The 144,179-nt window shown below is 41.5% G+C and overlaps 1 protein-coding gene, 1 long non-coding RNA gene, 2 other non-coding genes and 1 pseudogene across 4 annotated transcripts; 3 read left to right on the top strand and 2 right to left on the bottom strand.

The window, feature by feature from the left end:
* The first annotated feature begins 43,859 nt into the window (after positions 1–43,859).
* On the top strand, positions 43,860–43,932 carry trnaf-gaa (transfer RNA phenylalanine (anticodon GAA)). Its single transcript has one exon. It is a non-coding gene; the product is annotated as a tRNA-Phe (tRNA).
* Positions 43,933–46,395: 2,463 nt separating this feature from the next.
* On the bottom strand, positions 46,396–143,478 carry oprl1 (opiate receptor-like 1). Its single transcript, XM_088330934.1, has 7 exons — positions 143,437–143,478; positions 143,241–143,324; positions 125,928–126,172; positions 88,010–88,097; positions 85,017–85,199; positions 81,362–81,446; positions 46,396–54,787 (listed from the first exon to the last, which is right to left on the bottom strand). Exons 3-7 carry the CDS (start codon positions 126,125–126,127, stop codon positions 54,252–54,254), a joined length of 1,092 nt encoding a protein of 363 aa, XP_088187060.1. The 5' UTR covers positions 126,128–126,172; positions 143,241–143,324; positions 143,437–143,478; the 3' UTR covers positions 46,396–54,251.
* Positions 101,943–103,398, top strand: LOC148369014 (uncharacterized). The gene is made up of 2 exons (XR_015849965.1): positions 101,943–102,179; positions 102,932–103,398. It is a non-coding gene; the product is annotated as an uncharacterized LOC148369014 (long non-coding RNA).
* On the bottom strand, positions 120,678–120,859 carry LOC148369013 (U2 spliceosomal RNA). The gene has a single exon (XR_015850157.1). It is a non-coding gene; the product is annotated as a U2 spliceosomal RNA (small nuclear RNA).
* On the top strand, positions 130,066–130,222 carry LOC148369012 (U2 spliceosomal RNA; annotated as a pseudogene).
* Positions 143,479–144,179: the final 701 nt, after the last annotated feature.

The following is a 144,179-nucleotide window of genomic DNA, read 5'->3' as shown; positions in this document are numbered from 1 at the left end:
ATATATATTTTTTGGGGGGGTTCTAGAATGACTTAAGCGACATGCACCTCTGAGCATGTGTAGTCACTAGCGGTTTAGTGGCTAGGATTTGGGATTCTCGTCGCTGGGGCCAAGGGTTCGATTCTCCGTGAGGAAAACTGTTGCAGACAGATCCTTGAAGTATTTATTTTTTGGGGGCGTTCTAGAATGACTTAAGCGACATGCACCTCTGTGCATGCGTAGTCACTAGCGGTCTAGTGACTGGGATTTGGGATTCTCGTTGCTGGGGCCAAGGGTTTGATTCTCCGTGAGGAAAACTGTTGTAGGCAGATCCTTGAAGTATATACTTTTTGGGGGGTTCTAGAATGACTTAAGCGACATGCACATCGTTGCATGAGTAGCCACTGTTGGTCTAGTGGCTAGGATTTAGAAATCTCGTCGCTGGGGGCAGGGGTTTGATTCTCCGTGAGGAAAACTATTGCAGGCAGATCCTTTAAGTATATATTTTTTTGGGGGGTACTAGAATGACTTAAGCAACATGAACCTCTATGCATGCGTAGTATTGGTGGTCTAGTGGCTAGGATTTGGGATTTTCGTCGCTGGGGCCAATGATTCGATTCTCCGTGAGGAAAGCTGTTGCAGGCAAATCCTTGAAGTATATATTTTTTGGGGGGGTTCTAGAATGACTTAAGCGACATGCACCTCTGTGCATAGGTAGTCACTGGTGGTTTAGTGGTTAGGATTTGGGATTCTCATTGCTGGGGCTAAGGGTTCGATTCTCCGTGAGGAAAACTGTTGCAGACAGATCCTTGAAATATATATTTTTTGGGGGGGGTTCTAGAATGACTTAAGCGACATGCACCTCTCTGAATGCGTGGTCACTGGTGGTCTAGTGGCTAGGATTTGGGATTCTCGTCGCTGGGGCCAAGGGTTTGATTCTCCGTCAGGAAAACTGTTGTAGGCAGATCCTTGAAGTATATACTTTTTGGGGGGTTCTAGAATGACTTAAGCGACATGCACATCGATGCATGAGTAGTCACTGTTGGTCTAGTGGCTAGGATTTAGAAATCTCGTAGCTGGGGGCAAGGGTTTGATTCTCTGTGAGGAGAACTGTTGCAGACATATCCTTGAAATATATATTTTTTGGGGGGGTTCTAGAATGACTTAAGCGACAGGCACCTCTGTGCATGTGCAGTCCCTGGTGGTCTAGTGGCTAGGATTTAGGATTCTCGTCGCTGGGGGCAAGGGTCCGATTCTCCGTGAGGAGAACTGTTGCAGGCAGATCCTTGAAATATATATTTTTTGGGGGGGTTCTAGAATGACTTAAGCGACAGGCACCTCTGTGCATGTGCAGTCACTGGTGGTCTAGTGGCTATGATTTGGGATTCTCGTCACTGGGGCCAAGGGTTTGATTTTCCGTGAGGAGAACTCTTGCAGGCAGATCCTTGAAGTACATAATTTTTGGGGGGGTTCTAGAATGACTTAAGCAACATGCACCTCTGTGCATGCGTAATCACTGTTGGTTTATTGGCTAGGGTTTGGGATTCTCGTTGCTGGGGCGAAGGGTTCGATTCTCCGTGAGGAAAACTCTTGCAGACAGATCCTTGAAGTATATATTTTTTGGGGGGGTTCTAGAATGACTTAACCAACATGCACCTCAGTACGTGCGTAGTCACTGGTGGTCTAGTGGCTAGAATTCAGGACTCTTGTCGCTGGGGCCAAGGGTTCGATTCTCCGTGAGGAAAACTGTTGCAGGCAGATCCTTGAAGTATATATTTTTGGGGGGGGGGGTTCTAGAATGACTTAAGCGACATGCACCTCTGTGTATGCGTAGTCACTGGTGGTCTAGTGGCTAGGATCTGGGATTCTCGTCGCTGGGGCCAAGGGTTTTATTCTCCGTAAGGAAAACTGTTGTAGGCAGATCCTTGAAGTATATACTATTTGGGGGGGTTCTAGAATGACTTAAGCGACATGCACCTCGATGCACGAGTAGTCAGTGTTGGTCTAGTGGCTAGGATTTAGGAATCTCGTCGCTGGGGGCAGGGGTTTGATTCTCCGTGAGGAGAACTGTTGCAGACAGATCCTTGAAGTATATATATTTTTTGGGGGGGTTCTAGAATGACTTAAGCGACATGCACCTCTGTGTATAGGTAGTCACTGGTGGTTTAGTGGCTAGGATTTGGGATTCTTATCGCTGGGGCCAAGGGTTCCATTCTCCATGAGGAACATTCTTGCAGAAAGATCCTTGAAGTGTATTATTTTCTTAGGGGGGGGGGGGGTTCTAGAACAACTTAAGCGACATGCACCTATGTGCATGCATAGTCACTGGTGGCTTAGTGGCTTGGATTTGGGATCCTCGTCGCTGGGGCCAAGGGTTTGATTCTCAGTGAGGAAAACTGTTGCAGGCAGATCCTTGAAAAATATATTTTTTGGGGGGTTCTAGAATGACTTAGGCGACATGCACCTCTGTGCATGCGTAGTCACTGGTGGTCTAGTGGCTAGGATTTGGGATTCTCGTCGCTGGGGTCAAAGCTTCGATTCTCCCTGAGGAAAATTGTTGCAGGTAGGTCCTTGATGTATATTTTTTTTGGGGGGGGGTTTTGAATGACTTAAGTGACATGCACCTCTTTGCATGCGTAGTCACTGGTAGTTAGTGGCTGAAATTTGGGATTCTCGTCGCTGTGGCCAAGGGTTTGATTCTCCGTAAGGAGAACTGTTGAAGGCAGATCTTCGAAGTATATATTTTTGGTGGGGGTTCTAGAATGACTTAAGCGACATGCACCTCTGTGCATGCGTAGTCACTGGTGGTCTAGTGGCTATGATTTGGGATTCTCGTCACTGGGGCCAAGGGTTTGATTCTCCGTGAGGAGAACTGTTGCAGGCAGATCCTTGAAGCATATATTTTTTGGGGGGGTTCTAGAATGACTTAAGCAACATGCACCTCTGTGCATGCGTAATCACTGTTGGTTTATTGGCTAGGATTTGGGATTCTCGTTGCTGGGGCGAAGGGTTCAATTCTCTGTGAGGAAAACTCTTGCAGACAGATCCTTCAAGTATATATTTTTTGGGGGGGGTTCTACAATGACTTAACCAACATGCACCTCAACACGTGCGTAGTCACTGGTGGTCTAGTGGCTGGAATTCGGGACTCTTGTCGCTGGGGCCAAGGGTTCGATTCTCCGTGAGGAAAACTGTTGCAGGCAGATCCTTGAAGTATATATTTTTTTGGGGGGGGGGGGTTCTAGAATGACTTAAGCGACATGCACCTCTGTGTATGCGTAGTCATTGGTGGTCCAGTGGCTAGAATTTGGGATTTTCGTCGCTGGGGCCAAGGATTCGATTCTCTGTGAGGAAAACTGTTGCATGCAGATCCTTGAAATATATATTTTTTGGGGGGGTTCTAGAATGACTTAAGCGACATGCACCTCTGTGCATTCGTAGTCACTGGTGGTCAAGTGGCTAGGATTTGGGTTTCTCATAGCTGGGGCCAAGGGTTCGATTTTCTGTGAGGAAAATTGTTGCAGACAGATCCTTGAAATATATATTTTTTGGGGGGGTTCTAGAATGACTTAAGCGACATGCACCTCTGAGCATGTGTAGTCACTGGCGGTTTAGTGGCTAGGATTTGGGATTCTCGTCGCTGGGGCCAAGGGTTCGATTCTCCATGAGGAAAACTGTTGCAGACAGATCCTTGAAGTATTTATTTTTTGGGGGCGTTCTAGAATGACTTAAGCGACATGCACCTCTGTGCATGCGTAGTCACTAGCGGTCTGGTGGCTGAGATTTGGGATTCTCGTCGCTGGGGCCAAGGGTTCGATTTTCCGTGAGGAAAACTGTTGCAGGCAGATCCTTGAAATATATATTTTTGGGGGGGTTCTAGAATGACTTAAGCGACATGCACCTCTCTTCATGCGTAGTCACTGGCAGTCTAGTGGCTAGGATTTGGGATTCTCGTTACTGGGGCCAAGGATTTGATTCTCTGTGAGGAAAACTATTGCAGACAGATCCTTGAAAAATATATTTTTTGAGGGGGTTCTAGAAAGACTTAAGCGACATGCACCTCTGTGCAAGCGTAGTCACTGGCGGTTTAGTGGCTAGGATTTGGGATTCTTGTCGCTGGAGCCAAGGGTTCGATCCTCCGTGAGGAAAACTGTTGCAGACAGATCCTTGAAATATATATTTTTTTGGGGGGGTTCTAGAATGACTTAAGCGACACGCACCTCTGTGCATGCATAGTTACTGGCTGTCTAGTGGCTAAGATTTGGGATTCGCATCGCTGGGGCCAAGGATTTGATTCTCCATGAGGAAAACTATTGCAGGCAAATCCTTTAAGTATATATTTTTTGGGGGGGTACTAGAATGACTTAAGCAACATGAACCTCTATGCATGCGTAGCACTGGTGGTCTAGTGGCTAGGATTTGGGATTTTCGTCGTTGGGGCCAAGGATTCGATTCTCCGTGAGGAAAGCTGTTGCAGGCAAATCCTTGAAGTATATATTTTTTGGGGGGGTTCTAGAATGACTTAAGCGACATGCACCTCTGTGCATGCGTAGTCACTGGAAGTCTAGTGGCTAGGACTTGGGATCCTCGCCGCTGGGGCCAATGGTTTGATTCTCCGTGAGGAAAACTGTTGCAAGCAGATCCTTGAGGGGGTTCTAGAATGACTTAAGCGACATGCACCTCGATGCATGTGTAGTCACTGTTGGTCTAGTGGCTAGGATTTAGGATTCTCGTCGCTGGGGGCAAGGGTCCGATTCTCCGTGAGGAGAACTGTTGCAGGCAGATCCTTGAAATATATATTTTTTGGGGGGGTTCTAGAATGACTTAAGCGACAGGCACCTCTGTGCATGTGCAGTCACTGGTGGTCTAGTGGCTATGATTTGGGATTCTCGTCACTGGGGCCAAGGGTTTGATTTTCCGTGAGGAGAACTCTTGCAGGCAGATCCTTGAAGTACATATTTTTTGGGGGGGTTCTAGAATGACTTAAGCAACATGCACCTCTGTGCATGCGTAATCACTGTTGGTTTATTGGCTAGGATTTGGGATTCTCGTTGCTGGGGCGAAGGGTTCGATTCTCCGTGAGGAAAACTCTTGCAGACAGATCCTTGAAGTATATATTTTTTGGGGGGGTTCTAGAATGACTTAACCAACATGCACCTCAGTACGTGCGTAGTCACTGGTGGTCTAGTGGCTAGAATTCAGGACTCTTGTCCCTGGGGCCAAGGGTTCGATTCTCCGTGAGGAAAACTGTTGCAGGCAGATCCTTGAAGTATATATTTTTTGGGGGGGGGTTCTAGAATGACTTAAGCGACATGCACCTCTGTGTATGCGTAGTCACTGGTGGTCTAGTGGCTAGGATCTGGTATTCTCGTCGCTGGAGCCAAGGGTTTTATTCTCCGTGAGGAAAACTGTTGTAGGCAGATCCTTGAAGTATATACTTTTTGGGGGGGTTCTAGAATGACTTAAGCGACATGCACCTCGATGCATGAGTAGTCAGTGTTGGTCTAGTGGCTAGGATTTAGGAATCTCGTCGCTGGGGGCAGGGGTTTGATTCTCCGTGAGGAGAACTGTTGCAGACAGATCCTTGAAGTATATATATTTTTTGGGGGGGTTCTAGAATGACTTAAGCGACATGCACCTCTGTGTATAGGTAGTCACTGGTGGTTTAGTGGCTAGGATTTGGGATTCTTATCGCTGGGGCCAAGGGTTCGATTCTCCATGAGGAACACTCTTGCAGAAAGATCCTTGAAGAATATTATTTTCTTAGGGGGGGGGGGGGGTTCTAGAATAACTTAAGCGACATGCACCTATGTGCATGCATAGTCACTGGTGGCTTAGTGGCTTGGATTTGGGATCCTCGTCGCTGGGGCCAAGGATTCGATTCTCAGTGAGGAAAACTGTTGCAGGCAGATCCTTGAAAAATATATTTTTTGGGGGGTTCTAGAATGACTTAGGTGACATGCACCTCTGTGCATGCGTAGTCACTGGTGGTCTAGTGGCTAGGATTTGGGATTCTCGTCGCTGGGGTCAAAGCTTCGATTCTCCCTGAGGAAAATTGTTGCAGGTAGGTCCTTGATGTATATCTTTTTTTGGGGGGGGTTCTAGAATGACTTAAGTGACATGCACCTCTTTGCATGCGTAGTCACTGGTAGTTAGTGGCTGAAATTTGGGATTCTCGTCGCTGTGGCCAAGGGTTTGATTCTCCGTATGGAGAACTGTTGAAGGCAGATCTTCGAAGTATATATTTTTGGTGGGGGTTCTAGAATGACTTAAGCGACATGCACCTCTATGCATGCGTAGTCACTGGTGGTTTAGTGGCTATGATTTGGGATTCTCGTCACTGGGGCCAAGGGTTTGATTCTCCGTGAGGAGAACTGTTGCAGGCAGATCCTTGAAGTATATATTTTTTGGGGGGGTTCTAGAATGACTTAAGCAACATGCACTTCTGTGCATGCGTAATCACTGTTGGTTTATTGGCTAGGATTTGGGATTCTCGTTGCTGGGGCGATGGGTTCGATTCTCCGTGAGGAAAACTCTTGCAGACAGATCCTTCAAGTATATATTTTTTGGGGGGGTTCTACAATGACTTAACAAACATGCACCTCAACACGTGCGTAGTCACTGGTGGTCTAGTGGCTGGAATTCGGGACTCTTGTCGCTGGGGCCAAGGGTTCGATTCTCCGTGAGGAAAACTGTTGCAGGCAGATCCTTGAAGTATATATTTTTTTGGGGGGGGGGGTTCTAGAATGACTTAAGCGACATGCACCTCTGTGTATGCGTAGTCACTGGTGGTCCAGTGGCTAGAATTTGGGATTTTCGTCGCTGGGGCCAAGGATTCGATTCTCTGTGAGGAAAACTGTTGCATGCAGATCCTTGAAATATATATTTTTTGGGGGGGTTCTAGAATGACTTAAGCGACATGCACCTCTGTGTATTCGTAGTCACTGGTGGTCTAGTGGCTAGGATTTGGGATTCTCGTCGCTGGGGTCAAGGGTTTTATTCTCCGTGAGGAAAACTGTTGTAGGCAGATCCTTGAAGTATATACTTTTTGGGGGGGTTCTAGAATGACTTAAGCGACATGCACCTTGATGCATGAGTAGTCAGTGTTGGTCTAGTCGCTAGGATTTAGGAATCTCGTCGCTGGGGGCAAGGGTTTGATTCTCCGTGAGGAGAACTGTTGCAGACAGATCCTTGAAGTATATATATTTTTTTGGGGGGGTTCTAGAATGACTTAAGCGACAGGCACCTCTGTGCATGTGCAGTCATTGGTGGTCTAGTGGCTATGATTTGGGATTCTCATCGCTGGGGCCAAGGGTTTGATTCCCCGTGAGGAGAACTGTTGCAGGCAGATCCTTGATGTATGTATTTTTTGGGGGGGTTCTAGAATTACTTAAGCGACATGCACCTCTGTGCATAGGTAGTCACTGGTGGTTTAGTGGCTAGGATTTGGGATTCGCATCGCTGGGGCCAAGGGTTCGATTCTCCGTGAGGAACACTCTTGCAGAAAGATCCTTGAAGTGTATTATTTTCTTAGGGGGGGGTTCTAGAATAACTTAAGCGACATGCACCTGTGTGCATGTGTAGTCACTGGTGGCTTAGTGGCTTGGATTTGGGATCATCGTCGCTAGGGCCAAGGGTTCGATTCTCAGTGAGGAAAACTGTTGCAGGCAGATCCTTGAAATATATATTTTTTGGGGGGTTCTAGAATGATTTAGGCGACATGCACCTCTGTGCATGCGTAGTCACTGGTGGTCTAGTGGCTAGGATTTGGGATTTTCGTCCCTGGGGCCAAGGGTTCGATTCTCCGTGAGGAAAACTGTAGCAGACAGATCCTTGAAATATTTTTTTTTGGGGGGGGGGTTCTAGAATGACTTAAGCGACATGCACCTCTATTGACATATAGTCTCTGGTGGTCTAGTGGCTAGGATTTGGGTTTCTCGTCGCTGGGGCCAAGGGTTTGATTCTCCGTGAGGAAAACAGTTGCAGACAGATCCTTGAAATATATATTTTTTGGGGGGGTTCTAGAATGACTTAAGCGACATGCACCTCTATGCATGCGTAGTCACTGGTGGTCTAGTGGCTAAGATTTGGGATTCTTGTCGCTGGGGCCAAGGGTTTGATTCTCCGTGAGGAAAACTGTTGTAGGCAGATACTTGAAGTATATACTTTTTGGGGGGTTCTAGAATGACTTAAGCGACAGGCACCTCTGTGCATGTGCAGTCACTGGTGGTCTAGTGGCTATGATTTGGGATTCTCGTCGCTGGGGCCAAGGGTTTGATTCTCCGTGAGGAGAACTGTTGCAGTCATATCCTTGAAGTATATATTTTTTGGGGGGGTTCTAGAATGACTTAAGCGACATGCACCTCTGTGCATAGGTAGTCACTGGTGGTTTAGTGGTTAGGATTTGGGATTCTCATTGCTGGGGCCAAGGGTTCGATTCTCCGTGAGGAAAACTGTTGCAGACAGATCCTTGAAATATATATTTTTTGGGGGGGGTTCTAGAATGACTTAAGCGACATGCACCTCTCTGCATGCGTGGTCACTGGTGGTCTAGTGGCTAGGATTTGGGATTCTCGTCGCTGGGGCCAAGGGTTTGAATCTCCGTGAGGAAAACTGTTGTAGGCAGATCCTTGAAGTATATACTTTTTGGGGGGTTCTAGAATGACTTAAGCGACATGCACATCAACGCATGAGTAGTCACTGTTGGTCTAGTGGCTAGGATTTAGAAATCTCGTAGCTGGGGGCAAGGGTTTGATTCTCCGTGAGGAGAACTGTTGCAGACAGATCCTTGAAATATTTATTTTTTGGGGGGGTTCTAGAATGACTTAAGCGACAGGCACCTCTGTGCATGTGCAGTCACTGGTGGTCTAGTGGCTATGATTTGGGATTCTCGTCGCTGCGGCCAAGGGTTTGATTCTCCGTGAGGAGAACTGTTGCAGTCAGATCCTTGAAGTATATATTTTTTGGGGGGGTTCTAGAATGACTTAAGCGACATGCACCTCTGTGCATAGGTAGTCACTGGTGGTTTAGTGGTTAGGATTTGGGATTCTCGTTGCTGGGGCCAAGGGTTCGATTCTCAGTGAGGAAAGCTGTTGCAGGCAGATCCTTGAAATATATATTTTTTGGGGGGTTCTAGAATGACCTAGGCGACATGCACCTCTGTGCATGTGTAGTCACTGGTGGTCTAGTGGTTAGGATTTGGGATTCTTGTCGTTGGGGCCAAGGGTTTGATTTTCAGTGAGGAAAACTGTTGCACAAAAATCTTTGAAATATAAATGTTTTGGGGGGGTTCTAGAATGACTTAAGAGACATGCACCTCTGTACATGCATAGTTACTGGCGGTCTAGTGGCTAGGATTTCGTATTCTCGTTGCTGGGGCCAAGGGTTTGATTCTCCATGATGAAAACTGTTGCAGGCAGATCTTTGAAGTATATATTTTTTTGCGGGGGGTTCTAGAATAACTTAAGCGACATGAACCTCTGTAAATGCTTAGTCACTGGTGGTCTAGTGGCTAGGATTTGGGATTCTCATAGCTGGGGCCAAGGGTTCGATTTTCTGTGAGGAAAATTGTTGCAGACAGATCCTTGAAATATATATTTTTGGGGGGGGTTCTAGAATGACTTAAGCGACATGCACCTCTATGCATGCGTAGTCACTGGTGGTCTAGTGGCTAAGATTTGGGATTCTTGTTGCTGGGGCCAAGGGTTTGATTCTCCGTGAGGAGAACTGTTGCAGGCAGATCCTTGAGGTATGTATTTTTTAGGGGGGTTCTAGAATGACTTAAGCGACATGCACCTCTATGCATGCGTAGTCACTGGTGGTCTAGTGGCTAGGATTTGGGATTCTTGTCGCTGGGGCCAATGGTTCGATTCTCAGTGAGGAAGACTGTTGCATACAGATCCTTGAAATTTATTTTTTTTGGGGGGGGTTCTAAAATGACTTAAGCGACATGCACCTCTGTGCATGTGTTGTCACTACCAGTCTTGTTTCTAGGATTTGTGATACTCGTCGCTGGGTCCAAGGGTTCGATTTTCCGTGAGGAAAACTGTTGCAGACAGATCTTTGAAGTATATATTTTTTTGGGGGGGTTCTACAATGACTTAACCGACATGCACCTCTTTGTATGCGCAGTCACTGGTGGTCTAGTGGCTAGGATTTGGGATTCTCGTCGCTGGGGCCGAGGGATCCATTCTCCGTGAGGAAAACTGTTGCAGACATATCCTTGAAATATATATATTTTGGGGGGGTTCTAGAATTACTTAAGCGACATGCACGTCTATGCATGCGTAGTCACTGGTGGTTTAGTGGCTATGATTTTGGATTTTCGTCGCTAGGGCCAAGGGTTCGATTCTCCGTGAGGAAAACTGTTGCAGACAGGTCCTTGAAATATATATATTTTTTGGGGGGTTCTATAATGACTTAATAGACATGCACCTATGTGCATGCGTATTCACTGGTCGTCTATGGCTAAGATGTGGGATTCTCGTCGCTGGGGCCGAGGGTTCGATTCTCCGTGAGGAAAACTGTTGCAGGCAGATCTTTGAAGTATATATTTTTTGGGGGGGTTCTAGAATGACTTATGCGACATGCACCTCTATGCATGTGTAGTCACTGGCGGTCTAGTGGCTAGGATTTGGGATTCTTGTCGCTGGGGCCAATGGTTCGATTCTCAGTGAGGAAGACTGTTGCATACAGATCCTTGAAATTTATTTTTTTGGGGGGGGGTTCTAAAATGACTTAAGCGACATGCACCTCTGTTCAAGTGTAGTCACTGGCGGTCTAGTGGCTAGGATTTGTGATTCTCATTGCTGGGGCCAAGGGTTCGATTCTCCGTGAGGAAAACTGCTGCAGACAGATCCTTGAATTATATGTTTTTTGGGGGGGTTCTTGATTGACTCAAGCAACTTGCACCTCTGTACTTGTGTTGTCACTGCCAGTCTTGTTTCTAGGATTTGTGATTCTTGTCGCTGGGGCCAAGGGTTCGATTCTCAGTGAGGAAGACTGTTGCATACAGATCTTTAAAATATATATTTTTTGGGGGGGGTTCTAAAATGACTTAAGCGACATGCACCTCTGTGCAAGTGTAGTCACTGGCCGTCTAGTGGCTAGGATTTGGGATTCTTATCGCTGGGGAAAAGGGTTCGATTTTCCGTGAGGAAAACTGTTGCAGACAGATCCTTGAAATATATATTTTTTGGGGGGTTCTAGAATGACTTAAGCGACATGCACCTCTATACATGTGTAGTCATTGGTGGTCTAGTGGCTAGGCTTTTGGATTCTCGTCGCTGGGGCCAAGGGTCCGATTCTCCATGAGGGAAACTGTTGCAGACAGATCCTTGTAATATATATTTTTGGGGGGGGTTCTAGAATGACTTAAGCGACATGCACCTCTGTGCATGTGTTGTCACTACCAGTCTTGTTTCTAGGATTTGTGATACTCGGCGCTGGGGCCAAGGGTTCGATTCTCCGTGAGGAAAACTGTTGCAGACAGATCTTTGAAGTATATATTTTTGGGGGGGGGTTCTACATTGACTTAAGCGACATGCACCTCTTTGTATGCGCAGTCACTGGTGGTCTAGTGGCTACGATTTGGGATTCTCGTCGCTGGGGCCAAGGGTTCCATTCTCCGTGAGGAAAACTGTTGCAGACATATCTTTGAAATATATATATTTTGGGGGGGTTCTAGAATTACTTAAGCGACATGCACGTCTGTGCATGCGTAGTCACTGGTGGTTTAGTGGCTACGATTTTCGATTCTCGTCGCTAGGGCCAAGGGTTCGATTCTCCGTGAGGAAAACTGTTGCAGACAGGTCCTTGAAATATATATATTTTTTTGGGGGGTTCTATAATGACTTAATAGACATGCACCTATGTGCATGTGTATTCACTGGTCGTCTATGGCTAAGATGTGGGATTCTCGTCGCTGGGGCCGAGGGTTCGATTCTCCGTGAGGAAAACTGTTGCAGGCAGATCTTTGAAGTATATATTTTTTGGGGGGGTTCTAGAATGACTTAAGCGACATGCACCTCTATGCATGCGTAGTCACTGGCAGTCTAGTAGCTAGGATTTGGGATTCTCATTGCTGGGGCCAAGGGTTCGCATTTTCGTGAGGAAAACTGTTGCAGACAGATCCTTGAAATATATATTTTTTGGGGGGGTTCTAAAATGACGTAAGCGACATGCACCTCTGTGCATGCATAGTCACTGGTGGTCTAGTTGCTAGAATTTTGGATTCTCATCGCTGGCGCCAACTGTTCGATTCTCCGTGAGGAAAACTGTTGCAGGCAGATCCTTGAAATATATATTTTTGGGGGGGTTCTAGAATTACTTAAGCGATATGCACCTCTGTACATGCTTAGTCACTGGTGGTCCAGTGGCTAGGATTTGGGATTCTCTTCACTGGGGCCAAGGGTTTGATTTTCCGTGAGGAACACTGTTGAAGGCAGATCTTTGAAGTATATATTTTTTGGGGGGGGTTCTAGAATGACTTAAGCGACATGAACCTCTGTGCATGCGTAGTCACTGGTGGTCTAATGGCTAAGATTTGGGGTTCTCGTCGCTGGGGCCAACGGTTCGATTCTCAGTGAGGAAAACTTTTGCAGACAGATCCTTGAAATGTATATTTTTTGGGGGGGTTCTAGAATGACTTAAGCGACATGCACCTCTGTGCATGCGTAGTCACTGGTGGTCTACTGGTTAGGATTTGGGATTCTCGTTGCTGGGGCCAAGGGTCCGATTATCCTTGAGGAAAACTGCTGCAGGCAGATCCTTGAATCATATATCTTTCGGGGGGGTTCTACAATGATTTAAGCGACATGCACCTCTGTACATGCGTAGTCACTGGTGGTCTAGTGGCTAGGGTTTGGGATTCTCGTCACTGGCGCCAAGGCTTTGATTCTCCGTGAGGAAAACTGTTGCAGCCAGATCCTTGAAATATATATTTTTTGGGGGGGTTCTAGAATGACTTAAGCGACATGAACCTCTGTACATGCATAGTCACTGGTGGTCTAATGGCTAGGATTTGGGATTCTTGTCACTCGGGCCAAGGGTTTGATTCTCCGTGAGGAAAACTGTTGAAGGCAGATCCTTGAAATATATATTTTTTGGGGGGGTTCTAGAATGACTTAAGCGACATGCACTTCTGTGCATGTGTAGTCACTGGCGGTCTAGTGGCTAGGCTTAGGGATTCTCATCGCTAGGGCCAAGGGTTCGATTTTCCGTGAGGAAAACTGTTGCATACAGATCCTTGAAATATATATTTTTTTGGGGGGTTCTAGAATGACTTAAGCGACATGCACCTCTGTACATGCGTAGTCACTGGTGGTCTAGTGGCTAGAATTTTGGATTCTCATCGCTGGCGCCAAGTGTTCGATTCTCCGTGAGGAAAACTGTTGCAGGCAGATCCTTGAAATATATATTTTTGGGGGGGTTCTAGAATGACTTAAGCGACATGCACCTCTGTGCACGTGTTGTCACTACCAGTCTTGTTTCTAGGATTTGTGAAACTCGTCGCTGGGGCCAAAGGTTCGATTCTCCGTGAGGAAAACTGTTGCAGACAGATCTTTGAAGTATATATTTTTTGGGGAGGGTCCTACAATGACTTAAGCGACATGCACCTCTGTACATGCGTAGTCACTGGTGGTCTAGTGGCTAGGATTTGGGATTCTTGTCGCTGGCGCCAAGGGTTTGATTCTCCGTGAGGAAAACTGTTGCAGGCATATCCTTGAAATATATATCTTTTGGGTGGGTTCTAGAATGACTTAAGCGACATGCACCTCTGTGTATGTGTAGTCACTGGGTGTCTACTGGCTAAGATTTGGGATTCTCGACACTGGGGCCAAGGGTTTGATTCTCCGTGAGGAAAACTGTTAAAGGCAGATCCTTGATGTATATATTTTTTGGGGGGGTTCTAGAATGACTTAAGCGACATGCACCTCTGTGTATACGTAGTCACTGGCAGTGTAGTGGCTAGCATTTGGGATTCTCGTCACTGGGGCCAAGGGTTCGACTCCCCGTGAGGAAAACTGTTGCAGACAGATCCTTGAAATATACATTTTTTGGGGGGGTTCTAGAATGACTTAAGCGACATGCACCTGTGTTCATGCGTGGTCACTGGTGGTCTATTGGCTGGGATATGGGATTCTCGTCTTTGGGGCCAAGGGTTCGATTCTCCGTGAGGCAAACTGTTGCAGTCAGATCCTTGAAATATATATTTTTTTTTGGGGGGGGGTTGGTGGGTTCTAGAATGACTTAATAGACATGCACCTATGTGCATGCGTATTCACTGGTCGTCTATGGCTAAGATTTGGGATTCTCGTCGCTGGGGCCAAGGGTTTGATTCTCCGTGAGGAAAACTGTTGCATTCAGATCCTTGAAATATATATTTTTTGGGGGGGTTCTAGAATGATTTAAGCGACATGCACCTCTGTGCATGCGTAGTCACTGGCGGTCTAGTGGCTAGGGTTTGGGATTCTCGTCGCTGGGGCCAAGGGTTCGATTCTCCGTGAGGAAAACTGTTGCAGACATATCCTTGGAATATATATTTTTTGGGGGGGTTCTAGAATGACTTAAGCGACATGCACCTCCTTGCATGCGTAGTCACTGACGGTCTAGTGGCTAGGATTTGGGATTCCCGCCGCTGGGGCCAAGGGTTCGATTCTCTGTGAGGAAAACTGTTGCAGACAGATCGTTGAAATATATGTTTTTTGGGGGGGTTCTAGAATGACTTAAGAGACATGCACCTATGTGCATGCATATTTTCTGGTCATCTAGTGGCTAAGATTTGGGATTCTCGTCACTGGAGCCAACGGTTCGATTCTCTGTGAGGAAAACTGTTGCAGGCAGATATTTGAAGTATATTTTTTTTGGGGGGGGTTCTAGAATGACTTAAGCGACATGCACCTCTGTACAGTCGAGTCACTGGTGGTCTAGTGGCTAGGGTTTGGGATTATCGTCACTGGCGCCAAGGCTTTGATTCTCCGTGAGGAAAACTGTTGCAGCCAGATCCTTGAAATATATATTTTTTGGGGGGGTTCTAGAATGACTTAAGCGACATGAACCTCTGTGCATGTGTAGTCACTGGTGGTCTAATGGCTAGGATTTGGGATTATCGTCACTGGGGCCAAGGGTTTGATTCTCCGTGAGGAAAACTGTTGAAGGCAGATCCTTGAAGTATATATTTTTTGGGGGGGTTTTAGAATGACTTAAGCGACATGCACCTCTGTGTATGCGTAGTCACTGGCGGTCTAGTGGCTAGGATTTGGGATTCTCATCCCTGGCGCCAAGGGTTCGATTCTCCGTGAGGAAAACTGTTTCAGACATTTCCTCGTAATATAAATTTTTTGGGGGGGTTCTAGAATGACTTAAGCGACATGCACCCCTGTGCAAGCGTAGTCACTGGCGGTCCAGTGGTTAGGATTTGGGATTCGCGTCGCTGGGGCCAAGGGTTTGTTTCTCCGTGAGGAAAACTGTTGCAGACATATCTTTGAAATATACATTTTTGGGGGGGTCCTAGAATGACTTAAGCGACATGCACCTCATTGTATGAACAATCACTGGTGGTCTAGTGGCTAGGATTTGGGATTTTCGTCGCTGGGGCCAAGGGTTCGATTTTCCGTGAGGAAAGCTGTTGCAGAAAGATCCTTGAAGTATAAATACTTTTGGGGGGTTCTAGAATGACTTAAGCGACATGCACCTCTGTGGATGCATAGTCACTGACGGTCTAGTGGCTAGGATTTGGGATACTCGTCGCTGGGGCCAAGGGTTCCATTCTCCGTGAGGAAAACTGTTGCAGACATATCCTTGATATATATATATTTTGGGGGGGTTCTAGATCTACTTAAGCGACATGCACGTCTGTGCATGCGTAGTCACTGGTGGTTTAGTGGCTAGGATTTTGGATTCTCGTCGCTAGGGCCAAGGGTTCGATTCTCCGCGAGGAAAACTGTTGCAGACAGGTCCTTGAAATATATATATTTTTTGGGGGGTTCTATAATGACTTAATAGACATGCACCTATGTGCATGCGTATTCACTGGTCGTTTATGGCTAAGATTTGGGATTCTCGTCGCTGGGGCCGAGGGTTCGATTCTCCGTGAGGAAAACTGTTGCAGGCAGATCTTTGAAGTATATATTTTTTGGGGGGGTTCTAGAATGACTTAAGCAACATGCACCTCTATGCTTGCGTAGTCACTGGCAGTCTAGTAGCTAGGATTTGGGATTCTCATCGCTGGGGCCAAGGGTTCGATTTTCCGTGAGGAAAACTGTTGCAGACAGATCCTTGAAATATAGATTTGTTGGGGGGGTTCTAGAATGACTTAAGCGACATGCACCTCTTTACATGCGTAGTCACTGGTGGTCTAGTGGCTAGGATTTGGGATTCTTGTCGCTGGCGCCAAGGGTTTGATTCTCCGTGAGGAAAACTGTTGCAGGCATATCCTTGAAATATATATCTTTTGGGTGGGTTCTAGAATGACTTAAGCGACATGCACCTCTGTGTATGTGTAGTCACTGGGTGTCTACTGGCTAAGATTTGGGATTCTCGACACTGGGGCCAAGGGTTTGATTCTCCGTGAGGAAAACTGTTAAAGGCAGATCCTTGATGTATATATTTTTTTGGGGGGGTTCTAGAATGACTTAAGCGACATGCACCTCTGTGTATACGTAGTCACTGGCAGTGTAGTGGCTAGCATTTGGGATTCTCGTCACTGGGGCCAAGGGTTTGATTCTCCGTGAGGAAAACTGTTGCAGTCAGATCCTTGAAATATATATTTTTTGGGGGGGTTCTAGAATTATTTAAGCGACATGCACCTCTGTGTATGCGTAGTCACTGGCGGTCTAGCGGTTGGGATTTGGGTTCTCGCCGCTGGGGCGAAGGGTCCAATTCTCCGTGAGAAAAACCTTGACTCATATATATTTTTTGAGGGGGTTCTAGAATGATATAAGCGACATGCACCTCTGTGCATGTGTAGTCATTGGTGGTTTAGTGGCTAGCATTTGGGATTCTCGTCGCTATATATTTTTTGGGGGGGTTCTAGAATGGGGCTGGGTTTGATTCTCCGTGAGGAAAACTGTTGAATGCAGATCCTTGAAGTATATAATTTTTTGGGGGGGTTCTAGAATGACTTAAGCGACATGCACCTCTATGCATGCGTAGTCACTGGCGGTGTAGTGGCTTGGGTTTGGGATTCTCGTCGCTGGGGCCAAGGGTTCGATTCTCCGTGAGGAAAACTGTTGCAGACAGGTCCTTGAAATATATATATTTTTTGGGGGGTTCTATAATGACTTAATAGACATGCACCTATGTGCATGCGTATTCACTGGTGGTTTATGGCTAAGATTTGGGATTCTCGTCGCTGGGGCCGAGGGTTCGATTCTCCGTGAGGAAAACTGTTGCAGGCAGATCTTTGAAGTATATATTTTTTGGGGGGGTTCTAGAATGACTTAAGCAACATGCACCTCTATGCATGCGTGGTCACTGGCAGTCTAGTAGCTAGGATTTGGGATTCTCATCGCTGGGGCCAAGGGTTCGATTTTCCGTGAGGAAAACTGTTGCAGACAGATCCTTGAAATATAGATTTGTTGGGGGGGTTCTAGAATGACTTAAGCGACATGCACCTCTGTACATGCGTAGTCACTGGTGGTCTAGTGGCTAGGATTTGGGATTCTTGTCGCTGGCGCCAAGGGTTTGATTCTCCGTGAGGAAAACTGTTGCAGGCATATCCTTGAAATATATATCTTTTGGGTGGGTTCTAGAATGACTTAAGCGACATGCACCTCTGTGTATGTGTAGTCACTGGGTGTCTACTGGCTAAGATTTGGGATTCTTGACACTGGGGCCAAGGGTTTGATTCTCCGTGAGGAAAACTGTTAAAGGCATATCCTTGATGTATATATTTTTTGGGGGGGTTCTAGAATGACTTAAGCGACATGAGCCTCTGTGTATACGTAATCACTAGCAGTGTAGTGGCTAGCATTTGGGATTCTCGTCACTGGGGCCAAGGGTTTGATTCTCCGTGAGGAAAACTGTTGCAGTCAGATCCTTGAAATATTTATTTTTTGGGGGGGTTCTAGAATGATTTAAGCGACATGCACCTCTGCGCATGCGTAGTCACTGGCGGTCTAGTGGCTAGGATTTGGGATTCTCGTCGCTGGCGTCAAGGGTTTGATTTTCCGTGAGGAAAACTGTTGCAGGCAGATCCTTGAAATATATATTTTTGGGGGGGAATCTAGAATGACTTAACCGACATGCACCTCTATGGATGAGTAGTCAATGGTGGTCTAGTGGCTAGGACTTGGGATTCTCGTCGCTGGGGCCAAGGGTTTGATTCTCCGTGAGGAAAACTGTTGAATGCAGATCCTTGAAATATATATTTTTTGGGGGGGTTCTAGAATGACTTAAGCGACATGCACCTCTTTACATGCGTAGTCACTGGTGGTCTAGTGGCTAGGATTTGGGATTCTCGTCGCTGGGGCCAAGGGTTCGACTCTCCGTGAGGAAAACTGTTGCAGACAGATCCTTGAAATATACATTTTTTGGGGGGGTTCTAGAATGACTTAAGCGACATGCACCTGCGCGCATGCGTAGTCACTGGTGGTCTATTGGCTGGGATATGGGATTCTCGTCTTTGGGGCCAAGGGTTCGATACTCCGTGAGGAAAACTGTTGCAGTCAGATCCTTGAAATATATATTTTTTGGGGGGGGGGGGGGGGGTTCTAGATTGACTTAAGCGACATGCACCCCTGTGCATGCGTAGTCACTGGCGGTCGAGTGGTTAGGATTTAGGATTCGCGTCGCTGGGGCCAAGGGTTTGTCTCTCCGTGAGGAAAACTGTTGCAGACAGATCCTTGAAATATACATTTTTTGGGGGGTTCTAGAATGACTTAAGCGACATGCACCTCTGTACATGCGTAGTCACTGGTGGTCTAGTGGATAGGATTTGGGATTTTCGTCACTGGGGCCAATGGTTCGATTCTCCGTGAGGAAAACTGTTGCAGTCAGATCCTTGAAATATATATTTTTTGGGGGGGTTCTAAAATGACGTAAGCGACATGCACCTCTATGCATGCGTAGACACTGGCGGTCTAGTGGATAGGATTTGGGATTCTCGTCGCTGGGGTCAAGGGTTCGAATCTCCGTGAGGAAAATTGTTGCAGACAGATTCTTGAAATATATATTTTTTGGGAGGGTTTTAGAATGACTTAAGCGACATGCACCTCTGTGTATGTGTAGTCACTGGCGGTCTAGTGGCTAGTATTTGGCATTCTCATCGCTGGCGCCAAGGGTTTGATTCTCTGTGAGGAAAACTGTTGCAGACAGATCTTTGAAATGTATATTTTTGGGGGGTTTTAGAATGACTTAAGCGACATGCACCTTTGTGCATATGTAGTCACTGGCGGTCTAGCGGCTAGGATTTGGGATTCTCGTCCCCGGGGTCAAGGGTTCGATTCTCCGTGAGGAAAACTGTTTCAGACATATCCTTGTAATATACATTTTTGGGGGGGTTCTAGATTGACTTAAGCGACATGCACCTCTGTGTATGCGTAGTCACTGGCGGTCTAGCGGTTGGGATTTGGGATCTCGCTGCTGGGGCGAAGGGTCCAATTCTCCATGAGAAAAACCTTGACTTATATATATATTTTGAGGGGGTTCTAGAATGATTTAAGCGACATGCACCTCTGTGCATGTGTAGTCATTGGTGGACAATCTGTGTCAGTCGGTGTCAAGAGGCGGGACCAGCTGGTTGTCATGGCGACCATGCAGGACATGACAATTATTAATAATCAAAGTCGTGTATTTCCCTGAATTAGTGTAGGTAGCTGCAAAAGAAATGAATTCAATTCTCACAGTACTTTTTTGCAAATGTAATTAAAAACTAAAAGAGGACCATGCACCAATAATTATTTATTAATTATTTATAATTTTTTAACTTTTTTAATAATAAATCTTGTATCTTTTGAGTCATAACCGTCATCAAAGATACCCAAAGACTCCAAAACCCAGTAATAACACACTCAAGAAGTAAGTATTGCATGTCTCATTGTTATGTCCAGCATGGTGGCCATGGCGACAGGCTGGCCCCGCCCCCTGGGCACCAGCTGAAGCAGATCAGCTAACTTACGTGTGTGCTACTTAAGGGTGGGTTGTGGGTTTTGCGGGTGCTGGCTCATTGCATTTTCTGTTCTGTTTTGCCCTGTCCTGTTTTGTTTGAGTCGGAGGAAACCTGTGTTTTCACGTTTTGAGTAAAAGCCTGTTTGTTTTGTCTTGTCCCTGAGTTTTGGACGACTTTTATTTTACTAAATAAAAGTTTTGATCGTCAACGCAATTGAGTTCTCCCTTCCTGCCTCCGTTCTCGTCCGCTCTCCCTCGTGACACTCATCTCATTATCTGCACCGCTTATCATCAGTAGGGTTGCGGGTTGCTGGAGCCCATCCCAGCAATCATCGGGCAGTGGGCAGGGGACACCCTGAACTGGTTGCCAGCCAATCGCAGGGCACACAGGGACAGACAACTCGCTCGCTCATTCACACCTAGGGACAATTTGGACCGGCCAATCCACCTGAAAAGCTTTGGAATGTGGGAGGAAACCGGAGTGCCCGGAGGAAACCCACGCAAGCACAGGGAGAACATAAAAACTCCACACAGGAGGTTTGCAAGACCTTAGAACTGTGCCGCACACGCGCTAACCACTGCGCCGCCGTGCTGCCCATGTGTTGCATGTTCAAAAGCCAATTTTTTACCCTTCGCTTGGGTTGTCATGTTGCTTTCTCTGGGATAATGAGAGCCATAACAGACGGCAGGAAGCACTTGAAGCGCACGACAGTTGAATAGGCAGTTGAGTTGAAACGCATACTAATAACCATGACTGAAGAATATAACCACCACTTTCTGCCAAAGTGATTAATTCCCATGTGGTGGGTAAGTTTCTTAACCCAATTTGGAATTTTAGTCCTTTATAAAGACAGAATACAGCTGTGTTTATCAGCAGTCAAACGGAGGGACTGGTGTTTTCCCGAAGCACAACACTGGTAAGCTGGCAGCCCACTAGTCAGGGTTGGGTAGGGTTACTTTAACTGGATTACTTTCAATTACTTTTGGATTACTCCAATACCAAATATGCTAATAAAAGACAAAAGAAATTAGATATGAATAAAATTACAAAATTTTGTGCAGGCTTGGGGAGTAATGTAATACATGGAATGGCAAAAATGATGTTGGCAAGCTGTTTGGATTTATTTTCATTTTGTTTCTGTCGCATTTTATGTTAGTTTTGCCGGAGATCGAAGAGATCAAAGCCAGGAGAGAAAGCTTACCACGTGTTGTGAGTCATAATTTTATTCATATTTAGTTTCTTTTGTCTTTTATTAGCATATTTGGTATTGAAGTAATCCAAAAGTAATTGAAAGTAATCAAGTTAAAGTAACCCTACCCAACCCTGCCATTATTTTAGTCCTGTCATTCCCCTGTTGTCAGTCCGTTTGCAAACCTCAGTGAATACTAGGCAAGCCTTTTTTGACCCTGACTTCCACCTGTCCCGTTTTTGCTCCCGTCTGTCTCCGGCTATGACCCGTTCTGATCCTGACCACTTCTACTCTCCCGTCCCGACTTACGACTTTTTTTTGTCCAGACTCCGTCTACTCTCCCGTTCTGGCTTACAACTCTTTTCCGACCACGCCTTGCTCTCCCAAACCCGGATACCGACCTGTTTTTTCCGTCCCTGACACCGCCATCGCTCGCTACGGAAGACCCACTTCCGTGTTTGGATCACATTGCGAGTACGAGAGCGACTTTCTTCCCTCGTCCAGTGAACACCGGATCGTAGGCGCGGCCCTTCCTCTTTCCTTCAATCAAACATGTGGTAAACGCTACGCGATTGGGTTCTGTTTCCGTTCTGATCCTGACAGCCACAACAAGCTCCATTTCAGCAAAACACATTGATGGCCATGACGAACGCTCCTAAAGGCATCACGTTGTCGATTTCGAGGAGATGAAATAGAAAACTACGATTGAAGAAAAGGAACAAAAGACAAAGAGTCATGCATGCGTTCTCTTGGGACGAGGTGACAAATTAATGAGGACACTCCGACCTTTTCTCTCTGCCGTGATCCAGCTCTTCTTCATCAGCCTCAAAAATCACAGAAAACACATCGGTTTGGACCAGTGGTGCCCAAACTACAGCCTGTGGGCTGAATACGGCACACCGCAACCTTTGGTCTGGTCCCCTGAACAATGCAGGGGAGCATTTGGATGATCCTTCTTCATTAAACCATATTTTTTGAGTTAAGTGCGATTTTGGGTTGAAATGGGATTCAAACACGTGTCACGGCAGTGAGAGCACTGAATTATTTCTACTGGACTACTACTTATATAGATGACATATGATAAGGTGTGTAGCACGCCAGCACAGAGGTTAGCACATGTGCGACACAGTTCTGAGGTCATGATATCGAACGTGTGTGGAGTTTGCATGTTCTCCCCGTGCTTGTGTGGGTTCCCTCAAGGCACTCCGGTTTCCTCCCACATTTCAAAAAGACACATGTTAGGTTAATTGGCCTATCCAAATTGTCTCTAGGTGTGAATGAGCGAGTGAGATGTCTGTCTCTCTGTGCCCTCCAATTGGCTGGCAACCAGTTCAGGGTGTCCCCTGGCCACTGCCCAAAGATAGCTGGGATGGGCTCCAGCACCCCCGCGACTCTACTGAGGATAAGCGGTGCAGATAATGGATGGATGGATATGCAAATGTTTGGGGTTCTTATGTCATTTTACACTATCTTTGGAAGTGGTACCAGAAACTAATGTTAATACTGTACATGCCATAATGACAAAACATTTTTTACTAACAGTAGAATAGAATAATAGTAAATAATTTATTGTAATTGTAACTTGTGAAACGAACAACAAATTTACATACTTCTCTGATACCGTTAATAAAAATAGCGTGATAATGAGATAAAATTGACTGCCTTTTCACGAGTCATCTATACTACAGTGCTGTGAATACTAAGCTGAACTTTGACGTTGCAGGGCACAACAGCAAGTTGATGTTCCATGTACTTTTACTTTGTATTATTGGGTTGTTATTTATTTCATAGTGTTATTATTTATTTTCTAACTTTTGTTTTCTAATTAATCTGGAAGGGTAATTTGATTGTGCCTCGTGGATTGTTTTTTTTTTCATTTTTTTCTTATTTGGTTAAGGAACACATTTCCTTGCTAATATCATTTTAATTTTTTGTCGTTGTAAATATTTTGTTCAAAAGGTGGACGTCATGGTCAAACCCGCAAGCATCCACTCGCTACTCCACCGTACTACTTACTTATGTACTTACTAACGTTCTGAAAAACAATGAATGTTTTCATTTAGAAACTCCTGTAATCGTCACACTTCTTCTGTTATAAACCGACTTTCACAAAGGCCCTCAAGAAAAAAAATTGGGGACGCCCGAGATGAGGTTCAAGGACAAAATCAGGTGGTTTATTATCTTCTCTAATACTTACTCTCAGCGTTTCAAACATGTCTAAATGTAGAGTTTAAATAGCGTAAATGTTTTGAGGGTTAAAATAATAGGTGCTATTATCAACCCAGTGTTTGTACTTATCCCATTATCCTGGACCACCCACTGTTAGAATGTGTCAAAAACAATGTTCATTAATGCGGGAAGACTGCTGCTAAAACACAGAGGATGATGCATTCACAGTACCAGTAAATCTTGCAAACCAATCGATCGTTTTTGGAATAAAATTATTTCAGTTCAGTTGTGCCACTCGTGTGTTGATCAGGGCCGCACGGGGTCTGCGGGTCGTATTCGGAAAGCTTTTTCTTAAGTGAAGACCTGCGCTGCTCTGAGGCTTCTGATTGGCCGTGTCAAATTTTTTGCCCATTTAAGTTTACTTAATAACAAATGGGGCTACATGAATATCGAAAAGAAGAAACGCATGCAGGCACTTGATGTAAGCGTTCTCAATGATATTCAAAATGTAGCCCTCTGCGGGGAACCTTCACAATTTGGCCTGAGAACGCAATTACAGGCGTCCCCCTGCGGAGCCTTCCTGAACAATTACGAGTGTCTGCATTGTTGGGCCTTCTACCATGGTGCTTTTCCTCCGCTGTTTTTGACCCAAATCAAACTTTGCTCCATTGAAAAATATCTTGAGGCATACCCCCTGTGAGTGAGTGAGTGAGTGAGTGAGTGAGTGAGTGAGTGAGTGAGTGAGTGAGTGAGTGAGTGAGTGAGTGAGTGAGTGAGTGAGTGAGTGAGTGAGTGAGTAAATAAGTCATGTTAATTGATTAAGTAGTTTAACTAAGTAAAGTTGTGTGAGTGAGTGAGTGAGTGAGTGAGTGAGTGAAATAAAGTAATTGAAGGGAGTGAGTGAGTGAGTGAGTGAAATAAAGTAATTGAAAAGTAAAACAAAGTGAAATAAAGTAATTGAAGAGAGTGAGTAAGTGAGTGAGTGAGTGAGTGAGTGAGTGAGTGAGTGAGTGAGTGAGTAAAATGAAGTAGTTGAAGACAGTAATTGAAGTGAGTGAGTGAGTAAGTGTGTGAATGAGTGAGTGAGTTAGTAAATAAGTCAAGTTAAGTGATTGACTAGTTTAAGTAAGTAAAGTGGAGTGAGTGAGTGAGTGAGTGAGTGAGTGAGTGAGTGAGTGTGTGAATGAGTGAGTGAGTTAGTGAATAAGTCAAGTTAAGTGATTGAGTAGTTTAAGTAAGTAAAGTGGAGTGAGTGAGTGAGTGAGTGAGTGAGTGGGTGAAATAAAGTAATCGAAGAGAGTAAGTGAGTGAAATAAAGTAATTGAAGAGAGTGAGTGAGTGAGTGAGTGAGTGAGCGAGCGAGTGAGTGAGTGAATGAGTGAGTGAAATAAAGTAATTGAAGAGAGTAAGTGAGTGAGTAAAATAAGGTAATTGAAGTGACAGAGTGAGTGAGTGAAATAAAGTAATTGAAGAGAGTAAGTGAGTGAGTAAAATAAAGTCATTGAAGAGAGTAAGTGAGTGAGTGAGTGAGTGAGTGAGTGAGTGAGTGAGTGAGTGAGTGAGTAAAAGAAATTAAGTAAAATGAGTGAGTAAGTGCTTGCGTGAGTGAGTGAGTGAGCGAATACATTATTAAAGAAAGTAATTGTGAAAGTTATATCATAATTATGTAACTTAGTATCAAATATTTCAAAGAACCAAAGTCCCATCATTTTAATCACTTTCACAATAAACGATGAGCATTACCTTTGAAAGAATGGCGCTAATTTTCTTTCTCACATTTGTTGAGACACACTGCTAACTTAACAAAGAATTCAATAATAGGAAACAATTCAAAGCTTCATTCTCATCTGCATGATTCTGCTCAAATCAAAGACTCTTCCTGTTTTTGTATATTCTGAACAAATATTACCTGCGTGTTTTGGTCACCTCTGTAAATGATAATTTTTTAGTTTAGTCGACACTGAAATCTACAGTTTAAGACCTTTTTATGTAATTCGGTGATAATGAAATTTAACTGATGTAAAAGTATAATCAATTAATGAGTGTGATGATGAAAATGTAAAAAGGAAAACCAGCATTTACAAATAAGTGAAATGAATGGTTTTAAAAGTCATAATCAGTCATAATGGCTAACTCTTGGTGCATGTCCCATCTAACTATAAACCTTCAAATTTTTACAGGGAAATTAATGTTTGTTACAGGCTTTACACATGTTATGGATGTTAGAGAGCGAGGACGAGAAGGATGTGAAAAGAATAACTTCTCAAAAACTTTAAAATACTGTATGTGTCATGATTCAATTGTGTGGTCATGTTTTAATGGTTTAACAAATGATTGTTATAATCATGTAAGATATGATAAGTTGTTTACATAACTGATTGAAAAAATGGCCAATGTTATTTTGGGGATGGGTCTCTTATATGCTTTTGGATTCAACCTGTCATCCCTTTGTCCTTTTCAGGTGATTTCTTCATTTTGTGCAGTAATGTTTGCTGCAACATTACTGAAAAGAGAAAACAATAAATAAATAAAATAATTTCAGGCTGTTTTAATCAAAAGTATAAGGTCAAGTCAAGTCAAGTCATGTTTATTTGTAGAGCCCTTAATCACAAAGAGTCTCAAAGGGATGTACAGACTACAAATTATTGCAAACCACAGACTATTATGACACCATCCCCTTATTTAAAACCTACTTGAGGGCAAAAATACACATATTATCAACATAAAATATAGGTTATTTATATGCTTTAGAGTAGAAGTGTGTTTTAAGCTTAGATTTAAACATTTCCACTGAGGTTGCAGATCGAATCTCAGGGGGAAGAGCATTCCACAGCACCGGGGCTCGGATGTAGAACGCTCTCGAACCTGCGATTCTCTTCTTGGCTCTTGGAAACACTAGTAGACCAGCATTTTCAGAGAGAAGGCTCCGGATCAGAACATAGGGGGAAATCAGATCTGAAAGATATGAGGGAGCAAGTCCACAGAACCTTAAAATCACATCTTAAGCTCACAGGGAACTAATGTAGGTTAACTAAAATCGGGGTTATGTGATCAAACTTTCTTGTCTTAGTTAAAAGCCTCGTTGCAGCATTTTGTACCAGCTAAAGGCTCTTGATTTTGGACTTCGGGAGACCGGAAAATAGTGCATTACAGGGGGTAAGTAAGTAAGTAAGGTAAGTTAGTTCAATAATTCAATGATCATGAGATTTCAAAGAAAATAGTATCAGTATCGTATCGGTATCATGTATTTACATGGATCGGATCAATACTAAGAAAATACCAGTATCTCCTACCCCTAATGTCTGAAAATGTACTGTCTATTTCCCTCAAATGGGACCAGCTATTTTGCATCTCTATAGCACATACATGTACACAGGACCCATTCCCAATTAGGCGACAAGAGCAAAAACCAACGGCTGTCCAACGATTCTGTGTCACATCTTTGATACGGTGGTCAGGCGTCACGTTGCATGAGCGGGCTAATGTCACGGCCGTGTTTAAATTCAGTCTGCGTCACGCTGCGGCAAGGTCATTTGCGCCAAGGCTGCCAGACGCCACGTCTCTTTCTTTGCACAAGGGCCAATGTGAATCTATAAATCACAGAGGCGGCTTCCTTAGGTACACAATTTCATGACAACCAAGTCAAGAGCTGGAGCAAAGTATTTATCAAGATGACACATTGAATTTTCACATTACGTGCTGTCACGGGGTTCATCATGCAAGGGTGCTTGTGGAACAGTTGTTTTCTAACTGGCATGAGAAATCACTGATAGACCGATCAGTGTCTTTAAAACCAATGTTCATGAGCCAATGATCATAACCAATGATCTCCTCTTAGCAATAGATTCCGGTCCCTGGGCAATGCTTTTGCTGCTGGATCTCAGTGCTGTTTTTGATACTATTGACCACACATATTATTTGTTCATCTGGAAAAATGGATTGGTATCTCAGGAACCGTACTCACATGGTTCAGGTCCCACCTGTGAGACAAGACGCAATGTCTTAAGTATGGCAACTGACCTCTGAAGAGTTTGATGTCCCCTGGGACGTTCCACAAGGCTCTATACTTGGCCAAAATATTATGCTTTTCGAACAGCCTGCCCTGACATTGAACTACAGCACCGTCAGTGAATATCTTTTGCATTAAATGCAATTTGTAGTCAATCGTATAAAATCCTTTATAGTCAAATGTATAAAATCCTCTATAGTCAAATGTATAAAATCCTTCACCAGATGGTATCACTGTGTGACATCGTCCCACTTGAACCACACCTTCTTACTGTGAATCTTCTTTCTGGAAGAGCCTTGTCATCACTTGGGCCTGTTTGCTGTCAAACAACAGTGATCCACTCAACTCTCTGGTCGTGAAATCAGGATGTTTCTCCACGTTTTACCAACTCCTCAATCACATTATAGCAAATTAGGGGTTCTTTGGGTACCTTACGATCACGAGCAATAAGCATGGGTACAAGGAGTTCTGGTTTGTGTGTGTCACCTGAAACTATTCACTGCCCATCCAAGCACATTGCTAAATTCCTGGAGTTCCACAAGGTTGCACACAGCTGTGTGGGGCAGATTGTTTCTTCTCCATTTTCATGCTTACTTGTAAACCGGTGTCCCAAACATCTTGTGTAAGTACATCATTAAGGTACAGTCAACAATGCATTTTTTTTCCCGATGCGTATTGCCTGATTCACGTACGTGGCGCTTCCCCTCTGACGTGCTGGGCTCCATGGCTCCTGCTCAGATGACTTTTTCTCCTCTAGCTGTTCAATTAACACCAGTAGCAACAGATGTAACTTCCTGCTCAGTTCTCCTTGGCTTGAGGTGGAAGGGTTCGAGGACATGCCGGCACAAAACAGTTGTCTCCCTGGAATCACCAGACGTTCAGTATTTTGCATCTTTCTCTTCATTCCTTCAACTTGTAGTTTTAATTCCTAATAACGTCATGAAGCTCAGGGTCTCTCTGTTGTGTTGCTGTTTATCCTTTTGCATTCTTTGTTACAGCTCAGTGCTCCTTTGCCTCTGACACTGCCTCTACACCATGGTGTTATTGTTGCCGAATCCGTACTTCTGTGTGCATCTCATGTGCTCTCGTTAATTTGCGGCTGTTGCTCTTTTCGGGTTTGTTCTGTCTTTTCCAGTCAGTACAGGCAGCTTTGTTCAACAATCATTTCATCTGTGACATTCACATCATCAAGGAAGCGTTTCAATAGAAATTTAACATTGTCACTAAGGAGACCAGTGCTCACTGATCTCAGGAATCTGCGGTGTATGAGTTCTGGACTATACTATTCATCTGATCCTGGTTCTTTAAAAGCAATGAGGAACCTTTAACTAAATTGCTCCGAAGCGAGAGTTCTGTGATGATTCACGGCCATCTTGTGTTATATTTATGAGACGATGATATAAATCAGTGAAACTCTATTATTTAAAATGTCCTTTCAATATTGTCCTTGATTTTTCACCACTCTTTCACTCAGGCGTTCAATCACATCACTGAATGCCTGTGTAGATAATTGGAAATTTAACTGCAGATTAGCATACTGCTCCTGTGGAGCAGCGAGTTCTTCTGTTGATACATCCACTTCACTCACTTGTTTGTAATTTACCCTTCCCATTAGCATTAGCATCTCATGCAAATGATTTTCGTCAACTTTGCCATCTTTTTTACGGCATCAATAGATTTGTTCAGAAGGCTGAGCAGTACAAGCATGGCACACTTCCTTTAACTGTTTTAAACATAGGCCTAGGAGTTGCTTACCTAGCCAGTATTGAAGTTCTTGGAGCGACATCTCTTTCCCAACTGTGTCCGTCTCACGTTATTATCCAGGCAGAACTTTCTCCGCCAACTGGCTGGCTTGCCAAGATTTGTTTTATGAGTGCGTTGGTTGTGACCATGTTTTAATCATTTTGGTTGGCATAAGCTTTGTTTGGATTTCTCATTTGTCTTCGCACATTGTCTCGTTCGTCTTTCATTCCTATTCCTCACGTCTCTCTCAATCTACCACTCCCACGGACTCCAGCTTTCCCTCTCAGCTTCCCCTGGTCCCTGATCACAAAAGCATGACCAAGCATTCAAAAACTTTTTAAAACTAATAGAAAAGTGCTAAAGTGGTTGTGAATTTCCCTGCGGGGATGAATAAAGTATCTATCTATCTATCTATCTATCTATCTATCTATCTATCTATCTATCTATCTATCTATCTATCTATCTATCTATCTATCTATCTATCTATCTATCTATCTATCTATCTATCTATCTATCTATCTATCTATCTATCTATCTATCTATCTATCTATCTATCTATCTATCTATCTATCTATCTATCTATCTATCTATCTATCTATCTATCTATCTATCTATCTATCTATCTATCTATCTATCTATCTATCTATCTATCTATCTATCTATCTATCTATCTATCTATCTATCTAAATAATTAAAGTAAATGAGCCAACATTAAGGAACAAATTTAAATGCATAAATGAAATAACATGAAAATAAATGAATAATACAATTACATCCCAGGGGTTGTTCCTTCTTTCAAGCATCCATTCAACATGCATTCATTCACCTCATGCACTCGTTCACATAGGTCTCATAAATGCTTAGAAAAGATCCATTCTCATCCATGATAACAATATGGAGGGTAGGCTACTAAAGTTTGAATGAAAGAATTGTCTTTATTGGCAATGGTATTGGTAGATATAAGGCTAAAGGATACAGCATATTATTGAAAAACTATGTTAAACAAAATTTTAGGTTGACATGTACAGACGCTCCCCTATTCACGACCATTCGACTCACGAAAAACGATACATACTGTCATTTTTTTCAGGATGTCGAAAAATATCCGGACATAGCTGTAAGTTTGATTTTGTATTGTGTGCATGTTTTTCGGAGTACAGGCCAATACTGTAGTGCTTCTTTCCGCCTCTACCCGAGTGTGGCACTGTGAGAGGTCACCCAGCATCCAACCGAAACAAAATAAATCAGTTTTCTCTTTTTGTAGTTCGTGTGTAAACATTATATACTGCATGTCCAGGGCACTACGAACTTTGACATTTTTACTGTTTAATATCTTGTGCAGCCATTCAATATGGTTGGTCTAAAGTGTAAAGAAGAGGTGAGCCGTTTCTTTTGAAATGAAAGTGGAATAACAAAGCTTGATGCGGTCGAGAAAAAGTTTTAGTTATAGAGCATATAATTTTATGAAATGTTTATTTTTTCATACAAATCAATAAAGGTTACTTATGCAAGCTTTAAACATACTTATACAAACCTTAAACATATAATCCATACAAAATACAGGACTGAAGCAACTTACAAACAAATTCAACTTACGAATGATCGTCCGTAACTTATCTCGTTCGTGAGGAAGGGCAGCGTCTGTATTACTGATCTTGCCCGCCACTTACTGGCTGTTTTTAGAGTGCGTGTTACTTCAGCGGCCTTTATCAATTTTTGCTTGAAGTCAGCAGAATGGAACAGACTGCCTTTAAAACGGCGTTGGAGAGGCCCCATCTGGAGAAAAGCAATTTAGACTTAGCATTTTTATTAATTGTCGTCCAGTGTCCAACCTGCTGTTTCAAAGCAACGTTTTAGAAAAATCCCTGCGACCTTACTGAGGAGCCCCGTGACCCTACTGAGGATAAGCGGTGCAGATAATGGATGGGTGGGTGGTTCTAGAATTTTTTTTATATTCAGCTGAATTCTTTTTCCAGAAATATTAAGTAATTACAGACCTGTGTCAAACCTACCTTTCCTCTCTAAAGTACTCGAAAAAGTAGTGGCACAGCAGCTGAATGCTTTCATATCCGAGAATAACCTTTTTGAATCCATGCAATCAGGATTCAGGGCTAACCACTCTACTGAGACAGTTCTGATCAAGGTAACAAATGATCTCCTAATGTCAATGGATTCTGGCGCTTCATCACTTTTGCTGCTGCTAGATCTTAGTGCTGCTTTTGACACAGTGCACCACAATATCCTACTAGAACGGTTGGAAAAATGGATTGGTCTCTCAGGAACCGTCCTCTCGTGGTTCAGATCCTACCTCTCAGATAGGACGCACTGTGTTAAATATGGTGAAATGACATCTGAGCCCTTTAATGTTACCTGCGGTTCAGTGCTTGGCCCCCTTCTTTTCAACATTTACATGCTTCCATTAGGTGACATTATTCGCAAGTACAATATCAGCTTCCACTGCTACGCAGACGACACTCAACTCTATCTTCCGTTGGAGGAATCTTCCACACTAAACTGTGGAAATTTGGAGGCCTGCCTCACTGAGATAAAAGAGTGGATGTCACTCAATTTCTTGCGTCTTAACTCTGAAAAGACCGAAATGTTAGTCATTGGTCCATCTAGATGCCGTGACTTATTCTCAAAAACTGCTGTGAACATTGACAAATGTCACATCACACAGAGTGACTCAGTTAAAAATTTAGGTGTCATATTTGACCCAGATCTAACCTTTGAGATGCATGTAAAGAAAATTACTAGAACCGCTTTCTTCCATCTTCGTAACATTGCCAAAATCCGTTCAATACTGTCTCAGTCTGATGCGGAAACTATAATTCATGCATTTGTTACCTCCTGTCTCGATTACTGTAATGCACTACTCTCCGGTCTCCCGAAGTCCAGAATCAAGTCTCTTCAGCTAGTACAAAATGCCGCAGCGAGGCTTTTAACTAGGACAAAAAAGTACGATCACATAACACCGATTTTGGCTAACTTGCACTGGCTCCCAGTTAGCCAAAGATGTGACTTCAAGGTTCTCTTAGTATTGTACAAAATCATACATGGACTTGCTCCCTCTTATCTTTCAGATCTGATCTGCCCCTATGTCCCGGTCCGAAGCCTACGATCTGAGAGTGCCGGTCCTTTTCCCTCCCTCTTCCTCTTATTTCTTTATTTCTCTTTTTCTTTCTCTTCAATCTACAAGTCCGAATGTTTGTTCTATCGTGTGGCCCCCAAGTTAAAATGAGTTTGACACCCCTGATCTACAGTATTTTGAGGTCCTTTGGCAGCGGCTTGTCAGGCACAGTCTTCCGGAGGACATTAGGTCTGCAGGGACCCTTGATATTTTTAGGAGAAGGCTCAACACCCGCTTTTTTGATATGGCTTTTAAATAATCATTTTTATTTTTATTTATTTTTGATCTGTTTAACTTGTAATCTTTTACTGTTTCTTAACTTACTTTTTTTTCATTTTTTTTGTTATGCAGTTGTAGTTATTTATATTTTTATACTTCAGTGTTTCCTCATTTGGGGGCCCTACACTGGTAGGGAATGGTTCAATGCCTGAAGATAAGCCTCTGTCAGGTCCCATTCATCACATGGTTAGTCGGTGCCTTGTCATACTCATATTTTATTTCTAATACTATCTATTTTGTTTTTATTGTGTTTTAACCATAATATGTGTCTGTGTATGAGGTGTTTTGGGGTTATTTTAGCGGGGAATTTATTCTCTTATTGTACGCTGAATACTTTTATACAGCACTTTGAGTGGCGATTTATTGCCTGAAAAGTACTTTACAAGTTTGATCAGACATTTTCTTTTTTCCCTAGGCCTGCTGTATTGTAAAGATAATTTTACAAATACAACTATAAAAAAAGTGAGTTTTCAGATGTGTTGCAACCTTGTGCAACAACACCTCAGAGCTGAATATGCACCTTCTGGGATGGTTGTGGCTTGGCAAATTTGGACCTTTGGGGCGGCAGTAGCTCAGGAGGTAGAGCGATCGTTTTAGGATTAAGGGATCCCAGTTCGAATCCCGGCTTGTCCGTGTTACATGCCGAAGTGTCCTTGGCTAAGACACTGAACCCCCAACACCCCCAATAAGCAGGTTAGCGCCTTACATGGCTGCACAGATCACGGCCGCTATTGGGAAATGTGAAGCACAATGTAAAGCGCTTTGGGAAGTCGATGACTTGAAAAGCGCTATATATATATATATATATATATATATGCAGATCATTTCATTTCATACACAGACTTGCCCAGGTATTGTCACACCACCGAGTGAGATAACAGGAAAAATGGCCGCTGAGCACCAAGGGAGGCTCGTTGACATACAGGATGTGTCATTGGTGCCTTGCTCTTAGCCAGACGTTTTATGATATCAGCCACTTGCACGCTGCAGGTTGCAACCAGGCTTCTTTTGATGTCATTCAAAGACACATGCTGCTTGTTTATCGATTTGTCTTTTTGTCCACACATAACACATTTCCTTTGATATCATTGGTGACTTCCTGAGGAGGCTAAAAAGCCAAACGGAAGCTTTTTGGGAACTGATTCTGACCTGGGGTTCGTCAAATTCATTTTGGTCTCAAGACCAAGGTACAGTGGAACCTCAGTTTTCGAACGCCTCTCAGTTCGAACAAACCGGTTCTTGACCCAAAATTTTTGAGAAATTCTTGCTTCGCTTTTCGTTCAAAAAATCGGAGTCCGAACGCCGGTACGCTAGGGTGGGATGCTGAGCGGCGTACGGGTGTAGATTGCCCCACCTCTCGTGAAGAACTGTTATGACGTGCGCGCACACTTCTTTTCGCTTTCACTTTTAATATAGGTGTACCAAGTGTTTTAGCCCCTAATGATGCCTCCGAAGAAGGTCGGTGCAAGCAGCAAAGTTGCTACAGGTGAAAAAAGAAGAGTAGTGCGTACAACTATTGCATTTAAGAAAGAAATAATAGCAAAATATGTAGAAGGTGTGCGAGTTTCCGATCTTGCTATACATACAGCATGGCTTCTGCTGAGCACCACAAAGGTAAGAAATCCTATTCATAATTCTTTTCTTTATCCTTTAACCGCTCACCACTTTTTGTGGAGACCCGGGTGCTAAATGACGTGTAAAAGACCTGTTTTTTTTAGTTGTACACGTTCATGTTAGCGTAATCTTTTCTTACGTAAGATTACGCTAACGCGAACGTACGATTAGCCTGGGTTAGCTTCATGTTTACGTTCATGTTAAAGATTCAGGGTGTTGGAACGGATTAAAACGATTTTACATTACTTTTAATGGGAAAAACGATTTTTCGTGATCGAGCAAGTCGGTTTTCGAACAGGGTTCTGGAACGGATTATGGTCGAGAACCGAGGTTCCACTGTATTGGAATTAGAATCGTCTTTATTGTCATTAAACATTGTTTACAAGATTAGGCATGATGCTCCTGGATAAACACATATTAGAAACTTAAAAAAAAAAAAAGATAAAAGAATGTCATGTTGGGCAAAGATAGGTACAAGGCTGTGCATGGAAACTGGCCAGAGTTGTAAGTACATCGTATTAATAGTGCAATGAAAAATAGTGCACTACTAATAAGTGAAAATATATGCAACAACTATACTAAGTTTAACTTTAAAAAGTACTTAAAAGTGATTGAATTAGCTCAAAAACAACTTTAGTGCAATTTGCTATTAGTTACCAAAGTGATATCATACTGTAATCTTAATTTGGGTTTTTAGTGAGGGTGTCATATTCATAGTGTATAGTCAACTTTGAAATGTTCTTGTTAATATTTTGCTCATGTCATGAATTCTCAGATAAATACAAAAAGGTCTAACGTTTTAATGGGACTGTGCTTATAACCACGGCTGAATTTCCGTTCAGCCCTAGAAGGTGATGTGCACCTTTAGATTACGAGATTACATGCATATGTTTAAAATATTTAAAACGTTCCTTGAAAAATGTTTTTGCATGTGTTTTGGCTCTTTGGTTTAAGGCGATATTTCACATCACCTCAACTTTACTGACTGGCAAATGTGTGGCTTAACCTGCAACGGCATAATTCGATGTCTTGTCATAAACTCCATTCAGAGCGGATTTGTGTCTGCCGGGGACTTGCGGTTATTTCATTTTCTCAGCTGTAACGTTAATCCTTTCTGGATCAGCCATTTCACGACCTCCTGTGCACACATCAACTGCATGTGGCTCTCCTCGGTGAAAGGACACATAGGAGCACATTAAAAAACATGTTTTTCAGTACTGTCAATGGATTGCAAAGAGCTCAACTCCGGGGGAAAGACTCCACCACACTGTGACACGACTGAACAAAATTGGCTTGGGAATGCAAATAGAAAAAACGTGTACAATTAAAATCTGAAAACATTTATTTCATGCATATCACGCTTGATGGACGAGACTTCTCGTGAAACAATGAATTTGCAGAGTGGTATAGTTGACTTTAACTGTTGGTCACTTTAATGACAGGGACCCTTTCGGGATGGTGCGATAGCACAATGCAGAAGGACTGATTAGGACAATTGAATTATACTCTTTAATTAGGGCAGGGTTCAGTTCCACGGAACAACAGGTAGTGAGGCAACAGTATCCAGAACAGCTGAGACTAAAAAATGTTACCCAATAGACATGAAATGAAATGAAATGATTTGCATTTATTTAGCGCTTTTCAAGTTAATGACTTCCCAAAGCGCTTTACAATGTGCTCCACATTTCCCAATAGCGGCCTTGCAGCCATGTAAGGCGCTAAGCTGCTTATAGGGGGTATTAGGGGTTCAGTGTCTTACCCAAGGACACCTCGACATGTAACACGAAGGAGCCGGGATTCGAACTGCGATCTCTTGATCCCAAGACGAGCGCTCTACCTCCTGAGCCACTGCTGCCTCATGAAATGATCTGCATTTATATAGCGCTTTTCAAGTCAATGACTTCCCAAAGCGCTTTACAATGTGCTCCACATTTCCCAATAGTGGCCTTGCAGCCATGTAAGGCACTAACCTGCTTATTGGGGAGTTAGGGGTTCAGTGTCTTACCCAAGGACACTTCGACATGTAACACGGACGAGCCAGGATTCGAACCGGGATCCCTTGATCCCAAGACAAGCGCTCTACCTCGTCAGGGGCAGGCGAATGTTTTTGTTTTTTTTTACACTGAATAGCAATAATAATAATAAAAATACATTTGACTTCACAGCGCCTTTCAGAACACCTAAGGTTCCTGTAAACAGAATATCAATCAACAATAAAACAGGAATAAAACAAGCAGGTGAAAAAAATAAAAATAAAAATAAACTGGGACGCCGTCGTTTCATTCATTCCAAAGTTCTCAGTTACTTGGAATTCATATTTGTGCTGGGCTTATTTGCTCCACATACTCATCAGCAAAACATCACTATCAGTTCAAAACAATATACAACAAAAACTACAAAGCCGAGACAAATCACCGTTACAACCCCTGTTCCATCTTGAACTTCTTTAAATGTCCGCGAAAACGGCTTTTTATTTAGAATTTTTTAGAATTTACTTTTTATAGTCATTCTTTGTAACCATGCACACAGAACGAAATGTCGATACACCTGACCCGTACAGTTAAACTGTAGCGAGCCGATGCAGCCGCTGCCAAACAGAGCGCCGCCATTTTAGAACCAACTTGCTGTTTTGGGAGTCATTAGGTGACCAAACCCCCCAATTCTAACCCTTAATGCCGAGCGCTAAGCAGGGAGGCACTGAGTACCAATGTTGTAAGTCTTAGGTATGACTCGGCCGAGGCTTGAACCAGCGACCTCCCAGTCTCAGAGCGGGCGCCTTACCATCTAGGCTACCGAGCTGTAACATCAATGAGGGTCTGTTCATGATAGTTTTATTCAAGCACAAAGCGAGAAGTTACAATAAACTCACCTCTTTCTCGACCCATATATTCTACTCGTCTCACACCCACCTTTACTGATCTGGCGCCCCTGGCGGCGGTTAGAATAAAATCCATAAATTAGCTACATCATTGTATAAGCCGCAGGGTTGAAAGCTTGGTGGAAAAATTGCGGCTTATACCGCTATGGTAGTATCTGTAATATTGATACTCAAAATTCGGGTGCCTATCTTTCTAATACACTCGAGGGTTTATTTTGTGTAGCGGCAGTATGCTTCATAAGATTGAAGAAAAGACAAACGCTACCATGAGTGCATTCGAAACAGCTTCAGAAGTGGCATCCTTAAGCATCTGTAGGCGAATGCGAGTAAACGATTTCATGTTATTGCATTGTTGTTAGCCCTACCACGTGGCTATGTGGTTCTGCTCACATGCCCAGCAATCAAATAGTTCTTAATTTGGGTTCGGGGTAACTCTGGTGACCTCCAGAAATGCATAGGCATTCCTTATTTATTATTTTATTTGCATGGCTATTTATCCAAAAAAACAGCCACTGCTTTTGTAATATGCCCAGTCTCCCAGAAAATGTTTTATTACTTCCTATTGGATACAGAGCGGGGAAAATAAAAATGCAATCATGAAAGTAACTTGTGTCTTTTGCTTTTATTTTATCTGTTAAAGAACTTCAAGCATACAAAGAAGTATTTCTGCGCTGTGTAAGGATTCAAGATGAAACTTTATTGTCAAATATGCTATACGCACAACATACAACACAGATACAATTACTTATTTTTAACCTTGTGCAAACATGCAATAATAAAGCACAATATGAATAACAAATGAGAGCCAGGTACAAAAAAAGAAAGAACATGCATATGAAAATATACAAGATTTAGAATAAAATACGTGCAATGTTTAGACAAAATATAAATGGAGCAGGTTTGCATTGATTTTGCAGAGGGGTAGAGGGTTCAGAGTGCTAACAGTCTTTTAAAAAAGCTGTCCTTGAGCCTGCTGGCTTTGGCTCTGAGACTCTACTAGTCTAGTCTTTTCCCTGATGGCAGCAAATTGAAAAGGCTGTGAGATGGGTAGCTGGGGTCAGCTGTAATCCAGATGCTTTCTGGTGAGGCGGGAGTTGTAGAGGTCCAGGAGGTGCGTGAGGGGGACAAATTTTACCTTTTCCTCTGTTCTCATGATGTTTTGGTCCTCTCTTCAAAATTCAAACAAACAATCTTAGCTTCCCAGCCGTGGTTAAACAAAAGCAGGAATACCATACTGACTGAATGAACTGTAACAGGTGATCACAAACACACCTTGAAATTCATAGCTGTGAAACGGTCAAGCTTGTGGACGTCAAGCCAAAAGCTCATTTGAAATCCAATTAATCTTCAGCTAATGCTTGATGAATAAAGCTAAGTATTTCCACGTGACTTCAGTTAGCATGAATATGTCACAGCCAATGACATTGAAAAAGCTCACCAAAACACAGTCTGCTGTATTTAAGACTCAAAACTGTGTTTTGAGTGTACTGTACATGATTTACTTTGTCACTGTGACTGCTCTTTGTAAGCGGTAAAAAGGTGAATGAACAGCTTGTGGTTTCCCTTTTCGTGATTGCACATAATGGGCTCATCTGGGGAAAAAAAAGGAGAAAAGCTCTCCTGTTGGAAATGGAAGTCACAAAGGAACATTGTGGGGATTTATCAAAGGTGGAGGTGCCGTTGTTGTTCAAAGACCATGACACTTTTAGGGTTATTATTGATGTCCTTTCAAAATGGAGCAACTTAATGTGGGAAAGAAGTATCAATCAGTACACTTGTATTTATTTCTTTATTTAGTTATTAGAATTGCTCATTACAATCCTTTTTGTTCCTCCCTTAAACGGTTGAACTGTCAACAGTATGTTTTTTTTACTTCTAATTGGAGGAAATGATTGCCTCCATTAAAGAAAAGTCATCAAATCATCAAACCTTTGGGGAATATTTAAAGTTACTTGTCTATTTACCCTTTCTAAATTTTCCAATGCATGCATTAAAAGAGTAGTAGTGAGTTTAATTTGTACACTACAACAAATAATAAAACAGTATTCCCTGCTCTGGCAAAAAAAACAGTTCAACATAGCCAACCAACTTACATCTGGTGTCCGCTAACCAATGTCATTGACATTTCTGGCCAAAATAAACATACCGAATGTAACCTACCGCATACCTGTCAACCTGTACGTTTTTGCCGTACAAAGTACGTTTATTCTGCATTTTAAGACGTGTACGACGTATAAGAAAATCTGTACGGAAAAATGCAAATTTGTCAATTATGGGTACCATCCGGTATACACCGACTATTACGAAACGGCAAATTAATCAAGTCAAACGAGTTCCCCGCAGTAGCCTCTATCTAGGTATCGTTTTTTTTCGTTGCAAACCAAGCGAGCGGTATGATGCTACTGTGCGCATGCATCTACCGCCTCGGACTTCATGTGGTAGTTGTGTAGTGGAAGGAAGTCCATCTCTTTTTAGAGAACCGGCTTTTTCGGCTCAACTCATTAAAGAGAGCCGGCTATCAAATGGCTCACTTGCTTTGATGCATTGTATTACAAATCATTATTGTTCTATAAAGAAGTTAAGAAAAAAGGAAGTATAAAAGGAGAAAATGAAAAAAGACAGGCTTGTGGTTATCCCTTTAATCAGTATATTACCAACAATAATTGAATGCAGAAAATGAATGAATAATTTGAATAAGAAAATGCATTCTTCTACTTAATTATATTTGCATGTATTTTTTTCCTTCTTCAGTGAACGTCCAAGCTACTTCATTTTTGAACTTTTTTTTATCATAAACCTCATTCATGTCGAACAACTCTCTCAAAACAAAATGTTAATTGACAATATAAATAATATAACAAAACACATGAAATGAAATGAAACGATCTGCATTTATATAGCGCTTTTCAAGTCCATGACTTCCCAAAGCGCTTTACATTGTGCTTCACATTTCCCAATAGCGGCCGTGATCAGTGCAGCCATGTAAGGCGCTAACCTGCTTATTGGGGGTACTGGGGGTTCAGTGTCTTACCCAAGGACACTTCGACATGTAACACGGACAAGCCGGGATTCGAACTGGGATCCCTTAATCCTAAAACGATCGCTCTACCTCCTGAGCTACTGCCGCCCCACATGTACAATATAACATGTTAAACTACATAAATAAACACATTTGGCAAAAAAATATGGTGTAAGATTATTTTGTATTTTGTAAGGGAAAATACAGCATTTTGTAAGGGCATAGAGCCGTGGAGGTTGACAGGTATGCTAATGTAAAATACAACGGGTAAAATCATTATTAGCCAAGTCCGTCATTGTAAAATACCTCGGGAGGAAATGCAACAACATAAACTGTAAAGTTTTTAAGAACAGTCATGTTAAAGGTATATTGTATAATATTTGACCACTAGATGGAACTGTATAATCGTCTAATGTGAACAGAAACCATTGCAAATTGCGCACAGTGTCGCAGCAAGATGCCAGACAACCATGGCGGCAACTTCTAGGCGTGGATTCCACGATGTAAAAGAAATAAACATCTCTCAACCCATGAACATTTCTAAAAATTAACATTGGTTCATGTATTTTTGCCTAGTAATCATATTAAAACATACTACGTAACTTATTTTCGATTTTGTTGTTGTTGCTTAAAAAAGAAAATAAAATATATACTATTGCACAAAAATGAAAATATATATACCCTGTGAATTGTTTTTTTATTTTTTGCTGCTAAATGTTATTGCACTTCTTTTCATGTCTAATTTTGTACGTACAACGTTTCACCACATTCATATCAACAACAATAAAGAACGTTCAATTCAATTGTTTTCTTTTTACAGAATGAAGGTTTTTTTTGTACCACTAGAAGGCCCTAAATATTACTCACTGTCCCTTTAATATCTAAACAAATTTTCTCTTGCTTGCTAAATTCAAACCAACACGAAGCATTATGAACTAGGAAATGCAATACCCAGAAAGGGTTTCAATGAAACAAACTTTCCTCAGTATCATTCTTCTGCCCTGCTTGCAGGGTCATCTTGACAGCTAAGCCTGTTATAGCTTTTTTCTTCATTGTCGTTAAAGGAGGAATTTCTGTTTCCTGGCTTCTGGTAGGACTCCAGCACCCGCTGGGCTAAAGTTCAACCATGTCAATTTTTCTTTAATAGGAACAGTGGTTGGTAGAGCAGAAGCCTTGTTGCTAGCTGGGAGGAGTCTTGGGCTCTGGTTTGACCAAACTTCCTTCTGATTTACAAACTGAAAAGACTCAAATGAGGATAGATTATAGGTGAAACTTGTTTTATATCAAATGAAAGCATTATTTTTTAACTAATTTACAAAAATATTACCACAAACAATAACAAACAATATCGTGGTCTACACCACGGATGTCAAACTCCGTTTGGTTGTTGGGGCAAATCCAGACTTTCTGTTCTCAGTAAACGAATGTAAAACCCCAAATTTCAGCTTGGTAAGCCTTAGTTAACACTCCTTATATAATTATAATGATTAAAAAGTGATATTTTATTACATAAAACACCTCATGGTACAACCTGGACACATCCTCAGTGACTCTCCCAGGGTCATCAGAGCTTTTGGGTCTCAGTCAGACATGCTCGCCAAGCCAGCCCAGCCGAGGTTGATGAATCCCCTGACTAGTGTCCAGGTAGAGCACTACGCCATGCCTCCCACCTCCTCACCCAGAGACTGCATGATGCCTTTTCAGCTGCTGCCATGATGTTGTTGATGGCTCTTCACCTATGCAGTCCACAAATACCAAGAAGCCCGAGAACACAGTGTAAGGACCTGCCTGCAAAGCCCCTGCAGCCAAGGACAATAGGCTCACAGGGTCCCTCCACCCATTCATCTGGCATTCAGCCCTGATATCGGCATACTTGGCCTTCTTCCTCTCCTGCGCTGCATCCATCCGGTCCTCCTAGGGGACCTTCAGCTCAAGGAACAACATCTGCTTTCTGGCTCCAGACATCAGCACCACGTCTGGCCGGAGTGTCGTCGCTGCGATGATGACTGGAAATCGCAACTGCTTCCCTATATCCAGCAGGAACTGCCAGTCACTTGCAGTTGTGACCAGGCCTCAAAGGGTCTTCTTGCAGGGTTGAGGTTTCTCTACTGCTCGGGCAAGGGAAATTTTGCTCTGGGTTTGCCCCTTGCTGTTGTTGATGCTCGTGCTGATTGTGTTTGCTATTGCCCACAGGACCTGGTCATGGCGCCACCTATACCTGCCATCTCCCAAGGCCTTTGAACAACAGCTGGGGATGTGTCCTAATGATCCTCTTTTGGACAAAGCTGACAAAGAAGTGAATCTATCAAGCCCAAGGTAAACAGGTTGTCAGGGCTTAGGAGGACATCATACATTGATTTGACCCGGAATTTCCTAAGTTGCGCTCCAACTTTGTCCAGGCTCCTAGCTTGCTCATGCCCACCACTTGAAGGAGCGCTCCTGTTCAACCTTAGCATGAACCTCGTCCTGAATAAGCTTCGGGCTTTACTGTCTTCTGGTTCTGCTGTAACACGGTGTCAGGTTGCTAACCAGGGTGCTGTGCCGCAGTCCCGCTTCTGGTCGCTCTACTGTCTCCTGGGGACGCCACTTCCTGCCTGTTCTAACATACATTTGACATCCTTGCCTTATACACTAAAAGCACATTTACAAGTTCATTCAGATTTATGGAAGAAGAAAACAAAAAAGGAATTACATCATGGCCTCATGTACTGAGTCCCACCAATTGAACCAAAACCAACTAATTAGAATTACTCCTCTTTCAATCAAACTATTATTGAATCAAAGTATTCAAACTGTAGAAAATCAACTTTTCGGGAGAGATTGACTGCCATATTGGTTAGTAAACGAGGATTATGATTGTGATGTGAATTCTTCTCACTCGAATGTGGTTGAACAAGTGACCCGGGTTTCCAAAAATACTTTCATTCAAGCTGTCTGGAAATGTTTCCAGTATTCTGTAATCTTATCTACGTATGTAAGCTTCAGAGTATGTACACCTGTAGGTTTTTCGAGGGACTTGGAGAAACAAATAACTAAATTACACAGTTGGAAAAATATAACTTTAGTAAAACTCAAGGGAATTTTTGGAAGGAAAATACTATCATGGGATCACTGGTGGTGGACGGTAGTCAAGTTCAATCCTCCAAATGGGTGGCTCGCCATCAATCTCGGGTCCAAGGATCCAGGGAAGATGACTGGAGCTCCCAGGTTTACAACACACCACCTTTAGGACTGTAAACATAAATGATTTATATTTGTTTTTTCTTTTACACAAAAATTGAATTCAAGAAATCCTTCAAGAACTAAATAAAAAAAATGTATCAATTTGGGTGTTTCCCACTCTTATTAAAATAACTTTCTAGAATTAGCTTACCAAGCAAGGGGGGAGGGGCTCTCTTTCTTAAATGCAAAGTGCCTCACAAGGCTTCCAAGTGGTTTGGTAGACTTCTAAAGGGAAATACTGAGCGTTTTAAATTCTTACAGTCTTACAAATGAAGTGCCAATCAAAATGATAAGGTTTGCGTACATTTGATCTTGTTTTTGCCTCCAACAGAGAAACTAAGTGGCCAGATTGAGCAATCACCAGAGGAGTTTATCTGATGCTTTGTCCTGCAAGAAAGTGAGGTAGTGACCAAGCTTGTGGAAGTTAGGCTAAAACATGTTCCACTTAAGACACCCATGAGTGTCTCGCAAAGGGTTGATTTTCAGTTAAAAACAACTTGTTGAACACTATCTGTTGTGCCGAAATAGCTCAGTTGGGAGAGCGTTAGACTGAAGATCTAAAGGTCCCTGGTTCGATCCTGGGTTTCGGCATTTCGTGGTATAAGATTTTTTTGGGCGGCAGTGGCTCAGGAGGTAGAGCGCTCGTCTTGGGTAAGACAATGAATCCCTAATACCCCCAATAAGCAGGTTAGCGCCTTAAACGGCCGCTATTGGGAAATGTGAAGCAGACTGTAAAGTGCTTTGGGAAGTCTTGACTTGAAAAGCACTATATAAGTGCAGATCATTTCATTTCATTTATTCCATCCATGATCTGTGCCGCTTATCCGCCGCAGGCCCACGGGGGTGCTGTAGCCCATCCCAGCCTATCTTTGGGCAGTGGTTGCCAGCCAGTCACAGGGCACACATTCACACGTTGGGACAATTTGGACCGGCCAATTAACCTGACAGGCATGTTTTTGGAATGTGTGAGGAAACCGAAGTGCCCTAGGGGAAACCCACGCAAGCACGGTGCGAACATGCAAACTCCACACGGGGAGGCTTTGGTAGCTGGCCTTGAACCCTGGAATTCTGCACCGTGGGGCTGCGCGCTAACCCCTTAGCCCCCGTGCCGCCTGCTGAAAACTAAACATGATTAATTCTGTGTTTTGAATATTACGTGTTGTTTAATTTAGTTCTTTTTTAAATCCCTTTATCTCAGTCCATTTGTCTGTCTGTCGGTTCTAGTACTAGTAGCTCCAGCAAGGTTACAACACAGTAATTTGAGAGTCATCAACATTTAAAGTTTATAATGAAAAATCTTATTGAGTCAAAATTCTCATCTCATCTCATCTCATTTGCTGTATCGCTTATCCTTATTAGGGTCGCGGGGGGCTGGAGCCCATCCCAGCCATCTCCGGGCAGTGGACACCCTGAACTGGTTGCCAGCCAATCGCAGGGTGAGTCAAAATTCTATTAAATTAAATTTTAAATTTAACCACAGACCACCCATCCTCTTTTATGTGTGATTATATAATTTTCCGAAGTATTGCCAAACCACTGGTCAATAAAGACGCCAGATGGCCTGCTTTTTCCCCTGTACAAAACAGACCCAACAGGAAGTGGGCAGGATCTTTTTTAACTTTGGTTCCATAACTCTCGATCAAAATAATGCAAAGGCAAGCCACTTGTTTTAAATATAATTTTGCTTGTTCGTAAAAGAGATACCATTTATTTCTCTTTTATTTACCAATTTCCAGTGGTGGGCCTTCAGTGCCAGCAACGCCTTGTCTGCAGGCTTAACATGATCAGATATCATTATCACAATTATAACAAAAGTCAATTCAATTTTGAATATATTGTTCAAAAGAGCATACATGCTTATAATAACCGTATTTTCTGGACTATAAGCCACTCTGGAGTATAAGTCACACCAGCCTTTTTCCGTGCAATACGGCAAAGTTGAAATTGTCAACACAGCCCTAGAGCGCCCTCCTGCGGTTTATTCTGAAAATAACATGTGAAATGATATACCTGGTAAAAATGTGTCAATGTTTTCCCAAGTCTTAGGGAGTATAAGTCGCACCCCTAGCCAAACTATGGAAAAAAAAAAAAACAACAGACTTATCGTCTAGAAAATACGAAATTCTCCATGTTTACTTTTCATGATATATTTTACCCATTTAGTTACACTACATTTTTTTAAAATCAGAATTCAGCTAACCTGTGTCGTCAGCCTGTAGGAAATCTGACTGAGGCCCTCAGAATCAACAGCGCTGGCATCTGAGCACTGTAAGTGAATGGCACACAGTTGATAGATATTTGGAGTCGCCAATCAGAATCCGAGATGGTGTGAGTCAGGCCAGCTAGAAGGCCTCATGTTGTACGTGACATGTACATGTCTTGGGATTAGATACTCACTTGAATTAAGCTAGTGCTTCTTAATTATTTACTGTCACAACCCACCGAGGAACAAGATTATCCATAATCGACCCCACCAGGTCAATAGTGATTAATTTTTACGCACCATTTTTACGCATCCTTTTTACACACAAGTTAACACAATAGTGACAATAAGAAAAATCAAAAGTTTACTATTCTTTAAAAATTCTTTAGAAAAATTGTTAAAAGTAAAATACGCATTGTAAATGTTTTAGAGTTATAAACTGGTCATCTACAAATGGCCACTTTTGGAATCACCTAAATCCACCGATAGAATAATTTGTAGAATACAATGTTTAATTTATCAGATTATGATAAAATTTGACAAGGTACTGGGTAAGGCGACAAGTTATTGTCTTACTTGTTTTATATGTTTGACCTCTTTAGTCATTAATGGCAATGAGTTAAGTATGACATGTATCACTTTCCCTTGACTTCTCTGGCATTTACAGTATGGAAACATAATAAGGTACAGTATTACTGGACGATGTAATTGTTGGAAATTCAAGCAAGCATGCGCACTTTTTTATTTTATGACTCAAAAATATCCAATATGTGATCATTTCACCCGATTTGACAATATATTAATGCACGCTTTTCCTGGTTCAGCATTCCGAAACACTCACAGACACACACTCATCAACATCAATCCTTTTATTGTCATATGCCCCAAAAAATATATATTTACAGTTTAAATGTAAGCTTCAGCGAAATGTATCCATGACGACAAGCCAGCTAGTATTGCGATGCTACATCGCTATTCCTGGAGTCATATGATACAAACAGTTCTGACACACGACTGCGTTATGTACCACAAGTCACTTTGTACGACACTGTGGCCTCACACAGGGATAACTTGAGTCCTAAAATCTGCCTGGATGGCATTACTCCGGTCAGCCAAGATAAAAACACATAGTGTCTCCTGCACAGCAAAAACAGAGAAGCAACACAATATCTTCATAGCAATTATAAAGGAGCAACATCCACAATATACTGTATGTTCTTCTTACATTTGGATTTTCAACAGTTATTGGCTCAACATTCATGTGGTCTGTAAAATGTAAACGGATGAGGGGGGATCAGATGCACTTAAACGCCGCTTCCTGCTTGGAGAGGGGCAAGTATAATACTAATAAATTATGTATATATATATATATATATATATATATAATACAACCCATAGCAAAAAGTATGAAATCACCAGCCCTCACTCAGGCATTTTATTCTGTAGAACAAACCGATAAAAAGAATGAAAAAATAGTACAGTTTTTTAAAAGTGCAACTCCTTGGCATTCAGAAACACTAAAGGAAATAAATAAAACAACTTTGTGGTGGTCAATAAATGGTACTTTTACAGGCCAAGCACAGGGAAAAAAAATATCCATTCGGAAGAAAAAAATATGGAATCATGAAAAAACAGACAAAGAAATCACTAGTATTTAGTTGCACCACCTTTGGCTTTAATGACAGCTTAGACTCGATGAGTGACAGTCTTGTTCTTTTTTGTTTAAGTGTCAATTATTTTTCCTTTTAGCTTTCCAATATGAAAAATCCAATTTCCTTTAGGCAATTTTACGCAGTTCTGTCACATACATTGACTCCAATTTCTTACATTCATTCATTTTCTTTTGTCAAGACAAATGGCCTTTAGTTGTTTGTCTCGACACCTACGTGTCGTTCTTGGCCTACCAGTGCGCTTGACTTTATAACAACGTTCCCATGCTGTTTGTACTTGGTCCAAATCATTGATAGAGCTGACTGTGAACAGCCCACATCTTTGGCAACCATACGAGTAGAGTTACTTTCTTTAAGAAATTTGACGATTCTGTCTTTGGACTCAAGCCATGATTCTTGCCAATCCACTTAGTCAAGGAGCCCTCCAAGGTGTAAAAAACGCTCTGTTTTTAAATACTGACTAACGAGCACACTCAATCTAAACCAGGTGCCCAATTAAAGAAAGGAAATTGACTCTGTATGTCTTTAGTTTGTTATTTCTATTACGCTTGCAACTGTGTGGACAGTAAAGTAAGAATTTCATTGTGCAGGGATTCATGGTTCTTTACTGTGCATATGACAATAAACACTTTGAATGTTATTCAAAGTGCACTGATTCCAAATTCTTCATTTACTGACTATTACAATGTTTGTTTTCTTAATTGATTTTTGTGTTTCTGAAAGCCAATATGTTGCACTTGATCTTATGATTGTTTCATGTTTGAGATCCGAGTTTTTTGTACGGAATAAAATGTCTGAGTGAGGGCTTACATACGTTTTGCTTGGGGTTTATATATATATATATATATATATATATATATATATATATATATATATATATATATATATATATATATATACATACATACATTCATAAAATATGTTGATCTGAACACAGAAAACACAAAAAACTAAGAAATCAGAGGTAAATGGTAGTCAGAGCTGTGTAAATACATTCACACAGCTGCCTGAAAAATATTTACAGGGATTGGCCAGTATTGAGCATTCACTCCATACCAGCATGGCAGCAGTGTGTGCCCACTTGGCATCAATGTCCTCGTTAGCATTTTTTTTTTGGGTGCAACAACAATGCAGGAAAAACAACAAACATTACATCAAAGTGACCTCTAAGCAAGGGCGTAGTTTTGGAATGGACGAAGGGGACCTGTCCCCACCAATATCGAGCTATCATTGTTTCGTCTCCACCAATAGTATGTCTTATCTTAAAAAAAATGCCTATGTTCCCACCAAAGTTGTGAGAAATGCATTACTTTGTTACTTTGCAACTGGAACACAATAACTTTTCTCGGTAACGAGTACCTGCTCAAACCTAGGCCCTTGCTTTTAAGGATCTAAAACATTTTTGTTTGGAACAATGTAGCCTTTGAACAAAGTTTGAAGGCCACGCTGCAGTCCCCCGATTCATACTGTTGTGGTATGTGAGTCACCTTCTAGTGTATAATTTTGTATATGGCTGCTGTTTTTATGTTTTTTTATTAGGGTTTTAACAGCGGAACCACATTGTTACCATGGTTACTTGAAGTTTCATAAAAAAATCAAAAACAAGTATGAGTCAGCCACCTACACCAGCTTGAATTCAGCAAAGTCCTTCGTTTTTTTTAAAGAAATGTCCCTATTTTTTTCCCTTTATTCTGAAAGCTCAGCAATCCATTATGTCCACTCTGTCCTGGCCGTTGCCATGGAGACACAGATAGATGCTGTTAATCCCAACAAACTCGTGGGATTCCTCCGAGGCAGGGGAAGGGAACCCTGGTCCGTCACGAACCGTAGCCCATCCTGTTTTTCATGACGATTCGGTTCCAACATAGATCTGATCAACGGGATTGTTATCAGACTTGTACAGAACCTGCTGATGAGCTACAGCTTTATTGAATGGGAGAGACATGAGAAACAGGAAGAGCTATCAACCGTAGGACTATGATTCCCTACCCTTTGTGTTTGCATCAAACAAAGACCCCTCTTACTAAAATCAAGAATGTCTCACGTCACTGCTAATTATACTGGAAATAAATGCAAAGATAAACTATTGGCATTCCTCCAAGAAACGGTTAGTTTAAGAAAATCTCACATTCTTATTGTCTCCACTTCCTCGTGGATTATTTACCTTACATACGTTTTATGTCAAAGCATTAAAGGGACAGTGTGTATTATTTAGCTTCCTACTGGAAAAACAACACATTAAAAACACAATATTGATTTAAACAAAAGGCAAAATTACATGAATTTTCTGTATAAAAGTGTGTTTTTTTCTAAATACAAATCATGAAGGTAGTATTTAGTTTGCATAACATGAGCCTCACCATAAAGGGGCTGGCATAATTGTCTGCTATCTTGCAGCTATGGGTACCCAAAATGCTCAAAAAGGTTGGGCAAAAAAAGAAGAAATAAAAAGGTGCATTTTGGTCACTTTGAGTCTCCATAGTGTGTATTTTTTCTTGTGCTTTTTAAGCACTCGTTTGATTACACTACACCAAACAGTGACATCTAGTAATCAAATATTACACAGTGTCCCTTCGAACAATATTTACTTACTAAATGAGTAGTATTGTCCGATCTGAATCAAACGTAAAATACATCCGCTGAACATCTCATCTCATCTCATTAGCCGTACCACTTATCCTCATTAGGGTCGCGGGGTGCTGGAGCCCATCCCAGCCATCTCCGGGCAGTGGGCAGGGTACACCCTGAACTGGTTGCCAGCCAATCGCAGGGCACACAGGGACAGACAACTCATTCGCTCATTCACACCTATGGACAATTTGGACCGGCCAATTCACCTGAAATGCATGTTTTTGGAACGTGGGAGGAAACCGGAGTGCCCGGAGGAAACCCACGCAAGCACGGGGAGAACATACAAACTCCGCACAGGAAGTCTGGAGCTGGATTTGAACCCACGACAGGTTCCCATGACATGAACTGTGCCGCACAAGCGCTAACCACTGCGCCGCCGTGCTGCCCCCGCTGAACATCATCGGAGATAATTATATTTAAGAAGAAAGAAGAAATTGGTTACTTTCAAAATGGACGTTTCTTCCCCGTGCTGTTTGGATTAGAAAGTTGGAATAGCCAGTTTGTCAGGGGCTTTAATACATAACGACACATCCTAAAAAAGCCGCAACAACAAAACAGATATATCATGAATAGATAGTTGGTTGGATTCAAACTCAAAGTTTTTTCACTGAATGGGATTTGTATATTTTTAATTGCAGCACACTGAAAAAAAAATGTATCTGATTTTTGTTGTAAATGTACGTGACATGTGCGTGCAATTCTTTACTGCGACATTAATTGTAAATCCAGTCGAGGTAATGAAACAGCATTTGAATACAACACATCTAAGAAACTTGTTTACATCACATCTGTCAGTCAATACAAGCCCTACTAGGTAACAAGCAGAATTAACAGTGTTGAATAAACATAAGAACTGCCGACACATCTATCAGGGGTAAAACTTTCCTTTTACCCCAAAGCCCTAAATAGGATAGTATTTAAAAAAAAGGCAAAAGAAAGAAAAGTAAAGAAAGTAAAGACGTGCAGCATCTTGATAAAACCTTGTGGTTAATGTTTGAGGGTTAATGTCAGCTTTAAGACACTATGAAGAAAGTAATAGTGAGCCCCTTTGTCCCTTTGGAGCGGGGTCAAAGCTCGGTTACCCCCTTCCTCTCCGTTGACCTACCTAAAGAGCCCGAGTTGACACATAAGACCACATCGCCTCCATGCAGCATTTAAAAAAGCACCTACCAAAGTTCTGGACTTGTCGCATTTAGGCCACACGTCCCCCGAACCAGCCATGAAAACCCAAAGAAATAAATCTCCAGATTTTTAGCAAGAGTCCTTTGCTTGGAAGCTTCTGCATTCCAGAAAACAGAGGAAGATCTTGAGGTATCTGAGAAGTCCAAATGTTTCGAAATAGGCCAAAATAAAAGCAATCCGGGACAAATATTGCAACTTGGTAAACACGATTTACCAATGACTGCATGCAGAAAAAATATAGCGATATATTTTACCACCAAGTTCTTAGTAGACCAGGTTATCCAGTGTTCTCGTTTGACCGCATCCCTGCGTCCTAGACGCATCATTTTTGCTGGGGTCGCATAGCATCAAGTCAACGTGCGTCCCCGGGACGCAACTTTTTTGTCATTTTTACGCGATTACATATTTTTTACACAAAGATTTACCGCACTCCAAACTTTTCGTCAGGCAGATCCGCCATTGTTGTTTTGGTCTCGCGGTACGAGTTTTCGTCTGCACGCCGATCTCGGAAAACGAGATCTCGTTGTTTCAAGATTACGTCATTGTTATGGTGGTTGTCGTCGAGGGAAGGTGAAGGTTAAGTATGCCTCCGAAAAAAGTTAGTATTATTTGAAAATCAACACAAAACTGGTAGTTTCTTCAGTGTCAGTAATACGTCGAAACTTAATGCAAAAAGTGATAACAACGGCAATAATTCCGGCATGAAAAAACAGTGGAGAAATTCTTCGGAAGATCACGAAGGCAAGGAAAACACGCGTGTTAAAGCCAAAGATTCGACGAAAGAAAACAAACAAAAGAATACTCCTAGCAAGGACTTTTCTGCCAAAATGGACTCAATTATATTCCTGGTGACGCTATGAGGAGGATGATAATGGATTGGACCTTGAGAAGGCATTACAACTGTGGCGGAACAGCAAACCACGGAGAATATATGAACTGCAAAATCAGAAGTGATAACTTGCTTTGTATTACCAATTAACTGTGATGATTAAAACTGCGTGAATATATAGATTAATATTTCAGCAATTTTATTTTGATTAATGTACAATATTGTTGTGAACTACAAAATCTTGAAGTGATAAGTGATTTGTATTACCAAAAAACTGTTTTGATTAAAACTGAATGAATATATGGATTTATATTATATATATTTGTCGCCGATTTACAATTTCAACCCCGATAACACTAAATTTTGGGGACCCATAGATCTCTGTTGGGACCCATAGATTTTTGAGCATGCGAGTCCCCGGGCCCATCACTTTTCAGAGGTAAAATGAACACTGTAATCATGTGAATATCAAGAGGAATTAATAGACACAAACAATAATAATAATAATAACAATAATAATAATACTACCATGACTGCTACTAATAATAATACATTGTACTTCGAAGCCCCTTTCAGGACACCCAAGTTCAATATACATATGGTAGGACACAACAATAAAACAAGAGTAAAAGAAAAGTAATACATAGCAACAAAAATCACATTAGAGTTAAAAGGGACAACATGTGAGGCAGATGATCAAGAAAAGGTAAGTCGGAAGGGGTGAGTTTTGAGTCCGGATTTGAAGGTGGACAGGGTCGCGGAATTTCGGAGGTCAGGCGGCAATGAGTTCCAGAGCTGGGGGCAGAGCGGCTGAAAGCTCTGCTCTCCATGGAGTTCAGGCGGGCAGATGGTATAGTGAGATGGAGGGAGGAAGATGATCTGAGTGTACGGGATGGCGTGGCAGTGTGAAGCAGGTCGGAGAGGTAGGGAGGGACAAGGTTATAAATGGCTATGAAGGTTCAGAGAAGGATTTTTTAAATTGATTCTACGGTAGATTGGGAGCCAGTGGAGTTGCAGAAGGATTGGGGTGATGGTATGGCGGGAGGTTTTTTTTGGTGATGATGCATGCAGCAGAGTTATGGACCAGCTGAAGTTTATGGAAAGACTTTTGAGGTAAAACGTAGAGGAGGGAATTGCAGTAATCGAGACGTGTGGTGGCATGGCTATGGACGAGCATGGCTGTTGTGTGTTGGGGTGAGGGACGGGCAGAGACGGTTGATGGAGCGCCGATTTGATATGAAAAGGTTTTTACATTTGCATTAAGCACTACATCTTAATACATTTCCCCACTTTGGCTTTTGCTCAACATTCATTTTCCCTTTTTTCCATGAAACCTTGGAATCCTCTGTTTTGCGGAATGCAGCATTTGCTTAAGTTCGGTAAATATAATTAAAATCAGATTCCTGTCAAACACTATATGTACAGGGTGTTTAAAAAACGAATATCCTTTGAAAATCAATAACGAATTATCATAATAAATATATGTTTTCCCTGAACTAAATCATGAGAAGATACTGCTACCCAAGATATGCTTCAGCGTGTTTGGCTGGAATTGAATTACTGAATTGACATATGTTGTGTCTCAGGCAGTGCGCATATTGAACATTTGTGAAATCGTTCACACAAGTCACATGCTTTTGAATTTCTAATACACATTTGGAATAATAAATCTTATGATCTTCTAAATAATTATGTTTTAATTTCATTTGCCTCAATCATTTACTTTTTGTGATTTTTACATCTCCAAGAATATCAATTCTTTTAAACACAGTGTACATTCGGAGACACTAAAAGTTGTCTCATGTGACATGTAACATGAACAAGGAATTTACCCCTACCCCCGTTGCCCATCCCTCATTTAAGGCTCGATCATGAATTTGGTGCACCCATGAGTGATTAAAGAGAGAGAATGGTTCCCTCAGATGACCTGGAAAATTGGCCTGGAAAAGACACACTAAGTCATCACCAGTATCTTTCCAACCTTTTCCTTTCAGTGGTTCTCACTCCACTTGTAGATACGCTATCGCCCTAATGCACCAAATTGGAGCTTTGAACATCTTCTACAAACTGGTCCTGTCTTTGCCTGATTGACCGAACGTGCAATCAGTGGGTCTCGCTAGCGAATACGTCGCTTTTCAAATACAAGCGGTGACACAAGTGGTGAAGTTTACCCCAAGAATCAAAACTCGTGGTGTTCTCAAATCCTTTTCCCTCCAGCAGCATCGTCCTCATCGGACTCCCCCCCGCCCCAGGCCAACCGTACAGTTGTCGGGCGGGGGGGCTCGCGCCGCTAGAGTGCTGTGATCTGGGTCAGTTCTGTGTTGGAGTTCCCTGTCCCCGGTGTCTCTCCTCTCTGTGTAGGGTCCACCCCGACGAGGGGCAGCTCCACGCCTAGTCACGCGGGATTGGGGGTCCCTCCGCCCAGTCCGCCACCATCAGCCTTACAGCTGTAGGCAGCCGCCACCTCCCGGGCGATACTTCTCATCCGGCCCGACTGTTGGGTATCAAGACGGAACGGCGAGGGCTGGCAGAACTCCCTGAAACAGCGCTTGAAGTTCTCGTCCAGGAAGGCGTAGAGGACGGGATTGAGGCTGCTGTTCACGTAGCCGAGAGCAATAAAGAAGTGCATCAGGACCAAGGTGGACAAGCTGCTCAGGTTGAAACCCAGTGACTGGGCCAGGACCATGATCTGGATGGGGGTCCAGCACACCACGAAAACCGCAACCACCACCAGAACCATCCTAGTGATGCGCCGCAGGTTGCGGTCCTTCTCCTTTGAGCCGGACAGGATGCGTACGCTGCGCAAGCGCTTAACCATCAGGCTGTAGCAGATGCTGATGATGGCCACCGGGATGAGGAAAGAGAAGAGGAACACGCAGGTGCCAAAGACGTGGCTTCGTTCTTCGGGTAGGACAATGATGCACTCCACGCCTTTGTACATGGAGGGAGGCAAAAAGAAAAACATATTTATGAAAGCGTATCCAATAAACAAGCAAAACGCTCACCCACTAGGTGACAATATCAGCCATTTTGAACCTCATTTGAATAACACCTTGTTGTCAAAAATACATGAAAAACTTAATGACAAAATAATGACCAAATGCACAAAATAAATACCAAAATAAATAGACAGCAAAAAGCATAAATATATGAATACATTGCATTTATGTCATAGATTTAAGTTACAGGATATTTATTTACATGTTCTATTATCAATATGGCATATATTTGTAGTTTCTTACATTTTATTTTCTTGGATTTTTGACCACAAGTTATACAAATATAAAAATATTTGAGCACCACAGAAAAAAAAAGTTGTTTACGAATGTTGAGCGTGGCCAAACACAACAAAGAATATAAAATATGGATTTTATTGTCTTGAGGACAAAGCTAGTGTAGTGAAGCATTTTGGATTTCATTAGAAATTCAGCTAATTGAGCATTTAGGGAATATTATTACTTAAAGGCATTTTTAGATGCAGGTGATTTAGTCCCTGTCCCTGTGCGCCCTGCGACTGGCTGGTAACCAGTTCAGGGTGTCCCCTGCCCGCAGCTCAAAGATAGCTGGGATGGGCACCAGAATCTGGTTGCTTGTAATAAGGGTTAGATGCTAAGTCCTGACGTCAGACCAGCTGAGAGCCACTGTTCTAAGAAACACTGCAGGTTTTGTGCTAAGTTCCTGGTGTAGACAATTCTTTTTTTTTAAAATATGATAAAAGAACATAATGTTTGTTTTGTTTTCGATGCAATTGTTCGTATACAGTGTTACACTTCTCTATGTGTTTAAGTCTCTGTTTCTCTCAAATGAAAGAGTCACACCTGTAGACATGTTTAAGCTGAAATTACACTGTGCGTGCGCTTAAACGTAACTGATTGAGCGTTCAATATTTTTCCACAAATACAATCAAAATCTTCTTTGTGTTGCAAATACGGCTGACATTTGCATACGTGAACAAGAGCAAACGAGATATGCAAATAAGCGATGTGATTAGCCGGCGACTCTAATAATAAAAGACGAGCGAAAGGAAAATGGGGCGAATATATGCATGTGTAATGGCACTTAACGGCAGAGAGACAAAAAGATGGCGCGCGCGGCGAGGGACCGTGACAGGAGACGAGACGGCCGCTTTATTACTTTTAATTAGAGGCTGCCGTCTGGGACTAATGCGTCTGAGGCGACAGACTGATAAGGAGAAAAGGAAAATGACACACAGACACAGAGGACCTTAACCGAAGCATTTGTCACCTGTGAAATCAATGAGTAGCGTAACTATTTGGCATCAACGACCTCGAAAGATAAAAATAAGCTATCCGAATTAAAGTGTAAAACAGACAGAGCAATTATTGGAATACGTCAAAGTCTTCCAGGTGTTAACGCCGCTCTGAATGTGTGCCATCAATTCTGGACTACAGAGCGCACCTGATCAAAAGGCGCGTGCACAAATTGAAGAGGAGTTGAATGTTTTCTCTATTAAGTATGAGTTAACAATGCCAAACTGAGTTCAAACAGCCCTTATGCTTTTTTTTCTACAGCGCTCATATGTTTTTACCCTACCTTTTGGACAGTTATTCAAGGGGAACTCACTAGGCTAATTCGTCACGTGTTTTCAGATCATGTGACCATTCAAGATTGTATTTACAAGTACCGTATTTTCCGCACTATAAGGCGCACCGGGTTATAGGGCGCACCCCCCAAAAAATGGTTTTTGGTCCTATATTTTCCATACATATGGCACACAGGATTATAAGGGGCTACAATGGGAACGTCGACAAAACAGTCAGATAGGTCAGTCAAACTTATTACCCCCTTAACATTCCGAAAGCTTGCAAAGAAGCAAATACGTGTCTCAGTCATGTACGGAAACAGTGTCTGTACGATGTCACCAATCACTCAAATGCATCGTTCCAAATATCATTCGGAAGGTTAAAGTCTTGGGATTCAAGAAATGCCAAACATTTCTTAGTTTCCATTTTATTTTTTGCTGGCAACTGTGTGGACAGCAAATTAAGAATTTTATTGTGCAGGGAAACGGGGTTCTTTACTGTGCATGTGACAATAAACACTTTGAATTGAATTTAGTTTAAAAATAGACTCATCACAGAAACATCAAGATAGTTCTAAAACAAGATACCGGGAAAATATAAAGCCGGATAGCTCACCTAAGTTCTCTTGCAGCCATCACGTTCAATAATGATACGTAACCATGGTCTTCTTACAACCGTGAGTGTAGTAAATCCAGGAGAGTAAAATATTTACAAATACAGAATAGTAAAACATGTTTTCTCCATGCCGTAGTGCAACCCACCGTGTGATTCACATTCATCTTTTTCGGCCAATTGCAGGCTTTGTTTCGCCCCTTTAGCCTATGTGAGCCTGTAAATGATAAAAAGGATCCGCCCCCTTTACCTCCGAAAAACTTTAGCCAATCGTGACTGATTCAAATGATGATTGACACATTGGTTAGGAAATGAAACGCCGGTATATAAATCCCAGCATACACCGCGGACTACTTCGCCTTCGGGGGAAAATCTAGTCGGCGGCTGCTTGCCTTAGTTGCAAGACTTTGCGACTTAGTATTGATCCATATATAAGGCGCACTGTATTATAAGGCGCATGGTCAGCTTTTGAAAAAAAATAAAGGCTTTTAGGTGCGCCTTATAGTGCGGAAAATACGGTAGACAGGAAGAAAACAAAAATGATGGTTTTGTCACTAAGGCGTGTCTTACTGTTTTTTTTTGTCACTGGGGTTGCTGTGGTAATGGACCGAATTGCATTCGCATGTCATCGTTCCTCGTGTATTACAGGTAACTCCTGTGAACCGATATTGATGCAGACGTTTTTGATTGATAGCTTCCACTGCTGTTCAATTCAGATGCATAGATTGAAAACTTGATTTGTGGCTGAAAAAGTCAAAATATTATGAGGATGTTGTGCATATTGAATCAAGTACCTACTGTAAAACCATTTGTTTTGCTCCTTTATGTAATACATGTTTTGTTGGCAAAAACATGGACTAATTTATCTCAAAGACATTTTTCCAGATGTCACCATGTTTGTATGCCCTCTGTTTTCTTCTTTAGTATTGCGCACATACGTATTTACACAGAAATATATTACAGGCGAGGATTTTTTCTGGTCGGCACCAGTTCTAAGCCAGTTACTAGGTGGCACCCATCGACACCTTTTTGCGTCATATCACCTTTGATGAAAAAAAAAAGAAACAAGCCGCATCATAGTTAAAGCCGCAGTGTTTAAAATAACGGCAAAAAATAGAGGCTATTAATACAGAGTTCTGGGTAAGCTCTCCGAGGTAGTTTCTGTTGAATTTTTTCCTCAATTACTGTGGCATTTAAGTCTTAGAGGGAGTTGATGCAATCTTTTATCTGTGGACAAGCTGTCTTCGACCTTGAGTGATGCAATCTTCCGTTATTCTCTTTCGACTCCCTTCGGTCTTATTTTCTCGTTTTTTTCCTCACACTATTGACATTTTGCAGATGCCTCGACCTCTTATCTTGAATTTCATCATAATACCGTTGCTTTCATTATCTACCTTTTCATCGGTACACAGACGTCAGAGTTTGGCAAAAAGCACAAAACGAGCATAAACAAATCAACACATGAAAAAAACATTATAATGTCAGGATTTCCCGATAGTTAAAGGTACAGTGTGGATTTTTTGACCATTACGGAGACTCAAAGTGACCTAAATGCTCCATATTTCTTTAACTTTTTTGCCCAGCCTCTTGCAAGTTGCCTAGCCTTTTTGAGTTTTTTGGGTAGCAGCATGATGGATGACAATACTGTCAGCTCATGAGGCTTATGTAATATAAAATAAATGCAAATTACTCGACGTACGTGTATTTAAACATATGCATGTTAATAAAATAGTTCATGTATTTTTGTTTTTCATGTATTTTCAGGTTGTTTTGTGAGTGATGTTTAACTACCACAGGGATTGCTAAAAAATATACACTGTCCCTTTAAATGTAATACTCCCTTATTTATCATTATTTACTCCATTATTTAAAGTATTTTAAAAATAGAATTTTATATGATAGTGTTGGAATATTATAATGCGTCACTGCATACTCTATGTAGTCATAATTATATGATTTTTCCAGTTGTATCAATTTGACTATTTAAATCATCATCGTATTCACTTCCTTGTGGCAAATGTAATTACAAACACTGCCCTATTTACGAACGAGATCGTTCGTAAGTTGAATTTGTACGTAAGTTGCTTCAGTGCTATATTTTGTATGTTTAAAGTTTATATAAGTATGTTTAAGGCTTGTATAAGTAACCTGCATTGTTGTCAAATGAAAAATAAACATTTAATGAAATAATATGCTCTAATAAGTAAAGTTAAGTTTAACTTATTTTTGGAAGATAAGCTTCAAGAGTTAGGCGAATTCCTCCCCTGTGTCAAAAAGTAGCCGAAAAAAAAAGGGATCCAACCATTTTCTCAACACCATCACGCTTTCTTGTTCTACCTCTTCTTTACACTTTACACCAACCATATTGAACGGATGCACGAGATATTAAACAATAAAAACGTCTAAGTTCTTAGAGCACTGGAGATACAGTATAGTATGTTTACACACGAACTAGGAAGAGCAAGCGGATATATAATTTTGGGGGGTGCTGTGCAATTTTCCCTCTAAGCTGCGCGCGTGCGCAATCGCGCACTGCCCAGAGCTTTTCCGTGCACAAGAAAATCTAGCCAGCTCACATAAATCAGGGCTCGAAATTGCTAATTAAGAAGCGGATTAAGTCAAAGTTACAGTGCACGAAGGTAAAAATACACGGGTTCCCCTGACGTTGTGTTCTAAATGCGGTATTTGGAAGTCAAGGTCGAAGTAGAACGAAATTGAGTAAAGCCAGTAGAGTTTTTCGAAAACCGGCTTCTTCGGCTCGGCTCACTAAAAGGAACCGGCTGTTTCGGGTCCTAAACGGCTCTTCAGGTCGTTTTTGCTTATTTCATCCCTATATGACCAAATATGTAAAATTATGCACAAAATGACTTAAAGGAAGGGGAAATAGAACAAAAAAGAAAAAAATACCAAAATGAAAAATGTAGTAATGGGCCAGAAAAAAAGAAAGGAAAACAAGTAAATAGAGAACAAAAAGAAAAAAAATAACAATTAGGAAACTATAAACACAATGAGATTTTTTTTAAAGGAATTAAAAAGAAATAGAAAAAAAGGGGAAAAGAAGAAAAATAAAATAATTTCCAATTATACCAAGTCAATCTTGTTCCCAACATTGTACTTTCACAAAAAAATGTGATTAAATACAGTTCTGTATTGTGCAACCGACTAAATAAGTCCACCAAAATGTTAGTATTATGTGACAAAAGATAGCAGGAAAAAAAAGAAATGGAAATCTTATGAAAGAATTGTTGTAAAAACAAATGACGTTTGTAGGCCGTACAACCTTTGCAATAATACATGAGTCAATTTATTCAAAAGTGATTTTGTTTTTTGCATTGCCGGAAACTCAGCAAAATGTAACGTGATGTCAAGTTTTGGACATGTTTGATAATGACTAAGTTGCCACACTTGGGATTGCTGTTGCTCACTGTTGTTTCAAGCGTTGCTCACCGACTTTGTGTGAACGCTCAGACCCGTGGAAAATTACAGGGAACATTGATGCTGGGTGACCTCTCACAGCCCCACACGGCGGAAATAAGCACTACAGTACTGTCCTGTACTTGGAAAAAGGTGCACACGATACAAAATATAACACACAGCAATGTCCGGATATTTTTCGATATCCCGAAAAAAAATGTTCATATCTACGATTTTTTGTAAGTGGAATGGTCGTAAGAAGGGGAGCGTTTGTATTATCAATGTATTGGAGTGAAGTATTTCAGGTTGTGTTTATTTGATGTCTTGTCCAGTAATGGTACATTCCTCGCACTTTCTAACTGAATTTTTGTCTTGACGCGTGGCAGAACTCTCAAATTTGCAATGAGTCAGCTTATCCCGCCCACTGTTAAAAATAAGGTAAATTCAGTCAAGGTCCACCACACTCATAGACTGTTCTTTTAAACCACACTCATGTCATATGAAATAACGGCCTTTGTACACATGCTCTCCTGAACAAGCCTAGCGTATTTTCCTTTCTTTTTTGTTTTATTTATTTTCATCGTTTTATTTGTTTAAATTGTAATTTCTTTTTTTGTGTGTGATTGAAAACCTCAACTTAACTGCTCTCCCCAGCTTTTGTTTCATTTGACATAACGTCTCATTGAACCGGATGTTTTAAATTGGACTCAAAGAGGGAGAAGGAAATTCTTGACTCCAAAAGTTGATCTTATTATTTTAAACAATAGTGTTTGTTTTAAGCAGCACGGCAGCGCAGTGGTTAGCACGTGTGCGGCACAGTTCCACATTCCTGTGTGGAGTTTGCATGTTCTCCCCGTGCTTGCGTGAGTTTCCTCCGGTAACTCCGGTTTCCTTCCACATTTCAAAAATATGCATTTCAGGTTAATCGGCCGGTTCAAATTGTCCTGAGGTGTGAATGAGTGAGTGGATGGTTGTCTGTCTCTGTGTGCCCTGCGATTGGCTGGCAACCAGTTCAGGATGTCCCCTGCCCACTGCCCGAAGATGGGCTCCAGCACCCCCGCGACCCTACTGAGGATAAGCGGTGCAGATAATGGATGGATGCTTGTTTTAATGAATGACCTTTTTTACTACTAGGAGACGCTAAATAGTACACACAGTCCTTTTAAGATAATATCCCGGCCTCTACAGTCAAGTTGGTATGGTAGCAGTTAAATACAGAAAGGGATGCTGTCTATTTGCACACAGTCTTGCTCTGTGTACACAACGACTGGTGCAGTGTAATGTTTTCATTTAATCATTTATTTTTTGAGTCATCAGCTGCAGCGGCTTCAATACCACTTGCAGGAAGTCAAACGGCGGATGTTGGATAGCAGAAGATGAAAAGGTCATTCACTCGATAGCTTTTAGTGGCAATTATTCTTTGGGAATGTGTCACCTTGCAAAATGTTAATCGTCCCCTTCCACTCCGTCTCTTGCACCTAACGCTGTGTGACCAAACATCGGAAGAGTTGCAGTGACGTATTGTAAGACTGAAATTTTATTAAGTTTTTTTTCAAAGTCTTGCCCCCCCAAACCCTACAATGCTGCAATCATAAACATGCAAATTATTTAAATTGAATAAAAAACTGTTGAAATTGGAAAGTTTGTGATGTGACTAGTATTAACTCATTCAGTGTCAAAGGCATATTTTCCCAAAATTTTCTGTTTTTCCCGCCTATACTCAAAAAATCTTGCTAGGATTGTCATGAGCTCTCACTCTACTGGGAACCAGCACCAATCATCTCCCTGCTCTGCCACTGCACCCTGATCCTTTCAACCTGTCTGTTCTGGTTTACCACCAGCTGTTCTGAATTCCCTGACAATCAAGCTCTGTATTTAAAGCCCTGTCTTACAGCCTACCTTTGTCAGATCGTCTGCAAAGCCTACACCTGGAACCTGTTTGTCTGCGCTTCTGACTCTGAACCTGGACCTGTTTGACCCTTCTGCCTTCTCTTCTGCCCCAGTCTTCCAGACCCGAAGTGAGTGAGCCTGGACCCATCTCCTCTTACTTCCTCCGGGCACTCCGGTTTCCTCCCACATTCCAAAAACATGCATTTCAGGTGAATTGATCGGTCCAAATTCTCCCTAGGTGTGAATGAGCGAGTGAGTTGTCTGTCCCCGTGTGCCCTACGTTTGGCTGGCAACCAGTTCAGGGTGTCCCCTGCCCACTGCCTGATGATTGCTGGGATGGGCTCCAGCACCCCCGCGACCCTACTGAGGATAAGTGGTGTAGCTAATGAGATGAGACTGAATAAGCCGCAGGGTTGAAACTCAGGGAAAAAAGTAGCGGCTTATAGTCCGGAATTTACGGTAGATGTAAAAATGAAAACATATTAATAAACAAAACATAAAACGTGTCAATTTAAAAAAAAAAAAATCAAAATTCTAAATGTAAAGTATATTATAATTAAGAAATACAAAGTACATGAAAGCAATTAAACATCTATGAGTAAAATATAATTTATTATTTCGGTTATGTTTTTCATATTAAAGACGTGCCATCAGCAGGAAATGTGATTTAAATGAGGAGGCGGTCAAAAAGGTTGAACTAATTGCCTATTGGTTAGGTTACCTTTCAAAAGCCTTTTTAATAAAGCTCCAGTGAATAATATTTGACCCCTAGGTAAAACTCAAATGACTGACTTAATGATTGAACCACTGTGATGAAAATATGCACTTTTTACACCTACCCAGTCAAAATCGCTCTTGCTTTTAGCCATTTTTCATTTGTTACATTTCCTATCATAGAATATTTTTTCAACCCAAAAAATTATATTTAACATTGCCATGTGATATTCCCTACTAGTCCGAATAAATGATTTCTAGACTCTATGGCCATCAATTGCCCTGAATGAGATACCTCATGGACTAAACAATAAAGTAAATCTTCTTTATCAATCCAGGGCAATGTTTTATCTTAGTCCTGTAAGCCGTCTATGACTGAGTTCCTTTTTGAATGTTAATTTTAATCACAATAACAATAAAAATGCACACAACCTCCAGACAAAATTGAATTGTGTCCTGAATGTGTTATGCCGCAACCACTTTTCAATTAAGTAGCTCTGCATATTGCCGCACTCGGATGAACTCGGAATTCACAAGCACTCTATGAAATTCAAACGCATAAATCGTAGTGAAAGCTTCCATTTCTTTGGCCAGTGTAAAGTAAATTACTGAATAGATCTGGTTAAAATCTTTGAAACAAAAAAAATAAACATATACAAATTAACTTTTTTTTCCATTGAATTAAATTAATGTCATAAAAATCGACATACAAATTCATAAACTCGCTCTTTAAAGATAGATGAGGTACAGTTGCCATGGTTACAGCCCTCTGCAGTATTGCCAGAGGACCCTGACTGGCCATTACTTGCTCGACTTGCTGCGGTTTAAATTTGCATTTTGGCTTTTGCTAACAATAACAAAATGGGATTTACTTATTTACCCAACATCATTTTTTAAAATTTGACAGTTTGTAAAATGATCACCTGGCGTCAAAACCTCCAACAATTGGGAGAAGCACCATATTTTCCAGACTATGAGGTGCAACAAAACCCTTTGCCTAATGCATGGCTGACGCCGCTATCGGTGTGTGAGTGTGTGTGAATGGCTAAGTGTGAAGCACATTGTAATTGACTTGAAAAGCGCTGTAAAAAATGCAGACCATTTACATTTAGTGGCCAGAAATTTGAAAGGGTGCCTTATAACCTGCGTGCCTTATACACTGCAAAATACACTTGTAAGATTGAAAATACATGCAGTATTACTACACGAGGTTTTACAGTATACTTCCAAATTTAAGCGATGATTGACAATCACTAAACACTGCTCGCCTTAAGTGGTACAGATGACATTCAAAAAGGCATTAAAAATTTTCTCATTATCGTACAGTTTCTATTCATGGTGCCAGAAACATTGATTTTCATGTTTACAATGAATTCTGAAAGATAAAACAGTCTCTCCACTTATTCACAAGTGTGTCAATAATACTGCGAAAGACAAACACAAAAACCAAAGACTTTCGACAAAACATTATACAAGTTGTTTTACGTACGTCTACATAGAAAACAGAAAGATTTGGACGCACAAGTCAATAAGTAAAGAGACTATATCAGAATGCACTATGCAAATCAGTGTTTTTGGCACCGCGTGTAAGAATATTGTGATAATGATAACAATATTTTCCAATTTAAATTAGCGATACTTATTGACAGGGTTGGGTAGGGTTACTTTAACTTGATTACTTTCAATTACTTTTGGATTACTCCAATACCAAATATGCTAATAAAAGACAAAAGAAACTAAATATGAATACAATTACTAAATTTTGTGCAGGCTTGGGGAGTAACGGAATACATGGAACGGCAAAACTGATGTTGGCAAGCTGTTTGGATTTATTTTCATTTTGTTTCTGTCGCATTTTATGTTAGTTTTGCCGGAGATCAAAGAGACAAAAAGCCAGAAGAGAAATCTTACCACGTGTTGTGAGTCATAATTTTATTCATATTTAGTTTATTTTGTCTTTTAATAGCATTTTTGGTATTGGAGTAATCCAAAAGTAATTGAAAGTAATCAAGTTAAAGTAACCCTACCCAGATAGATAGATAGATAGATAGATAGATAGATAGATAGATAGATAGATAGATAGATAGATAGATAGATAGATAGATAGATAGATAGATAGATGGATGGATGGATGGATGGATGGATGGATGGATGGATGGATAGATAGATAGATAGATAGATAGATAGATAGATAGATAGATAGATAGATAGATAGATAGATAGATAGATAGATAGATAGATAGATAGATAGATAGATAGATAGATAGATAGATAGATAGATAGATAGATAGGTAGGTAGGTAGGTAGGTAGGTAGGTAGGTAGCGCTTCTTGAGATTTTATGCGGTTTATGTATGAAGAATATACATGACAAAAGACTATGTTTTGGGGAGTGCGTTATAATATGGTGCATATTACAGCGTGGAAAATACAGTAATTAAAAACCATTTTTCTAAAATTTGTGATCTGATAAAAGCAGTTGATTATGTGGAAGAATGTCAAATGATGAATTGAAAAAAAGCAAGCGCTTAGCTAAGAGGTGTGAAGATGGTACACGGGCGGCCCGCCAGTCTGCCAGCAGGCAAAACATGACCTCTTCACAAACACACGTGCAGACGTATAAGAAAATACAGAATGCATGTTAAATGTATGTTGGAAGCATTTGGAGATACATTTAATGCAAGATCCAGGCGGTCGTGGGTTGACATGTACTTGAGATCAACATACCGGAAAAGGAACTCTTGTACTCAGTTGTGAGACCGAACATGTGCGTTGCATTAAGTGGGTTTGTGTCTGTGTAAGAGCAATGTTTTTCATTCGTGTGTATTCTTCCTTTTTCCAAACATAAAATAGGCCAGAAATTTGACTTTGCGGTTTATGAACTAGTGTGCCTTTTATGCAAACAAAAAAAGAAATGCAATACAGTGTTTTTGCAAGGGGGATCAAACCGGAGAGCAAAGGTTACAGCACCAATTTCTAACCACCAAGCCACTAGGGACGTGGATGGGTGATTACAATCTCATAACTTTGAATGCAACGGGAATTGAACCCAGATCACAGCGTGGAGTGCGCTGGTTTTCATCCACTATACTCCAAAGGAAAATCAATAATTTGATGGACACAACTTGCATTGTTCTGTTTAAACGTTTAAAAACGAATGCAGGAAAACCCAGAATGAAAGATGCCTCGGAGTAAATCACTATTCTCTTTCAAATATTCAGCGGCGCCTACTGAAATGTTTCATAGGAGTGGCCAGATGGTGCCACTTAAAAATTTGGGGTGGAACACCAAAACTAAAACCAATCATTTTTGGTTATCGATATAGGAAGGTCAGGAGAAAACTGTGAGAAAGACTTTAGGACACAGCAACTGATAAACAGATGCTGTCCTACTTTCGAACGAGATAGCTTCCGAACGATCATTCGTAAGTTGAATTTGTTCGTAAGTTGCTTCAGTGCTATGTTTTGTATGTTTAAAATTCATATGTAGGGCTTGTATGAGTATTCTGTATTGTTTTGTACTAAAAAAATAAACATTTAACAAAATAATAAGTTTACTTTTGGAAGATGAGCTTCAAGAGTTGGGTTGACGGCATAGAGAAAACAGTATTTTACTATTCTGTACTGTATTTGTAAATATTTTACTCTCCTGGATTTACTACACTCACGGATATAAGAGGACCATGGTTGCACATTATTATTGAACACAACAACTTCGGTGAGCTGCTCCGGCTATATATTTTCCTTGTATTTTGTTTCAGACTGAACTCGATGTTTCTGTGATAAGCGGTGTAGATAATGGATGGAATGGAGTGTCTATTTTTGAATTAAACTCAATTCCAAGTGTTTATTGTCATATGCACAGTAAAGTTGCAAGCGAAAAAGAAAATAGAAACTAAGGAATGGTTGGCATTTCTTGAATCCCAACACTTTAACCTTCCGAATGAACGATGCATTGGAACGATGCATTTGAGTGACATCGTACGGACACCGCATCTGCACGTGTCTACGACATGTATTTGCTTCTTTTTGCAAGCTTTGGGAATATTAAGGGGTAATAAGTTTGACTGAACTATCTGACTGTTTTGGCGACGTTCCCATTGTAGCGCCTTATAATCCGGTGCGTCTTATGTATGTCAAATATAGGACCAAAAACTATTTTTTCGGGGTGCGCCCTATAACCCGGTGCGCCTTATTGTGCGAAAAATACGGTGCACTTTTTTTGTATCGTAATTACGTCATTCCATGTACCCTGGTTGTTATATCTCATCTCATCTCATCAGCTGTACAGCTTATCCTTATTAGGGTCGCGGGGGCGCTGGAGCCCATCCCAACCATCTCCGGGCAGTGGGCAGGGGACACTCGAACTAATATAATATATAATATAATAATGTTATATTAGCAAAGCATATCAATTGTGGTGCCCTTTGCGCCTAATAATCAATGCGGGCGCCAATTGTTGCGATTTTGCCTCATTTTTGAAGGCCTACAAAAAATGTTGTTTCGTACCTATATAGATATTGAGCAGAAACATTCAAGATGGCTCAGACTGAAAGAAAGACAAAGGAAATTGGCTGGGTTGTGTCAGTGCTAGTGGCACGGCGGATTGGTGGTTAGCACAAAGCCCCACGGTGCAGTGGTTCAGGGTTCAAGTCCAGCTACCGCAGCCTCCCCGTGTGGAGTTTGCATGTTCTCCTGTGCCTGGGTGGGTTTCCTCCGAGCACTCCGGTTTCCTCCCACATTCCAAAAAGATGCATGTCAGGTTAATTGGAAGCGCCAAATTGTCCCTAGGTGTTAATGAGCAAGTTAATGGTTGTCTGTCTCTGTGTGCCCTGCGACTGGCTGGCAACCTGTTCAGGGTGTCCGCTGCTTACTGCCCGAAGATAGCTGGGATGGGCTCCAACACCCACGCGACCCTACTGAGGACAAGCGGTGCAGGTAATGGATGGATGGATGGATGTATCAGTGGGATTGTACGACGCAGAAAGTATGAATAAAAACAACATTTACGAACATATTGACTGTTTATGACCAGACAATTTTGGAATCAGACAGTATTTGAATCCAAGTTAGTGAACTAAAAACAGCTTGGTTGCAACTCCGGTCGTGAGTGAGAAGAATACCCGTGAAGTGACAAGAGGAAAACAAATATTTGGAGGAAGCAAGTGCCAAGTTCACACTGATGATCCTTTGAGTGTTTCACTGTGGTGGTGGTAGTAAAGTTTCACTGGAGTGGAGCGGTTGTGCGTCGGGCTAATAGACATCTCGTTAAATGAAATGGAGTTCACCGGAGCATCAAGGAGGGTGCGGCACTAAAACCATTGAGGCTGACATGATTGAACTGTACAACTCCTTTTAGAGGCAATCACAGAAAGGATAAACTGACTCCAGATAAAAATGTCGAGTGAAGAAACTTATTACGTGAGTGTTTACGAGGCAACGTGATGACTCGTCACCGGCGCTCATCTCAGTGTTTTGACACTATTGCCTGCCTATTTACCATTCAGACTTCTACGATCGCGTTTTTACTACAGGTGTAGCGCCCAGTGATCCATATCCAATATTGCTGTGCTTATTATAATACCGGTAATCAAATGAATAATCATAATGAGGGATTGGAGAGTACCGACTTGGGGTATCAGCATTGGATGTATGTCAGATATTTAGATGTATTGGGATTCGGGGTGCAAGGTTTTGACCATGTTGTTGACAAAATCGATATTAAAGATATTGACAATTAATTTCATCGTTGACAGTTTTAGCCAGACACGTTTTTCTAAAAGAGTGAGACATCTCTACATGAATATTATCTCTGCTGAGAGTTGTTCATGTGGTTACATACAGTAACCCTGACTGTACACTATGTGTGTGTTGATGACTCCTCCATCAAATATGAGATACAAGGAACAGAAAAGCGACTACTGTACAGTAAATGATTATTCTGCTTGCTGACAATAGGTATGAGTACCAAAACTTCTCAAGTTTGTGAGTATTTTATCCTGGATACTGCGAATAAAAAGACTGCTTGCAAAGTTTACAACATACATCTAAGTCCACCTTTGTTAATGATGTGACCGCTAGACATGGCTGTATTGTGTATTGATTTCGTCTTTCTCTGCACATGGAACAGGAGAAGTGCACCGCATTAAAGAGAGGATGACTGGGGCCGTGTATTGTGAGATTTTGGAGAACAACCTCCTTTCCTCAGAGCATTGAAGATGGGTTGTGGCTGGGTCTTCCAACACAACAACGATCCAAAGCACACAGCCAGGAAAACCAAGGAGAGGCCCCACAAGAAGCATATCAAGGTACTAGCATGGCACCTGAACCTAAACGAAAATCTTTGGAGGGAGCTCAAACTCCGTGTTTCTCAGCGACAGCCCAGAAACCTGACTGATCTAAAGAATATCTGTGTGGAGGAGTGGGCCAAGATTCCTCATGCAGAGTATGAAAACCTGGTTACAGTAAACGTTTGACCTCTGCAATAGCAAACAAAGGCTACTGTACCAAACATTAGCATTCATTTTCTTGGGTGTTCAAATACTTATTTGCAGCTAAATCACACAAATGAATCGTTAAAAAAATCATGCATTGTGATTTCTGGATTTTTCTTTTTAGTTTATCTCTCTCACAGTGGACATGCACCTACGATGAAAGCGTAACACCCCTCCATGATTTTTAAATGGGAGAAATAGCAAAATAGTAGGGTGTTCAAATACTTATTTTCTTCAATGAATGTATATTCGCTTTTTATAACAATACAAATGTGCTGCCATGGTAGATGGTGGTTCAGGCCAGTGTGCGAGAATTCATATCATTGACCACCACTACAAGCCACTCAGTTGGTAACTGACTGGATTGATCATAAATCCCATTTGTCTGGCTCATTATGAGATCCGGTGTCATAAAAGCTATAAAAAAGCGAGAGCAAGCACATTCGGGAACACGTTGATGCACGCCGCAGCTCCACAGAGTGTTGCTGGAAGATTGCTCCGAGCCTTTTTGTGCCTGTGGACCTTCTTCGGTTTTATCGATAATGAAAAACAAAAGCAATGCGTTTTGCAGCTGTCATTTTTTTGAATATCAACTAGAGATGAATACAAACCAGCCCACATGTATTCCGAAAACACGGTGTGTCTCTTTAATGTTCAATGCAGTGTTCTGGCAAAACTGGTGTTAAAAAAACCTTTATAGTGTAATCGCTGTTAGTAACTGTGGCCATTTGTTATGTTTCTGTCTTACTTGTGGCCATTAATTCAGTGATTAGGTTTTTGTTTGAGACTCTGAAATCTATTATTGAACGCATCAAAAGCACCATTCCAAAATAAGGGAGGAGTAGCGTCTCTCATCATGATGTAATAACAGCTATCATGATACTTTGTGATATGATAGTGTCATAATCTGGTGGGCTTCCTTCCCCCAGAAGGCCTGAACCTGGTTTGGAACTGAAGGTACATGAGTACAATTACGATACAGCTCGTTCCTAATTCCACCAAGCCCGTATATTGACTGTTTGTACAGCTTTCTGATGGTCAGGTCATTCTGATACGTTTTGAGGACCAAGGACCCATGTGGGGAAGGTGGGAACCGGAAACAAAGGTTATCAGATTCAACTACATTTCAGACAAGGCTAAAGTGGTGTGTTTCCTGAGTGCTGAATCCAAACTTATTTATAAATCCCATTTTGCGTGCTTGTATGTGTATTCGTATGTGACTCAAAGGCTCTGAAACGGCTGAACTGGTTTTCGTGTACCTGGTGTACCTTAGGCCTCCGGAAGTGTTTATTTCTAAGTTTGGTGTCAAGGCACCGACAAAAATACCAGCAACATTGCTAAACATATGCTTCCGTGGCTCTGGAGCTGCATGCAGCAATGCAGCTTTTTGGCATTCCCAAGTGGCTCCCTGGCAATTTTTCAACAAACCACCACCCCAACAACCTCGAATAAGTAGAATGCCCGGCAGCGCCGTGCCAGTATGCTTGTAGTCAATAGAGTTATTTGTGAAGCTTGCGCGACCAGCACACTGAACATAAGCTTACTTTATACACAATAATGTACTGTATAGCCAGGGTTGGGTAGGGTTACTTTAACTGGATTACTTTCAATTACTTTTGGATTACTCCGATACTAAATATGCTAATAAAAGACAAAATAAACTAAATATGAATACAATTATGACTCACAACACGTGGTAAGCTTTCTCTCCTGGCTTTGATCTCTTTGATCTCCAGCAAAACTAACATAAAATGCGAGAGAAACAAAATGAAAATAAATCCAAACAGCTTGCCAACATCATTTTTGCCGTTCCATGTATTCCGTTACTCCGCAAGCAAGCACAAAATTTAGTAATTTTATTCATATTTAGTTTCTTTTGTCTTTTATTAGCATATTTGGTATTGGAGTCATCCAAAAGTAATTGAAAGTACTCAAGTTAAAGTAATCCTACCCAACCCTGTGTATACCTGCTTGGGGAATACAACAGAACACATGTAACACTGTTACGTAATCAGGATACAAACTAAATAGAATTGTAACAAAATTACAGGTATATTTGGTGAAACTATGGATTACTTTGCAAGATTAGAATTTTATTTAAAATATGTTTTTTTTTCACACTACAGGGACAATATTTAAATCAAGGTGAGTGTTTGTTATAACTATTTTTATAGCTTGTTTACATTTGCCATGTGCGTTCGCGCCCCTCTTTCTCCGTATCATTAATTCCATACACACGCTGTACTCTCAGGATCATCCCCTCCCTCCACCCGCAGATCTGCCCAAGGTGCTTGACTCCAAAGCATGACTATATGACCATAAATGTCATAAAACTAACAGAAAAGTGCAATCGAATTAAAGTGCAACAAGCAAGACAAGATCAACACACTAATATGAACAAATGAAATAACATGAAATTAAATGAAAAATTAAATTCAATGTCTGGGAGCAGGTGCCCTCTTCTACAGCATCCTTTCTTTCACTTCATAGACTCATTCACATGTGTTTTACATTTACATATATATCATGCACTCATGGGTGAATTGTGTCCTTCACAATTTCAATTACTGACTAGAAAGAGAAACAGATGACAAAAAGCCCCAGAGTGTGTTGGAAATATGTAAATTGAACACTTTTTGTGTTTTTAAAAAATATTGCGTCTTTCCGGCGCCCTAAATGTGAACTAAAACGCTATGTGAAAGAGAAAGTTCAGTTCCCGAGAGACCAATCCATTTTTCCAACCAATCTAGTAAGATATTATGGTCCACATGTTCCACAGAGTTCAGTATTTGGCCCCCTTCTTTTCAGCATTTACATGCTTCCATTAGGTGATATTATTCACAAGTATAATATCAGTTTTCATTGCCACGCTGATGACACTCAACTATATATTCCGATGGAGGAATTGGCCCCGAAAGTCCGAAATGTTAATTACTGGTCCATCTAAATGCCGGAACTTGTTCTCAAAAACTGCTCTGAATATTGACAAATGTAATACCACACAGAGAAAAAATGAGGTGTCACATTTGACCCCAATCTATCCTTCCAATATTATAGAACAGATTTTTTTCCATCTTTGCTACATTGCGGATCCAGATATTATAATTCATGCTTTTCTTACCGCCCGTCTCGATTACTGTTATGTACTACTCTCCGGTCTCCCAAAGTCCAAAATCAAGAGCCTGCAGTTGGTACAAAATGCTGCAACGAGGCTTTTAACAAAAACAAGAAAGTTTGATCACATTACCCCGATCTAAGCTAACCTGCATAGGCCCCCTGTTAGCTTAAGATGTGATTTAAAGGTTCTGTTGGTATTATACAAAATCATACATGGACTTGCTCCCTCATATCTTTCAGATTTAATTTTCCCCATGTTCCGGTCCAGAGCCTTCGCTCCGAAAATGCTGGTCTACTAGCGATCAAAAGAGGCAAGGAGAGAACCGCAGGTTCGAGAGCGTTCTCCTTTTGGGTCCTGGTGTTGTGGAATGCACTGCCCCCTGAGATTCGATCTGCAACCTCAGTGGAACTGTTTAAATCTAGGCTTAAAACACACTTCTATTCTATAGCTTATGAAGGACCTATGTTCCATGTTGACAATATGTGTGTATTATTTGTTAATCCAACATCTGTTGCAGCCTGGTCATCCTGGAAGGGGGAATATCACATGTGCAGTCCCCTTAAGGTTTCTTCATTTTCCTCATGTTGAGCTTTTTGAATTTTTCCTCGCTCTCATGTAGGTTTAGATCAGGGGATGGTGTAATTAGTCTGTGGTTTGCAAAAATCTGTGGTCTGTGCAGCCCTTTGAGATTCTTTATGAAGCGCACAGGGAGCGCAGTTGCTGTGTTTTGCGGAAACGTGGCTCACGTTTAGCATTCCGGACACTAACGTGTAGCCACCCGGAGCTACCCGGAGCAATCCGGCTTCAACGCCGCTAAACAGAGACACGAAAGCCGGGGAGAATCGGAGAGGAGGCGGACTTGCTAACACGAGGTGGTGTATCCCTGGATTTTCACAAAGAAAAGTTTTCCATCTGCCGCAGGGATGTCGAATTTTTGGACTGGCGTGACGTCATCCACTTCGCTACAAGCACCCCTAGGGCATCATGTTGATCTGTTAATAAACAACAGGGTAGACTGCTGGAAGTGTGAATTTCCCTACGGGGATGAATAAAGTATCTATCTATCTATCTATCTATCTATCTATCTAAAGGCGTCACAAAAAACATGAATTGACTTGACTCAATACACTACTAGGTGGATAAAATATGAGCACTATTATGTTGGACTACGATCTACTACCTGGTCTCGGTTTCTTCCATTTCTTTTTCAAGGTTACATTGTTCAGTACAATTTAATATATGTATTTAAATTTATTTCATTTGATCTTTTATTAACATTTTTGGTATTGGGGTAATCCAAAAGTAATCAAAAGTAATCAAGTAACAAGACTGCAATATTATGATATAAGGATTACGTTACTGCTCACATTTTTCAACAGGTAATTAGTAACTGTATCTGATTACATTTCTAAAGTAGCCCTCCCAACCTTAACTGTACACTATGTGTGTGTTGATGTTTCCTCCATAAAGTATAAGATATAAGCGACTACTGAACAGTAAATTTTGGGTTTTTTCTGCATGCTGACAATAAAAAAAACAAAAGAGGGATACTCTGCCGCTTATCTGAAATGGGTCGTAAATCAAAATCAGCTGTTAGGCATTCTGATGTTACCGCATTCCCAACATTCCTGTCAGCATTCCTAACATTCCTGGCATACAAAGTGATGATGTCATCGCATTCCTAACATTCAAGTCAAGTCTTGTTCATTCTTATAGCCCGCAATTGTCGTGATTACCTAACCGGAGTCACCTGAGGTAATCAGCTGGTGTGCTGGAACGCGATCTCTTGATTGGTGGAAGTCTACTACATAAGCTGTCAGCGTCCAGAGATGGACGTTCGAGTGTCTTCCTCATTTCCTGAGCGAACCTCCAACATTCAAGGTACCACAAGCCCATGTATATTCCAAGTCTGATTCTCGTTGCCTGACCCTTGTCTGTTAAAAGTTTTCGATCTACTCTTCCGTCCCGGCCACCGACTTACCTGCTACGTTTCGCCACGCGTTTTCACCACGGAGTTGCCATATCCTCCCAAGAGGCTTTCCACTGCCAAGGCTCGACGTCCCAAGCCTGCTCCACCGAATCTTGTCACAATAAATCCTTTAACTGACGCTATTGGATCCGAGTCCTTGTTCTGTTCCATGACAGAACACTCGAACCAAAGCATGGATCCAGCGACAGTTCGTCCCACCTCTGAGAGATGCGGAAATGCCGAACAGGAATCCGCGCTACAGCGCCTACAACACACCGAAGGCGCAATACAACAAATCGTCCACGACGTATCCACACTAGTCCGGCAAGTACAACGTCACCAAGATTTTTTTGAACAGTGCGAAGCTTCCCCGGCAACACGAGCACGAGATCCAGTTCCGCCCCTTTCTGATCAGGTCGGCAGTGTTGAACCACGAGTAGGTTCGCCAGAGAGATTCAGTGGAGAGCCCGCCCAGATCCGCCCCTTTCTTATAAATTGCCGACTAATTTTTGATCTACAACCGCGAGCCTTTGTGAACGAAAAGGCGAAGGTGGCTTTTGTGATAAATCATCTGACTGGCAGAGCCCGCCTTTGGGGAACGGCAGAATACGAACGAGGGGCGACAGCATGCACCTCTTTTAATTTGCTTAGCCAGGAAATGATTAAAGTTTTTGATTCTGGAGCCTCATCAGTCGATGCTGCTCGTTCAATCTTGAACATTCGCCAGGGGAGACGCTCCATTGCCGACTATGCCATTGACTTTCGCACACTAGCAGCCCAGAGTCACTGGAACGAAGAGGCGCTGGTCGACGCCTACCTCCATAGCTTGTCCGGTTATATCAAAGACGAATTGGTTTCCCACGCTCCTCCGGTAACTCTTGACAATGCTATCGAACTGACCGCCCGGATCGACCGTAGGGTTCAGGCAAGACGCAGAGAGAGAGAAGATCCCAGACAACCCATCACCCGGCAAAGTCAAGACATTAGTAAGATACCGAACCCCCCAACCAATTCTACCGCACCTCATGAGATGATGGAGGTGGACCGCACCTTTCTCTCCGTCGAAGAACGCCAGCGAAGGCGTACCGAACGGCTATGTTATTACTGCGGCGGCCAGGGACATAGGGTGGTCAATTGCCCGTTAAAAGCAAACGCTCGTCGGATATAGGGGACATCCGATTGAGCTCAGCTTTATTATCGTCCCCCAAGACTGATAGACCTGTTCTCCGGGCAAATCTCATTATTTCCGGTACATCTCAACCCTTCCATGCCCTCATCGATTCTGGCGCCGAAACAAATATCCTGGATTTGTCACTCGCACACAAGATGGGGATACCTGTTGAAACCCTTCCTAACCCGGTATCAGCTCGGGCTTTGGATGGCCACCTATTAGGCACCGTATCTCAAATAACGGAACCCATTGAACTACAGTTGTCTGGAAATCACAGAGAGAAGATCCGATTTCACTTACTTCACTCCCCTAACCAACCCCTTGTCCTGGGTCATCCTTGGTTGGTGCAACACAACCCCCATTTCGACTGGCGCACTGGGTCGATACTTGAATGGGGCATGGACTGTCACCAAACCTGTCTGCAAGCCGCTCCTTACCCAAATCATCCTGTTTCCACGAGGGCTCCACCCAATCTGTCCAAGGTCCCAGCCTGTTACCACCACCTACGGGAGGTCTTCAGTAAAGCTAAGGCCTCTTCCTTGCCCCCTCATAGACCTTATGACTGCGCAATTGATCTCCTGCCGGGGTCTGCTCCTCCTCGGGGCCGCCTCTACTCCTTGTCCATTCCCGAGAGGAAGGCCATGGAGGAGTACATTTCCGATGCCTTGGCGGCTGGTATCATTCGACCCTCCTCTTCTCCTGCTGGGGCGGGGTTCTTCTTTGTGGGAAAAAAGGACGGGTCACTCCGGCCCTGTATAGATTATCGGGGCCTTAATGAAATCACGGTTAAAAATCGCTATCCCTTGCCTCTGCTTGCCTCTGCATTTGAGCTTCTACAGGGGGCCACGGTCTTCACTAAACTTGATCTGCGCAACGCCTACCACTTAGTCCGAATCCGGGAGGGTGATGAATGGAAGACGGCATTCAACACACCCAACGGTCACTACGAGTATCTGGTAATGCCGTTCGGATTAACCAATGCTCCAGCTGTTTTCCAATCTTTGGTAAATGACATTTTACGAGATGTGCTTAATCGTTTTGTTTTTGTGTATCTGGACGATATCTTGATTTTCTCAAAGTCCCTCGATGAACACCGAAAACATGTCCAGCTGGTTCTCCGTCGTCTCCTAGAGAACTCTTTATTTGTTAAGGCAGAGAAGTGCGAGTTTCACGCCAAGACAGTCTCGTTCCTGGGCTACATCGTGGCGGAGGGGACCCTTCAGATGGATCCTGCCAAGGTATCAGCAGTCACCTCTTGGCCTGTCCCTGAGTCTCGGAAAAAACTCCAACAATTCCTTGGTTTTGCCAATTTCTACCGGAGGTTCATCAGGAACTACAGTTCGGTGGCAGCTCCCCTCACGCTTCTTACCAGTCCTAGAGAGCCATTTCGGTGGTCTTCCGAGGCTAATGCAGCTTTCAACCGTCTAAAAACCCATTTCTCTACGGCCCCCATACTCCAGGTACCGGACCCTGCACGCCAACTGGTAGTGGAGGTGGACGCCTCAGATGTGGGAGTGGGTGCTGTCCTGTCCCAGCGGTCGGACAAGGACCAGAAAATGCACCCGTGCGCCTTCTTTTCCCGGCGGTTGTCCCCGGCCGAACGCAACTACGACGTGGGGGATCGTGAGTTGTTGGCCGTCAAGCTAGCCCTGGAGGAATGGCGGCATTGGTTGGAGGGGGTAACGGTGCCGTTCATAGTTTGGACTGACCACAAGAACTTAGAATATATTAGATCGGCCAAGCGGCTCAATCCTCGCCAGTCACGTTGGGCCCTGTTTTTCACCCGCTTTAACTTCACTCTGTCCTACAGACCCGGATCTCGGAATGTGAAACCCGACGCGCTGTCCCGACAATTCCAGAGTTCCAATGACACACCTCAGGGTCCCGCAACGGTCCTTCCAGCTTCCTGTATGGTGGCAGCAGTCTCCTGGGATATCGAGTCCCGAGTCAGAGAGGCGATACCCGATCAGGCGGGTCCCAGCTCCTGTCCCGAGGGTCGACTATTCGTCTCCGAACCCTTACGGTCCGAGGTCCTCCAATGGGGGCACAATTCTCACTTTTCTTGCCATCCGGGGTCGGCTCGGACTCACAGTTTCTTGTCCCGACGCTTCTGGTGGCCTACCATGGCCAAGGACGTTAGGGAATACGTCTCCACCTGTCAAGTGTGCGCCCAGAACAAAACATCCCACCAACGTCCGGCCGGTCTGTTACATCCACTTCCGGTTCCCCGCCGCCCATGGTCCCACATCTCCTTGGACTTTGTGACGGGGTTGCCAGTATCCGAGGGGATGACGACTGTACTAACTATCGTGGACCGGTTCAGTAAGATGGTCCATTTCGTGGCACTACCGAAGCTCCCCTCCGCCAAGGAAACTGCATTGATAGTCCAGCAGCATGTGTTCCGCCTCCATGGCATCCCTCTGGACATTGTTTCTGACCGTGGTCCCCAGTTCTCATCCGCGTTTTGGAAGGAGTTCTGTCGTCTGTTGGGTGCCTCTGTCAGCCTCTCATCAGGGTTCCACCCTCAATCCAATGGTCAGTCTGAACGAGTGAACCAAGATTTGGAAACGGCACTTCGCTGCATGGTCTCTAGTGAACCGTTGTCCTGGGCTCGGCAATTGGCATGGGTGGAATATGCTCACAATTCCTTGGTTAGCTCATCCACTGGAATGTCCCCCTTCCAGTGTGTGTATGGGTACCAACCCCCTATGTTCCCTAGTCAAGAAGAGGAAGTAAACTGCCCGTCAGCTACGGCGAATGCACGTCGCTGTCGGCGAACTTGGGCTCGTGCTCGGGCCACACTCCTTCGGGCAAGCAAGACTCATGCCGTTGGGGCTAACCGACGGAGGAGTCCTGCTCCGAAGTACCAGGTGGGCCAGAAGGTGTGGCTCGCATCAGCTGATCTTCCACTGAAGGTTGAGTCGAGGAAACTGGCTCCTCGGTATCTTGGCCCATTTCCTATAGTAAAAATTATCAACTCCTCAGCAGTCCGTCTCCGTCTACCAAGATCTATGAGAGTGCACCCCACGTTTCATGTTTCCCGAATCAAGCCCGTCAGCCAGAGTCCGTTGGCACCCATTCCACCTCCTCCCCCAGCTCCACGCTCCTTGGACGGGGAGCCTATCTATACAGTGCGCCGCCTGCTCCGCTCCCGACGCAGGGGTCGGGGCTTCCAGTACTTGGTCGATTGGGAGGGATATGGTCTGGAGGAGAGATCATGGATTCCCAGCAGGCAGATCCTGGACCGATCTCTTGTGGCAGAATTCCATCAACTGCATCCTGACCAACCAGCACCACGCCGTGGTCGTCGTCGGAGGTCCGACGCTGCTGCTCTTCCACCGGCAGACCCACCCGCTACCACCCCTTCAGATGCGGACGAAGGGGCCTCTATCCACTCGGAAGAATTCTGAGGGTTCATCGGACGACCTCTGGGCCCTCGATTTTTGGATTATTGGTGATGTATTTTGGGTTTTGGGGAATTATTTGTAACTGGCCTGTGATTTTTTTTCCCTTGGATTACCGGTGTTGCCATGTGACGTGTTTGGATTTATTTTTATTTTTCCCTGGGGGACTTCTGGAGCCGTCCCTTGAGGGGGGGGTTCTGTCGTGATTACCTAACCGGAGTCACCTGAGGTAATCAGCTGGTGTGCTGGAACGCGATCTCTTGATTGGTGGAAGTCTACTACATAAGCTGTCAGCGTCCAGAGATGGACGTTCGAGTGTCTTCCTCATTTCCTGAGCGAACCTCCAACATTCAAGGTACCACAAGCCCATGTATATTCCAAGTCTGATTCTCGTTGCCTGACCCTTGTCTGTTAAAAGTTTTCGATCTACTCTTCCGTCCCGGCCACCGACTTACCTGCTACGTTTCGCCACGCGTTTTCACCACGGAGTTGCCATATCCTCCCAAGAGGCTTTCCACTGCCAAGGCTCGACGTCCCAAGCCTGCTCCACCGAATCTTGTCACAATAAATCCTTTAACTGACGCTATTGGATCCGAGTCCTTGTTCTGTTCCATGACACGCAATAGAAAAAAAGGCTCAAGAGGACATTCCTAAAAATCCTTAATGAATTACGAGTGATTTATGACCACTCATAATTCATAAAGGAATTTTAAGAATGCCCACCGGAGACTTTTCTAAGTAATCTTTGAACACTTTTGAATTTATGAACAGGGAAAGTGTGAAGGACATTGTAAAGCGCTATATAAATGCAGAACATTTACATTTAAGACGGTCATAAATCACTCATAATTCAAAAAAGGAATTTCAAGAATGTTGGGAATGTGATGACGTCATCACTTTCTAGTATGCTAGGAATTATATTAATTCTGCTATGTCATCGGGACGCTAAAGAGCTGATTTTGATTTACAAGTGTTTTGACACGAGCGGTAGGGTATTTTTCCCTCTTGCTTTGGATGTCAGGGATGTTTTTTATTTTTACTAACATCGCTCACTGTTGTCAGTTATTTTGACTATTATGCACTGTTAAAATCACAGTAACTATAGGCCAATATTGTTATGGTTCTTTAATTTTCACACTTTTGAGAGAGGATCTGCTTTTCGTGAGATTTAATAGAAAATAAATAGTTCGAAGGAGACATTTTTGCATCTTGATGATTGTTTGTACAGTGCTCTCCTGTACTCCTTGCATGTTTCAAATTAATTGATAGCTTTACTCATTGTGTTGTGAGTCTACTAAAATATAAACTTACCATGAAACAAAAAAGAGCTAGTCACTCACTCATAATTCAACAATGAATTTCAGGAATGTTAAGAAAGCGATGACATGTCGATTTATGACCGTTTTGACACAAACGGCAGAGTATTTCTCCCTAATGTAGTCCTAATTTTAGTATTGGACACTTCCAAAAGAGATTGACTTGGATGTCAGAGATGTTCTTTATCTTTACTCTTGTTGCCATGGTTATCCGTTATTTACTATTAGCAAATATTGTTTTGGTTCTTTGATTCCCACACCCTTGAGACAGGATCTTCTGTTTGTAATGAGATTAAATAGAATGTAAACAGCTCAAGGTCAAGTCAAGTCAGTCAAGTCATTTTTATTTGTATAGCCCTTAATCACAAAGAGTCTCAAAGGGCTTCACAGGTAATTACACAGACTATTTATTCAGACTATTGTTACACCATCCCCTGATCTGGAACCAACATGAGGGCAAGGAAAAACTCAAAAAACCTCAACATGAGGAAAATGAAGAAACCTTGAGAAGGGACCGCACATTTTGTATAATACTAAGAGAACCTTGAAATCACATCTTAGGCTAACAGGGAGCCAATGCAAGTTAGCCCAAATCGGCGTGATGTGATCGGACTTTTTTCTCCTAGTAAAAAGCCTCGCTGCGGCATTTTGTACCAGCTGAAGACTCTTGATTCTAGACTTCGGGAGACCGGAGAGTAGTGCATTACAGTATAGGGAGAAATGTTTGCATCTTGACGGTTGTTTGCACAGTGCTCTCCTGTTCTCCTTGCAAGTTTAAAATACATTGATACCTCCATTCATTGTTTTGTGTGTCTACTAAAGTATGAATTTATCATTAAGTAAAAAAGAGATGGTTACTCACTGTTATGCTCTTGCTCAACATTCCCGAGCACCATTGCCGGAACTCCGAAGGCAGAGGCTAGCACCCACACACAGATATTCACCACCTGAGCAAAAATGACAACTAATTAGTTTGCAAAGAGCTCAGCCGAGGGCTCAATTATAATTGCCCGGTAGGGCAATGAATGCCGCCCCCGCTAGCTTGCGTGATCGGGGACAACAGTGTTGATCCTCCAGGGAGGGCCGACAAGAACAGGAAGTCGGAATGTCAAGCGCAGGTAATTATGGATGCAAGACAATGGAAGGGACAACTAGTGGAATCAGATACCCGTTTTTAAAAATGTGATTATCCTCAAAGACAAAACACATAAACACAAATCTATGATATAAAAACAATGTCACGTAGAGAGAAACAAATATTACCGTGTACCCCCCAAAAGGGAAACTTATCCATCCGTCCATCCATTATCTGTACCGCTTATCCTCAGTAGGGTCGCGGGGGGTGCTGGAGCCCATCCCAGCCATCTGTGGGCAGTGGGCAGGGGACACCTTGAACTGGTTGCCAGTCAGTCACAGGGCACACGGGGACACACAATTCGCTCGCTCATTCACATCTAGGGACGATTTTGGACCGGTCAATCCGCCTGAAATGCATGTTTTTGGAATGTGGGAGGAAACCGGAGTGCCCGGAGGAAACCCAGGCAAGCACGGGGAGAACATGCAAACTTCGCACAGGAAGGTTTGTAGCTGGATTTGAACCCATGACCTCTGTGCCGCACACGCGCTAACCACAGCGCCGCCGTGCTGCCCTAAAGGAAACTTATTATTCATAAATAAGGCGCACCAGACTATAAGGCGCATGGACTTCAATCTACTGTAAGGGCTAGTGCTGCACAAATAATAAAAAAGTGCCTATTTGCTCATTGATTGATCAGTCGAAATAATATCACTAATCACAAATCACATAAAATTGCATACAAATAGATGCAACAGGAATCAAACCTTGATTGCGGCATGGAGTGCACCAGATCCTATCCACTAGACCAGGGATTAAGTGTGGGTGGATCGATCCAAATATTCATGTTATCGGACCTAGACTATTGTCTTACGATCGATACTGTGTTTCCATTACAACTATCACTATGATGAAAGGTTATGCATACATTATTACTTTTATATTCGATCTAAATGTGATTACACATTATTTTCAAATTATTGTGCAATGGAATGTATTATAATTGTGTTGTCAGTATATGATGTAATATTTGTATGTATGTTATATACTGTAACTGCTTTTTTGTTTGATCTCTTGACTTTTGTTCTGAAGTATTATATTTTTATACAGTTAAAGGTTTTTATATAATTATGATTCCACTATTTACACTGCTTTTTCACTTTAAACATATTATGGATGTAATTAGTTGTCATTAGTTGTATGTTTGCATGTTTTCATTGTAGTTACATAACAGAAAAACTGAATATTTTAGTGTCTGAAATCTTTGTGCTAACTGTATTATAATTCTGAACTAATTCAAGGGAGGAACAGTTTAGTAATATAAAGATCATAACATTTCTGAATGATAAGTATCAATATGGAGTCGGGACCGACCGAATCTACCATGAATTGTACTGGGATAGGATTGATACTCAAATTCCCAGTACCGCCCACCCCACATTAATCGAGGGATACGGATGATACATGGAAAGGCTTTAAGTCTTATCTCATCATCACACTATTTTTGGTCATCTTACAAAATTTTTGATATTATTATTTGTACCGCCGACTCGCAAAGTCATTAAGAAGCGACAGAATTCTGAATCGAATGACAAGAAAGACATTGTGGAAAGCAATTCGATCATCTTAAACTGCATGAAGAGAATGACATCGTGGGAAGTAATTTGGTTATTCAGAAATGAATGAAGGGGAGGGCATTATGGGGAGAACTTTGGTCATCCTGAGGGTTATAAATAACCGATTAACCACACATATTCAAAATGTTTATTATCGACAACGTTTAGTCTGAGCTAAAGAAAAGTGAAACAAAGTTATCTCTACTCTAACCTATATGGCACCGACTAAAAATACTTTGAAAATAAGATAAAACCACATGTCTTTTTATGTATCATATGTATACAGTTCATGTCTTGGGAACATCCTGCGTGGGTTCAAATCCAGCTCCAGACTTCCTGTGCGGAGTTTGTATGTTCTCCCCGTGCTTGCGTGGGTTTCCTCCGGGCACTCCGGTTTCCTCCCACATTCCAAAAACATGCATTTCAGGTGAATTGGCCGGTCCAAATTGTCCCTAGGTGTGAATGAGCGAGTGAGTTGTCTGTCCCCATGTGCCCTGCGATTGGCTGGCAACCAGTTCAGGGTGTCCCCTGCCCACTACCCGATGATTACTGGGATGGGCTCCAGCAACCCCGCGACCCTACTGAGGATAAGCGGTGTGGCCAATGAGATGAGATGAGATGAGATGAGATGTATACACCTAATGGACTAGTGGGATCCGGGTTCAATTCCTGTTGTGTTAAATGCAATTGTGACAAACCACCCCTGTCCCTCGAAAACCTGATGTTTAGGATTAAATGCTCTTACAATTGCTGATTTGATCCCGGTTTCCATTATTGTTATGCAATTGTGGTCAGTGATCATGTAAACGATAACTGCAGAAATATGATTACGCTTTTCTAATTTTCACGCATATAAGGTGCACTGGATTATAAGGCTCAGATCAAATGTCTGGCCAATTTGAGGCTTTTGAGTGCGCCTTATAATCTGGAAAATACTGTAAATGGATACTATACAGTGGAACCTCGCTAGTTCGTGGTTCCACTTTTGCGGGTTCAGAGCTTCGCGGGTCTAAAAAGTATACCTTACCTTCTCAATAAAAGCATTTATTGACTTGACGCCATTGAGCGCGAGCTTATGTCAACTGAGGACACGGTGTGGACACTCTTATTGTGAAGGGGAGGGGGAGGCCCTGACACAATGCTTAGTCATGGTGAGTTACTGCTTCGCTCAATCCCCCCCCCCTTTCTTAACTCCTCCCACCTCACCCCCTTCTTCCCTTCTGTCACATTTCATCTCAAGTTTGACTTTATTATACCAAAAGCGAGCGGTTGTTTGTACTACCTAAACACGGCTAATTATGTGTGGTTTCGTGTATTTGTTGTAAAAGCCGTTCGATGCCGCTAGCTAAAGTATGTTGTTATAGTCAGAAGGTAGCGCCTTCACCTTTATTAAAATGAACACAGACCATTTTTTTAACTGTTGTTTCCCAAAACGCTTCACAAACACTCATCAAATATCATATTTTCACTGTTTTTATTTTCAATATGTAACCGGTGGTGTTAACAAGCGAAATAAACCGCAATTGCTTTATGTGGTTGCGAGCGGTAAATACAATCATAATGAATGGTTCGTACTGGTTTCGCTGCAGTCCTACTCCGTGTGCATACAACATATTTTACAGTTTTTTTTGTTTGTTATAACATGAATTTCACTCTCTCTCTCTCTCTGCCTGTATTCTGTATGGTGTACTGTATACACGGGGGTGTACTGTATACCTGTATACGTTTTTTCAAGCACTTCGCGGATTTTCAATTTTCGCGGGTGGTCTTGGTCCCCATTAACCGCGCAAACCGAGGGATTACTGTATTGTGGGTTCTTGTTTTACCTTGGCCTTGTGAGGCGTCCTCATGTCCAGAGCTTTGACAGGGTGGCAGACGGCCACGTACCTGTCCATGCTCATGACTGTCAACGTGAAGGTGCTGGTAAACATGTTGTAATAGTCGATGGACACCACCGCCTTGCACAAGGCATTTCCAAAGGGCCAGAAGCCCAAAAACACGTCAGTGCCCTGGAAACATCCCACAAATAAGAGCAATCACAATGTAGCACTCCTGTAAACACTTCAGTAGAGGATTCAGTCAAGTGGAGCATGAACGCCCGTCACCTTCCTGGCACGCCGTTAATTGATCCTTACGCAGATTACACTTCATTTGCACATTCATTGAAAATGTAAATAATCATTTGGCCTCTGACTTTTTAGAGGTGCAATTTAAGGTCATTGGTTGTTTTTCTCTGATGGATGAATTCAGCAGGAATTCAGATGGCTTCGAATGTATTTATTCATAACAAATGATCATTCTAATAATCTTTAAATCAATTGCGTGAGGAAAAAAAAACACTTATGGAGTTTAATGCAACGATTTTATTTCACATGTTACATCTCCCTAGAATGTCAAACAGGAGGCCCGCGGGCCAGATCAGGGCCGCTAAGGGATTGAATTTGGCCCACTAGACAACGCTGAGGGAAGCGCAAGAGAAAAACAAGCTGCAGGTTGAAATATGTCCACTTGATGTTGCCAAAGCCAGGTGCCGCTCACAAAGACACTGTTGTATTTCTTTCTCTCTCTTTTCTCTCTTTTTCTCTCTCTTGCAATCCCTCTCTTCTCTCATTCTCTCTTTCTATTTCTCTTTGGATTACTTTCTTTCTCTCTCTCTATTTCCCCCTCGCTCACTATTTCTCTTTTTATCTCTTTTATTATCTCATTCTCTCTCTCTCTCTCTCTCTCTCTCTCTCTCTCTCTCTCTCTCTCTCTCTCTCTCTCTCTCTCTCTCTCTCTTCTCTCTCTCTTTCTCTCTCTCTCTCTTTATTTCTCCCTCTCTCTCTTTCTCCCTTTTCTCTCACTCTCTATCCCTCACTCTTTCATTCTTTCTGTCTCTCTCTTTTTCTCTTTCTTTGATGCACTTTGTCTCTTTCTCTCTCCGTGTCTATTTACATTATTTTGCTTTCTTCCTTTCTTCTATTTCTCTCTCTTTTCTCTCTTTTTCTCTCTCTTGCAATCCCTCTCTTCTCTCATTCTCTCTTTCTATTTCTCTTTGGATTACTTTCTTTCTCTCTCTCTATTTCCCCCTCGCTCACTATTTCTCTTTTTATCTCTTTTATTATCTCATTCTCTCTCTCTCTCTCTCTCTCTTTCTCTCTCTCTCTCTCCCTCTCTCTCTCTCTCTCTCTTTATTTCTCCCTCTCTCTCTTTCTCCCTTTTCTCTCACTCTCTATCCCTCTCTCTTTCATTCTTTCTGTCTCTCTTTTTTTCTCTTTCTTTGATGCACTTTGTCTCTTTCTCTCTGTGTCTATTTACATTATTTTGCTTTCTTCCTTTCTTCCATTTCTCTCTCTTTTCTCTCTTTTTCTCTCTCTTGCAATCCCTCTCCTCTCTCATTCTCTCTTTCTATTTCTCTTTGGATTACTTTCTTTCTCTCTCTCTATTTCCCCCTCGCTCACTATTTCTCTTTTTATCTCTTTTATTATCTCATTCTCTCTCTTTCTCTCTCTCTTTCTCACACTCTCTCTATCTTTTCTCTCTCTATTTCTCCCTTTCTCTCTCTCTTTGTCCTGCCCACACTCTTTTTCTCTCCCTCTCTTTTCTTATTCCTTTCTCTTTATTCTTTCTCTCTAATCTACTAGTCCGGCCCCAGAGAGAATGTTTGTTCTATCGTGTGGCCCTGAGTAAAAATGAGTTTGACACCCCTGCCCTAGATTATAATGAGCCGCTTACTCTGGACACAAAAAAGTCTACTCACAGCAGAAGTCAAAGCAACAAAATAGAAAAAACAGTATCACCTTATACGGGTCCCTACTATTCTAAAAACTGCATTTTGTAAAGTCCAGCTGTCATATCAGGACTGGGAAATATTAATGTCATCATAAGTGGATAGTTGTCTCAAAATAACTACCCACTGGGACATAAAAAAACAAATGGAAGTTCTTATTGTAAAAAAAAAGCAAAATAACAAAGATTCTTAAACATCGTAAAAAAAAATCCTTCGTGTTGATTTCTGCTTTAAATAATTCATTGTGGTAAGAATATTAGGAGTAATTTCGCCTTAAATTCTTACGAAAATCCAATCTGCCTCAATTCCCTGCATTTGGGTCCTCCATATTTTTACCGTACTCCACCATACAATCTAGTTTAGCTGTCATTTTGAATGTAAATGCATTTTGCTTTGTCGGTTTCTTAAGACAAAGTGAGATGCAGTCTATGGTTCAATTTTAAAATGACTAAAAGTAATTTAAACAATATATTTAAGAGGAAAAATGTAAAAGTGTTTATTTATCTATCAACAGAACAAGGTGTTTTTAGATCATTTAAGGATTGTTGACATTTAGACTAATTTTTGGCTGACTGACATTTCAAATCATTGAGTAAATTCTCATAACACCTAAAATGCATCCACTATCACAGCATTGAGTTTTAATCATGAGTGAATTTAGGTTTAGAGATTTGGGGGTGCTGAGCACCCAGATTAGGGTTGGGCAATTTATGGCCCGACAAAAAAAAATAGTCAAAATATAATGAAAATATCTATTTCTCATATAGCAACTATACTCCTAGTTATAAACTTTTGTTTGGTGCCAATGGTGTCCCCAATGTCCCTTTGAGTGTCCGCAACAGAAATACCAAAAACATACTACAAAATTACTGCAAAACTTAATATCAGCCCGTGTTTTTAAGGAAAAAAGAGTTTTAAAATGCTATAATTTTGGGGGGTGCTTGGTCTGAGATAGAGACGGGTTGCGCCCATTAATGTGAATGAATTTTGCTCGAATACAGTTTCATGTTGTTATATCATTCAAAGAAACAACAAAGTTTAAGAGCTTACCTGGAATGGTAAAGTGGCGAGGAATAAGGAGTCAGCCAAAGCTAGGTTGAAGATGTAGATGTTGGTGGCCGTCTTCATTTTGGTGTACCTTTAAACACAAAAATATGCATATAAAAATGTCTGCATGACAAATATGTTGAATATGGTGTATTTTGGAAATAGGTGATTTTAATAAAAAATTTCAGCCTTGAAATCTCTAAAGGCTCTCTTGTTAAGGTAATACTGCAGAGGTGTCCACATTTTTTATAAAGATTTGGTAAGCTGAAAAGGTGTGAGGGCCACCAAATTATCCAAGCATTCTTTGAACAGTCTTTAATAAATTACCCTAAACCGATCACCGTCGCCACATCGTCGCTTGCCTTTGTAGCATTCTCATTTGACTCGCAGGGTCGTGTGAAAAAGTGCTTATTTGACGTTAAAACAGCTTCCAGTCGCTTCACTTTTTCACAGTGTTTTCAGTTAGCTGTTTGTAGTTCGCATGTTTTGTCTGGCAGTGCCTTTTGATATTGTATTCTTTGAAAACAGCAACACAGTCTATTCTTCGCAGTTATTTCGGATTTTGGTGAAACAAATACTACAATTTCCACTTTTCCTGGAAATGGCAGTCCCCACTTACAACTTTTCTTTTTTTATTGACAGTCACGATGCCAAAAATGGGGTGGGCTAAAATTCTCACAGAAAGTCAAGGGCATAGTAGCCAAATGGCTACTGCCATTTTCTTGTAAAATGGGTATTTTTTTTCCAATGCACACGATTATTTTTTACTGTGATGAGCAGGACTGGCGGGCCACATATCTTTAATGTTATGACATCTCTGCGGGCCAGTAAAAATTTGACCACAGACTGCAACTGGCCCCTGGGCCGGATTTTGGACATCTCTGTACTACTGGAATAACTTGTAATAACTTACTCAAATAACTACTACTGGGATCGGCGACCCAAAATGCTGAACGAGCCATAACTGACCCAAAAACTGAAACAAGTTTGATTGGAGTCGCGAAAAAATATATAAGCCTTATAATGATTGGATTACATGCCATTTTTACCTGTATTAAAATGGACTCTGTTGTGAGATACCGCCTCAACTTTAACTTCAGTACAATATCAATGAACTACAGTTTGTTTCATTGCTTTGATTACATTACAGAAATGCGATAAATAATCCAATTTTTGATGTCATTTTTTTATTTGGAGGATTCCTAAAAACAACAACAAAATGGAATGTGCATTACGCGCTGCTTTTCTTAGCCACAAAAATAGTTCAATAAAATGCAACATGCATTTATAAAAATAAAGAAGCAGCCTTTTGAAAAGGTAAATAAAATCACATTCACACGCTTTAAGTTGTATTTCTGTCCAATTATTTCACCTTTTTTGGGTCCATGGCCAACTACACACCCACTGGTTTGTTTAAATGAGCCACCTGCCTGGCTTGTGACGTTGCCCCTTTAAAACAAAATATATTTGAAATGAAATTATCTGGATTTACATAGCGCTTTTCAAGTCAAGACCTCCCAAAGCGCTTTACATTGTGTTTCACATTTCCCAATAGCGGCCGTGCAGCCATGTGAGGCGCTAACCTGCTTATTAGGGGTATTAGGGGTTCAGTGTCTTACCCAAGGACACTACGACATGTAACACGGAGGAGCCTGGATTCGAACTGCGATCTCTTGATCCCAAGACGAGCGCTCTACCTCCTGGGCCAGTGCCGCCCCTTCTTAAATTTGTAAACATTTTTGAAAAAAAGACCAAGGAGCCATTTGTCAGCTCTACAGAGCAGCACGCGACTACTGAGCCGTTGGTTGCTGACATTTTCCGACGTTTAGATTAATTTAGGCCAAAACTACGGCGGCTAGGTGGTTAGCGCGCAGCCCCACGTGTGGAGTTTGCCTGTTCTCCCCGTGTGTGGGTTCAAATTGTCCCTAGGTGTGAATGAGAGAGTAAATGGTTGTCAATCTCTGTGTGCCCTGCAACTGTCTGGCAATCAGTTAAGGGTGTCTCCTGCCCACTGCCCGAAGATGGCTGGGATGTGCTCCAGCATCCCACGCGACCCTACTGAGGATAAGCGGTGCAGATAATGGATGGATAGTTAAATGCTACCATTGCCATGAGCTCGCTCTCTCTACTGGTAACCAGTAGCAATCATCTCCCTGCTCTGTCATTGCACCCTGATCTGTTACACCTGTCTGCCCTCGTTTACCACCAGCTGTTCTGAATTCCTTGACAATCAAGCTCTGTATTCAAAGCCCTACCTTTGTCAGATCGTCTGCAAAGCCTACACCCGGAACCTGTTTGTCTGCGCTTCTGACTCTAAACCTAAACCTGGATGTGTTTGACCCTTATGCCGGTCTTCCAGTGGTGAGTGAGCCTCGAACCATCTGGTCCTACTACCCCCAACGCCCCTCAGCCACTGTGGAACACGCACACACACACAGACACGGACATTATCTCCTGTTTCCCCAATCCCTAAATGAACTTTCTTAACGTGACACAATTGTGGTCGTCGTCTGTCTGATTCGTTACAACCATACTCCCTAAAACAGATGTAAACTGGTATAGCACATTTTGAGATGTCACGAAAAAACATAAACGTGATTTCGATCCATGCACAACAAAAACTCGACAAACATGAACAATTTCCAATCTTAAAATGACCGGTAGCGTTTGAAAAGGAATGCATTTTGGAAAAGGTTGTTTGAAGCCCCCACCTCTCATTAAAGACCTTCCTAATTAAGGAACTTACTCAACAAGGGTAACAAAATTGGATATCGTGTTCTGTGATCTATCATGCAAACAGACATCGTTGAGATGAGATCGTAATGAGATTGTTTCTCAACTCCCTCTCTGCACTTGGGTACGCATTGGTGAGCGACAAATTCAGATTTTGACTTTTGAGAATTCTAGCTGTTGATGACAACCAGCAGTGTATTTTACAATGGAGGCACAGCGAGTGCTTTGAACGTTTTAATTTCAAAATGGAGGAAATGTGAGTTTTCTGTTTTGACAGGCATCATACCATGGTTTCACAAAGAGAGGTATCTTGAGATCTTGACCAGTTACCATAGAAACGATGTCTAAGAAACTATCATGCTCCGTAGCAAATTTTCTCTCAATGAAAGTTTTTCTTTCTTTGCCCGCTTTATTCTGACACAAGAATTAGCTTACTGGCTGTCATTTTTAATTGAGACTAAATGTATTCTGCAGCTTTCAGTCTTCCAATTTTTTTTCATTAATCCATCTCAGTGGAGTGTTGTTTTGCCTTATACTGTAGTTTACTGCTGACTGGACATGGGATCACTTTGCCTGCATCACAATCTAAGATTACAATACAATCATCAATCATCAAATAACTTTTATTTGTCATTGCCTTTTAGATAGATAAAGTATCTATCTATCTATCTATCTATCTATCTATCTATCTATCTATCTATCTATATATATATATATATATATATATATATATATATATATATATATATATATATATATATATATAATAATAATAATAATAATAATTTCCTTTGTATTGTCATTCTTTATAACAATGTACACAGAACGAAATGTCGATACACCTGACCCGTTGTAGCGAGCCGATGCAGCTGCAGCCAACAGAGGGCGCCGCCATTTTACCAATGTTATAAGTCTTAGGTATGACTCGGCCGAGGCGCGAACCAGCGACCTCCCAGTCTCAAAGCGGGCGCCTTACCATCTATATAGAGTTATGAGGTCATGCGTTCAAGTCCAGCTACCAGCCTTCCTGTGTGGAGTTTGCATGTTTTCCCCATGCATGAGTGGGTTTCCTTCGGGCACTCCGGTTTCTTCTCGCATTTCAAAAACATGTATGTCAGGTTAATTGGCCAATCAAAATTGTCCCTAGGTGAGAATGAGCGAGTGGGTTGTCGGTCTCTGTGTGCCCTGCAATTGGCTGGCAACTAGTGTCCCCTGCCCAAAGATTGCCGCGACCTTACTGTGGATAAGCGGAGCAGATAATGGGTGAATGGATATATATGTATATACGGACGCTCCCCGACTTACAACCATTTGACTGATGAAAAATCTTAAATACGAACATTTTTTCTGGGATGTCGAAAAAATCTGAACATTGCTGTTAAGTTAGATTTTGTATTGTGTGCACCTTTATTCGAGTAGAGGACAGTACTGTAGTGCTTCTTTCCACTGCTACCGGCGTGTGGCGCTGGGAGAGCTCACCCAGCATCCACTGACTTCCTCTTCTTGTGACAGTCTCAGTTTGTGTGTAAACATACGATACTGTGTCTCCACTTTGACATATTTATTGTTTAATATCTCAAGCATCCATTTAATATGGTTGGTATAAAGTGTAAAGGAGAGGCAAGCCGTTTCTTTTGAAATGAAAGTGGGATAAGAAAGCTTGATGCGGTTGAGAAAATGGTTGGATCGCTTTCTACCACAGAGGAGGAAGTCGCCTAACTCTTGGAGCTCATCCATCAAAAGTAAGTTAAGCTTAACTTTATTCATCTTTATAGAGTATATTATCGTACGAAATCTTTATTTTTTAGTACAAAACAATACAGGTTATGTATACAAACCATAAACACACTTTCCATATAAAATATAGCACTGAAGCAACTTACGAACAAATTCAACTTAGGAACGATCGTCCGTAAGTGGGGCAGCGTCTGTTCACCCTATTTTCTGGGCTTTATATACTGCAGATTCCAGTGAATAAGATTGGAAATGCAAACCATATTTAAAAGCGTGCCTTCATAAATTAGGTTTTACAGTATATTATCATACTTGAGCAGTGATTGATCAATTAACAATCATCACTGGCAAACAGCAATACATTGTATGCAACGGTATTCAAATCCGTGTTGTATCTGTGAGGGAACTGACCCTTTAGCACTACAATTATAAAAAGGCACTTGAGAATATTTGATAAATACATTAACATCAACAACGTTGCAAAAGACAGGATGTATTTTAACAAAATACAATGCGAGCTCTTTTACATACGTACACATATGAAACCAGAATGCCATTGACGCACAGGTGAAGAAGAGGAGAGACTCTTTAACCTATCAGAACGCAAAATGCACCGTGCAAATCAGTGTTTGCTGCACAGTGAACAAAAATTGTGTTATAATGAGATAAGCCCTAATGACATTTCATCATAGTGTAGTTCTAAAGTTACATTGCGTAATCCGGGTTCGATTTCCATTGTATTGCAAAAGGAGCCCATCCGTTATACACAAATAAAAACTCTAGCTCTTACTGTAGTAACTTCTTACAGTAATAAAAGTGCGCCTTAAAATCCACTGCACTTATAGTGCAGAAAATGAGGTTAAATAAAATTTTAAATATAATAGAGAGAGAGAGAGATAGGTATGTATATTATTTATATCATATTATTATTTATTGTTACTATTAGGTCCGGGCAGCACGGCGGCGCAGTGGTTAGCGCGTGTGCGGCACAGTTCTAAGGTCTTGGGAACCTCCTGTGTGTACCGGACTTCCTGTGCGGAGTTTGTATGTTCTCCCCGTGCTTGCGTGGGTTTCCTCCCGGCACTCCGGTTTCTTCCCACATTCCAAAAACATGCATATCAGGTTAATTGGCCGGTCCAAATTTTCCCTAGGTATGAATGAGCAAGCGAATTGTCTATCCCTGTGTGCCCTGCGACTGGCTGGCAACCAGTTCAGGGTGTCCCCTGCCCACTGCCCGATGATTGCTGGGATGGGCCCCAGCACCCCCGCGACCCTACTGAGGATAAGCGGTGCAGCTAATGAGATGAGATGAGACCTTTAGGTCCTAAAATCAAACTAGATCTTATTTACCAAAATTGTAAATTACGCCGCGCTTGTGAGTTCACTGCATAAGATTGCGACATTAACTTTTCTCATTGCAAACTTATCGCTCGCCCCTTTCCATGCGGATCCAGCCGAGTGCTGTGTTTCTTCTTCTCTCCATTAAAGATGGAGCGAGGAACGGCCATGAAAGGAATCTGCAATCTGACGACTCTTTCATCCGGCGTGCTGTTCGCTTTCAAATATTAATCATCACTCTGAATTATTCACACTGGTGCAGCAAGTCCTGTGTTGGTTCATCATTGCACAAATGGGAAATATACCGTCGTAGCATTTATTGACGTTTGGGGGGTTCATTTTAAACACACTTTTGCAACAGTGTCAATAATGATGATTGGTACATTTGTTGTGCGTAAGAAAATAAACTAGCTAAGGCAAAGAAAGGGGTACAGAGACCACCAGGTACTTTCAGTTATCACTGGTACACTCCTTCACGGGAAAAATAAAATTAATTAAAAAAAAAAAAGATCAAATAATATAATAACAGATGTTTCCCGCAGTACCGAGGGACACTTTGAGCAGCCAAGATTCAAGCTTATTGGCCATTCAATTAAAAAATAAAAATAAAAAATAAAAAACCCAAACAAAACAACAGATGCTTCCTGCACCTTTTCAGACAGCTACCTTTTGACTTGAGATCTTCAACGCCAATCGGGCATTTATATCATAGCGTCTTTCAAGCTGTACTGTGACCGGACACAAGCTCTGCGTTCTCTCTGCATCTCGCTGAGAGGAGTTTGTGTCCTGCTTCTTTTGTCATGCCGCCTAAAAGTTGGATCGCTCTCTCGCACACTCGCAGTCGGCAAGGCTTTTTTTTATGCTGCGGCCCAAAACATCACAAACATTAACCGATTTAAAATACATACTAGGTTTCAAGTTGTTTTCTTTCTCTCTCTTTCTCTCTCTCTTTTTCAGTCATTAAGTCAGCAAGACCCTGAGGTACTACTCCGCGAATCTCCACTCATTGCGGGTGATTATGGTTCTCATTAATCGTGAAAACTGACGGGTCTTTGTATTCTTTAGCGCAGGCTATCAGATGACACCATATGATATTAAAAATACAACTTAAACAAGAGTTTAAAAAAATGATCAATCATGAGCAAAAAAGATATTGACAGTTTCATGTCATTGTATCATTCCCTAAATCTCATAACATAGATGTACAAAAAAGGGAAGCTTTTAGCACAGAATATATTGTTCCAATAAGAGTCTTTTATTATGTTGATGACTGTATGCATAGGAAACTATTTTATTGAATTAATTATTTATGTATATATAATGGAGACTTTTTAAAAGTTAATTATGTAACTTTGAGTAAATCATTCCTTTTTTATGAAACACAAAGTTCTTCATTGGAAAAAGAGCCATGGAGCCACTAATTGGACTCAAAAGCAAAAGAGGTAACGATATTGCAACAAAAATATGATATCCAAAAGTGATGCAATGCATATTTTTACAATGTTTTTCCCAATGATTTAGGATCAAGAATTAGTATTGGCACACACCGCGGCACGTCAATGCCAACGTTTGGCTCATCTCTGCACAAAAAAGGAGGCTTCTCCTGCTATTGGTAACCATGGAAACCAGTACTATTTCATGTGAGGGAGCGAACTTCTACCCCCAAAGCGGCCTGGAGAGGAATCGGCTCTGCCAGGATGTACTAGCCCAAGACACACCACAGAAATGGAACCCCTATTACCCAGGCTGGTAAAGTATTTGATACATCCATTTTTCTGGGCCACTTATCCTCACTAGGGTCCCAGGGATGCTGGAGCCCATCCCAGCTATCTTCAAGCAGTGGGCAGGGGACAAAAATACACACAACTCACTCATTCACACCTAGGGACAATTTGGACTAGCCAATTAACCTTACATGTATGCTTATGGAATTTAGGAGGAAACCCACGCAAAATTCCAACAGGGAGGCTGTGGTAGCCAGACTTTAACCCTAGACCTCCGCACTCTGTGCTGCGCGCTAACCACCCATCCACTGTGCTGCCTGCCGTGATGCATAATAAATAATAGACATAATAGACTGTTTAAATCTATGCTCAAATCGCACTTCTATTCTATAGCAAATGAATAACCTATATTTTATGTTGAATATCTGTGTATTATTCATTATTGCAACATCCATTGCGGCCTTATCATCTTGGAAGGGGGATTACCTCATGTGCGGTCCCTTTTCAAGGTTTCCTTATTTTCCTCATGTTGAGGATTTTGGGTTTTTCCTTGCCCTCAGGTTTTAGATCAGTGGGTGGTGTAATATTAGTCTGTAATAACAGTCTGTGATTTGCAATAATCTGTGCAGCCCTTTGAGACTCTTTGTGATTAAGGGCTATACAAATAAACATGACTTGACTTGACTTGACTAGACATAAACATTATTTCTAGTGTTTTAAAAAAATGGTAGCACACAAATAATTTTACCAAGCTGAGCGATGTGAAACAAAGGATCTTCCTGGTTGCCTTGACAATCCCCTTCCAGGAAACAGCTCTACCTCCTAAAGTATCAGAACCGGCCTCCACCATCACCAAATTAAAATCAAAGTTCATTTAATGTTGCCAGGTATCCTTTCTTGTGTCTTTAGGGGAAATCTAACATATTACAGTTAGGCCCAGTCGCTTTAAGTTCGATTTACAATAACAATTAAGTCAACCACGCTGGTTTTCTATCCAAATGGTGCCAGCCAAGAACCCAACTTCTATCTTTCTTTATTTAATTTTCTAATCTTTGTGTCAAGACCAGAACAGGAAGAGGACCCAGATGCGTTACGTTTACTCACAAGTTTATTGAAATATAGAGAAAAACAAACGCCAGCAATCCGGTGCTCGCTGGACGAGGAAAGCAAGCCGGTCACGGGATCGGAGCGCGTTTCGGAATGCGGAGTTGGATCTCCTGGAGCGGGAGATCGTAGCGTGGTCAAACGGGAGAAATGTGTCGATAGCCGGAGTGGGGGATCAGAGCGTGGACAGTGGTCAAAAAGGGGTCGTTAGCCGGGACGGGAGATCAAATGTGGTCGGTAGTCAAAAACGGGTCGTAGCCGGAGACAAACGGGGAATCGGGAACAGACGAGTGGTATACGGATAAAAAAACGGGACCGACGGGAGCCAAAATCAAAGTGCTTGTCTTGCATAAGCAGAGGTTTGCTGACGGACTGACAAAGGGCGAGTGAGATCACTGAGCTTAACTAAGAGGAGGGAACCAATCGGGTAACCAGCAGTAGCAGGCGCCAAACGAGCGGCCCCGGTGAGTGCAATGAGTAATCATGACACTTTGTTTTTTTGTGTGTTCTATTTCAAGGCTTGTCGAAGTTACCTGTTGATGATTATTGAAGAAAATTCCTTAAACCCAAGATTGTGTCTTCATTAAAGTATTTTTAACTATCAAAAAAGCATTGAAAATAATTCACTTCATTGTTTTGTAGAAAATCCCTCAAACTAACTAAAACCTTATTACTATCATTACATAGATGTTATCAAATAATCTAATGTCACACAGTGAAATAACATTTGGTCTTGAGAACAGGTTTGGCGGTCTTGTTGTATTTTGTCAAGAAAATATAGAAAGAAAAAAATATATATTTTTGCTTTTACAGCTCTTTGGGTCAAAAGGTTCTCAATCCCTGGTTTATGTGGCCCATGAGGCTTTTGAAGGACTCAACAAGTAGGGCCCTTTTGTACACATTTGGGCAGATACCTATGCCTTTAGAAGTCATTAGTGGGGTTTTTAAGGGTTATCGTTCTATCTTCGTTATTCATTATCCATTATCCGTTATCGGTCAGTTCATAATACGCTACAAAGCCTAGGAGCCGGGACACTTACTCTCAGCCAAAAGGCCAAGCTAAGGTCCTAGCCCTAAAGCCTTGCTGCGATCATTGCGAATGCACCGTTCCCGGAGGTACTGCAATACCGGGCCGATGCGTGGAGTGGACAGAGCAAGCTCTAGTTCCTAATCACTTTGCAGTACTGACGAAGCTATAACTACTGTTTAGCACTACGCCTTGAGCTCCTTTGTGCCTTTGTTGACAACTGCTGCCGTCACGGTGATAACAACAATCCATGTTGTCACTCATTGCTTCAAGAGTTTCAGTTAGCCTTTCAAAAGGCCAACCATGATACCTGCACAAATAGAGGGATCATAGTAATGTACTGATGTCAAGTAGCTAAGTGTAGCCAAGTGTTCATCGCCTCTCTGTTGATGCTTATGCACACACAGTTTACAAATCCCCAGTGCACTCATCGACTATTCTAGTAATTGTTGTCTTGCAGCGGTGCAGCAACAAAATCAATCCCTGACCAATTGTCAGAAATATTTCCTTATTTTAAGCACATTTTCTCATCTTACTATACAGACGCTCCCTTACTTACGAACGAGACGATCTGGACGATCGTTCGTAAGTTGAATTTGTTCTTAAGTTGGTTTATATAAATAACTTGTATTGTTTTGTACTAAAAATTAAACTTTTAATAAAATAATATGCTCGTTAAAAGTAAATAAAGACGCACCCCTACTTATGAATATTCGACTTACGAAAAACGGTAGATACGAACATTTTTTTCTGGGATGTCAATAAATATCCGGACATTGCTGTAAGTTGGATTTTATATTGTGTGCACATTTTTCCGAGTAGAGGACATTAATGCAGTGCTTCTTTCTGCCACATGGCGCTGTGAGAGGTCACCCCGCATCCACTCCAAAGAAGAAATCCAGCTTCCTCTTCCTTGATCGTGTGTAAACATTCTATACTGTATCTCCAGCACGGTAAGAACTATGACATTTGTAATGTTTAATATCTCGTGCATACATTCAATATGGTTGGTGTAAAGTGTGAAGAAGAGGCGAGCCGTTTCATTTGAAATGAAAGTGGAATATGGAAGCTTGATGCTGTTGAGAAAACAGTCAGAACGCTTGTTTTCTGCAACTTTCTACCACCGAGGAGGAAGTCACCCAACTCTTGAAGCGCATCTTCCAAAAGTAAGTTAAACTTCACCCGATTTATCTTAATCTATTTCTATTTCTTAATCCATTTCTATGTGTAGTTGGGTCAGTGCTTCTGACTTCCTCATATACCGCCAACAATTTGCATCCAACCTTGCAATGTTACTGTCGTCTTTGAACACCTAGATTCCAAGAATAACTATGGTGGGCGTGGCTTAGTGCTCTCTTTAGGATCTATTATTAATAATAATAATAATAATTTCCTTTGTATTGTCATTCTTTGTAACAATGTACACAGAACGAAATGTCGATACACCTGACCCGTTGTAGCGAGTCGATGCAGCCGCAGCCAACAGAGGGCGCCGCCATTATACCAATTAGGTATGACTCGGCCGAGGCACGAACCAGCGACCTCCCAGTCTCAAAGCGGGCACACTACCATCTAGGCTACTGAGCTGGTTAATTGTCTTCTTAGTCACAAGTACTGTATCGAGTTATCGATCACATTTTATAACTCGACGGTTGCTCCTACTTGGTGTGTTACTATGTTACCCTGCTTCTCTATAGATGCAGATCATTAACTATAATGTCCTTGGATGGTTGAGTACTATTGCTTCACATATGTTGTCACATAAACCCCTCTGTTTGGTAAAGCAATCTCTGAAGGGTGTTTATATTTACCTACAGAAAACAACTGAATACAGTTGTATCTCAAACACAGAGTACGAGAATTAAATCTGGGGTAATATTTCTGTAGTATTTTGTATCATAGTATTTTTGTAGTATTTATTTTACTATTTTTTCTTTTCCGAATGAAAGCAAATATAAAATGTCCCTTAGTTTTGTTGTGCTTTTTTACTATTTCTGTAGAAGTTTTTTTGTTGTATACAAAAACAAAACTGGGGCAGAACGGCGGCACAGGGGTTAGCGCGTGTGCAGGCACAGTTCTAAGGTCTTAGGAACCTCCTTCAAATCCAGCTACCGGACTTCCTGTGGGGAGTTTGTGTGTTCTCCCCGTGCTTGCGTGGGTTTCCTCCAGGCACTCCGGTTTCCTCCCACATTCCAAAGACATGCATTTCAGGTGGATTGGCCGGTCCAAGTTGTCCCTAGGTGTGAGTGAGCGAGCGAGTTGTCTGTCCCCGTGTGCCGTGCGATTGGCTGGCAACCAGTTCAGGGTGTCCCCTGCCCACTGCCCGATGATTGCTGGGATGGGCTCCAGCACCCCCGCGACCCTACTGAGGATAAGCGGTGCAGCTAATGAGATGAGATGAGACACACGAAAGTGACTATCGAGACAAAGTTGGCTCCAAAAAAGTTAACTGTTCTGCCGCACCCCCAGTGGTCGCGGGGCCCTTAGCGGCCTCCTAGTTCGCTTCTGCCTTGGGCCAGCACTGTGTGTCAGTATTGTGGGAAGTAACTGAATACATTTTTAAATGAAGTAACTAGTTGTTGGCTGGCAATGACTGCAAGCTTTTGGTTTGTGCATACATTTTATGTATTTCTACCAAGAGAACAAGGAACAACAAACAATGGCTGTTCCTGCCGGTACCGTGACCAGATGATCAATCGTCCCAGTTGTAGGGACAGTCACCATACTCATTTTCTCACGCACCAAAACTCAGACGGCAGTGTATATACTGAACCTCGGTCATCAGGGAGGGGCTCAAACATTTGCTGCTGCTCCTCCTCATTGACAAAAGCCTGAGAAGGTTGCTAAGGCAACTGTTTATAATACTTAATAGACCATTTTTATAGTTGGCTGGTAGTTTCTGGTGAATCAAATACTTGGCTGACGGTGGTTATTGTTTACAAGACTGTCTTGCTGTTGTTGCATTAATATTACACGTCCTATGTTTCTCTTTTGACGGTTGCTGTTGGTGAAAATGTTCAAATTGATCACATATCACTCATCCCTTCCGTATCGTTAGGACCTCCCGGATCTCTTTAAAGGAGCTGATCGCTACGATCATATTGTGAACGACCAGAATCCAATCATTTCTATACTTGATGGATTTGTTTAATTTAAATGCCTCCCCACAATGGTCACACATTTCTATTCCCTAGGTAAGGTCTGATCTATTAAATTTGCTAGAAATGTTGTTGCTGGGAAACACGAGAGGTAGTGTTGAAGAAAAAAGAAAACATTATTTTCTCCTGCGTGTTCTCAGACAGACAAAGAAAAATTGCAAGAAAAACATGTGATATAGTTTATATCTCCAAATGTCCTTGAAGGTGACACAGTGCCCTCTAATCTGTAATAAGACTGCTGCCATCTCTCACAGTTTCGGTGTATTAGTGTGAATCATCGCCGATGAAAAACGTAAGATTTTCTGGAAGAGAGAAAAGTATATTTCTTATCAATGTAATTTATTGCAAAAGATTTGGAGCACAGGTGGAGGTTTTACCTGGTAAAAAAATGTACAATAAATTATAATACATTTAAAATTAATCGTGTCATGTGTATGATTCCATCGATATCTAATACGTTTATCCGGTTTTTAATATTGGATACCTGCAGGGAAGATTTGGTCGGATGTGTTTAGTCCAAACTTTAGTAGACAATCCAACTAAGGAGAGAAGTCATCACTGGATTTTGAATTTACAAGAAGGACAGAAAGAAAAGTCTTCAGATAAGAAATCCCAATCTGTCTCAGGAACCCTTTCTTTTGATTAAATCTTCATGGTTATAAGAAGTAGATCAGCCCCAAGGGGTATAGGATTTCAAAGAACAGCAACATTATTTGCAAATATTGGCCAAGACGTAAAAAGTGCTTAATAATCAGAACGAAAGACCACAGTGTGTAATAGTAGTCAAAACAACAAACAATTGTGCAAACTAATAATAATAAGATACAGCAAACAGCAACCTTAACTTATTTATTTCTGGGTGTCTGAAAGTGAAAACAAAATAAAGGATTTACTTATCATCCCCCCTGTTACATTACAGCTCAGAAACAAAGAAATCATACAATCAAATCTTTACAGTACTATACAGAAAAATTATCTACCGTAAATTCCGGACTATAAGCCGCTATTTTTTTCCCAAACTTTCAACCCTGCGGCTTATTCAGTGAAATGGCCAATTTATGTTATTTTTCTAACGGCCGCCAGTAGCGCTCGAGTACAAAAGGTAAGATTTCGGCTGAGTCCCATTCTTCGCACTTTCACTCGCTATGTGCCCTAGTCACTCGGTTTGCGCGTTCACGTGAAAATGGGGTGTGTCCCGATACTCTCAAGACCGAGGCAGAAGTGCCCTCAAACCATGTCGTAGCCACTTCAAGACCGAGGGGGCTCTCGACCTCCCTTGGCAGCGAAGTGACTACCCAGAAGGCTTTGCGAATTCTCAATATCAACAAACATGCCCGGAAAGGAACCGCACAAATGTAAGTAGTTTTCCACAACCACGCATGTATTTGCAACAAAATGTATTGAGATATCTTAGTTGGACGTAAATGCAATAGAAAATCGTATTTTCGCGTTAAAACATGAACATTGCAAAATCGCTACTTTACGAAGTGCACAAATCTACCAAGGGAGCTGCCAAAAAATAATCTTCACGCTACAAACTCTAAAGTAGGATAACTGCAGAAAATCACGGTTCAGCCCATCCCTGTTTGTATCTTAAACGAGTCGTGCTTTTACATGTACATGGCCAGTCGCTAAAGGAGCATAGTCAGAATAACGTTCTGGACATACGCGCTTGTTTACTGCACACAATTTCGGGTGTCGTGTTTTATTTACAATATGATTATTTCATGTGAGATCAGAATGCATTAGTTTTCATCATGCATTATGAGTAATGTCTCCGAATTTCACGTGGAAATACAGTTGAAACAAATTACTATCACACAGTCCACTGCCTTCTCTGTAAACACATATTAAGTAAACTAATTACCTTTTCAAAATGTTGTCCAAATGTGGAGACAATTCTAAAGCATATGTGATGCTGGCCAATAGAAGGCTCTTACAGCCATAAGAATAACATGTCAATTTTGTGTATCTATTCACTATCAAATAATTATCCAGAACACATCCTATAATTTCTCACATCAACTTGTTGAGCATCCTATACACAGTTGTTTTTGTGCAATACACAAGCATTAAGTAATTCTTGTTTTTTCCACCCAACCTAAAGGCCAATGTAGAACGTCCCGTGGAAGAGCTGGCCACCATCACAGCTACCACGCCATCCACACCGACGGGCACGTCGTTGGCATCTTCTAATCCGGCGCCAAACCCCAAATCACCCAGAAAAAAAAGGAAGCACGATACACTCCTTGACTTTTTGAAAGCGGAGTCTGCCGGAGTGAGGAAAAGGCTCGAGGAAACTGTGGCCAAAACTGAGCGGTTCCCGTCCTTTTTGGGAAGCTCGTGGACAAATTTCCAGAACAGTGACATCCCTGCAATGTTTCCCTTTGTTTTATAAAAGGAAAATATTTTATTTTATTAAGAACTCAATGAAGTTCCAGTTTGTGTTTTCCAGCTTTATGGAAGTATTGGTATATTTTTGTTACAATTTGTGACATATTATTTATTTACTATTATGTATTTCGGCCCAATGTGATTTTGTTTTTCTGAAAGTAAACTATTATTTAAACTGGAGTGATTTGTAGTTGTTTTCTGTCCAACAGTCACATAGTTCACACACAGTATCTCACATCATTATGAAATAAACCACCAAGGTGTTACTCAAAATAAAGATGTTTATTGAATAGTAATGCAGAAAAGCACGGAATGCAAATGTGGGTCTGACTTCCAAAGCCTAAAACATGGCTTTTGGGCAATTTATTCCATATTAACTGTGGACAATTCTGTGTATCGTGGACCTGGGAACCCTGAAGACCCGTGACACCACACGGTAGGACAGACCGTGGGCCAGCCAGTATAGGCCCTCCAGCCATGGCCCTGTTCCCTCTTTAGCAGCTCCTGCAGGGCCCACATGACCTTCTTGCTCAACCTTAAGTCCTGAATGAGTTTTGACTTCACATCGAACCATAAGCACAGGATGGGAACATTCCTGTCCAACCTGTCCACGCTTATGGGACAGCCACTCTGGAACACAATAGATAACAGACAATTTAGACATAAATGTGGGCATAGATGATGTAAGCATCATGAAAACATGTTGAAATGAGCTTTTTTATATCCAATGACAACTCTTTTGAATTAAATTCCTTATGAACCAAGGTTTTTGGGTCGTACAGGGAAGTTTGGTGACGATATTATGTCAGCTTAAGGGTCAGGTGGACTGTTCTTGTGTTTGTTTACTTTTCATCATGTCACACACTAAAGACCCCTACTATATGTCATAAAATGGCATTAAGATACTAATAAGTAGATTGCCATTTATGTCTACACAAACATAAGGTATTATGTGAACGTGCATTGTATGTTAACTTTTACTGTATTTGACCGAACGGGTCATTTTTTTAATGAGTGTACGTACCTTGTAAAGATGAATCAGCACTACATAGCGCCGAAGCTGTCTTCAGTATAGCACATTTCTCCTCCGTTTATTGGAGACACGGAAAAGATGATGAGCTTTCAGGCAATCGGTAATAACACAGCAGTAGCGGGCATTTTTAACATTGCACGAACTCTCCAACTGACACACTACGAGTTGAGACTCGAGTTGTTTACATGTGACGTAGACCAATACGTCACTGAGGTCTACAGCCAATTAATATTACCGCCATCTCCTGGACAGGGGTGGAACCTTGCAAGTCTTGTCCAAACCTTTTCCGCTTTGCACTTCACTCGCGGAGGGCACTCCTCTTCGAGGGACCTCACTGGAGGGTCCTCAGGGCCGAGTGAGAGAAATGGGATTGGGCATTAGACTGCAACTTCTTAGCTTGTGTACAAATTAAATTAGCGTAGACATATCCTCATCATGCAAATTGCAAAAAGAAAGGCACATGACGCAACTTTCAAGCTAAACGCAACCGAGCAGTCCGATATAGAAGGAAACAGAGCTACCGCACGTAAACTATACTTTGCAACCATGATGTTAGCGTGTTATTGATAAAAGGGGGAGCGTGGGACGACGTCTATATGACAAAGTCTCTTACCTATACTGAAGGAAGACAAGTTTGATGACATCAGTTATAAGGAGAAAGATGAGGACGGTTTCCCGTGCTTACTATAAGTACGGTATGTTTTTTTTAACAGTGCCGTTTACCGTGTTGCGAGCGTGTTGCTAGTAGCGTTTTGCTACCCTTCACAGGCACGGTTTGGGATGAAAGTTATAATATTATTATCAAAGCTTTGAAAACTCTCTCGGTGTACCGTCTTTCTTTGTAAATATGTGTAACCATGTATAATATGTATTTGCAACTATATATTTTTGTAAAGTATCCATTTTAGAAACTTATTCTGATATGTTTAAAGCTAAAAGTGAGTGTGTGTATGGACTGAATGAGCGTGCAGAAAGGGAGAGGAGCAGATTTAAACGAAGCTAACGCGAACAAGAAAAATGATGAAAATAGTTGAAAATAACGCATATCAGACATCAGTATTGTCCCCTGTAATATGTAACAAGATAATACCCTAAAATAAGTGGTAAAAGAATATAATTTTGTTGTATTTTTACCCTGATTAGGGCAGCGCGGCAGAGCAGTGGTTAGCGTGTGTGCGGCACAGTTCTGAGGTCATGAAATCGAACCTCCAGTGTGGTGTTTTCATGTTCTCCCCGGGCATTCCGGTTTCATCTCACATTCCAAAAACATGCATGTCAGGTTAATTGGCTCATCCAAATTGTCCCTATGTGTGAATAACAAAGTGAGTTGTCTGTCTCTGTGTGCCCTGCCCACTGCCCGAAGACAGCTAAGATGGGCTCCAGCACCCCCGTGACCCCACTGAGGATAGGTGGTGTAGATAATGGATGGATGGATGAATGTTTAATATATGTTTTCAATTGTATAAATGGATATGAAATCAAATATCTGTTCTTGAATGTTTCTTTTTAAGACATACTTTAAGGCACAGTGCATATTATTTTACCAAAAGATACAGACGCTCCCCTACTTACGACCATTTAACTTACGAAAAACGGCAGATACAAACATTGTATTCGGGATGTCAAAAATCCGGACATTGCTTTAAGTTAGATTTTGTATTTTGTGCACCTTTTTCCAAGTAAAGGACATTACTGTAGTGCTTTTTTTCTGCCACTACCAGCGTGTGGCGCTGTGAGAGCTCACCCAGCATCCGCCCCGAAGAAGAAATTCGCTTCCTCTTCCTAGTTCGTGTGTAAACATTCAATACCGTCTATGTCTATACTATCTCTAGCGTGCTAAGAACTTTGAAATTTTTATCATTTAATATCTCGTGCATCCTTTCAATATGGTTGGTTTAAAACTAAGGAAGGGGCGAGCCGTTTCTTTTGAAACGAAAGTGGAATATGAAAGCTTGATGCAGTTCAGAAAATGGTTGGATCTCTTTTTTATGCCACTTTTTACCTCGAAGGAGGAACTCTTCAAGCTCATCTTCCAAAAAAAAGTGAAACTATTTATCATTATAGAGCATATTATTTTATTAAATGGTTATTCTTTAATACAAAACAATACAGGTTACTTATACAAGCCTTAAACATACTTATATAAACCATAACATACATTTTATACAAAATATAGCACTGGGATCTGCAACTTCAGTGGAAATGTTTAAATCTAAGCTTAAAACACATTTCTATTCTATCACATATGAATAACCTATATTTTATGTTGACAATATCTGTCTATTATTTGTTATTGCAACATCCATTGCAGCCTGGTCATCCTGGACTTCATGTGCGGTCCCTTCATTTGCCTCATGTTTTTGAGTTTTTCCTTAGATCAGGGCATGGTGTAATAATAGTCTGTGGTTTGAAATAATCTGTGGTCTGTGCAGCATGGTTGCCATGGTGCCCAATTGGCCCGCCTGTGTGTGTGTGTGTGTGTGTGTGTCACGGTTGCCATGGTGCCCATTTGGCCCCGCCCGTGTGTGTCACGGTGGCCATGGTGCCCTATTGGCCCTGCCCGTGTGTGTCACGGCTGCTATGGTGCCCAATTGGCCTCGCCCGTGTGGTGCCAGCTGCGGCTCGTTGGGAGATTGACTTTCTGTCTAGATAAAGCTCAGCTTCGGGTGTCAAACTTCTGCCCCACAGGAAGTGAGTTCTGACTCTGTCCTTTTTTGCTGTTGGTATTTCAAGTCCGGTATTGTTCCCATTTATTTTGTCCTGTTTAATTTCGGGCTCCAGTTTAGTTTCCGAATGTTTTTGTCTTGTTTAATTTCGGGTTCCAGTTTTGTTTCTGTCTGTTTTTGTCCTGTTTGCTAGTTTCTCCAGTTTTTCTTCCCGTCTCCTCTCTTCTCTTCTCTTTATTTTTGTTATCCTGATTTGTTATCGATCTCGTCGGTCTCTGGCTTCCCATCTTTCCACGCCAGACCGGCTGCCTAACGTGCATGACTCCCCATTTCCTGTAAAATAAAGGCTTGTGTGAGAACGTCACGCAATTGGGTCCTGACACTGTTCTGGTTCCTGACACTTTGACACTCCTTGTGAATAAGGGCTATACAAATAAACATGACAACACCGGAGCTATTTTGCTGGCTATCAGTCCAGGTTGTCCCCTGCAAAATGCCTGATATCAGCAGGGCTTGGCTCCAGCAGTCCCGCACCCTTTACTGATCATGAGCGGTTTGGAAAACAGATTAATTGTAAATAAATCTTTCGAACTGCGCCCATAAACCAAAATGCAAATAAGTCAAGAAAACTCAACCTGACCAGTGTTACACTTGGCCTGCAGTAGGTCAAGTCTTTTGTTCCATTGTGCAATTATCTATCCATTCACTTCGGCACAAATCATGTAAAGATCTGTCAGAAAGGAGACAATACAACAAAAATGATAATGGCTCCCATGCCTGCCTAATAAAGGCCACCATTTGAATGCAGTAAGAACCCATTGACAATCTGAAATCTAATTTATCGCACTTTGTTTTCGAAAGCAAGATTTTTCAAAGCTCATTATGAAGCATGCAAATGAGTTGTGCATGGCTGATAAGTTTCCTAATGCTAGTGAATGCTGCTTTGTGCCTGTAGCGATCATTAGCCCGGGCTCTTACGGCTACTGAAGGATGAGGAGGGCCGCAAGGATGAAAGAGTAAAATCAGATAATAAGGCATAGAGGAAGGGGGGCAAGAAGAAAGGCTTCTTGGCACTATTCAAGTTGTGCTTTCTTTCTTTTTAGAAAATGAATACTACATACATTTCATTTTGGTCTTCCAACCCCGGTATGAAAACTGAATACAAATTCATGATCTCTTGCTAACAAAATGTTTAGCTGAAATAGGTACATTCAAGGGCAGCACGGCGGCGCAGTGGTTAGTGCGTGTGCGGCACAGTTCCAAGGTCTTGGGAACCTCCTGTGTGGGTTCAAATCCAGCTACCGGACTTACTGTGCGGAGTTTGTATGTTCTCCCCGTGCTTGCGTGGGTTTCCCACATTCCAAAGACATGCATTTTAGGTGGATTGGCCGGTCCAAATTGTCCCTGGGTGTGAATGAGCGAGCGAGTTTTCTGTCCCTGTGTGCCCTGCGATTGGCTGGCAACCAGTTCAGGGTGTTCCCTGCCCACTGCCCGTTGATTGCTGGGATGGGCTAAGCGGTGCAGCTAATGAGATGAGAGATGAGGTACATTCAAATTGTAATGTTGTTTCTGATGTTGTTGGAATTGTTGACAACTGAATGTGCTCATGCAAGGAAGAACAAGTTACTGTTTTTAATGTTTAACATCTGCTTAACATACCTGGAAACCCCCAAAATAATATATGTTGCTTATTGCTTATCCAAATTAGGATATTGTCAAATGAGTGTGACAAACTGGTATCAAGGAATGGAAAGGGGACGCTGTACGGGAAATTATATTTTAAATGTGCCTTTGTATGATTTAATCCTCAAAAGTACCTTAACAAAGCCAAAGGTGCTGTTTGTATTCTTGCAACTATTGTATCCTCTTGGGGCCCGCTTGCTATTCGTCAAGATGCATACCTGTCAACCTCCACGGCTCCATGCCCGTGCAAACGTATTTTCCCTTACAAAATACAAAATAATCTTCTATCTATCTACCTTGATCATATCCTTCAAGAGGGGTGACCGACAGCAAGACAAACACATACAATAACAAATAAAATAAAGGGAAAAAAATAGCAAAAAACACACACACACATTTTTTTGGACCATGGCCAACCAAAATGCCCAAACACCAAAACTAGTTAGGCACCTAAGCTGGTCATGCCTTTGTCCCTCCAGATGAAACGGGACACAAGAAAGCGGCCATGTTACTCGGGTCAGGGTGACACAACACACTATTTTGTTCAACAGCAGGGCCCGATAGCTTTCACTGGTTTACCCCTGCCGCATCATACAGGTGCCCTGCCCATCCCTTAGAACGCGCCCAAACATCCCACTATCCTTTTACAACACCTCTCCACTCATTCCTATCACCGACAATAGCTCTAGCTTTCACTAGATTTAGATCTCTTTCCTGCAGTGCACTCATGACACCATCCATCCACGCCAATCGCGGTCTTCCTCTTGGTCTCCTTCCATTGTCTTCTGCTCTGTAGATCCTCTTCAACCTTTGCTCTTCATCCATCTTTTCCATGTGTCCAAACCAACCGAGTACTCTTTTATCAACACACTTGCTCAGTTCCACGACTAGTCCAGTTCCGTCTCTCACAATTTCATTTCTCAATCTATCCGATCTTGTCACTCCTAACATACTCCTCAAACACTTTAATTTCTCTGCACCATACAACACAGTCGGCACAATCACACTCTCATACAGTCCCCTCTTAACATCCATACTCATACAAAATAATCTTACACCATATTTTTTTTCTGAATGATGCATGATGGGAAATCCCCAGGCAGCAGACGCATGCGCACAGTAGCATGAAACCGCTCGCTTCGTTTGCAACGAAATAAAACCGATACAGAGATAGAGGCTACCGCGGCGAACTCGTTTGACTTGATTGATTTGCCATTTCGTGATCGTCGGTGTTTACCAGTTGGTACCCATAATTGACAAATTTGCGTTTTTCCGTACAGATTTTCTTGTACGTCGTACACGTCTTAAAATGCATAATATACGTACTTTGTACGGCAAAAACGTACAGGTTGACAGGTATGAAGATGGCCTTTAATTTAGTGCCGGGAAGTCTGTAAATTGTTATGGAATCCACCATTCGTCTGTTGTGAAAATCGAGGGACAGTTTCTCATCTCATCTCATCTCATTACCTGCACCGCTTATCCTCAGTAGGGTCGCGGGGGTGCTGGAGCCCATCCCAGCAATCATCGGGCAGTGGGCAGGGGACACCCTGAACTGGTTGCCAGCCAATCGCAGGGCACAAATGGACAGACAACTCGCTCGCGCATTCACACCTCGGGACAATTTGGACCGGCCAATCCCACCTGAAATGCATGTCTTTGGAATGTGGGTGGAAACCGGAGTGCCCGGAGGAAACCCACGCAAGCACGTGGAGAACATACAAACTCCGCACAGTAAGTCCGGTAGCATGATTTGAACCCACACAGGAGGTTCCCAAGACTTTAGAACTGTACCGCACACGTGCTAACCACTGCGCGAGGGACAGTGTCATTAACTAATTTATTTGAATTGGAATTTTTTTTCATGGGACAATCCATCCGCTTTTTACAAAATAACTGCCTCTCACGACAACAGTGAGGCTTTATATGGTATTAGCAATCATTTTTCTGAAAATGAAGCGGGCTTCAATTTTGCGCTTCAGAAGTTCCATCTTGGATTTCTCAACAAATGCTTCAAAGCCCTGCCACATTTAACCCTTCCAAGGTTGACGCCGCGTGTTCGAGTGAAATGGAAACAGAAATGAGTCCTCGAAAGATGCTCCAAGAGAGGCCGGAGCTATTTTGCTATTATGTTCTTTTCTGAAAGGTTTAAGAGAATGCATGTGGGAGTTCTTGCTGTTATACTCCTCACGCTTGTTGTTTTTTAAAACATGAGGTTTGAAAATGTTTTTTGTCCGTTCTTTTCTTTTTTGGGGGGTGGCTTTTGAGAGAAAATCTACTCCTTTCAGGGGTCACAAGACACAAGCAACATCATTATTTCTATTTCGTGAATCATGTCATGTTTTCATAAATGTATGGAGTAGAATACAGTGGAACTTCGCTAGTTCGCGGTTCCACTTTTGCGGGTTCAGAGCTTCGCGGGTCTAAAAAATATACCTTACCTTCTCAATAAAAGCATTCATGGACTTGACGCCATTGAGCGCGAGCTTATGTGAACTGAGGACACGGTGTGGACACTCTTAGTGTGAAGGGGAGGGGGAGGCCCTGACACAATGCTTAGTCATTGCCGCTTCGCTCACCCCCCCTCCTTCAACTCCTCCCACCTCACCCCTTTCTTACGTGGCGCTCAGTTTATCAAGGAGGGTACTCGGCGACGCGACGTAAGTATATTCTCTTCTGTCACATTTCATCTCAAGTTTGACTTTATTATACCAAAAGCGTGCCTGGTGTTAGAGCGCCTGCGAAACTCCTGTTAAACTCTGTGTGAAATGCCTACTTCTATGAATTTGCCTGTGTTTGATCCTGTTTTATTTTCGGGCCGATCTGTTTGATTTTGGCCACTCTTTTGTCCGGATTTCAATCCACCTCTGCGACCATCGATCCCCGGATCGAGTGTGAGCGCATTCGTCCTCTCCCTAATAAACTCTGAGTACGTTACGCTATTGGGTTCTCATTCCTTTTTCCTGCCCTGGTTCGTGACAAAAATATTGGAACCCGTTGCTTCCCAGCTTGGCATTAAGGGTTGGAATTGGGGGGTTTGGTCACCCAATGCCTTCCAAGGAGATGTTGCAATTCATCAGTTGGGTTGAGCGAGGGAGGTGAGCGAGGGGGGTTGGGAATCCTCTCCTCTGTATCAATCCCCCAAGAAAGAGTCAAACGTGTGAATTTTTTCTTGACTCTAGCCACCTCCCACTCGGGGGATATGGCTGGAAAAAATGCCGCGTTAACGATTTGTGTTATAATTTTTAATCTAACGTTGTTCCAACAGACGAAGAAGAGTCAATTTCATTTCCTGAGGCCAACATGGCGTAGCATACTTGCGATGGAAATGAGAAAGGAAACACGTTTAGTCGGACCATTTCGCTTTAAACATTGCCTGATGAAAATATTGACAAGGCGAAAGTGATATTTATGCTTTTGCAAAGCTGAATTGAATTACCATCGGTGCACTCCTTCCCTTGAAAGCTAAACACCCCAGTCGGTGGAACGGTCAGACAGCGGACCAAGATTGGTGCAACAGATGGGTGTTCTACAATGTTTACATAAGGAACTTAAATATTTTGCTTATGGAAGATTTGTCTTTGACACCACAAGCTTTAGGCACTTTTCCTTTCCTTGGTATTCATTTTTGTTAAAATATTTATGACAGCTTTACATCAAATTTACAATTTAACAGCGTTGATATCAAGTGCTTGAATATCTTTGTTATAAAGGTTATCTTTGTCGTTACAGTCTGTATGCATGTTTACTAAACTTAGTATAGGCTAATACAATTTGGCATCATACAAGTAATCTTATCTTTTTATGCATATTATTTCATATTTTCTGCCATTTGTAAAATCTGGATTACCAAAAATTGTCACGATTGCTGATTGAGCGCACCTGCAGCGGCTTGATTAGCACGGACAGCTGATTGGTGGACACTCCCTTTTTAAACCCCCGGCTTCCTCTTTGTGGCTGTCAGATCGTTGCGAACTGTTGCATTCCACTCAATGATCATTCCCGTCCAACTCCGTTTCTGCTAAGCCATTTTCCTGCCTGATCTTCGTTATTGACCTGTTTCTGGACCGGATTACGCCCGTTCTGCCTGCCTCCTGTTGCCTGACCCGTTTTGCCTTGTTACCTGCCTGCCTCCTGCCTACGACCTTGCTTACAAACTCGACATCGCCTTTGATCTCCAGCCCTGGCCAACGACTCTCTATTTCCGCCTGTCTCCGTCCGACACGGAAGTGTCATTCTTGCCTGACTGTTTTCCGTCAGTCCTCTGATCAAGCAAGCCAGTCTTACTCCCCGTCTCTTTTCAAATAAAAACGAAAAAAGAAACGTACGCTATTGAGTCCTGTGTCCGTTCTGGTCTGTGACAAAAATAATCGTGATTAATTACAGTTCATTTATTTCACATATATATATATATATATATATATATATATATATATATATATATATATATATATATATATATATATATATATATATATATATATATATATATATATATATATATATATATATATAGTTATTTTTAAGTAATTTAACGTTTAAGTTTGTTTACTCTGGAGAAATATTTCTGTCTGGGTGAGTGATTAGCGCACAGCTTCACAGTGCATAGGTTCAAAGTTCAGGTCCAGCTGCCTCAGGCTCCCCGTGTGGAGTCTGCATGTTCTCCCCATGCCTTTGTGGGTTTCCTCCAGGCACTCTGGTTTCCTCCCACATTCCAAAAACATGCATTTCACGTTAATTAATTGGTCCAAAATGTCTCCAAGTGTGAATGAGCGAGTGAGTTGTCTGTCTATGTGTACTCTGGCTAGCAACCAGTTCAGGGTGTCCCCTGCCCAATCCTCAAAGACAGCTAGGATAGGCTCCAGCACCCTATATTAATATTTATCCTTTTCAGCCCGTAACCAAAATTGATGTTTGGGTTATGGTCCTCTGTGCAATTGATTTTGACACCCCTGCTATACACGTATCATATAGGTTTAGAAGGCAATCATATCTGGTGTAGGGGGAGGCTATTACCATGTCCTCACCAAAATTACAGCAAAAACATCCGAGCTCAATTTTTTTCCACCTCAGTCTCTTGTTAGGAGAAATAATTCCTACATTGGGGATTTTGGAAGAGCACTCTTCTGTTTTCTTTGCAAATAAAAATTATTAGTTTATTCTCTCCTTCTTCAGTAGAGTCTACTAAACGATAAGCCTATCTCTCTGTATTTCAACCCTAACCCTAACCCTATTTTATTTATTTAAAGCTTTCTATTTGCTCTTTTAACTAACCCAGCAGCAAATGTGAAGGAAAAAGCGCATGTTGCCATTTTCAACTTCAGTGCAGTTTATACAACCTTAAGAAAATTAAGCTCCCAGGTGTTTTTCTTTGATAAGAATAATAATAATAACAATAATAATAATATAACAATATGAAGGCGGCACGACAGCGCAGTGGTTAGCGCGTGCGCGGCACAGTTCTGAGGTAATGGGATCAAATCCAGATTTCAGCCTTACTGTGCAGAGTTTGCATGTTCTCCCCGTGTTTCCGGGTTTCTCCCACATTCCAAAAACATGCATTTCAGGTTAATCGCCGGGTCCAAATTGTCCCTAGGTATGAATGAGCGAGTGAGTTGTCTGTCTCTGTGTGCCCTGCCACTGGCTGGCAACCAGTTCAGGGTGTCCCCTGCCCACTGCCTGAAGATGGCTGGGATAGGCTCCAGCAGCCCCGCGACCCTACTGAGGATAAGCGGTGCAGGTAATGGATGGATGAACAATATAAAGGACTTTTTGAGAAATTCAAATTAAAGACTGTCTTGAATTGTGCAGAGAGAAAACTAAAGGGAAATAAATTGTTGCTCTCCCGTGCAGACAGAGCTGTCAGCAAGACTGGATTTTCACGAATAAAAAACTAACTTGCTAAAACAATTATTTTTTTAAGGAGCCTCGTTTGAAGTTTGCTTAAAAAAGTTGAAAATGAAACATTTTATCTTATGTATGTCTTAACATTGTTTAAGTGAGATCAAAAAGCCCTCATGCTCTATCTGCTTTATTCTTACTATTAGCAAAGCTGTTCAAGAAAGAAAATATTAGGTAGGAGGGAGATGGGGGAGAGCTGGAGAGTGAAGTCACATTCATTCCTTCCCTTTTTTTTGTGTGTTTTCTTGTGTTGCATGAAAATGGTGAAAGTAAGAAGAGACCTACTTCAAGTACTGTCCAAAAGCCAACCCAAACCCCCAAACAAGATAGAAAAATAAGAGTTAATTCGAGTGCATCCAAGAAATGCACGTACTTGCGCGCATCGAGAACGGGTTCAGGGAGGCTGCAATAATGACACAAAAAGTTCCAAGTTCCGTACAGGTCTTGTAAGGTTACACACCACACAAGCTTGGGGAATCCAAAATCAAGTTTGGAGGATGCTGCTTGATTACAGTTTTGTGTATATAAAAGAAACATAAATCCTCAAATATTTGCTATTTAAATATCCAGCTCTAAACCACTTTCAGCAGAATCATTGTATATTTTCATGACTTTAGAAAAAAAAGACTACACAAAAGACCAGTCAGCTATGAATGTGTTTTGTGTGAAAAGGCCAACAAGGATGAACGTAAGCTGAGAAGCGTTTGTAACCTGCCTTTCATCCCCTGAGCCAAGAACACCTCAAGGGCCATTGAACAGGGTCTGAAATTACCTGCACGTACTGTGGCAATTACAATAGACCATTGTAAAGACGGAAGGAATATATTGCAATATCTTTGAGCATCCTCACTCTGCATAAGGTCGAACGGAAACAGATGATTGTTCTTTTGCTGAACAGTTGAAGAAAATGAAGGCATGATTCTTTTTTTTGCATGCTTTATGGTCATACTAATGGTAAAAAAAAATATATAATATCTATAATATCCATATATAATATATAATATCTATAATATTTATATGTATATTATATAATATCTATAATATCTATATATATATGTATATATATATATATATATATATATATATATATATATATATATATATATATATATATATATATATATATATATATATATATATATTATATGTAATATCTATAATATATATAATATATATATATTTTATGTAATATCTCTAATATATATCTCATCTCATCTCATCTCATTAACTACACCGCTTATCCTCAGTAGGGTCGCGGGGGTGCTGGAGCCCATCCAAGCAATCATCGGGCATTGGGCAGGGGACACCCTGAACTGATCGCCAGCCAATCGCAGGGCACACGGGGACAGACAACTCACTCGCGCATTCACAACTAGAGACAATTTGGACCGGCCAATTCACCTGAAATGCATGTTTTTGGAATGTGGGAGGAAACCGGAGTGCCCGGAGGAAACCCACGCAAGCACGGGGAGAACATACAAACTCCGCACAGAAAGTCTGGAGCTGGATTTGAACCCACACAGGAGGTTCCCAAGACATGAACTGTGCCGCACATGCGCTAACCATGCGCTAAGGTTTGATTTTTAAATAATTTATTTGCAAATTAAAGTATTTGGTCAATACCAAGAGCTAATCTCAATACTTTGTTATCTCCCCTTTGTTCACAATAACGGAGACCAAACATTTTTTAACTCTTCACAAACTTTTCTCACACTGTTGCTGGTATTTTGGCCCATTTCTCCATGCAGATGTCAAACAGTTATGTTTTTGGCATATGTATGTATTGGGCATTATGGACTATCAACTCCTTTCATAGATTTTCTATGGGAGTGAGATCTGGGAAATGAGTTAAAACAGGTACCATTAATAAGGATGAGACCTCGATAGAAGAAGTGTTTGACAGAACTGTTTGACAGACATAAATCTTGCTTGTTTTTTGGTGCCCAAATACTTATTTTCCATTTCAACTCTGAAATTAATTATTTAAAAATCAAACAATCTTTTTCTTTTTTCCCTCAAATTCTCTCTCTCTTGGTTGAAGTTTACCCATGTTGCCAAGTACAGGCCTCTCTATTTTTTTTACGTAGGAGACCTTACATAATTGTATTTTCCTGCCCGTAAGGCACACATAAAGGTCTCAGGTTTCATTCAAAATGTAGAGTGCGCCCTATCTGGCAGTGCACCCTGTCTATCATACAGAGCAAGAGGAGGAGACCAGCTCGGTGGTCTTAGGGTTGGGCTCCTGCTCCAGAGAATAGGAGGTCATATGTTTGGTTCGAGACTTTTAAAATTTTTCGGTCAAATCCGATTGTTTTTTAAGTATGTTCACATTTCCAACTAAATGCATCATAAATGCATGCGTCTTCTGTGACTTTAAAGCCTCTCTTGTTTAATTGCCATCATATGCCGCTTGCCATGAACAGGATGCGTGAAGTCACATGCAATGCATTGTTAGTGGAAGTGCTCAAGGCTGGTGCTAGTGGAGAGGGTGAGCAGTATCAAGTTCCTATCAAGACCTGTCATGGAGTCATAGAATCACATCCCCGGCCAGAAAACCCAATCAACACCTGTACTTTCCCCACAAACTCACAAGAACAAGTGCCCCACCCCATCATGCTCTCTTTCTACATTCGATAGAATAATGACCAGCTGTAACAATATGTGGTATGGTGCCTCCAACATGTCCTGCCGAAAGACACATCGTGAGTACAGCAGAAAAGGTTATTGGTGTCCCCCTCACGCCCCTCCTGGACATCTACAGCCTGACAGTAAAGCCCCTAGGATAACAGAAGACCCACCCACCCATCTTAAAGCCTCTTAAACTATCTGCCATCAGGAAAAAGACTGCAGAGTCTCAGAACCAGAACCAGCAGGCTCAAAGACTGCTTTTTCTTTCAGGTTGTTAGGACTCTGAACCCTCTCAGTGACTTAACCCTTCAAACCCCTCAACCTTCTGCCAAAACAATGCAAAACTGCTCTATTCCAAAGACAAAGTCATTTTTATTGTCAATTCTACAGCATAAACAGAGAATTGAAATTAGGTTACTCTAAACCTAAAAATACTATGCTAGGACACACTACACAAGTAGACAGTACGATACATAAGTCATAAAGTGCATATGGTACCTTTGTAAGCAAAAGTAAACAAAATTCCAATCCCTTTGTTTTACTTTTTCCATTCTAAACAATTTTTTTGATATGCATATGTTTTTTACCTTGCTGTTATTGGTTATTTGTATCCATGCCCTATTTATTGCAAGTTTGCACATGGGGAAGAGAAAGTAATTTCGTCTGTGCTCGGGGTTTGGTAGGGTTACTTTAACTGGATTACTTTCAATTACTTTTGGATTACTCCAATACCTATGCTAATAAAAGACAAATGAAACTAAATATGAATAAAATTATGACTCACAACACGTGGTAAGCTTACTCTCCTGGCTTTGATCGCTTTGATCTCCGGCAAAACTAACATAAAATGCGACAGAAACCAAATGAAAATAAATCCAAACAGCTTGCCAACATCATTTTTGCCGTTCCATGTATTCCGTTACTCCCCAAGCCTGCACGAAATTTTGTAATTTTATTCATATTTAGTTTCTTTTGTCTTTTATTAGCATATTTGGTATTGGAGTAATCCAAAAGTAATCAAAAGTAATCAAGTTAAAGTAACCCTACTCAACCCTGTCTGTGCTGTATGTTGTTCATAAAGTATATTTGACGATAAATTTGAAAGTTGAAGTTAAAGTTACTAAGAAAAGTAATTGCGTTCCAGGAGTGTGTTTACTTGGAAACGTATTAATCCCAACACTGGTGACAACAAAATCCCTTACAAGAGACTGTCCATTATACCAAAGTGAAGAGGACATTGCACAAAAGAAGCCTAGAGTAATTCGTTACTATAATGTGTGGTTGCCTCCCATACAAAATGTGTATTTGTTGGCTTCACCAAAGAATGACATCATTCCTGTTGACATTCCAATCTCACTCTGGGTGCTTCTATGATAGTGAATCATCACCCTTTCACTTGTTCCTTTCTCCCACTATTGCCACCTTACTCAATCACACCCAAGTCATCGTGACACGCCTCCGAATGTCTTTGCCTGCCTTCCTCCACATCACATGCTGCTGAGACAAGAATTGTGGCGAAGAGCAGTCTGTTGGTAATATGGGGGTGGGGTCCAGAAACATTCTGTGTGATTGCACCATCTGCCTTTAAAAGCTTCCTAATTAAAAAGACTGAAGATGTATTTTTTAAAAGAACGCAAAATTTAAAAAAAAATGTAACATTCAGTTTGAAAGTGCTATTTTTAAACATCAACAAATGGTTTTGTTGCAGTTTTCTTCAGTCACTGTTGTCATGACAACACCTCACTAAGGGCTCGTTTGACTACAATACAAAGATACAAAAGCTAAATTATGTGTTTGTTCACTTTAAGAAATCGCAAAGGTGTAACAATGAGTTTTGCCTTTATGGTAGTGCTGACTGTGTTCAGCCTGGGTAATTATAAACAGTGGAAATGTGATGTTAAAAGAAGTTATGAAAAGAAGGAAATAAATAAATCAACTATTTGGAAAACGTTGGTGAAGTCAGAAATAAAAATACCGGTGTATGAATTTAGTGTTAAAAAATAACAGAAACAAGAGAAACAGTTTTTTTTTTCAATTTTGCGGGTAATTTTGCTTATATTGTTTTGTTGCATTAATTTTTTAAAATCTTTTTTGGACTTTTTGCAATGTAGAGTTTTAAGATTGAAAGAAAAATAAAACAAATTGTCAAATTGAGTAAAATGTCCAATCCTGTATTGTTAAAAGGACACCAGTTGAAATATTTTTGGTGCCAATCATATTACGCTTTAATTAAGAAACAAGTTAATGCGCATGCTTGTTAAAAATTTGGATAAACTACTTTGGAAGAAGCTGTTAGCTTCTTTGTGTATTTTCACGCCAAGCTCATTTACTCTTTAGCCTATTATTTCCAGGCTTCTGATTGGCTGCCGAGTATTCAAATTGCCAAACGAACCGAAATTCCGAAATGTCCAAACCGAAGAAGATTTCGAAATCGGAAAAAAGCAAACGTTTGATTTTAAAGTCACAGATGATGCATGCAGGCAGCACGGCGGGGCAGTGGTTAGCGCTTGTGCGGCACAGTTCATGTCATGGGAACCTGTTGTGGGTTCAAATCCAGCTCCAGACTTCCTGTGCGGGGTTTGTATGTTCTCCCCGTGCTTGCGTGGGTTTCCTCCGGGCACTCCGGTTTCCTCCCACGTTCCAAAAACATGCATTTCAGGTGAATTGGCCGGTCCAAATTGTCCCTAGGTGTGAATGAGCGAATGAGTTGTCTGTCCCTGTGTGCCCTGCGATTGGCTGGCAACCAGTTTAGGGTGTCCCCTGCCCACTGCCCGGAGATGGCTGGGATGGGCTCCAGCCCCCCCCCGCGACCCTAATGAGGATAAGCGGTACGGCTAATGAGATGAGATGAGATGAGATGACGCATGCATAGATGATGCATTTTTTTATTGTTTTTGTTTTATTTTGTCCTTGAAAAAGTTGTTGGCCACACGGGCACGCCCCGGCCTCTGGGCAGACGTTATTTCAGACTGGTATAATGATCAAAATGATCTGCCAACAGAACAAAGCATTTTAATTCATTGTTCGTTTAATTTTTTTTTATACATTTTTCAGGGTATGTGCCAATTATGCATAACATTAGAAAGTGAAACAATTCATAAATAAGTAAACTTCGGGATGGATGGATGGATAGATCGATAGATAGATAGATAGATAGATAGATAGATAGATAGATAGATAGATAGATAGATAGATAGATAGATAGATAGATAGATAGATAGACAGATAGATAGATAGATAGATAGATAGATAGATAGATAGATAGATAGATAGATAGATAGATAGATAGATAGATAGATAGATAGATAGATAGATAGATAGATAGATAGATAGATAGATAGATAGATAGATAGATAGATAGATAGATAGATAGATAGATAGATAGATAGGGGGGGTTTTTAAGGGTTATTGTTCTATCTTCGTTATTCATTATCCATTATCCGTTATCGGTCAGTTCATTATACGCTACAAAGCCTAGGAGCCGGGACACTTACTCTCAACCAAAAGGCTAAGCTAAGGTCCTAGCCCTAAAGCCTTGTTGCGATCATTGCGAATGCACCGTTCCCGGAGGTACTGCAATACTGGGCCGATGCGTGGAGTGGACAGAGCAAGCTCTTATTCCTTCTCCGGAATGCAAAAATCAAAAGGCCAAGCTAAGGACCTAGTATCTAAGCCTTAGGCCAAGCTAAGGACCTAGCATTACTCTCGGCCAAAAGGCCAAGCTAAGGACCTAGCATCAAAGCCTTGCTAGATAGATAGATAGATAGATAGATAGATAGATAGATAGATAGATAGATAGATAGATAGATAGATAGATAGATAGATAGATAGATAGATAGATAGATAGATAGATAGATAGATAGATAGATAGATAGATAGATAGATAGATAGATAGATAGATAGATAGATAGATAGATAGATAGATAGATAGATAGATAGATAGATAGATAGATAGATAGATAGATAGATAGATAGATAGAACCTTTTTAATTCAAAGAGCCATGAAATAAAAATATTTTCCTTTTATTCTGGGAAAGAGCCCCACCATGTATTATGAGACAAAATTCAACAAAACCGCTAAGCCCGTTCTCTAGACAAAAGCTCTACCTTCTGCACATTTAATTCATTGTGTGACATGAGATGATTTGATAAAATGTATGAAATAAGAATAATGCCAGAACCTGTGTCCCAAATGTCAACGAATACCACTTTAAACTTGTCACCCTCCCGCAATTACTTTGGATCGTTGAGGCAGGCTCTGTTATTTTGTAAAAACGTCACAAAATTCTGCAAACAATGATCTCAATGTAATTACTTTCGGCTCAGACAGCACAGGGCAAGAGATAGGAGAGAGTGCTTGCGCTCGTTGCATAGATCCACCCATCCAAACCGCTCACCCAATCAAATTGCTTGGGTGCTCTTCTGATGTTTGGGCATAGTCACAGTTTGGTATGGGTATTCATCATTAGATGATCTTCAATATAGAGACTTCCTTGGCGATGTACACCCAAAATGGGTTTGTGTAACACCTTGACTGTAAACTGTAGTTAAAAAATGTGCTCTATGTATACTACTTAGTACCGCTCTGAACTGTCTTTGCATGCATTTCAATAGGCTTCAATCATTCAAGTTTGGAATGAAATGGAGGGACTTTCCATGCAATCAATTTTGCCTCCAATCCTTACCAACTCATGAAAAGAGCCATACACGACTCGCGAGCCATAGGTTCCTGACCCCTGAACCGGCTATGCTGTAATATTCAATATGCAGGCAATCGTTGGAAAGATTTCAAGCGTTTATATTACCCGTTATAATATTGTGATTTCCGATGTAGGATTACAACGAGGTTGTGTCTCCTCTCTACTTCACCAAATACTATTTACATACCCCAAGATGTATACTGCGTTTTTGTGATTGTTCAGCCTTGTGAAAATTTAGTGAGTAATGTACATCGGACACAGTGGTTAGCAGCACAGGATCTCCGCAGGGGACCCGTGCTCTCTCCGTTCCTATTCACTCTGTATACATCGGACTTTCAGTATAACTCTGAGTCCTGCCACGTGCAAAGGTTTGCTGATGACACTGCGGTCGTGGGATGTATCAGAAGTGGGCAGGAGGAGGAGTACAGGAAATTGATTCAGGACTTTGTCCAATGGAGCGACGCAAACTACCTGCACCTGAACACCACCAAGACTGATGTCACTGTCTTGTACCACGGACAGACTGAAGAGATCTTTTCTTCCTCATGCCATGAGGCTCTTTAACTGCACCCGGCAGAGTAAAGGCCCACATTAAACCACACCCCCTACATTGCATATTACCGAATTTTATTGCAATATATATTCTGTGTAGCACTATCTAGATACTCTATAGAACACGCTACAGAGGGTATTAGCACGTCACATTGGGTATTTGTATATTGTATTCTTTTTGCTTTATTTTTGTATTGTTCTCAGCGCAGGAATGCTGCTGGAAATGTGAATTTCCCTGCGGGGATGAATAAAGTATCTATCTATCTATCTATCTATCTATCTATCTATCTATCTATCTATCTATCTATCTATCTATCTATCTATCTATCTATCTATCTATCTATCTATCTATCTATCTATCTATCTATCTATCTATCTATCTATCTATCTATCTATCTATCTATCTATCTATCTATCTATCTATCTATCTATCTATCTATCTATCTATCTATCTATCTATCTATCTATCTATCTATCTATCTATCTATCTATCTATCTGTCTGTCTGTCTGTCTGTCTGTCTGTCTGTCTGTCTGTCTGTCTGTCTGTCTGTCTGTCTGTCTGTCTGTCTGTCTGTCTGTCTATCTATCTACATTGACTTTTTGTGTTTTGTTTTTTCCTTAACGTAGCATGCAGTTAAAAAAAATGGTTTTCGGTATTGGTTTCTAAAAGAAGGATATAATCAGTGTCTGTAGAAAAAAAACATTTATCTTCGATAAAAGTATTAAAGCTCCAGAGCCAGCTGTAGCATAACAGCGGCAGGAAACATAATCAAATAGCTTTTAGGAAAGTTTGGATTATATGTAAACAGGCCACTCACCATTGCTATAGCAACAGTGATCTTACCATTTCAGAATGTGTTGGAGTTCTATTATCACCTCAAGCAGATGTTTTTTGGATACACAACTTCAAACACTAACAAAGAAGGGTTGAACACGTATTGGTACTGACTTGAATTAAGTTGTGAACTGCCCTTTTTAAACAATACTGAATATAACTTTGCAGTTTTGAGGTAGAATGGGACATGAGGTATAGTTGTCCGGGTTTAGCTATCGGATGGTCCATCACGTCTCAGCAACAAATTTATTTAGCTAGCACAATACAACAAGGATCAAAGAGCCAAACGAATATCCAGGGTTCTGCTAATGGCTACGGAGGTATTTGTCAACCAGTGTGCTACGATCCACTAACTACTGTGAGATTTTGTCCAGTGTGGTGTGGAAAAATGTCCAATTTTCTCAGCATTGTGCTGTCTTTCTGGAATCAGTTGGTAACAGACAATGGTACCATAGGTGACAACATATTGCTAAATGCATTAATCTTTTAGAATTTGTTTGAAAATGATATGAAGGCTTACACAACCAATTAAAAATGGTTATACCGGCTCATTTTAAGTGTCATTTTTCAGTTCAATTGAAAATGTTTTGAAAACAATATAAAATCTAATAAAATAAATACAAATAAGTAAAAAATAGCTACAAGAATAATTTACAGCAGTTTTCTCCTAAAACATGGCCCCCACGACTACTGTCTTGTCTTTAGCATACTTTAATGACAACAATCTTATATTTTCAACTCAGAATATTTTGTTTTTACATCATAAACATTAAAAAGAAAATTACATTTTTAAAAACATTTTCTGCAGACACTGTTTCTTGTAAGTCTTTTGATAAAAAACTGCGTCTTTGCTCAAAATAGGGTTGATTTAGCGACAGTATAATCTCTCATTTTAGGGATGAAAGTAAGCTATTTTAAACAAGAAAGCAGATCATTTTCAGAAGACCATAATACTTCATCAATTTACAGCTATTGCCAACATTCCTATAATTTTAAAGGAAATTAGAAAACTTGACTTTGGAAATGTGTTTGAAAATCGGATCTAGAAAGGTTCACTACATTTATCATTAAAATATAGGGTTGCGGATTTAGCCAAATATCAATCGTATTGATACTGTTGTTCTTGCCGAAACAGTGAGCCGAAGCGGCTGGGGACTCTCCTTGCGGCCCAGGCAGGGAGCCAAAGTGGCTGGGGACTCTCCTCGCAGCCGGAGACTCTCCTCGCAGTCGGGGACTCTCCTCGCAGTCGGGGACTCACCTCGCAGTCGGGGACTCTCCTCGCACCCGGGGCAGGGAGCCAAAGAGGCCGGGGAGTCTTTTTTATCTCTTTTTTTGTGACACCTAGTGTCTAGCCCTTGAGGGGGAGGGACTGGAATTGGGACAGGTGTGTCAAATCTCCACACACCCTCCATACCACCATCAACTTTTTTCCAGTTTTATCCTGATCTGTGATGTTTGTTTTTAGTTTTTTTGTTTTGGACAGTTTTAGTGTTGTTTTTGACCGTTTATTTGTTATTTTGTTAATGAGTTTTTGAATAAGTTCCATCATTTTTGGGCAATTTGCAATTTTCCAAGCTTCCTGCGTTTGGGTCGACCACAAAATCAGAACATAATGACCCAACCACGGATTCTGTCCAAAGTGTCCTCATGAAAGCTCGGAATGAGTAGGGACAGGTGTGCGGTGATTGAACACACCTATCCCAATTCCAAACCCATAGGGCACACTAGACGCCAACAGGTATTACGCAAATGCTAGGATCGGATCGATAATTTGCTCCTCCACCAATTTCCTCAAAGCGCCACTTCTTTATGTAGGCAGCGCAGCCAGTCTGTCTGCCAGCATCCTTGGACAATCCATGTTTATGCCTGAATTTGTAACTGACAGGCACACTTTTAACACCTCTCCCTACCTGGCCAGCTGCTGCATCTATTCTGTCAGGCAGAAGAGAGGGCCAAAGCTATACACCCCAGCCTACCAGAAGCAAACAGGAAGCAGAGCATGGTGTGGATTTTTTTCAACTACAGAAAAGGACAATGCCAAGTGTAGTTTGTATGATGAAGTGGTCTGCTTCTGTGGCAACACTACAAATTTACATAAACGCATAAAAAAAGCTCACCCTGCAGAGAACAGTAAGCTGCAACCTATATGGAAACAATTAGATGTTCCTGAGTAAAAACTTTCCCCTAAGAGGCAATTGACACTTAATTTACGTTAGCTATTTTAACACATTGTACATTGAAAGGTATTTTTAGTTCTGTAGTTAACATTGTTATACAGTATTTTGATTACGTTGCTGCTTTTTTGGTTTACCTATCTTGGTTTTTGTTCTGAAACAGTTGTAATATCAATATGTCCATTATTTTTCGGTATTAATGTTTGCGTTGTAGTTATTTAATGAAAAATATTACATTTAGTGCCTTAAATCTTTTTTTATTGCAACTATAAACAAACTCAAGTCGAGGAGGGTTGAATTATTAAATGAGCATCACATTTCTTAGCAAAAAGTACCAGTATAGGAACAGTATCAATCCAATACCATGTATTAACTTGAATCAAATCGATACCAAACTTCCCAGTATCGCCCACGCCTACCAAATACCAGCAGACTTTTCAGTTATTTGCTGTTATGAACCAGTGAGGATAAGCGGTGCGAAAACTGAATATGTATTTTGCGTTCGAGCGCAAATACCCGACAGAAGCTTTTCTTACCTTATAATGACATACATGACCAAGAAGTTCCCCACCAGGCCGATCACACACACAATCATGTAGACGACCACAATGGTGACCCGAACTCCGGTCGGCAACAGGGCATCAGTGTCGTTGTAAGCGCTGCTGAAGTTGTTCTGGAAGAGAGAGTCGTTGTACAGCTGCAGTTCCGCCAGCAGGAGCTCATCGGGGAAGTCCATGTTTGGGCAAGGCAGAAGAGATCTCTGCTAATTGCTGATTCGGACCTGAGAACGACACCATTTTTATTCACGCATGGTTGTCTAGTGGAAATAGGGCATACAGAGTCTCCTCACTATTTCAGGTATCGCTGGTTTACTGATTTTTATTTGAATTGCCTTTATCAACATGTTGTGCATTATGTTCAACAGCAAACAGCACACAGCAAATACTATCACGGGGACAGGTTTTGTCTGCGTGTGCACAGGTGTGTGTGTGATTTTGATGGGCGTGACTGTCAGAGAGTTCTTCTTTGATTGGCTGATGTATGCTGTCAGTCAAACAGCGGGTATGCGTTTAAGTCAATGTTGCTACCAAACCAAACTGTAAAGCACAGCGACTGCTATCTTTAGTGGCTCGTTGCATCGACTATCAATTCACTGGTTAAATCGGACTCTGAGGATAATCATAAGAGCGTAGAAAAATGGTGATCACCAGTGGGTGCTTTTTGGATTGTTATCGGGAGGGGACTGAGGCGGCGTCAGGAAAGAAAGGAATAGCGGTGCTGCAGGTCTGGTCTACTTCTACAACTATGAAACAAGCCACGACTTAGGCTGTATCTCACCAATACCAGATCCATTACCCATTAAACTGATGACCTAAAGCTACAACTGGTGGGAAAAAGCAACCTTTGTGACCCTTGTAATTTAATCAACACGGAGACCTGGCTCAATCCGAGCATGCCCTCTGTGTACAGCTTGCCAGCTGCTCTCTAAATTGCCTTCCTACACTGAAAGAAGCTTTATGATTTTATTTTACTTTTGTGTAATTCAACTGCAGTTCTGTGTTCTATATTATTATTCCTAGATCTATATTTGTTACAGTCGTATACTCTCAGTCCCTAAGGACGTCGTCACGAGGTAAGTTTGACTCTTGGGTGCTTCTATGGTACGTACCGTAAATTCCGGTCTATAGAGCGCACCTGATTATAAGCCGCACCCACCACATTTCGGGAGGAAAACCAATTTTGTACATACACAAGCCGCACCTGTATATTAGCCGCATGCGCCCACATTGAAAAATGCAACACAAAGACAAAATTAACCCATAGTCCAAAAATCACAGCCGGCAAAATGAACGGAAAATGATATCGGTACTTAAGGTTCGATGCAGAGTCCGGGTGCCCGTTGAAAGTAATCCAAGAAAAAAGTGTATATTTCCAAAGGTATGGGTGGGAAAAATATATATCCACTATTGTCAGCCGCATCCAAAAACACGTCTCACCTTTACCCCACGTCCCGTCAGCCCACGTTTGCCCCGCCCCTTCTTTCTCATTTGCTCGTGCAAAACATATCAGAATAAGTTTCTAAAATAAATACATTACAAAAATATACAGTTGCAAATACATATTATACATGGCTACACATATTTACAAAGAAAGACGGTACAAAGAGAGAGTTTTCAAAGCTTTAATAATAATGTTATAACTTTCATCCCAAACCGTGGCTGTGAAGGGTAGCAAAACGCTACTAGCAACACGCTCGCGACGCAGTAAACGGGTCGGTTAAATAAAAACATACCGTACATGTAGAAACCACGGTAAACCGTCCTTATCTTCCTCCTTAAAACTGACGTCATCAAAGTCGACTTCCTTCAGTATGGGAAAGAGACTTTGTCATATAGACGTCGTCCCACGCTCCCTTATTCAAAAACACGCTCGAAGAGTAAAGTTTACGTGCAGTATATTCCACTGGTCTAAATATTACCTTTTGTACTCGAGCGCCGCTGGCGGCCGTTAGAAAAATTACATAAATTGGCCGCATCACTGAATAAGCCGCAGGGTTGAACGTTTGGGGAAAAAGAAGCGGCTTATAGTCCGGAATTTACGGTAGTTACATCATGGATTTTTACGTTTTGCGGGGGGTCCTGGTTGCCATTAACCGCAATCACTGGGTGTTTACTGTATATACTTAACTTTTTTTATCAAGGTTATTTACATTGGTATCCTAGTCTATTACCAGAATAGTTTTCGTCAGTTTCCTCTTGAAAAAAACTGAGTTTATGGTTGTTCAGGGCTTTGATTTCTCACATCTGCTGCAGCAACAACACCTCAAATTGCCATCACCGAACCAACTCCCGTGTTCTGCTGCTGTTTGGTCATGAATATTCATCTGATTGCTAACACGTGGCTGCGGCATCCCCGCAGTTACTGCCGCCCTCAATACATGTCGTGTCTATATGCGTTAAATCCACCTTTCTTTTTTGCCCTCTGCCGCACCGATACAGAAGCCACATCCTTGCTCTTCGGGGCGGAAAAATGCCGGTGCATTAGTGGTACGCAATGTTTTCATTTTATGAAGACAGCCGCTCATTATACAGAGAAGGCGTCCTATTTAAAACTGATACATGGAAGCTGTTGAGTCTTGCCTCACAAGCATATTTCAGTGTTTTATGGGGGGTCAGGTTTGACGAAGTCATCTTTATGCAACTGCTTAAAAGCTACTTAAGGGGAAACAGTGTAATATTTGACCACTAAATGTCGCTGTATTGCGGATTGCAACAGAAAACGAGTGCTACGAAGCACAAGGAAGATTACAAACTACCAAGACTCAGTAAATAAACAGCACTATTTATTTCTCATTTTTTGCCCAACTTTTAATACGTTTTTTTGTATTTTAGGGGTACCCATATAAGTAAGTAGGCAGACAATCATCTTCCTCTTCATGTTATGTAAAATAAATACAAATTTCTTGACCAACAAGACTTTCTTAAGAAAAAATGCACGTTCTTATGATAGTTATTATTTTTGCTTATTATTCAAATCAATAATGTTTTTTTAATGAATGAAGTTTCAACCACGAGTAAGCGCTAAATAGAAACAATATCATTATAAGTACAAAGCAGGTATAGTTAATGTCACTGTAGATTTTCCTTTTACCGTAAATTCCGGACTATAAGCCGCTACTTTTTTCCCAAATGTTCAGCCCTGCGTCTTATTCAGGGAAGCGGCTAATTTATGGAATTTTTCTAACAGCCACCAGCGGCGCAGGAGTTTAAAAGGTGAGATTAAGACCAGTAGAAAATGTGCGCCAAGAAAGACTGCAACCTCTAAGCTTTAGCATATATTTTCTGTAAAGTTAAGACACGTACCGGTACTGAGGAAGATGCCCTTGATGGCGATAGTTGTGAGAAGGAAGTTGAGGACGATTTACCGTGACTTACACATTTACGGGATGGTTTTTTTCACAGCTATGTTTGATACATTGCGAGCGTGATCCTACTAGCGTGTTTGCACCTTTCAAAGGCACTGTTTGGGATGAAAGTTATATTATTACTATTAAAGCTTTGAAAACTCTCTCGGTGTACTGTCTTTCTTCGTAAATATGTGTAACCATGTATAATATGTATTTGCAACTGTATATTTTTGTAATGTATTTATTTTAGAGATTTATTCTGTTATGTGTTCCACGGATGAATCAAAAATAAGGGGCAGAGCAAACGCGGGCTGATGGGAAATGTGGTAAAGCTGAGTTACCGGTAGATCTGTCTGTTGTCGCAGCGGACAATAGTGGATATATATTTTTCCCACCCTTAACTTTGGGAATATACATTTTGTTCACTTGGATTACTTTCAACGGGACCCCGACTTTACAAGTCTGCATCATACCTTAATTACGGGTATCATTTTCTGTTTGTGATGTCAACTGTGGTTCTGGATTTGTATACTATCAATGAATTTACTGACACTAACAAAGATGTTATATAATGAAATTGTGAATATGCTTGATTGCTAATAAGATTTTCGAGAAGGTTTGTTCAAACCTCACTTTGTGTTTGCTGTTAAAAACGTCATATTAGAATATAATGTTGTGAATGTGCTTAATTGCTGTTGAGATTGTCATGATTGTTTTTCAGTTTTTAAGTGTCAATAAATTTGTTCAAACCAAAAAAAGAATTTACAATACTATCTATGAGATTACAGTGAGGTACATCCTTACCGTTCTTTCGTCATGCCATGATCTTTGATTTTTGCAATCCGGAGATGGAATAAGAGCTTGCTCTGTCCACTCCACGCATCGGCCCGGTATTGCAGTACCTCCGGGAACGGTGCATTCGCAATGATCGCAGCAAGGCTCTAGGGCTAGGACCTTAGCTTGGCCTTTTGGCTGAGAGTAAGTGTCCCGGCTCCTAGGCTTTGTAACGTATTATGAACTGACCGATTACGGATAATGGATAATGAATAACGAAGATAGAGCAATAACCCTTAAAAACCCCACAATTATGGAACTTACAGAGCAGCTCAAGTTAAATTTGCGGCTTTGTTGCAAGCTATGCTACGGGCGTCCGCAGCATGTGTGTGGATTGTGTAAATACAAATAACTCAAAAAGTGATGGGTGCGGCTTATAGTCAAGTGCGCTCTATAGTCCGGAATTTACGGTTATTTCCCCATGGTCTACTGCCAATAAATACATTGTATCGAACATCGCAATCAAATTCCATTTATTCGCAAAAATTCAAATTACATGTTCAACTTCTCAGCCTTCATTTTACTTAAAACTAATGTGCTGTGTGAAATATAAAGGTATGTACAAAAATTGATGTTGTGTATGCATTATTTCATTTTGGAATCGTGTTTGAAATGCATTTAAATAATGTAGGGATTGTATATTTGGGGTCATCTCCAGCTTCATTTTTGTCAACAATCAAAATTGTTCCTTCCCGGTGGCAGGTGATATGACGTGAACGCATGACCCTTGGTCATTCATGTTTTGTATTCAGCCGAGGTATGATGCCTGGATTGCTCTTTCTTGCTACTACACGCATATAAGAAAATGAATTTGTGTGTGTTATGCCCCACCTAGGAGAAAATGTTAAAAAAATAGGGGCCCGACACCCAGCTCCTCAGAAGACAATTTTAGCCTAAGCAAGGATTCATTTGATTCTTCTTTTCATTCAAATATGCTCTGTTGGCATGTTCGTGTATTATAAACTCTTGATGGAAGAAATGCAAAGGTTAAGTCACAGTGTTTAATTATCTGCACCTCTTATCCTCAGTCGGTGCTGGAGCCCATCCCAGCTGTCGCCGGGCAGTGGGCAGGGGAGACCCTGAACTGGTTACCGGCCAGTCGCAGGGCACACAGACACATACAACTCACTCGAATTCACACCTAAGGACAATTTGGACAGGCCAATAAACCTGACATGCATGTCTTTGGAATGTGGGAGGAAACTGCAGTGCCCGGAGGAAACCCACGCAAGCATGGGGAGAACATACAAACTCTGCACAGGAAGGCTTGTAGCTGGAATTGATCCCATTACCTCAGGACTGTGTCACAGACACGCTAATCACTTAGGCGCCGTGCCGTCCAATGTTTGATTATTTACCACGAAAAGTCGCTGTATCATTGAGTGTCAATGGATTCATTTGCAGAAAAATGTGGAGTAATAATCTCTCCGCCAGGGATCAGAAATGTACGGTATTCGTGCAAAGTCTCCTTCTCAGGTTTGGAAACTGGATAGATGCATCAATTGGTTAGCAGTCTTCCAGAATCAGTTCTATGGCGCAATCAGAGGGACGATGGGGTGAAAGCGATTTAGGTTGGCCTTTACTGAAAACCTTTCTCAGGTCATAATATTCGGCTGGCATGTAGTCCAAACAAATACTTTCCAGATACATAACTACCAGGAGTGCGCCTCCTGATTCACTGATATCAAATGATGTGCATGGCAAACTGGATTCTAACATTCGGCCGGTCCTTCTCTGTCAGTAACATGTGGTTAGCACCTCCACTGGCTTTCAAAACTATAAGGGGAATTAGCATTTTAGTACAACGTGCAACGTACGGCGAAACTAACATAATGTGTGAACATTTCCGTGTACTGCTAAATGAAACGGATGAAGACACAATAGAAATCCACCAGTTTCCTTTCCTTGTGTAACGAGCATTCCTGGAGTACCTCTACACTGATTGCATCAACCTGCCACCAGAGGATGCTCTGGGTCTGCTGGACCTGGCCACTTGCTACAGAGAGAGCAGACTAAAGGCCCGGTCACACAGCCTTTCGCGTCTGTATCGCGGGTAAAATTTTGCGATTTTTTTTTTGTCCATGGTTGCCCGCGGTGGAAAATGTGCAAAATTGGCCGGCGACTGTTCCGTGTCCTTCCGGCGACTGTTCCGCGTCCTTATCGCGGCTAACCGCGGGCGACAGAGCGATGCCGTGGTTACCCGTGGTCTAAATTTTTGAGCAGCGCAAAAAAGTTTTTTTGCGCGGCCAACCGCGTGTGAATTTCTTACCGCGTGTAAAGCACGGCTGTATCGCGATCTCAAAGCGTCCAACAGCGTCTGCTTCACGGCCAGAAATTTCTGCCCGTGATTCAGCCGCGATACGCCCGTGAAAGGCTGTGTGACCGGGCCTTAAAGAGACTGTGCCAGGAGACCATCAAAAGGGACATCTTGGAAATACTGGGCTCATCCAGGATTTGAACACGGGACCTCTCGCACTCAAAGCGAGAATCATACCCCTAGACCAACGAGCCATCTCTCAACATGCACAGTAATGTGATTGATGTTGTCAAGCTGTGGTTTTAATGTGTAAAATTGACTTAAAGACAACCCTTGGCCAAACAAACCAGGGCCATTGACTTAGATCAATAAATCATAGTTTGAACCAGGGTCAATGAGAGCCACCATCTCGACCCTTCCTAAGTTCATTGAGACCTCAGCTAAGAGGGCAGGAAGCTGCTGGCCCTGACTTGTGTACATGTCCCTGGTAGTTTTCTGAGTTTCAGAGACAGCCTTTGCTGTCTCTGAAAAAGCAGTTGGTCATGTGATGTCCCTTTTGGCCGCAGAAAAAGCACACACTTGCAAGAAAAAGCATTTCTTGCTCCTCTGTAATGAGCCTTTCGCTACCAGGTTCCCCTAACACATGACAGACACATAGAGATAACAACTTTTATGATTGTCTGACGAATAAGTAATAGGGATTTCTTCAAAAATAAGGGAGCTTGTTGGTCCTCCTATTGCATGACGGATACTGCCAGTTGGGCTCTGGGGGAATTTTCCCATGCTGAGAACAGGATTACCTCTAGTAACTCAACCCGACAAGCCATCAGTCACAGCTTTCCAGGACATGCTAAGCAAATTTCCGTGATAACCAATCGTAACTCCATGTCTAGTCGGAATATGACAAATATTTTTAGGGTCATAAAACAATCACCTTTAAAAGCCCACTGAAAGTGATGCAGGTGCAGTGTTCATTTTACCTGTGAAAAGTGATGGGTCCCGGGGACTGGCATGCTCAAAAATCTATGGGTCCCAACAGAGATCTATGGGTCCCCAAAATTTAGTGTTGTCGAGGTTGACATTGTAAATTGGCGACAAATATATAATATAAATCTATATATTCATTCAGTTTTAATCATGTTTATTGGTAATACAAAGCAGTTATCACTTCAGATTTTTCACTTCACAAAAATATTGTACATTAAACAAAATCATATTGCTGAAATATTAGTCTATATATTTGTGCAGTTTCAATCATCACAGTTAATTGGTAATACAAGGCAAGTTATCACTTCAGATTTTCCAATTCATATATTCTTTGTGGTTTGCTGTCCCGCCACAGTTGTAATGCCTTCTCAAGGTCCAATCCATTATCATCCTCCTCATAGCGTAACCAGGAATATAATTGAGTCCAATTTGGCAGAAAAGTCCTTGCTAGGAGTATTCTTTTGTTTGTTTTCTTTTGTCGAATCTTTGGCTTCAACACGCGTGTTTTCCTTGCCTTCGCGATCTTCCGAAGAATTTCTCCGCCGTTTTTTCGTGCCGGAATTATTGCGGTTGTTACCACTTTCTGTGTTACGTTTTGACTTATTACAGACAGTGATGAAATTAACAAATTTTTGTTGATTTTCACCTAATACTAACTTTTTTCGGAGGCATACTTAGCCTTCACTTTCCCTCGACGACAACCACCACAACAATGTCGTAATCTTGAAACAACAAGATCTCGTTTGCCGAGATCGGCGTGCAGACGAAAACTCGAACCGCGAGACCAAAACAACAATGGCCGATCTGCCTGACGAAAAGTTTGGAGTGCGGTAAATCTTTGTTTAAAAAAAAATGTAATCGGGTAAAAATGACAATTTTGTGTCAAAAAGGTTGCGTCCCGGGGATGCACGTTGACTTGACAATATGCGTCCCCAGCAAAAATGATGCGTCTAGGACGCAGGGACGCGGGCCACACCTATAGTACTGGAAGTCAAGCCTTCAAAAATCAGGCACTGATAGAAAAAAACAATTCTGAGGGTGTGCTATGACATGGACCGGACCTTATGACTGGAAAGGGTCAAGAAACCTCTTCCCGAATGTTAACTCAAACCAAAGCTCTCATGTAAAAAGGTCCAACCATTTTGTCGCTATTGCTGCACGGATGGCAAGGGCGGTATAAATCAAATAGTGCAGCCGCGTGGAAGAATTTCCAGCGACCGACATTGTGTTCCATCGCTTCAAAATGTTTGCATAACTGCAGGCACTCTGTGGGGTCACAGCAGTGTGAGTGCTTCGTTTGACTTTACTCTGTTTACATTATTTTACTTTACAATGTTGTCGCAAAATTCAAACTGTTAAGTGTTTTCATAATTTGGAATTTGACCAATGAAATCTGTAACATCTGCCGCTTGGTTGGAGATTCCAGGGTGACATTTTGGCTCTGGTCTTTCAAAGAGCAGTTTTCATTTTCCAATCTTTGGAATTTCTGAGCGGTGTTTCCTTGCCAGCAATTGCGTCTATAATAGTTTTTGTGCTGGAAGCCTGAAAAGTAAAAATCTAGGTTGAAACCAATATGAGGGTAAATTAGTGCACTTTTATAGTGATAAAAGGCAGACAAGTCTACTACATAGCAACATGAAATAGTAATTTAAATTAATTAATATTTTTGGGGCAGCACGGTGGCGCAGTGGTTAGCGCGTGTGCGGCACAGTTCTAAGGTCTCGGGAACCTCCTGTGTGGGTTCAAATCCAGCTACCGGACTTCCTGTGCGGAGTTTGTATGTTCTCCCCGTGCTTGCGTGGGTTTCCTCCGTGCACTCCGGTTCCCTCCCACATTCCAAAGACATGCATTTCAGGTGGATTGGCCGGTCCAAATTGTCCCTAGGTGTGAATGAGCGAGCGAGTTGTCTGTCCCTGTGTGCCCTGCGATTGGCTGGCAACCAGTTCAGGGTGTCCCCTGCCCACTGCCCGATGATTGCTGGGATGGGCTCCAGCACCCCCGCGACCCTACTGAGGATAAGCGGTGCAGCTTATGAGATGAGATGAGATGAGATCATATTTTTGGGTCGCAACACAGTGGTCAGCGCGTGTGCAGCACAGTTCTGAGGTCATGAGATCGAACCTTCTTGTGTGGAGTTTGCATGTTTTCCACGTGCTTGCGTAGGTTTCCTTCAGGCACTCTTGTTTCCTCCCACATTCCAAAACAACATGCATGTCAGGTTAATTGGCCGGACCAAAGGTGTGAATGACCCACCGCCCGAAGATAGCTTCAATGGGCTCCACCACCCCTGCGACCTTACTGTGGATAAGCTGAGCAAATAATGGATGGAGGGATAACATTTTTGGGAGCATGTTATACACTAGAAATGCTACACAGCTCACATAAAAAAACGGTTATGCATTTTGCTGAAAACTGTACAAATATTGGTTGTCTTTGACTTGTTTTTAGTTTATGCAAAACAATTTTAGCATGAAAATAATTGGCATATTTTTTTAAACATTTATTGTAGTATTTTATCATTAAAAATGTCCAGGTAGCTTTTGTATGATCGGGCCGTTTTAGTTAAATGAGGTACATACCTAAATCAATACCTAAATCATTACATAAATACCTCTGTGAAAAATGTACAACTATTGCCAAATTCCCTCTAGACACAGTACTTGAAAATACATTTGCTAAAATTTACTATTTTAGCATTATAGTAGCAGTGGTCATAATAATTCATGATGGAGTAAGTGTGTGTTTTATCTAGACGTACAAATACGTGTGCTGAGCTGGAATTTTGTTTGTCCCTCAGGTAAAGGTGTTATGTATAGTTAATTGAATTGTGCTGATGCAATAAAATCATATAGTTGAAGAGATACCTTGTAATATTTGACCACCAGAGTTCTACATTTCGTGTAGTACAGACGAAAATGAGTGCTACTAAACACAAGGAAAAATACGAATTAGACAGGCCTAAAATTGAGCAAACTATCTCATTTTTTTCTGAAACACCTTTCACAAGGGATTTTGGTTTTTGAGATAGCAGTAGCAGCAAAATAGTAGAAAATCATGTCAACTCCCTCTGGGTGATGATCATGTTATGTAAAATACATTTCTCAACTTATGTGCATTTTTAAAAAGTGCTCTTTTATATAATAGTCCAATGTATCTGTGTTTATCATTAGAATCAATAATGTTTTTTGTTTAATGAATTAAGTTTATTTTTACTGCTAAAAGGCATTACATAATACAGCATGTCCCTTTGAGAATTATCACAAATAATTTTCAAAATACATTTTCATCATGGTTACAATTGCTCTTTAGTTTTTTTTTTTACTCAAGTAAGAAAATGTGGGTCAGCTTCTTTATACACTTTTCATCAAGATTTGCTTTCTTTATTCAGTAAACTGTATTCTGAGTCGCGAAATGTTGACTTTATTCCTAAATTTCTCGCTTAAAAATTCCAACTAAAGCCAGAGTCCTGACTTTATTACTAGTACTACTTAGTAATGTTGCTTCCCATGCTTGATTCGTCTATTTATGTACTAATTGTATAATCATGCCGAGAAAAAAAGGAAACAAATCAGAGAGAAACTGAGCGACAGTAACCGATAACCACTGGGCTGCAGAACGGTACCGGGTGGTGGGTCGTTTGGTACAGGGCCGCACAGAAAGACAAAAAAAAAACGTAATTTTTTTCTCTTATATTGTATTCATTTGTGTTGTCACACATTTTTGTCACACAAAAGAAAACTCAGTTCAGGTGTGCGTTAATCCTTTGAGGTTTTATGGTAGTATATTACTGTAATCGAGTAATGACTGATCAGTCGACACATATCAATGACTTCCGTTGTTCAGCAACGGCAATCAAACCTTGATCACGGTGGTGAGAGTGCCAAATCTTAATCACTCACCCATCGCCTTAAAAAATCAGGCACTGAAAGAAAAAGGCAATTCTGAGGGCGTGGTACGACATGGACCGGAGCTTATAAGGGGAAAGGGTCAAGAAACCTCTTCCCGAATGATAACTCAAACCAAAGCTCTCGCTTAAAAAGGTTTTACCATTCTGTCCATTGCTGAATGGAGGGCAAAGACTGTATAATATGTTTTATCTCACCATTTCATTATTTTTACTCAAAGCCTAACAAAGTACAATGTTGTAATGAATCATCATGGGAGAGAATTCAGCCAACAACGGTGTACAACATTGTACCGTGAGTAAAAATAGGGTGATGATGACATAAAATTAAATGCCTTTTCCTATGCCATCTAGATTCCAAGTAATTATACAATGGATATGGGATTCTTGTTTTTATTATTTTTATTATTGTCATAGCAGAAGTAAATGGGTGGAGATCAAGTGGAAGGCCGCGATTGATGTGGGTGGATGGAGAGGAAAGAGGTCTAAATGTAGCGGAAGCTAGAGCTCTTGCTGGTGATAGGGGATGTTTGGACGTGTTCTAAGGGATGGGCATGGCACCTGTATGATACGGTAGGGGTAAACCAGTGAAAGCTTTCGGGCCCTGTTGTTAAACAGAAGAGTGTGTTGTGTCAACCTGACCCGAGTGACATGGCCGCTTTCTTGTGTTCCTTTTCATCTGGAGGGACGAAAGCATGACCACCTTGGGTGCCGAGGTGCTTAACTTTTATGGGGTTTTGGTCCAATTTTTTGTTTTTTGCTCCTTTTTCCAATTTTCTTTCTTTGTTTTTGCGTATGTGTTTGTCTTGCTTTCGGTCACCCATCTCGAGGCATATGACCAGGGTAGATAGATAGATATATTATTGTCATTGCATTTATTACTATTATTATTATTTGGTCGGGGCGCAAGAACATAGTCCGACATTAACCCAGTCCTTGGTACAGAAAAGATTACCAGCCACTGTTTTAAATGAAAGAAAAGCTGAATAGGGACATTTTTTTTCTCATCACAGGAAATTCCCAATACATAAAAGCGACCTTTTCTATTGAGTACTGGCCCTCCAAAATGTCTTTAGGATGGCAGTTCTTACCTTCTGCCTGGTATTAGTTCTATCGCTCAATGAATAAAACTGAGAAAGCATCCTAATAAGCAAATTGAGTCAAACAATTAAAGATGCAAATAAAGGTTATGAAAACAGAGCCCACTTTTTAATTTTAGTATTTGGCCAATGGGAAAAAACAGTATAAAGTCTAAATTCTGAATTCAAAAGCAGACTTCTGACAATACAATGCAAATTTCAAAGTAATGATTCTTAAGATTCTCACTTTCGTATTTCTCTTTTCTCATTTGTAAAGTTTTTATTACATGTTTGGACCATACAAAAGACCAATATCGAGATTTTTTGGCCAACAGTTTCCAAAAGTAAGTGACGGGCACCATTGACCTTCGCTAAATGAAGGTGCGTCCACAGAGGACTGGCTGCATCTGTCTGATAAATCCAGCACATGCTCAGTGCGTCAATAAATCTGTCTGAGTGAGTTTTGTGTTCCAGGTTCAATCTCTGTGTGCGTGCTTGTGTCTACACTTTGATGAATATGCATCCGAGCTACAGTCCAGAGTGTCTGTCCATGTAAGGCTTCCTTCTGTGTGACAACTAAAAGAGAGAGAAAAAAAACGAAGGCACTCTTGGTCACAATCAGGTGCGCTTCCCACGTTATTATCATTACAAAGACTCGATTAAGTGTTATGAACAAATGCAAAGGGCTTTCTTATTGTTCGCTTGTGCGATTCCTTGCAAAAGAGGTCACGCTTGCGTAAACACGATTCACTGAAAACGGAAGATGTAGAATTCTTTCGTCTTCAGGACTCCAAATAGTTTGGCTTACATAAGTTGCCATTTCTGCATTGGTGCGATGACGCCGATGATTAAAAAAAAATAACACGCGCAGAAGAGTAAACGCCCACTCATAGCTTGTTCCTGATGCTGCCTCAGCGCTTGTTATAGCTCACAATAAACTGGTACGAGCTCGGAAAACGGTGACAAAGACTTATGTGAGTTTACATTTTCTCTCTATGTCGAGAGAGGTCTACTTAGCATTTTTATGTTGACGTTCAACTTGTTTTCATGTGTATTGTCTTCTTACAAAAATACATCGCCATCTACTGGGCTGGTATGCGCAATGCTATACAGTAGGGGTCAAGTCAAGTGATGTTTATTTGTATAGCCCTTAATCACAAGGAGTCTCAAAGAACTGCACAGACTACAGACCATTTAAAACTACAGACTAATATTACACCATCGCCTGATCTATAACGTACATGAGGGCAAGGAAAAACTCAAAAACCTCAACATGAGGAAAATGAAGAAACTTTGAGAAGGAACCGCACATGAGGACATCCCCATTCCAGGATGACCAGGTCTAAAACCCAATTTACCTGTGGGCCACCAGAGCTAGGGCCTCGGCGAGGTTAGGCCAATTCAGGTTTTCAACAAAAAAGTTCGGAACATTGCATTATTTTCAAATATATATATTTTTAAATGAACTACACAAAATCAGATCTAAAATTATTTTAAAATAAAACATTAGGAATTCATATGAAAATAAATCAATCATAAAGTAATAGATGTATCCATAATCAAAAATGGCTGCACTTAAAGGGGCTGTGTGTATCAATCAGTGCCTATAAGTGGTAAAAAATGTCAATCGTTAAAACAAAATAATATTGATCAAACAATAAAAGATTTACATTTTTTAGGAGTGCTAAACCGAATAATTTACATATATTTTATATAACATGAGCCTCACTGAGATGAAGACGACAAAATGTTATGCCATCATACTGTTGAAAATTTAAAAAAAAGGCAAAAGTCTGGGCATAACATTTTTTATTCTTACATTCGATTTTTAGCATTCATTTGCGGTTGCAAAAGAGTACTACAACATCTAGTGGTCAAATAATACACAATATTCCTTCAACTTTCTTATTAAGGTAGGGGCCTCAAACTAGCATCCGGAAGGCCTCAAATGGCCCCCAGGCTCCTAGTTTGAGACCTCTGCCATACAGTGATACTTCGATACTCAAACGACTCTGTATTCAAACAAAATGGTATTTGACCGAAAATGTGTATTTATTGCTTTTCCTTGGTATTCGAAATTGAAAACCGAACACAGCCGAATCCATGGCCGAGTCTGTTGAGCGGCCATCTTGGCTACTCTAGCTCGTTTGGTTATCATAATTTTGATCTAGATTGTCAGTCCGACAATACATGTAGTAATGTTATTGTGATTGAGTGTGTTTAAGTGCTAATACTACAGTGTAATGGGTCCCAAGAAATGTTGTGAAAAGGAAAAGGAAAATAATAAAACATTGAGATATTTGCGAAATACAAGAATGTCTGCCATGACTCTGCTGCTCACAGGTACAGTAAATAGGTTAAAAATTGGTTTACATTTCTATCTTTATTGTGTTTACTATCTACACATCTAAATATTTATCAGATACACATTTTATTAATATCTTTATAATTTTGGAATGGGTAGAAAAGTACTGTATAAAAATAAATAAGTGGCAAAATGTGTATGAAAAATCGTTTCTGTACTCAAACAAATTGGTGTAAAAACACAGATCCAGAACAGATTATGGTTGAGTTATCATTGTTTTTTGATTTTAGTGTCTGTTTGCTGTTTTCTTTCATTAAATACATTTTATATTATTTAAAGCAGGGGTGGTCAATGTGGTGCAGGTAGCCCACTAAGGACACCCGGGTAGCTTGCGGAGCGGATCTAAAAAATAGCTCACCAGTGTGGGTCATGGAAATTTTCTAGTGAATATTTTTGGTAGTTGTGGTTGACTAAGTCTTCTCAACTTTACTTCAAATAATAAGCCTGGTAATAACAAAGAAACATCATAGTAATAACATGAAAGGTTGTTATCCAACTGGGCGCGAATTAGTAACAAGTAGCTCTCAGCTTGGCAGCACAGCGGGTGAGTGGTTAGCGCGTCTGCTGCACTGTTCTGAGATCATGGGATCGAATCCTTCTGTGTGGAGTTTGCATGTTCTCCCCGTGCTTGTGTGCGTTTCCTCCAGGCACTCCTTTTTTCTTACACATACCAAAAACATGCATGTCAGATTAATTGGCCCTTCCAAACTGTCCCTAGGTTTGAATGAGTGAGCAAATTGTCTGTCCCTGTGTGCCCTGCGACTGGCTGGTAAGCAGTTTAGGGTGTCCCCTGCCCACTGCCAGAGGATAGCTGGGATGGGCTCCAGCACCCCCGCGACCCTACTGAAGATAAGCGGTGCAGATAATCGATATCTCTTAGCTTCAAAAAGGTTAGAGACCCAAGATTTAAAGTAAATGTGAGTAATTAAGGGAAAATGCATTCCCAGTAACAGTAGTGCGGTCCACTTTGGGTTTTGTGGCAAAGTAGGCCAACTCTCGAGGGCTGAAATGCAACACTTAACATTCGAAAATGAAAATGATTTAATCTGCTGAACAGTCTCTTGATTGATAACAGGCGTAATATATACTTTAAAACTGTGTAAAGTTCGGCTAGTTTTAGTCAATAGCACTTCACTAAAGCAACAGGTTAATGTGGACCATTTCTTGTCCCAAAAGCAGGGTTGGTAGGGTTACTTTAACTTGATTACCTTCAATTACTTTTGGATTACCAAATATGCTAAAAAAGGCAAAATAAACTAAATATGAATAAAATTACTAAATTTTGTGCAGGCTTAGGGAGTAACGGAATACATGGAACGGAAAAAATGATGTTGGCAAGCTGTTTGGATTTATTTTATTTTGTTTCTGTCGCATTTTATGTAAGTTTTGCCGGAGATCAAAGAGATCAAAGCCAGGAGAGAAAGCTTACCACGTGTTGTGAGTCATAATTTTATTCATATTTAGTTTCTTTTGTCTTTTATTAGCATATTTGGTATTGGAGTAATCCAAAAGTAATTAAAAGTAATCCAGTTAAAGTAACCCTACCCAACCCTGCCCAAAAGCTCTTCAAATGAAAAGAACAATTTACCCATTAAACCCGACTGTTTCTAAACGCGTAATTTCTCCTTAGTGATATTCTCTCTACCGTATGTACTCACACCTAAGCTGTATTTACAACAATATAATAAGATATTGAAATCATGGAGGTCAGTTTATACGTGCAAATTTTGTTGTAAGCAGTGTGTGGGCAGGGGGTGTGGCTTAAACAGGAACTACAAAATCAATTGGGCGAATGTGAGCTCACAATTTACGGTAAAAGAGTGCTGAATTTTGATCTTTTTATTTTCGAGATTATTTTTGCAATACAACATACCTGGAAAAGAAGAAGGAAAACGACTTGGATATTATCCAGAGAGCAAGGAAATCTTTAAATGGTTTAAAGACAAAATGGATATGGAATGTCAAGGATGTGTTAGTTTGTAACCTCCTAAGATTGCATAAGCTAGGAAAAATGAAGGGTTCACCTCTTTCACAGCTTGGTGTACATGATTTAATCAATTTTGTTGTAAGATTCGACTTGGATTGTGTGACTTTTTCAGCAGTTTTAGGGGGTCGGCTTCAATGAGTGATTTGAAACTATGCAGTTACTTTCGGAGTAACCAGCTACTTTTTGGTGTCAGTATTCTGGGGTGCAACACAATTACTTTTTAAATGAAGTAACTAGTAAGGTGTAACGGTATCAGCACTGCATCTCAGCCAGACAGACAGTCAAAACAGGTGATTCCACGTATACACGTGAATGCATCACACTGCAGCCCTCACCCATGTCGCGTGCGCTCTTGCCATCTCCACACACCGCATTTTTGCACATTGAACGCACCATCCGCACCGCATCTTCACAGAATTTGACTGCGGATCTTTCCCGCAACGATGCGCGCAGCATTCAGTTCTGCGGCAGTGGGTTAGTTCAATCTCAGCCTCGCCTAGAGAGTTCCCGATCCCGGTCGTGCTCCTACCTTTCCTCTGCGGACCAAGCAGCCTCAAGTTGTTGTCGCCTGACTGCGACGTCCTGCTTCCTGCTCTCTTCACTCTGCAGCCTCCTGCACAGGATGGAAGGAAAAGAAGATGTAGAAGAAGAGTTGGTCCAGAAGCCGTCTGGCCGGTTACGGACGAACAAGACAGAGCAGGGAAGGGGGGAGGGACGGTTTTTACCTCTCCGCGCGGAGCATTCCTCATCAGCCCAGTTGCGAACGGGCTGGGGAGAAGGAAGGTGGGATGGGTGGGGGAGCTTGGTTTGGCAGAGAGAGGGAGGAGGGAAGTATAAAGATGTAACATCCTCCCTCCACCACTGACAGATCAATGCAAGCTGAACATCTCCATCTCCAGTGCTCACAAATACAGAAAACACTGAGCTGCGTTTTTAAAATGTGGTATTACACTTATCTCAATTTGATCATTTGTAAAGAGCTGGCTCTTCTTTCTTTGATTATTATTTTTCAACATGTTTCCTTTTCTCGATACCTTTCGATACTAGATGACAGTCTGATATTAAATAGCGGTAGGTTTCCCCCCGCACCTGTTAGCCTCAGTCAACACAGATAGTAATCAACATAGCCAGTCAAATCATTGGCTGATCTCTACCCAATCTGTAGGATATTGCCGGCTATCAACACCGCAGAAGAGCCATCAACATTCTAAAGGACTCTTCTTATCTATCTATACATCCATCCATCCATCCATCCATTTATCCATCTATCTATCTATCTATCTATCTATCTATCTATCTATCTATCTATCTATCTATCTATCTATCTATCTATCTATCTATCTATCTATCTATCTATCTATCTATCTATCTATCTATCTATCTATCTATCTATCTATCTATCTATCTATCTATCTATCTATCTATCTATCTATCTATCTATCTATCTATCTATCTATCTATCTATCTA

This window comes from Urocampus carinirostris, chromosome 3 (assembly GCF_059441175.1).
Source record: "Urocampus carinirostris isolate Australia breed hairy pipefish chromosome 3, RoL_Ucar_1.0, whole genome shotgun sequence".
In the NCBI taxonomy this organism is placed as follows: domain Eukaryota; kingdom Metazoa; phylum Chordata; class Actinopteri; order Syngnathiformes; family Syngnathidae; genus Urocampus; species Urocampus carinirostris.
Note: the sequence above shows the minus strand (reverse complement) of the source record. Positions and strands in the feature narration are given on the sequence as shown.

Bases quoted from the DNA above. Each gene is read 5' to 3' on its own strand.
- oprl1 (XM_088330934.1), bottom strand. From the start codon at position 126,127: ATGGACTTCCCCGATGAGCTCCTGCTGGCGGAACTGCAGCTGTACAAC. The intron at 88,098-125,927 runs GTAAGAAAAGCT...TTGTGTTTAAAG, and splicing joins GTCATGTATGTCATTATAAG to GTACACCAAAATGAAGACGG. The intron at 54,788-81,361 runs GTGAGTAACCAT...CCATGTACAAAG, and splicing joins TGTTGAGCAAGAGCATAACA to GCGTGGAGTGCATCATTGTC.